Below are 127,506 nucleotides of genomic sequence, written 5' to 3'. Positions count from 1 at the left end.
TTCCAGCCAAACAACTAGGCCAAACATCCAGAACCTGCCACCTGGAGATATTCCTGAACCCATGCAGCTTGGCCTGGCACGGCCTAAATTATCTCCAGAGGAACGCCAGCGCAGACGATCCCAGAACCTGTGCCTCTATTGTGGTGAAGCTGGTCACATGGTACGATCCTGCCCGCAGAAACTGAGTAAGTGCACCTCTTCTTCCTTGTCTATTGGCAATGTTAGTCCATCCCAATACTTAGTGGTGCCCCTTTCCTTTCAGCTTCCAGAAAGGCCGTGGAGGTGACGGCCATAGTTGATTCGGGGGCATGCAGCTGCTTCTTGGATATTAATTTTGCTCACCAGCAGGGTATTCCCCTCCAATTAAAAGAAAAAGGGTTCAACATATTTTTGGCTGATGGTTCCCGGATAAAATCGGGGGTAATTAACGAGGAAACCCCCTCCATTGCCACTGCCATTGCCGGCCAGCACCAGGAACTCCTCCCCCTGGATGCTATCGCATCACCCCTTTTCCCAGTCATTCTGGGGCTCCCATGGTTACGGGCCCATAACCCCCAAATTGACTGGGAAACTGGGGTAATCTCGTTCCCTTCCCCATACTGTCGGGAACACTGCCGCACTTCGGGCCCGGAGGTCCCCCAGTTCCTCCTGTGCTCTGAAGGGGATGCCGACTTAAAACAGGTAATCCTTGCAGCCTACCATGAGTTTCTAGATGTGTTCAGTAAACGGGGAGCCGATACTCTACCCCCCCACCGCCCGTATGACTGTCCCGTTGATCTGTTACCCGGCTCAGAGATTCCTTTTGGGCGAATCTTCCCCTTTTTGGAGCTCGTATTGGGGGCCCTGAAGGAATACATCGAGGACAGCCTCCAGAAGGGGTTCATCCGCCCCTCCACTTCTCCAGCAGGGGCGGGAATTTTCTTTGTAGAAAAAAAAGACAAAACCTTGAGGCCATGTATCGATTACCGGGAATTGAACAGGGTCACAATTAAAAACCGTTACCCACTGCCATTGGTACCGGAGTTATTTCAGAGCTTAAAGGCGGCAGTGGTTTTCACAAAGCTGGATTTGAGGGGAGCATACAACTTGGTTCGCATAAGGGAGGGGGATGAGTGGAAGACGGCATTCCGCACCCGCTTCGGCCACTTTGAATATTTGGTCATGCCTTTCGGGTTGTGCAATGCACCGGCCACCTTTCAACACTTTGTGAATGATATCTTTAGGGACTTCCTGGATGTCTTTGTTATCGTCTAGTTAGACGACATTTTGATTTTCTCACCTTCCTTGGGGGAGCACAGAATACATGTAGCGAGGGTATTGGGGTGGTTGCGGCAGCACGGGTTGTACGCCAAGGCAGATAAATGTTGCTTCGAACAATCCAGCATTACTTTTCTTGGCCTGATTATCTCCACCGCGGGGGTCGCAATGGACCCTCAGAAGGTCGCTGCAATTCTGGATTGGCCTGAACCCACAGACAGGAAAGGCGTCCAACGATTTATCGGGTTTGAAAACTTTTACCGGAAGTTCATCAAGAACTTCTCGGGTCTGGTCTCCCCCATTACTCAGCTAACCAAGCTTGGAACTCGGTTCAGATGGACGCCAGAGGCTCAGGAAGCTTTTGAAGCTTTGAAGAAGCTGTTTACCTCGGCACCCATTCTGGGTCACCCAGACGCCGCCCTACCCTACATCTTAGAGGTAGATGCATCGGAGAATGCGGTAGGTTCCATTCTTTCCCAGCGGAAGGGCACCAAGGAATTGCTCCATCCTGTAGCATTTTTCTCACGGAAACTTACCCCCGCAGAGAGGAACTACAATATCGGTGATCGAGAACTACTGGCAATCAAGACAGCGTTAGAGGAATGGAGGTACCTGCTGGAAGGTACCGTGCACCCCATCTTGATATTTACAGATCACAAAAATCTGGAATACCTGAGGACCGCCAAGCGTTTACGCCCACGACAGGCGAGATGGGCACTATTCTTTTCCAGATTTAATTTCCACATCACGTACAGGCCTGGATCAAAAAATACAAAGCCAGATGCGTTATCACGCATGTACGAGGACGCCAAGGAGATCCCTGTGCCCGACACTATCCTGTCCTCGGGTAACTTCTTGGCACTTCAGACGGACCTTCGTTCCAAGATAATGGAGGCGTCCACAACTGTATCAACTCCAGTTGGGGTGCCCCTCCAGAACAAGGGGGGACTCCTATGGAAGGAAGATTGGATTATGGTGCCGGAGGAAGCCCGAACCCTGGTCTTGGGACATTGCCACGACCACCCGATGGCAGGGCACTTTGGCCTAGATAAGACCCTAGAGCTTCTCCGACGCTCCTTCTGGTGGCTGGACATGGCTAAAGATTGTAAGGGCTATGTAAGATCCTGTATCACCTGCCAGAAGAACAAACAATCAAGGAACAAAGTTTGGGGTCTGCTGCGGCCTTTACCGATTCCTGAACGACCTTGGCAAAGAATCTCGCTGGATTTTATAGTCTAGCTTCCACCATCACTAGACCACACAGCAATCCTTGTGGTCGTGGACCGTTTATCCAAAATGGCCAATTTCATTCCATTGAAGAAAACTCCATCGGCAGCCGAGACTGCGCGAGTATTCATTTGTGAGGTTGTAAGACTGCATGGGGTCCCCGAAGACATTGTCTCGGACCGAGGGGTCCAGTTTATGTTGAGATTTTGGAGGGCATTATGCAAAGCCCTGGACATCAAATTGTCCCTTTCCTCTGCGTTCCACCCTCAGACTAACGGACAGACCGAAAGGACCAATCAGACCCTGGAGCAATACTTGCGATGCTACACATCTTTTGCTCAAGATGACTGGATGCCACTTCTACCCCTGGCGGAATTCGCGTACAACAACGCTTGCCATTCAGCAACGGGGCAGTCCCCGTTCTTTTCCAATTATGGGTTTCACCCTGTCTTCCTCCTGGATTTGGTCTCGGAATGCCCAGTTCCAGCAACACAAGATGCATTAACGTTTTTTTCCGCAAACAACAAAAAACTTCAAGAGGCCATCTGTAAGGGACCGCCCGGCGGTACCACTAGCACTCCACTGATCGGATGTTCCCAGCGCACGGAGTCTAAGCCCCAGAGTACTTGTTCACCAGGGCCCCTGATGGTGGGGATGGACTTGGAGTACCCCAGGACCAGGTCGTGACTACTGAGGACACCCGTCAGTGGTAGGGGTATTCGCCAGGGGCTCCCACGGGAGAGAGCCAGGTATGAGGAGGTCTGGAGACCCCGTAGAGAGGGACGGATGGATGGATGGATGGATGGCTGAGCAGGAGCAGGGTCATACAAGCCGGGTCGGTAACTATGGGGACGGTGCGGTACAGAGCAGCGGGCAGAGAATAGTCGGGTCACACGCCAGGTCAGCAACAGCAGGTCAGATCCAATAGGGGGCATTCAGGAGAGAGGTCAGGCAAGCAAGGGTCAAAACAGGAGAAAACAGCAAGGTCAGGGCACAATCCGGGTCAGCAACTTACTTCAAACAGGTTTCACAGGTTCACAGGATACAGAAGACCAAAAGGCACTGAATGACAGCTCAGGGCCGTTTAAATATCCCGCCCTGCGCTGTCATTGGTGCCAGGCGCGCGCCCGCGGTCACTACTGCGCATGCGCGAACCTGATTGCCGCGGTTGGCCAAGTCCCGGCGCTCGCGTACAGGGAGGTGTACTGCGCCTGCGCCGAGCCCAGCGGCGCGACGATCTCCGACATTGCCCCCCCCCTACGGGCAACCTCCGGATGCCCACCCGATCTCTCCACCACGGGTGATCACGAAGAAACTCCCGGACTAGTCTAGGTGCGTGGACATTATGAGCCGGTTCCCAGGAATTGTCCTCAGGACCATAGCCCTTCCACTTAAATAGGAATTGGGTCTGGCTCCCCCTTCTTCGGCACTTAAGGATCGTTTCCACCTCAAATTCCTCTTGTCCTTCGACCGTTATGGCCTCTGGGGGTCTGGATTCTCGTTCTGGGAAGGCATCTGGGATCACTGGCTTCAGCAGAGATACATGGAAGACTGGATGAATTCTGAACGTGGCCGGGAGGATCAGCTCATATGCCACTTCGTTGACCATCCGCTTTACCTGAAAAGGCCCCACAAATTTAGGTCCCAATTTTTTCGAGGGACAAAGCATCTTTAAGTTGGTTGTGGCCAACCACACCTTCTGCCCAGGCCGCAACGCCAAATCCCCTCTTCGTTTCTTGTTAAACTCCTTCTTATTGTCCTCTTGGGCCCGAGCGATGGCTTCCTGGAGTAATTTGTTATTGACGGAGAAGAAGGTCAACGCATCCTGCGTTGCTGGAACTGGGCATTCAGAGACCAAATCAGGGAGAAAGACAGGGTGAAACCCATAATTAGAAAAGAACGGGGACTGCCCCGTTGCCGAATGGCTTGCGTTGTTATAAGCGAACTCCGCCAGGGGTAGAAGAGACAGCCAATCATCCTGCAGGAAAGACGTGTAGCAACGCAAGTATTGCTCCAGGGTCTGGTTCGTCCTCTCGGTCTGACCGTTGGTCTGAGGGTGGAACGCGGAGGAGAGGGACAACTTGATGTCCAGGGCCTTGCACAGAGCCCTCCAAAACTTAGAAGTAAACTGGACCCCTCGATCGGAGACGATGTCCTCTGGTACTCCATGAAGTCTAACGATCTCCCGGATGAATATTCGCGCCATCTCGGTTGCTGACGGAGTCTTCCTTAGTGGCACGAAGTGAGCCATCTTGGATAGGCGATCAATGACCACCAGAATTGCTGTGTGGTCTTGTGACGGTGGGAGCTCAACTATGAAGTCCATTGCGATCTTCTGCCAAGGCCGTTCGGGAATCGGCAAAGGTCGCAACAGCCCCCAGGCTTTGCTCCTTGACGGTTTGCTCTTCTGGCAGATGGTACAGGATCTCACGTAGCGCTTGCAATCCTTAGCCATGTTTGGCCACCAAAACGAGCGCCGGAGAAGCTCCAGAGTCTTGACTGGGCCAAAGTGACCTGCCAGCGGGTGATCGTGGCAATGCCCCAAAACCAGGGTCCGGACTTCCTCAGGAACCACGATAGAATCCTCCTTCCACAGGAGTCCCCCTTTGTTCTGGAGGGATACCCCAACTGGGGTTGGTGTGGCCGTAGATGCTTCTATTAACTTGGAGCGAAGGTCCGTCTGGAGCGCCAAGAAGTTCCCTGAGGACAAGATAGTGTCGGGTACCAATTCTTCTTCGGAGTCCTCAAACATACGAGATAGCGCGTCAGGCTTCGTATTTTTAGATCCGGGCCTGTAAGTAATATGAAAATTGAATCTGGAAAAGAACAGGGCCCATCTTGCCTGCCGTGGGCGAAGACGCTTGGCAGTCCTCAGATATTCCAGATTCTTGTGGTCTGTGAAAATCAATATAGGGTGTGAGGCACCTTCCAGCAGGTATCTCCATTCTTCCAGCGCTGCTTTGATAGCCAGCAGCTCTCGATCCCCGATATCGTAATTCTTCTCTGCTGGGGTGAGTTTCCTCGAGAAGAATGCTACGGGATGGAGTAACTCTTTGGTGCCTTTCCGCTGAGACAGGATGGATCCTACCGCATTCTCCGATGCATCTACCTCCAAGATGTAGGGCAGGGCCGCGTCCGGGTGGCCCAGGATGGGTGCCGAGGTAAACAGCTTTTTCAGAGCTTCGAAGGCTCTTTGAGCCTCTGGTGTCCATTTGAACCGGGTTCCAAGTTTGGTTAGTTGGGTAATGGGGGAGACCAGACCCGAGAAGTTTTTGATGAACTTCCGATAAAAGTTCGCGAACCCTATAAACCGTTGGACACCTTTTTTGTCCGTGGGTTCAGGCCAATCTAAAATCGCAGAGACCTTCTGGGGGTCCATCGCGACCCCCGCAGTGGAGATAATCAGGCCTAGAAACGTGATGCTAGATTGCTCAAAGCAACATTTCTCCGCCTTAGCATATAACCCATGCTGCCGCAACCGCCCCAAAACTTTTGCCACATGTATCCTATGATCCTCTAGAGAGGGTGAAAAAATTAGTATGTCGTCCAAGTAGACGATAACGAAGACATCCAAAAAATCCCTGAAGATGTCGTTCACAAAGTGTTGGAAGGTGGCTGGTGCATTGCACAGCCCAAATGGCATGACCAAGTATTCAAAGTGGCCAAACCGGGTACGGAAAGCAGTTTTCCACTCGTCCCCCTCTCTTATGCGTACCAGGTTATAGGCCCTCCTTAAATCAAGTTTTGTGAAAATAACCGCAGCCTTTAGGCTCTGAAACAGTTCTGGTACCAATGGTAATGGGTAACGATTTTTTATCGTGACCCGGTTTAGCTCCCGGTAGTCAATACAAGGTCTCAGGGTTTTGTCTTTTTTCTCCACGAAGAAGATTCCCGCTCCTGCTGGAGAAGTGGAGGGGCGGATGAATCCCTTCTGGAGGCTGTCCTCGATATACTCCTTCAGGGCCCCCAATTCAAGCTCAGATAGGGGGAAAATACGCCCAAAAGGGATTTCAGAGCCTGGTAACAGGTCGATTGGACAGTCATATGGGCGGTGGGGGGGCAGAGTGTCAGCTCCCCGCTTACTGAACACGTCCAGGAACCCATGATAGGCTGCGGGAATAACCTGTTTCAAGTCGGAGTCTCCTTCGGAGCAAAGGAGAACTCGGGGCCCTGCGGGGCCCGAAGTGCGACAATGTTCCCGACAGTATGGGGAAGGGAACGAGATTGACCCGGTCTCCCAGTCAATCTGGGGGTTATGGGCCCGTAACCATGGGAGCCCCAGAATGACTGGGAAAAGAGGTGATGCAATAGCGTCCAGGCGGAGGAACTCCTGGTGCTGGTTGGCAATGATAGTGGCAATGGGGGGAGTTTCCTGATTAACTAAACCCGATTTTATCTGGGAACCATCAGCCAAAAAGATGTTGAAGCCCTTCTGTCTGTGTTGGAGAGGGATACCCTGTTGGTGAGCAAACTCTAGATCCAGGAAACAGCTGCATGCCCCCGAATCAACTATGGCTGTCACCTCCACGATCTTTCCTGGAAGCTGAAAGGAGAGGGGCACTACTAAGTATTGCGAAGGACAGGTATTGCTAATAGACAAGGAAGAAAAACGGGTGCACTTACTCATTTTCTGAGGGCAGGATCGCACCATATGACCAGCTTCACCGCAGTAAAGGCAGAGGTTCTGGGCTCGGAATGGACCCCAGGTATTTCCGCGACCCTGGCCGGACCTCTCAAGCCTGCGTTCCCGCAGTCTTCGGTCAATCTTAATTGTCAGGGCAATAAGGTCTTCTAAAGATTCGGGAACCTCCACCCGGGCCAGCTCATCTTTCAAGGGATCGGAGAGCCCCATACGGAACTGGTGCAATAGAGCGAACTCATTCCAGCGTGTGTCCCCCATCCACCGCCTGAAATCAGAGGCGTATTCCTCTGCCGCCCGCCGGCCCTGTCGGAGCGCATATAAGGTCGCTTCGGCAGAGGCTGCCCGCTGTGGGTCATCATACAAGATGGCCATTGCTTCAAAGAAACTATTGACCGATCCCAGGTGAGGATCATTGTTTCCCCTTAGCCGGTGGGCCCAATCCTGGGGTTCACCCTGTAGTAGTGAAATAATGAATCCTACCTTCACGTTTTCGGTCAGGAAGGTACGGGGTTGTAGCTCAAAGAACAAGAGACAGGAGTCGCGGAATGACCGGAAGCGTGTGCGGTCCCCGTGAAAACGCTCCGGTAGGGGTACTCGGGGTTCTACCATAGGGAGCGGGGCGGAAGCCCCTGAGACTGGCTCCTGAGCTACCAGGGCCGGGGGTGCAGAAACCGGGGCCTGTGGGGCAGGGTCAGAAACAGAGCCAGTCTGGATGCGATTCTCCAGCTGCATGCATCTGTCCTGCAGGACCGTTATGGCCTGCGTTAAATTAGCTAGGTGCCTGCAAATTTCCTCTAGCGGGGAGGGCCCTCCTCTAGGCTCAGTCATGGCCTTTTGGTACTGTAAGGGACCGCCCGGCGGTACCACTAGCACTCCACTGATCGGATGTTCCCAGCGCACGGAGTCTAAGCCCCAGAGTACTTGTTCACCAGGGCCCCTGATGGTGGGGATGGACTTGGAGTACCCCAGGACCAGGTCGTGACTACTGAGGACACCCGTCAGTGGTAGGGGTATTCGCCAGGGGCTCCCACGGGAGAGAGCCAGGTATGAGGAGGTCTGGAGACCCGTAGAGAGGGACGGATGGATGGATGGATGGCTGAGCAGGAGCAGGGTCATACAAGCCGGGTCGGTAACTATGGGGACGGTGCGGTACAGAGCAGCGGGCAAAGAATAGTCGGGTCACACGCCAGGTCAGCAACAGCAGGTCAGATCCAATAGGGGGCATTCAGGAGAGAGGTCAGGCAAGCAAGGGTCAAAACAGGAGAAAACAGCAAGGTCAGGGCACAATCCGGGTCAGCAACTTACTTCAAACAGGTTTCACAGGTTCACAGGATACAGAAGACCAAAAGGCACTGAATGACAGCTCAGGGCCGTTTAAATATCCCGCCCTGCGCTGTCATTGGTGCCAGGCGCGCGCCCGCGGTCACTACTGCGCATGCGCGAACCTGATTGCCGCGGTCGGCCAAGTCCCGGCGTTCGCGTACAGGGAGGTGTACTGCGCCTGCGCCGAGCCCAGCGGCGCGACGATCTCCGACACCATCAGTCGGGCCCAAGAGGACTACAAGAAGGCATTCAACAGGAAACGAAGAGGAGATCTGGTGTTGCGGCCCGGGGAGAAGGTTTGGTTGGCTACATCCAATTTAAAGATGCTTTGCCCTTCAAAGAAATTGGGACCTAAATTTATAGGCCCCTTTTGCGTTAAGCGGATGGTCAACGAGGTGGCTTACGAACTTGTCCTCCCTGACACACTCAAGATCCACCCGGTCTTCCATGTGTCCCTGCTGAAACCAGTGATCCCAGATACCTTCCCAGAACGAGAATCCAGACCTCCGGAGACCATAAAGGTTGAAGGAGAAAAAGAATTTGAGGTAGAAACAATACTGAAGTGCCGAAGGAGGGGGGGCCAGACCCAATTCCTAATCAAATGGAAGGGCTATGGCCCTGAGGACAATTCTTGGGAACCAGCCCATAATGTCCATGCACCCAGACTTGTCCGGAGGTTTTTTCGTGATCACCCGTGGTGGAGAGATTGGGTGGGCATCCGGAGGTTGCCCGTAGGGGGGGGCAATGTCAGGGACCTCCGCGATCCCCGCAGCAATGGTACCGACGCAGGCACAGTGCGCCGCCCTGTGCAGGGACGCGGGCACTAGGTCCGGGCCGGCCGCAGCGTTCGAGTTCGCGCATGCGCAGTAGAAGCCACGGCCGCCCGCTGGGCACCAATGGCATTGTATCATTGTATTATTATATCTTTGTATCATTATATCATTGTCTTTGTATTATTATATCTGTCAGGGACCTCCGCGATCCCCGCAGCGATGGTCCCGGCACAGGCGCAGTGCGCCGCCCTGTGCAGGGACGCGGGCACTAGGTCCGGGCCGGCCGCAGCTTCTACTGCGCATGCGCGAACTCGAACGCCGCGGCTGGCCCGGACCTAGTGCCCGCCCGCTGGGCACCAATGGCAGCGCAGGGCGCGATATTTAAACGGCCCTGAGCTGTCATTCAGTGCCTTCTGGTCTTACCTGCATTCCTGTATCTGTGAACCTGTACCCTGTAAGTTATTGACCCGGATTGTACCTGACCTTGCCATATTCTCCTGTCCTGACCCTTGCTTTGTCTGACCTCTCTCCTGGATGCCCCCTATTGGATCTGACCTGCTGTTGCTGACCTGGCGTGTGACCCGACTATTCTTTGCCCGCTGCCTTGTACCGTACTGTCCTCTCTGTTACCAACCCGGCCTGTCTGACCTTGCTCTACCATCCATCCATCCCTCGCAGTGGGGTCTTCAGACCTCCTCATATCAGACTCTTTCCCGTGGGAGCCCTCGGCGTATACCACTACCACTGACGGACGTACCCAGTAGCCACGACCTGGTCTCGGGGTGCTCCAAGTCCATCCCCACCATCAGGGGCCCTGGTGAAGAAGCACTCTGGGACTTAGATTCCGTGCGCTGGGGACGCCTATTCAGTGGAGTGCTAGTGGTGTCGCCGGGCGGTCCCTTACAATATCTTTGTATGGGTATATCATTGTATTATTATATCTTTGTACCATTGTATCATTATATCATTTATTATATTGTGTTATTACATCATCATACCATTGCATTATTATATCATTGTATTATATTATATTATTACATCATCGTACAATTGTATCAATATATCATTATATCTTTGTATCATTATATCATTATGTCCTTGTATTATTATGTTATTATAATGTAATATTATTATTAATATATTGTATTATATTGTATCAATATATCATTATACCATTGCATCATTTTATTTGTACATCATTATATCCTTATATCATTAAATCATTGTATCATTATATCTTTGTATTATTATGTTATTTTAATGTATTATTATTATTCCATTGTAACATTTTATTTTTATATCATTGTATTATATTATATTATTACATCATTATAACATTGTATCATTATATCTGTGTATTATTATGCTATTACAATGTATTATTATTATATTATTATACCATTGTATCAATGTATTATTATAGCATTATATTAGTATTATTATTATTATACAGGATATATATAGCGTCAACAGTTTGTGCAGCGCTGTACAAAATGAGGGCAGACATTACCGTTACAATATAATTGGTACAAGAGGAAACAAAGGGCCTGGATCTTTAGATCTTATAATCTAGGATCAGTATATCTTTGTATTAATATGTTATTATAATGTATTATTATTATTATTATTATTATTATTATATCATTATTCAATTGTATCATTGTACTATTATATCATTGTATTATTATATCATAGTATTGTTATATTAATATATCATTGTATCATTGTATTGTTATATTAGTACATCATTGTATTATATCATTGTATCATTATATCATAGTATTGTTATATTAGTATCTCATTGTATCATTATATCATAGTATTGTTATATTAGTATCTCATTGTATCATTATATCATAGTATTGTTATATTAGTATCTCATTGTATCATTATATCATAGTATTGTTATATTAGTATCTCATTGTATCATTATATCATAGTATTGTTATATTAGCATCTCATTGTATCATTATATCATAGTATTGTTATATTAGTATCTCATTGTATCATTATATCATAGTATTGTTATATCATAGTATTGTTATATTAGTATATCATTGTATCATTATATCATTGTATTGTTATATTAGTATCTCATTGTATCATTATATCATAGTATTGTTATATTAGCATCTCATTGTATCATTATATCATAGTATTGTTATATTAGCATCTCATTGTATCATTATATCATAGTATTGTTATATTAGTATCTCATTGTATCATTATATCATAGTATTGTTATATTAGTATATCATTGTATCATTATATCATTGTATTGTTATATTAGTATCTCATTGTATCATTATATCATAGTATTGTTATATCATAGTATTGTTATATTAGTATCTCATTGTATCATTATATCATAGTATTGTTATATCATAGTATTGTTATATTAGTATATCATTGTATCATTATATCATAGTATTGTTATATTAGTACCGTATTTGCCGGCGTATAAGACGACTGGGCATATAAGACGACCCCCTACTTTTCCTGTTAAAATATAGGGTTTGAGCTATACTCGCCGTATAAGACTACCCCTCTTCCAACGCGCCCCATCATTGGTGTCAGTGGGGAGGAGGAATAATGCCCCATCATTGGTGTCAGTGGGGAGGAGGAATAGTGCCCTATCATTGGTGTCAGTGGGGAGGAGGAATAGTGCCCCATCATAGGTATCAGTGGGGAGAAAAGTGCCCCATCATTGGTGTCAGTGGGGGAGGAATAGTGCCCCATCATTGGTATCAGTGGGGGAGGAATAGTGCCCCATCATTGGTATCAGTGGGAGGAATAGTGCCCCATCATTGGTGTCAGTGGGGGAGGAATAGTGCCCCATCATTGGTATCAGTGGGGAGAAAAGTGCCCCATCATTGGTGTCAGTGGGGGAGGAATAGTGCCCCATCGTTGGTGTCAGTGGGGAGGAGGAATAGTGCCCCATCGTTGGTGTCAGTGGGGGAGGAACAGTACCTCATCGTTGGTGTCAGTGTGGAGGAGGAACAGTGCCTCATCACTGGTGTCAGTGTAGAGGAGGAATAGTGCCCCATCATTAGTGTCAGTGGGGGAGAGGAGCGGCTGCTCCTTCTTTCAGTTCGACCGCTTGATTTTCGCGGGGCCGTTTGGCTCCGCTTACTCGCCAGTGATTGGTCGCCTGTGTGCCTTTCCAGTGCTGGCGCCCAATCACCGGTGAGGAGGCGGAGCCGAGCGGGCGGCGGGACCATCGAGCGGCCGAACTGAAAGAAGGAGCAGCCGCGCTTCCTGGACCGGATCGTCGTGGGACCGGGACCGGAGCCAGGAAAGGTACAGCAGCCCCTCTGCCCACCCCTGTACTTGGTGTGCGTTGGAGGAGGAGGGCGGGCGGCGCCGCCCCTCGAAAAAGTGCCGCCCTGACACCGGCTCGCCGTATACCGGCGTATAAGACGACCCCCGACTTTTCAAAAGATTTTCACGGGTTGAAAAGTCGTCTTATACGCCGGCAAATACGGTATATCATTGTATCATTATATCATAGTATTGTTATATTAGTATATCATTGTATCATTATATCATAGTATTGTTATATTAGTATATCATTGTATCATAGTGTTTTTACAGTCAGGTCCATAAATATTGGGACATCGACACAATTCTAACATGTTTGGCTCTATACACCACCACAATGGATTTGAAATGAAACGAACAAGATGTGCTTTAACTGCAGACTGTCAGCTTTAATTTGAGGGTATTTACATCCAAATCAGGTGAACGGTGTAGGAATTACAACAGTTTGCATATGTGTCTCCCACTTGTTAAGGAACCAAAAGTAATGGGACAGAATAATAATCATAAATCAAACTTTCACTTTTTAATACTTGGTTGCAAATCCTTTGCAGTCAATTACAGCCTGAAGTGTGGAACGCATAGACATCACCATACGCTGGGTTTCATCCCTGGTGATGCTCTGCCAGGCCTCTACTGCAACTGTCTTCAGTTCCTGCTTGTTCTTGGGGCATTTTCCCTTCAGTTTTGTCTTCAGCAAGTGAAATGCTCAATCGGATTCAGGTCAGGTGATTGACTTGGCCATTGCAGAACATTCCACTTCTTTCCCTTAAAAAACTCTTTGGTTGCTTTTGCAGTCTGCTTTGGGTCATTGTCCATCTGCACTGTGAAGCGTCCAATGAGTTGTGAAGCATTTGGCTGAATATGAGCAGATAATATTCCCGAAACACTTCACAATTCATCCGGCTGCTTCTGTCAGCAGTCACATCATCAATAAATACAAGAGAAGCAGTTCCATTGGCAGCCATACATGCCCACGCCATGACACTACCACCACCATGCTTCACTGATGAGGTGGTATGCTTACGATCATGAGCAGTTCCTTTCCTTCTCCATACTCTTCTCTTCCCATCACTCTGGTACAAGTTGATCTCAGTCTCATCTGTCCATAGGATGTTGTTCCAGAACTGTGAAGGCTTTTTTAGATGTCGTTTGGCAAACTCTAATCTGGCCTTTCTGTTTTTGAGGCTCACCAATGGTTTCCATCTTGTGGTGAACCCTCTGTATTCACTCTGGTGAAGTCTTCTCTTGATTGTTGACTTTGACACACATACACCTACCTCCTGGAGAGTGTTCTTGATCTGGCCAACTGTTGTGAAGGGTGTTTTCTTCACCAGAGAAAGAATTCTTCGGTCATCCACCACAGTTGTTTTCCGTGGTCTTCCGGGTCTTTTGGTGTTGTTGAGCTCACTGGGGCGTTCCTTCTTTTTAAGAATGTTCCAAACAGTTGTTTTGGCCACGCCTAATGTTTTTGCTATCTCTCTGATGGGTTTGTTTTGTTTTTTCAGCCTAATGATGGCTTGCTTCACTGATAGTGACAGTTCTTTGGATCTCATCTTGAGAGTTGACAGCAACAGATTCCAAATGCAAATAGCACACTTGAAATGAACTCTGGACCTTTTATCTGCTCATTGTAATTGGGATAATGAGGGAATAACACACACCTGGCCATGGAACAGTTGAGAAACCAAATGTCCCATTACTTTTGGTCCCTTACAAGTGGGAGGCACACATGCAAACTGTTGTAATTCCTACACCGTTCACCTGATTTGGATGTAAATACCCTCAAATTAAAGCTGACAGTCTGCAGTTAAAGCACATCTTGTTTGTTTCATTTCAAATCCATTGTGGTGGTGTATAGAGCCAAAAATGTTAGGATTGTGTTGACGTCCCAATATTTATGGACCTGACTGTATATTAGTATATCATTGTATCATTATATCATAGTGTTGTTATATTAGTATCTCATTGTATTATATCATAGTATTGTTATATTAGTATCTCATTGTATCATTATATCATTGTATTGTTATATTAGTATATCATTGTATCATTATATCATTGTATTGTTATATTAGTATATCATTGTATCATTATATCATTGTATTGTTATATTAGTATCTCATTGTATCATTATATCATAGTATTGTTATATTAGTATCTCATTGTATCATTATATCATTGTATTGTTATATTTGTATATCATTGTATCATTATATCATTGTATCATTATATCATTGTATCATTATATCATAGTATCATTGACAGTGTAATAAAGATGTACAACCCTATGATTTGGGTATCAACTTGTCATTTTCCAAAAATGTGTGACAAAAAGTGAACTAGTTAAAAGACTTATTATGCCTCTTGAAAATAGCAGGGGGTGTTTGTTTTCCATAATGCAGACATTTTGTGGATGTTTGTGCTGGTCTTCTAGGGGTGTAGTTGGGGTGTGAGTACATCTATGATTTGTCTGGAATATCTTATTCATTTACAACTTCTTTTTTTATTAAAAAAAATAAATTTTCATTTTCTTTCTACATTTTCCAAAAGTTTGTGGAAGAAAAAAAGAAATCTTCAAAAGACCCGGCATTCCTCGTTGAGGAGTTTACTCTGCATAATGGGGTCATTGTGTGGGCGTTTCCCCTGTCCTGGCACTCCGGGGGCCTCCAACAATGTGAGAGGTAGTCAGGAAATCAGATATATTAGCTACCCCCATTGAAAGCATGAAGGTCCAAACAAAGTGTGGCAAAACCGTACAACTTTATGTTTTGTCCTGACATTTGGGGGGATTTGTACTGTCCTGACATTTGGGGAGATTTATACCGTCCTGACATTTGGGGGGTGTTTTTACTGTCCTGACATTTGGGGGATTTGTACCGTCCTGACATTTGGGGGGATTTGTACTGTCCTGACATTTGGGGGGGATTTGTACCGTCCTGACATTTGGGGGGATTTGTACCGTCCTGACATTTGGGGGGATTTGTACTGTCCTGACATTTGGGGGGATTTGTACCGTCCTGACATTTGGGGGGATTTGTACTGTCCTGACATTTGGGGGGTATTTGTACCGTCCTGTCATCTGGGGGGTGTTTTTACTGTCCTGACATTTGGGGGCATTTGTACTGTCCTGACATTTGGGGGGGATTTGTACTGTCCTGTCATCTGGGGGGTGTTTTTACTGTCCTGACATTTGGGGGGTATTTGTACTGTTCTTAAATTTGGGGGGTATTTGTACTGTCCTGATATTTGGGTGGGGAGATTTGTACTGTCTTGACATTTGGGGGGGATTTGTACTGTTCTTACATTTGGGGGGGATTTGTACTGTCTTGTCATCTGGGGGGTGTTTTTACTGTCCTGACATTTGGGAGGGGGGGGGGGGATTTGCACTGTCCTGGCATTTGAGGGTATATGTACTGTCCTGTCATCTGAGGGATGTTTTTACTGTCCTGACATTTGGGGGGTGGATTTGTACTGTCCTGACATTTGGGGGGTATTTGTATTGTCCTGACATTTGGGGGGGGGGTGTATTATCCTGACATTTGGGGGGGTATTTGTACTGTCCTGACATTTGGGGGGATGTGTACTGCCCTGACATTTGGGGGGATTTGTACTGTCCTGACATTTGGGGGGATTTGTACTGTCCTGACATTTTAGGCTGCAATAAATGAGATTGGCCGTCAGTACATCAGAATTGATCAATTTGAAAATACATCCCATCGTTTTAGAAGCTATAACTTTCACACAGACTGAATAATATACACTTTTTTTTTTACTAAAGAAATGTCGCAGATTACATTTCTAAATTTATTTAAGAAAGATTACAGTTTTGCAGTTTTATAATACAGACTAAGAAAACCCTTTTTCAAATTTTGGGTTGTTGTTTTTTTTCATTTATATAGTAAAAAATAAAAATAAAAAAAGATGAAATTTAAGTCTAGGTTTCTTGCCTGCCCAAACAAAATGAATTTGTAAGGACTGTATACATTTGAAAACAGATGCCCGCAGTCTGACAGGAAGCACAGGCATAAAATATAATAATCTGGGTAGGACAATCATTTTAACAATGGCTGCTCTAACGAACCAGGAAAAGTTCTTAACATTCCAATTATGGAGGTCATTTTCTATAGTTCTCAATAGGGGTAAAAAATGACTAGCCAAGAGTTTGCTTGGATCTTGAACAAGCCATATGCCAAGATATTTCAGCGTGTCGGATTCCCATTTAAAAGGGCAAATCTCCTTAAGCCGATGCATTTTATTTGGGTCCATAGTAAGATTCAAAGCTTCCAACTTATTATAGTTTATTTTCAAATTGGATAAATAGCCAATTTAGGTACAGCCAGCGAATACATTTGGGATTGTGAGAAGTGGATAATAGACCCTCTGCATAGGTTGCTAATTTGTATTTCTTGTCACAAATTGTGAAGCCTTTCACCAAATTATTGCGACTGATTGTCCATATGAAGGGTTAATGTCTAGATGAATACCTGTCTGGTACCATTCTGGATGTGGACTGGATAAGAGAGGGTACCATTCATTTTGATCTTTGCAGGGGGATTGGTATAAAGGGAGGAGATCCACGCCATCATTTTATGTTCCAAACCAAAGTGCCTGCAGACTGCACGCATATAGTCCCAGGCTACTCTATCGAAGGCCTTCTCTGCATCCGAGAGGAGAAGGCCCTCGAGTGAGCCCTGCGTAGTCTACTGAATTAGATTAGGAACCTTAATTACGTTGTCTCTTGCCTCCCTTCCAGGCATGAATCCCACCTGTTCTAGGCCTACAGTATAAGGCGAGAAAGGGAGGGTCTCAAGCGGTTAGCTAAAATTTTGACCAGTAATTTCTCATAAATATTAAGCAATGAGATGGGTCTATAACTTGCACAATCCGAATGGTCCTTATGGGGTTTAGGGAGAACAGTAATATGAGCCATAAAGATGCAGGCACATTATCCATTTCATTCAGAGAGTTTAGGACTTGCCAGAGATATGGGGAAAGCAAAGCAGCAAAAGATTTATAGTAATGGGCCGTACACCCATGGATCCCAGCATGTTCAGTAGTGGCAAGTTTCTCAGTAAAGATTAAGAGATCAACTTTTAAGTCAGTAATGGTAGCCCAGAGAGTATGTTCAATGTTGGCCGCTATGGCGGTCATGATAGTGTATGTGAGAGGTAGTTCATCTGTGTCTCTTACTGTATCCTCAGAAGCTGAGAGAGACTCCTCACTATAGATGTCCTCCGTGTGGTCCGGCACGCTGGATCGGGAATGTTGAGATTTGAAGATGTCTGAGATGTTCCTGCTGGATGGTGCAGGCGAGTAAGTGAGAAGTGTCTGGTGAGCTTGCCCATTTTCATGTGAGCAGGGACCGAGCGATCGCTAAAGAGGCAGCCGAGGTCTCAGAGCTCTTCTAGTGTGTGGCCACACCCCCAAGATTACTTTTATTATCATCATTATAATCCTGACCACCACCATACACATCAATGACACCACAAACATCACCCCTATCATTAATATAACAAATGCTGCCACCATACCTTCCCCAGCCACCACTATTGTTGTAGACCTCCTCTTGAGACCCGAACAAGCAGCACAATTCACCTTCTATACCTGCTCTGGATCAATGACTCAGTACTGCAGACAAGGCTTGTTGTCGTGTTCAGAAAAAAAGTCAGAAATCACAGCCTCTATGGTGGAGAGTTACAAAAATTGGAGCACTCAGAATCCGGTACAATTGTGAATGGCAGCCAATCTGCTTCTAACTTCACCTTGTCCAATTAGACTTTGACAATAAAACCTGGAAGCTGATTGGTTCCTATGCAGAGCTGTACCAGATTTTGCACTCTCCAGTCTTAGTAAATCCCACCTATGTGTCTGCCATGACAGGTTGTAGTTCAGAAAGCATTTTATAGGTTTTAGAAAGCTTCATGCATTGTAGACACTTTCCTAAATGAAGCCAGCTGGAATAATATCAAGGATGACAATTAGAGATGATGATGACCAGCTCCTCTGTTGTGTCCCTGTGTCACTTTTTTTTTTGCATTATATCTGTCCTACTGCTGGTCCTCTTGTCTTTCTTCATATGTCCTCCAATTGTCCTTCTGTTTATCATCCTGTCTTTCTTCCTATGGCCTCCTATCTGTCCTCCTGTCTCTCTTCAAATGACCTCCTATCTATCTTCTTGCTGGTCCTCCTGTCTTTCTTCCTATGACCTCTGACGGGGAAACCCAAAACTCATGGGTTCCAGTAACATTTTGACTGCTGAAGCCGGATTGAAAAGTAGATGTTTATTATACAAGCATGTAGCTAGACCTCCATGCAGGGAGAGCAGAACAATACATAGTGTTGGATTCAAAGTAATGCTCTATCTTACTAAGGTTTTCTAATACAATTTATATGCTCTACAGTGGGTGGTAACTAGCTATCTGATCTTTCTTTGAAGAGTCATCTGTATCTTTGGTGTAACTCATTGAGATGCGAATAGTTAACACATGTTATTGTTACTTCCATTGTCCTTTGGGTTTAACAGGTCTTCAAAGGCTGTGATAATAATCTTGTAGACAATAGGTGGTATGAATGATGCTGAACTGGAAGTAGGAGTGAAATGTTGAGCCAGCAGGAGAGGGAAATAGGTTGTTAGGCCATCTAATTCAATAAATGGCTGCTCCATTTTCCCTTACACCTCCTATCTGTCCTCCTGTCTTTCTTCCTTTGATCTCTGTCACGTCATCAACCACACGCCACACCCACAGCGACTAGCTAACCGAGGCGCACACGTGCGGCCGTGACTTTGGGTAAGAGGGAATAAAGGGGACTCAACTTTGAATATATAAAACCATATATAAGACCAGCCGTGATATACTTTCACAGCCTGCACTACCTCTTGGCTACCACCGGAGGGAGACTCCACTCCAATCCAGATGGCTGGCCACACACTGGCAGATACAAATCTCACAAACAATCTGGTGCCCTAATTAGAGTTGAGGAGCAGCTTAGCAATCACACCCTTCTCTTCTTCACCAAGTTGGGGATTGAATTTCCGACACCAGCGCATCAGTCCAATCGCGACAGTACCAATCACTGTTCTCCTATTGCACTCCAGCGCCACATAACCATTTCCTGCATTTTCCTGGCATTCTGCATAGGCCACAAATATAGTATTTCTATGCCGATGTAGCCTACAGAGTGCCCCATCAGAAGGAAGTATTTTTATCTCTCTGCAACTAATATTTTAGCTTTTATGAGAGATGAAACATACTCCTTTGATGTATATATATGCTTTTAGAGCTCCGTAGACAGCTCGGGCCCCCCTGGTATCATGAAGCCGAAACGTCTGCGTTTCTCTTTTAAGCTTCAGGAAGATGGCAGAGTCTGATTACATATAGGTGACCCAGGTGCCACTTCCAGAGGAAGCTAGTCCCTTCAGATGCTAATTGATGACCATCTGTCTCTGAATACCTTATTTCTTTGATGAAAAGGACTGAAACTACATTTAGGATTACATATTGCTACAGGTCATCTCTCAGCTACTCAAATCTGAACATTTATGTCACATCTCCTACCTAACTTCCTGTTGGTCCTCCTGTCTTTCTTCTTATGACCGCCTATCTATAATCCTGTTGGTCCTCTTGTCTATATTCCTATGTCCTCCTATCTGTCTTCCTGTCTTTCTTCCTATGTCCTCCAATCTATCTTCCTGTTTGTCCTCCTGTTTTTCTTCCTATGTCTTCCTACCTTCCTGTCTTTCATCCTATGATCTCTTATCTGTCTTCCTGTTGATCCTCTTATCTTTCTTCCTATGTCCTCTTATCTGTCTTCCTGTCTTTCTTCCTACCCCCTCCTACCTATCTTCCTATTGGTCCTCCTGTCTTTCTTCCTTTGTCCTCCTATCTATTTTCCTGTTGGTCCTCCTGTCTTTCTTCCTTTGCCCTCCTATCTATTTCCCTGTTGGTCCTCCTGTCTTTCTTCTTATGACTTTCAATTATATTCCTTTTGGTCCTCTTGTCTTTTTTCCTATGTCCTCCTGTCTGTCCTCCTCTCTCCGTGTCTATGTCAAGGCTGCTACTGGTGCTTCTATGCCCCTTCGTTGCCTTCCCTGACTTTTAGTTTTGCCAGCTCTGGAGAAATAGAAAAGTGGTATTCTTCCACACCCAGCACAGATAAGAGCTGTAGAGATTACTGACCCCAGAGGGCATGGAATATAATGTTGCTGTATCAGCTGTGAGGTTTCCTTCACTTTAACTAAGCGATTTTAAAGGCTATTTGATGTAAGCAGTTTTAATAAAGGTTATATGCTAATGTGATTGGCGGTATTACACTATTATTGTCCCTCATGTTTTGTCTCTGGATGGAGTGAAGTGCTTGGAGACACTTGGAGTACTGTGACTGAGGAATCCAGGGAGTATCGTGGAGACCATTTATACCTGGGGAAGATCTGCAGGAGGGCAATCTTGTTCAGCTGTTGGATTATTATAGGCATGCTTTATTGGGATTGTTGGTAAGGGTATCCTTACTATGAATAGAAGTGCACACCAGTTTTCATTTTTTCTTTGTGTGGCACTGCAGAGTGATTCACATACACAGTGCTTTCACAGATTATTTCACGTTTTTTCACCATTTTTCACAATTATTCACTGCATAAATTGCATGGTGTATATATTGTAATAATATTCATGTTTATAAAAGGTAATGCACAATATGATATTTTCTCTTTTTGAGGTGCATATATCAGGGATATCGCTGGAAGAATTGATTTGATTATATTCTACAGCTTGAATTACTTTTCACTGTGAAGATATAGGGAAATTAGGGTTAATAGTTGATGGACTGATTGATGATTGGACTTCACTGTTGTTGTTTGATTATATGTTTGTTTGTTTTTTTTATAACACTTTCACATATATTAATATTTTGGAATATATTGAATACGACCAAAATTGTTGTATTTCAAATATATGTCAATATATTTGGGAAGAATATTTTTAAGATGTATTTAAAATATATTTTTCTTCCATGTGGGATGTTTAGGACATATTTACGTTACCTAGAGGTATGCCCTAATGAAGGCTTGCTATTAGGTAAAACCTAAAAAAGATACTTTACTATCACTTTAACTGATCAATTTGAATAAAGATCTCAAATCAAAGACCCTCCATCAAATTGATTTAATTTGCTCTCAATATTTGTCTGCGTGTTGGAGAACTGATTGTAATTCACATTGATTTAATTATTATTTCAAATAGAGTGCATGAAGGTAAAAAAAAAGCCTTGTGCCTTTACAGCCGCTTTCATATTTTTCCAAGCAAAAAAATCTATACTGCTCAACTGAAAGAAGCCGAATCCTCCAACTTTAACACGGGTATTTCTCCTGTTAATCACTTCCACACCGCTGTATAATGCTTCAGAGTGGCACTGGAGTGCAGAATCATATATATATATATACATGATTTTGCAGTTCTGGGTAGGGGGCACACAAGTGACACGTGTACGCCCTACCCATGCCTCGGCTGTCAATCACTGGGTCCTGGTTCTTGCTTTGCGTGGTATTTGATCACCTCTCCATTTTTAATTTTTGGAGAAGGTACATTGATGACATTATGATGGTCTGGGAAGGCCCTTTAGATATGATTTTATAACATATTGAGAAGAGCCAATATGAGTTGGGATTCACCTAAAATATAGATACAGAATCAGTTAATTTTTTGGATCTGAATATTTTTACATGTAAGAATAAGTTATAAACCAAAACATATTTTAAAGAAACTGATAGAAATGGATATATTCCAACTTGTTGCCATCACCCCCAATGGGTTCAAGGTATACCTAAGGGCCAATTCACTAGGATCACGAGGAATTGCTCAAGACTTAGTGACTATATTGAGCAATCGTATGTTATTAAAGAAAGATTTATAGGTTATGACCCTGAAGAATTGGGGGAAATTAGATTTAAACTTAGTCAGAGGTATTTGGAGGAAGGAAAAATTAAGAAAAATCATGATCCAAAAATACAGTGGGGCAAAAAAGTATTTAGTCAGCCACCAATTGTACAAGTTCTCCCACTTAAAAAGATGAGAGAGGCCTGTAATTAGCATCATAGGTAGACCTCAACTATGAGAGACAAAATGAGAAAACAAATCCAGACAATCACATTGGCTGATTTGGAAATAATTTATTTGCAAATTATGGTGGAAAATAAGTATTTGGTCACCTACAAACAAGCAAGATTTCTGGCTCTCACAGACCTGTACCTTCTTCTTTAAGAGGCTCCTCTGTCCTGCACTCATTACCTGTATCAATGGCACCTGTTTGAACTTGTTATCAGTATAAAAGACACCTGTCCACAACCTCAAACAGTCACACTCCAAACTCCACTATGGTGAAGACCAAAGAGCTGTCGAAGGACACCAGAAACAAAATTGTAGACCTGCACCAGGCTGGGAAGACTGAATCTGCTATAGGCAAGCAGCTTGGTGTGAACAAATCAACTGTGGGAGGAATAATTAGAAAATGGAAGACATACAAAACCACTGATCATCTCCCTCCATCTGGGGCTCCACGCAAGATCTCACCCTGTGGGGTCAAAATGTTCACAAGAACGATGAGCAAAAATCCCAGGACCACACAGGGGGACCTAGTGAATGACCTGCAAAGAGCTGGGACCAATGTAACAAAGGCTACCATCAGTAACACACTACGCCGCCAGGGACTCAGATCCTGCAGTGCCAGACGTGTCCCCCTGCTTAAGCCAGTACATGTCCCGGCCCGTCTGAAGTTTGCTAGAGAGCATTTGGATGATCCAGAAGAGGATTGGGAGAATGTCATATGGTCAGATGAAACCAAAATAGAACTCTTTGGTAGAAACACAACTCATCGTGTTTGGAGGAGAGAGAATGCTGAGTTGCATCCAAAGAACACCATACCTACTGTGAAGCATGGGGGTAGCAACATAATGCTTTGGGGCTGTTTCTCCGCAAAGGGACCAGGACAACTGATCCATGTACAGGACAGAATGAATGGGGCCATGTATCGTGAGATTTTGAGTACAAACCTCCTTCCATCAGCAAGGGCATTGAAGATGAAATGTGGCTGGGTCTTCCAACATGACAATGATCCCAAACATACCGCCCGGGCAACGAAGGAGTGGCTTCGTAAGAAGCATTTCAAGGTCCTTGCGTGGCCTAGCCAGTCTCCAGATCTCAACCTCATAGAAAACCTTTGGAGGGAGTTGAAAGTCCGTGTTGCCCAGCGACAGCGCCAAAACATCTTTGCTCTAGAGGAGATCTGCATGGAGGATGGGCCAACATACCAGCAACAGTGTGTGCCAACCTTGTGAAGACACACAGGAAACGTTTGACCTCTGTCATTGCCAACAAAGGATATATAACAAAATATTGAGATGAACTTTTGATATTGACCAAATACTTATTTTCCACCATAATTTGCAAATAAATTCTTTCCAAATCAGCCAATGTGATTGTCTGGATTTTTTTTCTCATTTTGTCTCTCATAGTTGAGGTCTCCCTATGATGCCAATTACAGGCCTCTCTCATCTTTTTAAGTGGGAGAACTTGCACAATTGTTGGCTGACTAAATACTTTTTTGCCCCACTGTAGATAAAGAGAAAAAGCTGGATTATGTGTTTATTTCTAGGTTTAGTTGCCAATATAAGGATATAGAGTCCATTTTTAAAAAATATTGTCTGATTGTAAAAATGGATAAAATCTTGAGGTCTTTAATAGCAGATAAATCATCATTTATTTATCATAAAATCAAGAATCTTCGTAATTCATTAGTCAAAAGTGTGATTTCTCCTCCCAAAAAAATAAAAATGCAGATGTTTAATTTGAAAGGTTTTTATCCGTGTAAAAAGTGCAATATATGCAGAGTTACTGGTGCGAGTATGAGAGTAGTACCATCTCTATGCTGATGACACACAAATCTATCTGTCTACCCCTCACCTCACCCCTTCAGTCTCCTCTCACATTACTAACCTACTAAGTGACATATCGGCTTGGATGTTACTCCACCTCCACAAACTCAACCTTTCCAAAACTGAGCTCTTAGTATTCCCCCCCAGCCCATTCCCCCTCCCCCGACTTCTCCGTCAAGATCAATAATACAACCATCAGTCCCTCCTCTCATGCCAGGGTACTAGGTGTAATCCTAGACTCCCATCTGTCCTTTCAGTCCCAAATCCAATCGCTGTCCAAATCTTGTAGATTTCACCTCCGCAACATCTCCAAGATACGACCGTTCCTAACCACGGAAACCACTAAGCAACTTATTCACTCCCTGGTTATATCTCGCCTTCTCTATTGTAACTCCCTCCTCATTGGCCGACCTCATCGCAGGCTACCCCCTCTTCAGTCTATCATGAATGCTGCTGGCAGACTCATCCACCTTACTAACCTTTCCATATCTGCCATCGCTCTCTGTCAATCCAATCCCTCCACTGGTCTCCACCCCTCTCTGCCAATCCCTCCACTGGCTTCCCATTGCCCAACGGATACAATTTAAAAAAGCTCCCTTGTCTCCTCCTCCCATGCTCATCTCCAGGACTTCTCCAGAGCTTCACCCATCCTCTGGAACTCTCTACCCCAATTTATCAGACTATCGCCTACTCTGCTCACTTTTAGGCGATCTCTGAAAACCTATCTCTTCATGGAAGCCTATCCTGCCCTCAGCTAATACTGGAATCTTCTACTCTTCCAACCAGTCCATCCCCCACAGTTACTACCTTTTGTACCACTAGCCCCTCCCTCCTAGATTGTAAGCTCCAAGGATCAGGGCCCTCCTATCCCTCTTGAATTGAACCGTATTGTTGCTGTATTGTCTCCTGTTATATTGTAAAGCGCTGAGCAAACTGTTGGCGCCATAAATCCTGTATAATAATAATAATATTACTTCCTGCTCTATGGGAAAATCGTATAATATTAAACAATGTATTACCTGTTTCACTACATATGTGACATATTTGTTGGAGTGTCCATGCCGGCTTCAGTATGTGGGAAGAACCACAAGACCCCTTTACAAAAGATTAAGGGAGCATGTGGCCAATATTAAAAAAGAAAAAAATTGGAAAAAAGGACCACTGCCTATCTAGGCATTTTAGGGAGTATCATAATTGTGATCCTGGACTACTCAAATTTTGTGGTATAGATAAAATTGAGTCACATTGGAGAGGTGGCAATAAAATTCAAGTTATTTCGAAAAATGAAACCTTTTGGATTTTCCAATTAGTCCATCACTGTCCAATGATGTCATGGGTCATTCTGCATCTCCTCTGGTGGCAATGGTGGCCTGTTCTTACTGCTCCCTTTGTATTGTGTGAGCATTGTTGCATGCAGTAGTATTTTGAACCCAGACCAACATGAGGATGTTCCCCCAGGGGGTGTGTCCATGACATCCTGGGCCACAGGAAGTAGGTTAAATGACATTAGGAACCACTGAAATCAGAAAAGGACTGGCACTGAATGAAATAACGATGAGTCTGAGCGGGACACCATTGCCAAATTGGTGTATCTCCAGAATAGAAAAAAAATAAAAGACAAGGGATTTACCATTCAGAATTCTCTGTGCAAAGTTTTGGTTTTAAATATACATTAACTGAGAATATGCAAAAGTTCCCATTAATAATGATTTTTATTGTTTTGCAAAGTGAGAGTCAACAAGGAAATGTTTTCAAGTTTACAGTCAATAAGGAGGACTTTGTACACTTTTATGGGGATATTCTAATCTTTAGATTGTAATTTCTTCCTTATTAATTTTGAAAGTATTAGAGATACTGCCAAGAAGATGAGCTCGGGGAGAGGAAGCTGTAGAAAGTTGATATCAAGAATGTAAGTTTCAGTACAGAATTGTTATGGGACCTGGGGGCAGAGTGATTGGTCCACATCTATAAAGAGGTTGTCCTCAAATCCTGTATTCATCAATTTCCTTCTGTCGGTATAAGAGGCCATGTCTTGCATATTACCTCAATAAAAACTTTAATTGTAAAAAATAATAGATGTATACTCACAAACGACAAATGTAAACAGGCATATCATGACCAACAAAGGTAGGCGCTGATGAATAGGAGATCGCTCCTCGAAACGCGTCAGCAGTGTCCTTTTCACATGTGGGACTCGTGCACCTTTTCAGACTATGGACCATTGTTGGTCATGATATGCCTGTTTACATTTGTTGTTTGTGAGTATACATCTGCTAATTTTTATGATTAAAGTTTTTATTGAGGTAATGCACAAGGCTTGTGCGCCCCTTTTCTTTTCTTATTTTCTAGTGCCATATTGGGCTACCCCAGCCCTCAGGGGGCTGCACAGTATTGCCGTATTGGTTTGAATGCTAAGGACTATGAAGAGTTTTCAGCATACTGTATGCCATATCCGGTCCTTTAAGAGCAGGAGATTTTTCATTCTTTTCTTCTGATAAGAAGCCATTTGTTGGCACAAAGGTTAGATTACTCTTTAGCTCAGAGATAAATGACTGACCCAGCTGTGTTCTGGCTGACCACAACGCAGAAGATTCTTCTTTGGCACAGAGAACAGACTCTGAGGAAGTTGGGGTGGTGCAGTCTCAGTCCCGTAAAAGTGATCATTTTCAATAAATAGCTGGGATCTGGCTGAACAAAATTGAAATAGCATCTTTTTTTAAGCCTAAGTTTTGTTAAAAAAATACTAAAAAATCAGCACAAGGGACATTACTTACCATAAGTGCGATGTGTCCCTTGTGCTGCTGTCTTCTAGTTTAGTAGTGATCTTCTTCCTCCTCTGATATCCCCACCCATCCCCACCACCGTAATCTTCCAGTACAACAAGGAATAACAGAGCTAAGGGAGCTGTGACAGGATCTCATCAGAAGAGCTCAGCTTTGCCCACCCTTTCTGCCCAGATCCTCCATTCACAGGAGCCATATTACATTGTCTATGAATGGGGGATGGGTGGATGAATAAAAGGCCAGCCTCCTCTATTCATAGATCATGTTTCATTCATAGAAGCTGAAGTATGCCTCCAATGAATGGAGGAGCTGGGCAGAAGGGATGGGCAAAGTTGGGCACTTTTGGTTAAAACCTCTATCTCTAGTCATGACATGGGAGAACATCTCTTCAAAGTGAGGGGAAGTCTCCTCTTGGACATTTGTCACCAAAACAAGTGTCCCTCTTTGGAAGATTTCCCCTCAATTCCATTCTAATGACAGCTTGACATTTTGGATTTTCCTCATTTTCAGTCTAGTGAAGGTGAATCCCAACCATGGAGACAGAAATAAGAATCTGATGGGGTTCTAACTCCTTACCAATCCTTACAAAAAAAACCCCAAAAAAACACCTTCATATTTTACTATATAACAATAAATCTCTTCAATCCCAGAGGACACCAGTTTTGGGGAGTCAATCTGTGACATCATCACGTACTGGCGCATTGGCTGACACCACAGCCGGGCGGTCTTGTGTTTTACTGCTAATGTCAATCTACCTGATGTAAGTGCAATACATTTAGTAATACATTGATACTTCCCTCAATCCCCTCATGTTTTGCATTGTATTGGTATTGTTCTGTCACATGTTCTGTCCCCCTTTGTAATGTACAGCGCTGAGCCAACTATTGGCGCTTTATAAATACTGTATAATAATAATAATAATACTTGATTTTACTGCACTCTGAGGGTTCTTCCTTTATGCTTTATTTACATGGGTGCTGTGAGTGATCTTTGAGATCGAAGGCTACCATTGGGCTCATCCAAATATCCCATCGATGTGGTTGCATAATTGGCTGATGGTCTGACAGTGAGAGGGCCAACCTGAGGCTTTAAATCAAGTGCTTTCGATCTCTATAGCATGAGATCATCTCCATTTGGTAAGAGGCCCCTTTTTTGTCTTTAACCACTTACCTACCGGGCACTTCTACCCCCTTCCTGCCCAGGTCAGTTTTCAGCTTTCAGTGCTGTCACACTTTGAATGACTGTTGTGCGGTCATGCAACACTGTACACATTTGACATTTTTATAATTTTTTTTTTAAGACAGAGCTTTCTTGTGGTGGTATTTAATCCCCACCGGATGGACACTGTTGGGGCTGGGGCTGAACTGATGTCCTCTGATTATTGAAATACATTTGTTGATTACCAGTTCTCCTATTTCCTCGTGCTGTGACAATGTGAGGAAAGTGCAGAGCTCGCCGGGTGTGCACCCCCAGGGGGCGCGGTTCTGAAGGATGTCATATGATGGCCTCCCAGAACTAGATGACATCATCAAGTGGTCACAGAGCACATGTTTGAGCACTGGAGCACTTTGTATGAAGAAGTTTACAAGCACTGAGCACTTTTTGTCACTATTTTGGGACTATTCTTGATATGAATGTTTTCTTTTTTTTAAGCGATATTTATTATATATGAATTGTGTTGTTATTATTTCATATTGAGTATATTTTTGCAATTTGTTTGTTCATGATTTAAAGGGACAGTGAGCACAATTCACTAAGCGGTATCTTACCGCATCCGAGTATGTGCTAAAATACCACACAGCATTTTAAAAATAAAATGCCTTGGTCGATGATGTCACAAAGGGCGGGGTCACACAGGTGATATTACTAAGTGGCCCGCCCCTTAGATATTTAAGTGCTGTCAGGCCAGTGGAGCAGTCAAACGGCGGGAATCAGCGACGGGAGCAGAGCCTTTTTTTTCTTTTTTCGGGTAACAATGGAGGTGGGCATCGTGATTGACATTGGATCTACTTTGGGGGACATTTTTCTTCTTTTAATAAAGGACTTGTCACAGACTGTCTCCTGTCTTTTTGTACACTACACTTTTTGTTTTTATGAATGGGTAGCGGTACCATGTACCCCATACTCATTCACATGGGGGGGGGGGCGGGATCTGGGGGTCCCCTTGTTAAAGTGGGCTTCTAGATTCCAATAACCCCCCCTACCTGCAGACCCCAACTACCACCGGCCATTGTTGTGGGGAAGAGGCTCTTGTCCCCACTAACATGGGGACAAGGTGCTTTGGGGGGTGCCCTGCCCTTTTTGATGAACCCTCATACAAAAAGGCATTCCCTAGACTGAACCTGAATTGTTGGTGTGCATGGGACTGTGCTTGTAACTGGCAACCTCTGTGTTACATTGGGAGACTGGATTATATCCTCAGCGGTCCCTTTGGGGTTAAGTGCTACACGGGTAACAGGGCAGAAAATGTTTATTTTTAATTTTTTTCTAACTCGAGTTGCACAAATGTACAAAAATAAAGCAAACCAATCACAGTTGGCTTCTTTATCTGTCCCATATTTTGCATGGGCTGTCAACACTCGAAAAGGCCCTGTGCCATTTTTCAAAAATAAAGTACACAAAGCATTTACAGGCGCTATAATGTGTGTTGTGGAGTAATCTAACCTTTAGGCTTTCAATGTAATCAAGACTTCAGCACAAATATATATTTTTTGCGAATCAAAATGTTTCCGTTAAAACAAAAAAACACAGCTTTTTAATGAATGCATTTTTGGAAATGAGTTTGTAATAAATTAGAAAAATACAAATATGCCATAAAAACCAGAATGACTTTCTCTAAGCACAAATCATTGTGTAACATTACGTCATTGCTTTCCATCCAATAAAGAAGGCCAAGAATTAAACTGACATATGAACTACTGTCAATGAGGAAATAACAGAGAAAAGAAGGATCGGGGGGGGGGGGTTCAAAGGTGGAGAAGGATTTGGGGGAGTCAATGGTGGAGAAGGATTTGGGGGAGTCAATGGTGGAGAAGGATCTGGGGGGTCAATGGTGGAGAAGGATCTGGGGGGGTCAATGGTGGAGAAACATCTGGGAGGGTTACTGGTGAAGAAGGATCTGGGGGGGGTCAATGGTGGAGAAGGATCTGGGGAGTCAATGGTGGAGAAGGATCTGGGGGGGGGGGGGTCGATGGTGGAGAAGGATTTGGGGGAGTCAATGATGAAGGATCTGGGGGGGGGTCAATGGTGGATAAGGATCTGGGGTGGTCAATGATAGAGAAGGATCTGGGGGAGTCAATGGTGGAGAAGGATCTGGGGGGTCAATGGTGGAGAAGGATCTGGGGGGGGTCAATGGTGGAGAAGGATCTGGGGGGGGGTCAATGATGGAGAAGGATCTGGGGGAGTCAATGGTGGAGAAGGATCTGGGGGGTCAATGGTGGAGAAGGATCTGGGAGGGGTCAATGGTGGAGAAGGATCTGAGGGGGTCAATGGTGGAGAAGGATCTGGGGGGGGGGTCAATGGTGAAGAAGGATCTGGGGGTTCTGGGAGATATTAAGCTTAATAATGGCAGCAATGCCAAGCTGCGGGTTCTAAAGCGAGCAAAATCCTCTCTTGTATTAGGAGAGGTATAGACTCCAGAGAGGTCAGGGATGTTTAATTCCCATCGCCCGATGCCTGGGACATGCAGTTGTGGGCGCCGGGCAAGAGATTTTGTTCCACATTTAGCCCTGCTGTAGGCTACTCTGGCGCTAGCAGAAGCTGAAGAGAGAAGCCTGGCTGCTAGACCGGGAGCTCAAACCCGCACTGCTCGGCACATGACCGCAGAGGAGAGGGCGGGGAGCGGTATTTCCTTCAGTGTGGTTGCCGTTCCGAGCGAGAACACAGTACAGGACTCCGATCTCCTAGCAAACATCCCTTTGTATCTCCCAATCCTGTATGATACTCCCGCCTGTCCTCACTCCGCACTCTACTGCAGATAGTAATCCCCTGCAATGAAAAGCCAGCACTGGGAGTTGTGCTTCTCTTTCCGAAGGACGTGCATGCATACTTTCCTGACTTCTTCCTATTGGCTGTCAGTCCTGGGACACTGAGCGGCCTCCAGTCCCTGCAGCTACTGCTCAGATCTCCGACCCTCTGCTGTTCCAGGAATGGGTGTGCTGCTGTACCCCCCCGCCTGTAATGGACACCTCCAGGAATCTTCTGACTGAGTGGACTGTGGTGTGTGACACTCAGCATGTGCAGTACAGTCACATAGGGCACACTATGCTCACCCCCCCACTCCACTTATCCCAAATGTCCCCCCCCCCCCCCATTATCCCCCTCTCCTCTACTTATCCCCAATGCTCCTCCTCTCCCTCCACTAATCCCCAATGTCCCCTCTCACCCCCACTTATAGGGAAAGTTGATCCAGGGAATATCTGATTGCTTCTCGGGGTATCAGGAAGGAATTTTTTCCCCTGCAGGAGCAAATTGGATCGTGCTTTGCTGGGTTTTTTTACCTTCCTCTGGATCAACTGTGGGTGTAGCTGTCAGAGCCTGGGTCCAAACCTGAGCCTTCTGCAGTGAGGGGCAATGTTTATTCTTGCTGAGCTACCTGGAATGCTGGACAACTCACTTGGCAATTATTTGGATGATCCTACCTTGACCTTGTTTGTCATGAACCTATAATCCCTCACTCCTCCCATGAACTTCCTGATATAAGCCATGTCGCTGCACTTCCTGTGTTGCCAGATTATTGTGCAATCAAGCCAGTATCGTGCTCCTTATCATCTCTGCTGTTATCCGTATGTTGCTACCACTCATTATTGACCCTGGGCTTGATCTCGACTACGCTTCTGCCTAATCCCAACCTGCGACTGCTTATTACCGACCTTGGCTTGTTCTCGACTACGCTTCTGCCTGATCCCAATCTGCGACTGCTCATTACTGACCTTGGCTTGTTCTTGACTACGCTTCTGCCTGATCCCAACCTGCGACTGCTCCTTACCGACCTTGGCTTGTTCTCGACTATACTTCTGCCTGATCCCAACCTGCGACTACTCATTACCGACCTTGGCTTGTTCTCAACTACACTTCTGCCTGATCCCAACCTGCGACTGCTCCTTACCGACCTAGGCTTGAATGTGAATTAGGAAAGATGTGGGCTCCAGTTTAGGGTTCAGCCTGACAATCCCTCCCTAAACAGGGGATTGGTCTTTTACTTCAGAACCACCCCCTGCTGGGATACTTTAAAACAGGCTGTCAAGCCTAAGAGTAGTAAGTTAACATCAATATACCACCTAGGGAGACCTGTGCCTTTCGCTCTGAAACGTGATCTGCTTCCATCCAAGGCTTAATGGCAAGTAACTTAACCCTTTAACTTCTCCCTGTTATCTTTTTGCTGTGCTGTTTTCTATGTATATATATATATATCTTAGTTACATCTTCTCTGTAAATAATTTTATTGCACCTGTTTGACCCTTTTAGTAATAAATCTCTCTTTCTTAAAGTGTTGAACTGTTTCTATAGTTCTTAATTGCAATTTATGAATCCCTGCCTTTAAAGAGACGCTACTGTTTGTCTTAACCCTCTGTATAACCGGCCTGTATTATGACCGGGTTATGCAGTCGATTATATCAACCATTATAGTGTTATAGCTGAACATCGAGTTTCCTCTTTCTCTGAATAAAAAAGGGGGTGGTGGCAGTGTAAATGGTTAATTGCCTAATTAACCTGACCCAGTAACAATCGATCCAAGCTGCTGGCAGGTTGATCTGTATCCATTAGCTGGAAAATCGGTGCAGCTGGGTGCGGCATTGTTACGCACGTCACATCGCGGTTGTAGATCGGTTAGCCCTTCGGTCACGAGTTTGGTGAGAAGGTCTGGGGTCTGACGCCGTGATCGTGACAGACTACGCTTCTTCCTGATCCCAACTTGCGACGGCTCATTACCGACCTTGGCTTGTTCCAGACTATGCTTCTGCCTGATCCCAACCTGCGACTGCTCATTACCGATCTTGGCTTGTTTACTGACCACACTTCTGTTTGATCCTTACCTGTTCATACGCTACCGGACCTCCGCTTGCTCACCTCCTGGTGGGGTGATCCCGGGGACCGCGACCTGGTGCCAACACACAGCCAAATCCATCTCCACCATTAGGCGCTCTGGTGAACACCAGTTCCGGACCTTGGGTGATCCCACTCCTCCGCCACGGTGACCTACCTATGTACCTATCCTGCTGGTTCAGGTAAGCCTTTCCACTGCTATAGCAACTGGTCTTCTAGCCTGACCCATGATCATGGCAGTAGGATTATAACTTTTTTTTTTGTTAAACTGGATGGACTATGGTCTTTTTTCAGCCAAACTAACTATGTAACTATGAATAATACAGGTTTTATAGTAACCGTGTCATTTTCTCATCAGAACACTCAGCGTGCACCAGGTGATTACAATGAACCAGACTTCCCATTCAGAATTAATCTATACAAGCAAACCGCTGTTTATTCAGAGCAAGGTAAGGTAGGAATCTGATACAAAGTTTGATAAAATCCCTCCATAGTACATTGATCATCCAGAGGGGACTTTATTGTCAACTTTTAATCTTTAACTGAAGCAGCACAAAATATGGTCTCCTCCTCTGCCATGCAGGGCTGGACCGTGTGACTGAGCTTTGTAATTATCAGGACGGGATGGACGGAATGGACGTATATAGTGATGATTTCACAGAAAAAAATTGCTCCCTTATGGGAATTTCATCTGGGTGTTGCAGTGGTGTTTGGCTGTTTCCCCAAAGTTCAAAGGTCTGGGTTGTGGTAACACCCACTATATCTACTTTACTTTTCACTTTTTTGGCTTGTGCGTTTCCCAAGAATTTCATATTTCTCCTTGCTCAGCCTCTCTATCTTCAGATCCTTCTCATTTATAATTTTCTGAATTTTGGTTATTAGCTCATCCATGTTCATATCCTTGAGACAACTTGAACCTGCTGTTTCCTGCAGATGTTCTTTCAAATGATTTCCTTTGTCTGGGAACGTCTCCTGACTCCGGAGTAGAGTCTCATGGCCATGTGCCCCTTCCCCTCCCTCCTGGGATAATATATCCAGTCCTATCTCTTTTCTTTGGGTTTCTTGCTGTTGTAACACATTTTCTCTCTCCCCTATCTCCTTTCCTTGCCCACTGAAATGTATTTCTTCCCTCTGGATGATTTTCTTCATCTCTTCTACTGTCCTATCTTTCTCTAAAGTCAATGACTTGACTCTGTTCTCTAGTTCTTGGTTTTTCTGTTGCAAATCATTCAATTTCTTGTTCATCAAGTCAGGATGGTCTTCTGGCAGATCATATTTTTCTTTCATGGGATTGGTTTGGCCACTGGATAATGTCCTGGATTTCTTGAATTGGTGTTCTGCAATAAAAATAAAATAAAAAAGAATATATATATATTTATATTATGTTTGGGGTTCTAAGTAATTTTTTAGCAGAAAAAAATTAGATTTTTACATGCGAGAAGTGTCAGAATTGGCCCGGTGAGAAAGTGGTTAAATCTCATGTATTTGCTAGGCAGCCATAGATGGGGATTGTCCATCTTAAAGTGTTACTAAACTCAAGACTCTGCACTCACTATATCCGCTCTCCCCGGACCCCGCATTCACTATATCCGCTCTCCCCGGACCCCGCATTCACTATATCCGCTCTCCCCGGACCCCGCACTCACTATATCCGCTCTCCCCGGACCCCGCATTTACTATATAAGCTCTCCCCGGACCCCGCATTCACTATATCCGCTCTCCCCGGACCCCGCATTCACTATATCCGCTCTCCCCGGACCCCGCATTCACTATATCCGCTCTCCCCGGACCCCGCACTCACTATATCCGCTCTCCCCGGACCCCGCATTCACTATATCCGCTCTCCCCGGACCCTGCATTTACTATATCTGCTCTCCCTGGACCTCGCATTCACTATATCTGCTCTCCCCGGACCCTGCATTCACTATATCCGCTCTCCCCGGACCCCGCATTCACTATATCCGCTCTCCCCGGACCCCGCATTCACTATATCCGCTCTCCCAGGACCCCGCATTCACTATATCCGCTCTCCCCGGACCCTGCATTCACTATATCCGCTCTCCCCGGACCCCGCATTCACTATATCCGCTCTCCCCGGACCCCGCATTCACTATATCCCCTCTCCCCGGACCCCGCATTCACTATATCCCCTCTCCCCGGACCCCGCATTCACTATATCCCCTCTCCCCGGACCCCGCATTCACTATATCCCCTCTCCCCGGACCCCGCATTCACTATATCCGCTCTCCCCGGACCCCGCATTCACTATATCCGCTCTCCCCGGACCCCGCATTCACTATATCCGCTCTCCCCGGACCCCGCATTCACTATATCCGCTCTCCCAGGACCCCGCATTCACTATATCCGCTCTCCCCGGACCCCGCATTCACTATATCCGCTCTCCCCGGACCCCGTATTCACTATATCCGCTCTCCCAGGACACCGCATTCACTATATCCGCTCTCCCCGGACCCCGCATTCACTATATCCGCTCTCCCTGGACCCCGCATTCACTATATCCGCTCTCCCCGGACCCCGCATTCACTATATCTACTCTCCCCGGACCCTGCATTCACTATATCCGCTCTCCCCGGACCCCGCATTCACTATATCTGCTCTCCCTGGACCCTGCATTCACTATATCTGGTCTCCCTGGACCCCGCATTCACTATATCCGCTCTCCCCGGACCCCGCATTCACTATATCCGCTCTCCCCGGACCCTCCATTCACTATATCCGCTCTCCCCGGACCCTCCATTCACTATATCCGCTCTCCCCAGACCCCGCATTCACTATATCCGCTCTCCCCGGACCCTCCATTCACTATATCCTCTCTCCCCGGACCCCGCATTCACTATATCCGCTCTCCCCGGACCCCGGCATTCACTATATCCGCTCTCACACAGTACACAGAACATGGAAACTGCTAAATCCCTTTTCTCATCAGCAATTAGAACAGTCTTGTGACTTCTATCAGCAGAGTACATGTTAAAGCTGGTAGGAGGAGTTTTAATTTTGCTCTAGGAGGATACAGAACCCATGATCTCTGTCTAGACAGTGCTGATTGGCCCTGTGCTGATCACATGCGCTCTCCCAAGAAAATAAAAACAATCCAGCAATACACATCAAACTGAGCATGTGCAAAGTGTCTGCACATGATATATCTTATCAGGAGACAGGAGAGAGGGGACACTGGAAGAAGGGGGGGATCAGAGAAGACAGGATCAAACAGCCTTTTTACACAATGCAGAGGATTAACCCCTTAGGTTCCACAGTGAGTATAACAAGCATGCTTTACTGCATCTACAGACTGATTGTACTGTTGTGGGTTTAGTAACACTTTAAGATGCATTTGACAAAAAGCAGATGAGCTAAAAAGGGAATTACAGTTGTCCTAATCCTTCATTTTGGTCATTTGATTCTGTAAATGTCCCGTCATAAACAGCCTGGTCAGCAATACCCATCTGTGAGTTTGTTCTTTCACCTAAAACTGATCTTTCATACATCTGAAGCTGCCATTTGTGGTTCATATTTCACAAGATAAATAGACATTGGCCGATTCTGGCAGATCACGTTTTACTACCATAAAATTGGTTTGCTCACCGGACGATAATGTCCTGGATCTCTTGGATTCCGGTTCTGCAGTATCAGTGTTCTGAGTCTGATAACCAACAGATCCTGAATGAGAAGATGGAGAATCCTGGGAGACCGCAGGCTCTGGTGGTGTTTTGTTCTTATAACTGTCAGCAGATCCATCATTTTTCATGGAGGATTCCCTTTCTCTGGGAGGTGCTGCTTGATGTTTTTTGTCCGGGCCATTTTGTTTATTTTTAGCTAAATGAAAAGAAAGAAGAAAGAATCAAATGTATCGATCTGTATCAGGGATACTGAAAGCAGGCGTCCAGTAGCAGGCATGGCCAGATCAGTGTAGCTGCTCTCAGGAAACTGAAAACCAGACTGTGTGTGTTCAACCTCCCTGGCGGTCTGATGATGTCAGTATTTCTGTGCTCAAAGCGGTACATTGTTTTCAATGGAAATATGTTGTTTTTTTCATTGTCGGCCTGTAATTTTTAGGAATAACTCACTGAAATCTGTCCGAACAAGAGTCTAGTAAACATCCCGGGGAGGATAAAACTTGAAACACGAAATCATAAATTATAATTTAATAAATAATCATAAAAATAATAATATAATAATAATAAATGTAATTCAATAATATAATCAAACCAAAAACACTGAAATGTGAAATATAGCGCCAAGTTCGCACATCGCTGAGCTCCGTCGCAGAATCGTTTTCAGTGTCTGATGAGGAATTTCCCCCACCAATCATTATCACTCAATTCTGCAAGTGGTTCTGATTTACTATCGCTGTTCTCTAGCCGGTCTAAAACTGCGTCTGACCTAAAGGAACGCTTTTTGGATGCCATGGACATTCTCAAGTTTCCAGGCAGAAAGAACAGTAAAAATGCAGGCAGGGCGCCGGACAAAGCACTCGGGACAAAATGTATGTGAAATGGTTTCATACAGGAATGTTATACTATGTCATATTCGTTTATTAAAAAATTCCAGTTTCTAAAATTTTTAAATTTGCTGCCGGTTCCGGCTCCCATACATCCCGACGCTCGCAGGGACCGGAACACGGAAGCCGGATGCCGGCATCGGCCAGAGGAGATGGCCGGGGACGCTGCAGGGGACGCATCGCGGGAACGGAGGACAAGGTAAGCGCTGCAGGGACTCCCTGAACAACGCCGCATGGTAAGCCCGAGTGTAGCTCGGAGTTACCACTTTTGGTACTGAAACTTTACCCCGAGCTACACTCGGGAATACCGCCAGGGAGGTTAAAGAATAAGTTCACATTTTAACAAAAAAAAAATTATAAATGCACATTGTTTTGCAGGTAAAAAAATCTGCATTTATTATTTTTTGTTTCTGGAACCTCTAAAGTATTGCACCAGTGATCAGATGATCGCTGGTGCCATGCAGGTCTCCTGCAGACCTGCCAGTGTATCTGTGTGCCTGTACATCCCATATGGGCAAGCAGATAATTATTGACAGGAAGACTCATTGAACTACCCCAGTGCCATGATAGTTCATTGAGAACTAAAATCTGACAGCTACAAAGGATGCCGGAACTTGTAGTTTTCTCATTCACAGAATGCTGTGATTGAGTGATGTGGCCGGGTGGGCGGAGCCCCACACTGCCTAGTTTTGTTTAAATTGGGACAGCTAGTGGGGGGGGATCCTCTGCCAGCTGTCACAACGGGGATCGGGGGGAGCAGAGGCTGGTCCATTCGTAACGTGTTACATGTTACACACTGAATATGGGTGTAACATGTTACAAAAGGTGAACTTATCCTTTAAATACGCTTATTAACAGTGAAACAAAACCAATCCAAACACCAGCAAACAGAAAACACAGCAAATACGAGAAATAAGTGAACTTAATATCAAGCGATAAAATACCCAATTAGCAACCTAACTGGATAACAGAAAGCCAAACTAGCAAACTAACTATATACAATATATACAGAATGGGAAGCACTGATGAACAGGGTAAAACTTGAAGTGTAAGAAACAGATAGGAAGGGGGAACCAAGACTGGGATCAGGTACAAAGCAAGGTACAAGATATAGGTACAAGGCAAAATCAGCCTCAATCAGGAATCATAGTCAGGATCAATAGCAAGCAGTAACTGGCTAGCAGTAGTGGAGGAACTAAATACCCTCCCAGTAGCCAGCATCAGGTGAAGACTGATTACTGGAGTCTGATGGCTGCTGGAAGATACCTGCTGGTGGACACCAGAACTATGACCTTCTGCTCTGGAATCCACAGTGCCTCCAGCAGGTGGTCCAGGTCCTGATAATCTCTCTAGCCATGTGACAGTACAGAGGTGGGCCTTACTCTTGTATGCCCCCAGCATTGTGACCACTGAATACTGTTCAGAGACAGGTGATCAGGCATTGATCAGACAGACATATTGATCATGTGATCACTGTGACAGATAATCACAGTGATCACATGATCAGCGAGCCCATGAAATGCCTCCCCTAGGTTCAGGCTTTAAGATTTCTTTTAATGACCAATGGGAAAGAGGTTAAGGGTGCAATGGGCTTTTAATGGTTCCTGAAGGTTGGGGAAGCTCCTATAGGCTGAACAACATCAATGTGACAGACATACATTTGCACTGCAATGCCTGTTATATTGCACTTTGCATTGCATGTGTGTAGAGGATATCAAAATACATCAAAGTCAGATATTATTCATCTGCTGTTCTTTTAACGTTTTTAAAAACTTTTTTTCAGAGTATTTTTCTCCTAATAAAATGTGAAATAACATACATACAAATTCCCGCCAGATACAAAGAACACTTTAACAAGCAACATGGGAAAGTTGTTTTCTTTTTTTTTTCAATTGAATTTCACCTCCATCAACTTCTTGGCCAATTGTGGCAAATTTTGTCAAAATTCCAGTGAAGGCAAATCTGCAAATTTTGATGTTAAAATCAATTTTAATGAAATGACTACCTCACCCCTATTTTTTCCAATATGATAGAGCATATGAGATATTCTGGTAGTAGGATGGAGGACACTGTATCTAGCTATATAACTATAGATATAGAAACAATTCTGTCTGAAAACTCACATTTCCATATCATTTCTCTTATTGTCTTCAGGTTTGCTGTGGCTTTCTTGTGTTCTGTGAATAGGAAGAAATCCTTTGCAAACTCATGAATTCTGGGCTGGTGTTTGAGTATCCGTTCCTTATCTTCAGGCCCTCTGCTCCTCAAGTCATCGGCTACTACAATCACATTTTCTTTTCCTGGAATAAAGAAGAAAATAGTTTTTATTACACTCAGTACAAAATAGATAACACCTTGAGGTTCCAGAGGATATGTGGATGACCTCAGCATGAGCAGCTCCAACAACTAATCCGACCAGCAATGAGACATTAGCACAAAGCTATAAAGGAGCGCTCCCAACCCTGTGGAAGCCAATAAAATCACAAGGAACAGATAAAATTGAAATACATTTTAATATTGGGTTAAAAAGCATGACATGTAGGAGTGCCCAGACTGATACATCACCAAGCCAGTGGAGAGGAGAGATACGTATTCCCAGAAGCTGGGGGATGACACATGATCCTTGACCCAACAGTAGGTTGCTCAGCCCAGGAGCCTCAGGACAATGAGAAGAGTGTGTGGATGGCAGCCACTGGGATCACTAAAATGGCACATTTGCTTGAGATATTGTGTCCCAGATCCAGTTGTAATGTCATACATCTGGTGAGAAACCACCTGAACAAGGGCTGGTGAGGGCAAACTGGAAGCTTGGGGGAGCACTCAAGCCATGTCAAACCAAGGAGAGAAGCCAGTCATCATGATAACATGTTTTAGGGACTTGCCCCTTCCTCAGATCAAGGGCTCCTTTATTTGTTGTTTAAAGTTTTTAGCATGTAGCTCAATTTAAACAGCATGGAACACCTTGTCCCAGGCTCTGATGTTGCTCTACACTGATGATAGCCTAGAGAATGGGGAAAACGAGGAGTTTGTATACAAATGTTTGGCAGATCAGTCAAATTATCACTGGGAACAATAGCTCTGTTTTGGCCACTCTACACAACGTAGGGGCACCCTTTGGGAAGGGGGATAACCCAAAGTTGAGAATCTCTGTCTATACAGTCTAAAAGAGAGCGCCAAACAAAGGTCCAAGAGTCCAAAATCTATAGATAATAACATTAGGGCACAGCAGTTGTGACACTTATAAGGGGGTCAGACCATCATATGCCATAGAGATTTAAGGTGTACTTCATCCTTCATACCATTATGAATTATCCCTGGTGGTTGTCATCTTAAAAGTCTTCCCACTTTCAAACCTGAGCCTTAAAGAAGGGGGAGCTTATTTGACCCTGGGAACGTGGTGACTGTTTTGTTCTTTCCTGCTGTGGACACATTTTATAATTTTCAAATTCTAGACTCTTGGACGTTTGTCATGCTGCTCTTATATTTACATAAAGGGTCCTGATGCAAGACTGATGACTTGACTGATGAAACAGCAGGGAGAAATAAAATCAATTTATTACATGTTGGGTTTCTAACAAAGGATGAAGGAAATTCCTACAGAGGACTTCCTCTGAGGAAATGATTACCACCTTCATCACCTCCCACTAAAGCAGTGTTTCTCAACTCCAGTCCTCATGGACCCCCAACAGGTCATGTTTTCAGGATTTCCATTATTTTGCACAGGTGATTTGATCAGTTTCACTGCCTTAGTAATTACCACAGCTGTTTCATCTGAGGGAAATCCTGAAAACATGACCTGTTGGGGGTCCATGAGGACTGGAGTTGAGAAACACTGCTCTAAAGCATGGGTGTCAAACTGAGGGCCCTCCAGCTGTTGCCAAACTACAAGTCACATGAGGCATTGAAACACTGACAGTTACAAGCATGCCTCCCAAAGGCAGAAGCATGATAGGACTTGTAGTTTCACAACAGCTTGACGGCCGCCAGTTTGACACCCTCACAAGTATGGAAGCATGCAGAATTTCTATGCTGATAACACACAAATCTATCTCTCTACTCTTCAGCTCACCCCATCCGTTTCCTCACGTATCACCAATTTACTAACAGACATATCAGACTGGATATCACACCACTTCCTAAAACTTAACCTATCCAAAACTGAGATCATAATATTTCCTCCCCCGTGTGCCTCTCCCTGATTTCTCGGTCAGGATCAATAGCACCACTATAAACCCATCCCTGCATGCCAGGGTGTTAGGGGTAACAATGGATTCTGAACTATCAGGTCCACATCCAATCCCTGTCCAAATCATGCCGCCTCAACCTTCGCAACATCTCCAGAATACGCCCCTTTTAAACCAATGATACTAATTCACTCCCTGGTCATCTCTTGCCTCGACTACTGCAACTCCCTCCTCATTGGGTTACCTTTACATGGGCCACCCCCTCTCCAGTCCATCATGAATACTGCTGCCAGGATCATCCACCTTACTTACCATTCAGTGTCTGCTACCCATCTCTGCCAATCCCTGCATTGGCTTCCACTTACCCAATAAATAAAATTCAAAATGCTAACAACATCATACAAAGCTATCCACAACTCTGCCCCCAGCTACAGTTGTGTTCAAAATAATAGCAGTGTGTTGAAAAAAGTGAATAAAGCTGAAAATCCTTCTAATAGCTTTTATTTCCATCCACACAAATGCATTGAGAACACGACACATTCTATTCCAAATCACAACATGAAGAAAAATATATCAAATTTGTGTTGTTCGTCTAAAAAAATTGAAGAAAAGTGAAGAAATTCAAAATCCTAACATTGACGTACAAAGCCGTCCACCATACTGCCCCGAACTACATCACTGACCTAATATCCAAGTACCGCCCAGCACGCACACTCCGCTCCTCACAAGACCTCCTTCTCTCTAGTTCACTGGTCTCCTCCTCCCATGCCCGCCTCCAGGACTTCTCCAGGGTGTCACCCATCCTCTGGAACTCCCTGCCCCAACACATCAGATTATCACCTACTCTCCTTTCCTTTAGGCGCATCCTGAAAACCCATCTCTTCAGGGAAGCCTACCCCACCCCCCGACCGACCTCCTCCACTCTTCCTACCACTCCATTCCCCACAGCTATCTCCTCCTGTGCCACCATCCCCTCCCTCCTAGATTGTAAGCTCGAAAGAGCAGGGCCCTCCATCCCCTCATGTATTGTATTGCATTGGTATTGTTCTGTCACATGTTCTGTCCCCCTTTGTAATGTACAGCGCTGAGCGAACTATTGGCGCTTTATAAATACTGTATAATAATAATATTAATAATATTAGACTGTTCAAAAAAATGGCCGTGTTTGTATTCTTCTTTACAAACTCAAACATTCACTATATAAACTGAGAAATGTTTGAAGATTTTGCTTTCCTTTGAATGACTTCATGAATATTTGGTTGTAGTCGCACTGTTTCTGAGAACTGCTGTACATCTGTGTTGCATGGAGTCCCCCAACTTCTGGCCCCTGTGATCAGGTATTCCAGCCCAAGATGATTGGACCACATTCCACAGTTCTTCTCTATTTCTTGGTTTTGCCTCAGAAACGGCATTTTTGATGTCACCCCACAGGTTTTCTATTGGATGAAGATCCGGGGATTGGGCTGGCCACTCCATAACGTCCATCTTGTTGGTCTGGAACCAAGATGTTGCACGTTTACTGGTGTGTTTGGGGTCGTTGTCTTGTTGGAACACCCATTTCAAGGGCATTTCCTCTTCAGCATAAGGCAGCATGACCTCTTCAAGTATTCTGATGGATTCAAACTGATCCATGATCCCTGGTATGCGATAAATAGGCCCAACACCGTAGTATGAGAAACATCCCCATATCATGATGCTTGCACCACCATGCTTCACGGTCTTCACAGTGTACTGTGGCTTGAATTCAGTGTGTGGGGGTCATCTTACAAACTGTCTCCGCCTACTAGACCCAAAAAGAACAATCTTACTTCCATCATTCCACAAAATGTTGTGTCATTTCTCTTTAGGCCAGTCAATGTGCTCTTTGGCAGATTGTAACCTCTTCAGCACGTCTTTTTCCCAACAGTGGGACTTTGCGGGGACTTCTTGCAGATAGCTTGGCTTCACATCGGCGTCTTCTAATTGTAACAGTCCTCACAGGGAACGTCACACCTTCTTTCATCTTCCTGGAGCTGATTGTTGGCTGAGTCCTCACAGGGAACCTCACACCTTCTTTCATCTTCCTGGAGCTGATTGTTGGCTGAGTCCGCGCCATTTTGGCTATTCTTCTATCCATTCCAATGGTAGTTTTTCGCTTTCTTCCGCGTCTTTCAGGTTTTGGTTGCCATTTTAAAGCATTTGCCATCATTTTAGCTGAGCAGCCGATCATTTTCTGCACTTCTTTATATGTTTTCCCCTCTCCAATCAACTTTTTAATCAAGGTACGCTGTTCTTCTGAACAATGTCTGGAACGACCCATTTTCCTCAGAATTTCAGAGAGAAATGCACTGTAACCAGCATGTACAACATTTGCTGCCTTCCTTCCTTAAATAAGGGCAATAATTGCCACCTGTTTTTCAAAGAATGAATGACCTCACTAATAGAACTCCACACGGCTATTATTATGAACACGCCCCTTTCAATGAGTGATTCAATGACACAGAATCAGCAGCATGCAAGTCATGACTGTTGGGTCTGTTGGATTTCTATTACTCTACTACACCTGCTAGGAAATTATTTGCCATGTAGAAATATCATTTCCACCAAAAACAGTGATTGATCCGGTTAGTGATGTCTGACTGCTATTATTTTCAACACAACTGTACATTCCCAACCTGGTCTCAAAATATCAACCAAACCACTCTCTTCGATCCTCCCAAGACCTTCTGCTCTCTAGTTCCTGTGTCACCTCTTCCCATGCTTGCCTCCAGGACTTCTCCCGAGCTTCTTCCATCCTATGGAACGCCCTACCCCAACCTGTCCGGCTATCTCCTAATCTATCCACCTTTAGAAGATCCCTGAAAACCTTTCTCTTTAAAGAAGCCTCTCCTGTTTCTACCTAGTAAACTGCCATTTATTTTCTCCATCAGCTCATCCCCCCCACGGCTATTACCTTTTGTATCACTCAACCCCTCCTCCTAGATTGTAAGCTCTAAAGAGCCGGGCCCTCTGATTCCTCTTCTACCAATTTGTATTGTAACTGTAATGTCTACCTTCATTTTGGAAAGCGCTGCGCAAACTGTTGGCGCTATATAAATCCTGAATAATAATAATTTTGAACTTGCAACTACTGTAGAGTGCTGGCATTATATATATATTGTATATAAACTTTATGTCTATTATAATGGCTGGTGGATCTTGAAGGCTGGATAGACATGGGGAGTCAGAGGTGAAAACTTACTTACATTTTTACTAGGATGATGAGCACTCACCAAGGTAATTTGACATTTCCCGGAGCTCATTGTCATACAAGGAATTTTCAACATTGGTGATGTTGAGTCGTCCGTGGTTTTGCGTGTGATACAGAATAGCGAACCGGCATGTTTGCAGTGCTGAACTGAACGTGTTATTATTATTAGTTATGCGGACTGATTTGATGTCAAGCGATCCTGTGTGATCATCTTCCTTCAGGCTATCAACAAGCCATGTGTAACTACTTTCTGGTGACCTTGAGAAAATGCCGATCTGGTATGGCTGAAGTGGTGATGGACTTGGCTTACTTGATTTGCCTGATGTAGAACCAGCGGCATAAAGCCCCTCATGTTTCCCTTTAGAATTGTTTATTGTGTCACGATGATCAGTATCACCAAACTATATGAAGGGAAAAAATATGTTAATGTTTGAATAATATTATTGGACACAATTATTAAATTATCTTCCTACTACAAACTTAGAGAACAAATGATATCAGTGTCAAAGCAGCTTGATGAAATCATTGTCCTGCACCTAACGTGGATCTGAACTCAAAAAGTTTGCTGTGTTATAGAAATCTTCTAGTAGTGTTAACTGTGCATCAGCAGACCATGAAAACCTTTTTTTTTCTAGAATTCCACCTGAAAAATATCAGTGCATTTCCTGTACCTAGGAACTTCTGTTCTATAGTCTCACAGCTGTTTACATGCAGTGTGAGGTCATCTAAGACACTGCAACATTGCTTTCTCTGACTGATAGTCGCACCAGATTTGGAGTGAGATTTGTGAGATCCCTCCCAACCCTGTGGAAGTCAATAAAATCACAATCCCAGGAACAGATAAAATCGAAATACACTTTAATATTGTGTTAAAAAGCATGACATGTAGGAGTGCCCAGATTAATACATCATTAAGCCAGTGGAGAGGAGAAACACATATTCTCAGAAACTGGGGGATGACACATGATCCTGGACCCAACGGTATGTTGATCAGCCTTGAAGCCTCAGGACAATGAGAAGAGTGTGTGGATGGCAGCCGCTGGGGTCACTAAAATGGCACATTTGCCGGAGATAACGTGACCCAGATCCGGTTGTAATGTCATACACCTGGTGAGAAACCACCTGAACAACGGCTGGTGAGGGCAAACTGGAAGCTTAGGGGAGCACTACTTTGGTACAGTTGTTGCATGTTGGGCAACCAATTGAAATAAATGGGCTTCCCAAAGATGCTGCACCTAACACATGTGTAGCACCCCTCTAGCTAGCCAGGGGGAACTAGCTAAGTATTTAGTTTGAGGCTGAATATCAGCCGCGGATGACTCAGCCAGGGTATGTGTCACCCAGGTCATTTTTAGGTCAGGACTGAGGGCTTTGCAGATCTGTTCCCTGCTACTTGATATCTTGATATTTAAAAAGTTTCTAGAAGGCAGTGGGGGAATGAGGAGGGGCTTATCTGCATACTTAAGGGATCTTGGCCAATCCCCAAGCAAGAGGCTTAGCATGGGGTTAGGACAGCCCTTAAATATGAGCAGAGCCTGATCAGCAGTAGGAATACTGTAGTGTAAATTGGAAGATGGAGTTAAGGCTGGAGTGTGGTGCCTGGGAGGGAGCCCAGGAGAGGGGCCTACCTGCAGACAGGAGATGGAAGGGAAGGTCTCTCAACCTCAACCATCCCCTGAGAGAGGACAGCCTGGGAAGGAGGGTAGGAGGCAGCTTAGTGTAAGGCCTGAAGGCAGCTACCAACCAACAAGCTTGGAGGAGAGGACTGAGTAAGTAATTCCACACACGCTGGGTTAGTTAAGTGGAGCGGGCAGTCAGGTGGTCAGCCCAACTAGCTCCTCATCTGGAGCTGCTCGGCTATAGTGACAGTTTCTGGGTCCCCTTTGCTCAGGGATTACCTCAGGAAGCTCAGTGAAGAGGAGAATTCGTCTGAGGTGCTACAACAGGAGGGCTGGAGAGCTCTCAAAGACAAGAATTTTTGTCTGTGGACACACATGTAAAACGTGCATACACCCACACATGTGGGAACCCAGGCTAATAAAAAGACAGAAATATAAGAAATGGCAGCAATGTTCCTGAACGACTGCTTTTGTCTGGCATTTCTGTACTAAATGGGCCCTGAATGTATTCATCAGGGATGGGTAGCACTGCACTTTGATGTCCTGCCTTAAATATCTGAATGAATTCTGTTCTTTATCATAATCTCATCACACTGCAATTTACAGTCCTTATAAATAAAAAGGCTGAAGTCTGATACATACAGTTCCGGATGCTTTTGAAGAAGATGTCCTCGCACCTAATATGGACAAACACAGAGCGATCAATAACATGGAAACCTCAACAAGCAAATCAAATTTTGGCTTGTTCTACAATGTTAAAGCTGATGTTTAATTTTTGGCTCAAAAGCGCGCCCTCAGAACTCTGGTTTGACAGCTCTCCATTAAACAAGGGCACCAGTTGGGATGAGGCTAAACCAGAGTGTAGAATCTCCATATACCGTATTACATATAGTCTAAAAGAGAGCGCCAAATAAAGTTGTGAGGTCCAAACTGAACCCACTCCCCCCTGCCATGGCGAATCTGACAACAGCTAGGAAGGGGATGGCTGCTTCATCATGGAAATCTGTCTGGCTGTGACACTTTTCTGAGACAAGCAGTGGCAAGAGGATTGCAGACACTGACACTCCCTCTACATTCCTCTTGTCAATGCTTATCTGAAGCATCCATCTCCCTCCTGGCTGTTGTCGGATCAGTTGCAGCAGAAGGGGAGGGGGTGCAGTTCAGACCTCATAGCTAAGGTTAAGAAGAATCTAGCAGCAAAAGACAAAGTATCACATGTTCATTGTCCTCTGGAGAACAGAACAGTTTACAAATATAATTATAGATCTTCTTTAACCCCTTACTCCAGTCCTGACACGAAAATCATTAAACTGGACCTTCCATAAAAAATGGAAGATCCGCTTTACACATAACTCTCCTCCCCCTCATTCTCAAAAATGGATTACAAAAAAAATAAAAGCAACACAGGCTGGAGTACATTCTTATGGTATTTCAAGCACCCAACTCTCCCAGGAGGCAAAGCGATGTCACCTATGCCCTCCAAAGTGTTAGAACGTATGTCTGTGACAACACTGAGGTCTGACAAACCAAGAACTATGAGGAGAGAATTAGTGAGTAGTTCTGAAAATTCACAAGCTGGTAACAAATTTGGTAACATTTAAATATCATGCCTATGCCAGCCGGCCAGACAAATGGTTAGTTCAGGGATGTCTTAATGCATGGGCACCCCTGGGCACTGCCCATGAGCCCCAGGTGTATAGGGGTCCCTTGATAATCTTGTGTTACATATAAATTTGCCGGGACAGTCATACTTTTGACTAAGCTATCCCCAGATGGCCTGGACAGTGCCCCAGAAACTGTACTGTACCCCCCTGATCTCAGTAGTGTGCCCTCCTTACTTCCCCTGTATTGTACCTTTCTTCTCCCCCCACCCCCACCTACTGTGCCGTGTGTTGATTAGTCTTTGATTTTCTTCCATGGTTTCTTATTGTTTAAAATCAATTTTATTGAAAGTACTAATAAATCATTCAATTTCATTCTAGCCGCTATTTATACATTAATTCTCGAGAGTAGGTGTGTAAATTGGGGCAGGCTTCTAGGGGCTCCAGTGCATTACTTTTCCCAGGGGCCAATGATGCCATTAAGAAGGCCCTGGGTTTGCCTACATTAAGACACATTTAACAGAAATCAGATATGCTAGAAAGGAATGCTTAGATGTCATCAACCTCCATTTGGAGTCTTTTGAGTCTGCTAATGAGGTCCTGTTGCAAATGGCCCTGTCATAAACAATCTGGTGAGCTATACACATCTGTTAATCTGTTTTTTTTTTTACCTAAAACTGAACTTTCATACATCCCAATTTTTTAGCTCTGGTTCATATTCCATAACTCCTGCAATAATGGAGTTACCTTCATAAACATTAGTTATTTCTGCCGGATAATGTTTTCCTTCCATGGAATTGGCTTGATTGCCTTTCTTATAGCCAACAAATCTTGAAAAAGAAGGCAAAATGTCCATGGTTAACCGTTGGTCTGCTGTTCTTCTATTCTTATGATAATCAACAGAATATCCATAATTTTCCATGGTGGATTCTCTGGGATGTGCTGCTAGATGCACTGTGTCTGGGCTATTGTGTTTGGCTTTACCTGAATTAAAAAAAAAAAGGAAAGATGTTAAAATCATTGCTCAGTCCAACTGGTGCAGTTACCTGAAATTTGTTTTCTATTCCAAATAGCGACATGCTAATTAAAATCAGGCTTGGGGTGCAGATAGCACTGTGTAAGTTGATGAGCAGGAACAGGATGTAACAATGTTAAATTGTGTTTTGCCCATGCATGAAAAATCAACAGGCTTAATTCATTATCCCTGTCTCCAGAAGAACATACTCAACAACCCTTCAACCCTTTGGCTTGTCCCATATCACATTATGGGGTATTAATAAGAACTGGTCCTCATTTTGTGGCTATAATGACTTTTGTTCTTCTGGGAAGGCTTTCTACTAGAGGCTGGAATATTTTTGGTCAGCTTTGCTCCCATTAGGCCACAAGAGCATTAGTGATATTGAGCACTGATAGCAAGACAGCTCCAGTGTGTGTTGCAATTCATCCCAAAAGGGTTCTGCTTTTCTCATGTAGTGCCCCTCTAGATAGCCAGGGAGAGCTAGTTGCTAATTTTTAGATGTAGGGGCTGAGCAGCAGCCAGGGGAAATAGTCAGCAGGGTCAAATTTGGGTTAGGGATGAGAGGCCCTGCAAGTCAGTTCACTGAAACCTCCCCCTGGTCTAAAATCTTGGAGAAGATTCTATAAGCAGTGGGTGGGGGTGAGGAGATGCTGACCTGCACACTTAGAGGACACTGGCCAATCCCCAAGCAGGAAGATTGGCATAGAGCCAGGGTAGCCTTTAGGTGTGATTGAGCCTGCTCAGAAGCAGGAGTTCGGGTGGAAGATGTGAGAGCAAGAGGCTAGTGTGGAGCCTGAGAGAGGCCCAGTGGGAAGGGGCCTGCCTCCAGGTGGGACCTGGACAAGAGGAAAGCTGAAACACACCAGCCCCTGAAAGAGGACCATCTTTGGAGCTAAGGAAGAAAAGTCCAGCAGAAGGCCTGAAGGCAGCTACCAACCTACAGCTTGCAAGAAAGGGACAATGAGTACTTCTACACCCCCAGGACTGGAGAGAAAGGAGAGGGCATTTGTTTGGGAAACCTGACTAGCCCCAGATGGACTGTGCCTTTAAGGTGGCAGATACTGGATCCCTTTGTCCAGAGAAAGCCATCAGATTGCTGGATAGAGAAGGACTATCTGGGGGTTGGGGTGGTACACCAGAAGAGACTGGAGAGCTCTCCCAGAACATTTTTGCTGTGTAAAGATTTGTATATAGTTGCCAGGAAATTGTCCTCAGTTTACTGTTCCTTGGGCATCCCATAAACCCCTCAACCACATCCTAGTTTACTACCCCTAAAAAAACTTAAAAACCAAGCTCCAGGACTGTTTACTGTCTCTGGAATGCAATTCTGTGGAAAATGTGTGTTGCCTGGCTGTGCAGGACTATTGGGGGGGGGGGGGGGGGCAAAAACTTCAGCAACTCCTAATTGGGTAGTGCTACACCTAAGTCAGGCCTCCATACAGACTTTTCTCAAAAAGACAATTAGCGCAGTCCTGTGGTGATATCCCGAAAAGATTGCTGCTAGAACATTACCCAGTGCTTTTCACTACACCTCTCAACAATTATGGAATACCTAAAATACAATCATAAAAAAATAACATAAAGTAATTAAAATCAACAAAACATAAAGTCCCATCTACAATCTCCTCTTAAGCTTCTGTAAAAATCCATCGCTAATGTGCTGAAATAACAATCTCATCAGTTCCTCAAAACTCTAGGAGATACATGCATCCACCCCTTGCACATCCAAAACGCTCACCTTCTTTATGTCACCTTAATATGAATCAAGGCGCTTACTGCCCCACCATGGGCTTTTAGGCACATTTGGCCACGGGAAATGGAACTTCTGTTCTCCTTTGTCTTTTCACCAACTTTACTCCACCTCAAGTAGGTATGCATGTAAAATAAAATGGGGCCAAAAATAGTGCTCTCTGTATAGTACTATACGTGTTACATTCCCAGTCAGAGCTTTATCAGCAGCCAACCGATGGAGCTCTGACTAGGAGAGCAACGTGTATAGGAACCGAAGCTGGGCTGGCAAACTATATTCTCTGTATGCTGCCACCTGTCTTTTAATGCTGTTTACATAGCACTTGAGGTGCTTTTTTCAGGTGAGTTTACCCATTGAGGAGCTTTTTTTTTTTTAAAAGAATATTTAATGGGTTTCACAGAAGAAAAACAGGATAAGGTGGCGAGTGGACATGTGACATGCACATGACATCTTAACAACTTTGGAAGGTTTATATCAAATTTTTCTTCAATCACAAAATATAGATATAGATATGCCCGGTGCTTAAGAAACTTTGTGTGTCATCAGGCTGGAAGATTTCTGCACCCGAGCAGATAGGGAGGTCTAAGTGTAAAAGTGGTTAGAAGAGGGCAGATGTAGGGGAGAAAGATAAGTTGTTAATGATTATAGACGAAGATTTAGAGAGAGAAGATGAGGTTATAGCATGAGTGATGGAATTCTAATGCTGGGTACGTAGGATGTTTGTTGATGTCACCTGAATATCTGCCACCAGCCTACCGATAAGGATAAGTGTAAGTAATAAACGTAGATATGTAACCGGGGGCTGAATAAAAGTATAGAAAAAGCAATGGGTGTATAGAGGGAAAGGTGTTGGAAAAGGGGAAGAGAAGGGGATTGTGAAATAGGGAGATCTACCAAAACAAAGGAATGATGAAATCAGAGGGGGGGGGGCAAATGAGAAAGCCGAGGTTTAAGTTAGGAATGAAGAAATACAGAAGAAAGGGCAGGAAAGAAGGAAGGGAGGCAAGGGGAGTCCAAAGGAAAGGTCAAATGTTACCCGGGGCTCCCGATGATCAGGAGAGGGATGCAAGAAAGGTAGTGTAGAGGGTATGCAAGGTAGAGGTGAGTTCAGAAAAGGAGTTGTGAATTCATTGGAAGCAAAAAAAAGAAAGAAGAAAAGACACAGGAAACAGAAGTCAGACCTTAGTGGTTCCGGGTTCCACTAGGGGTGATGTAAGTGGAATGTCCAGCTCTCGATGTCCTGTGTAGACCTATGTTGTGTGAAGATTTAAGGTTCAGCTTGCCCAGTGTTTGTAGTCATAGGGGGAGCTTTTTCATAAAAGAGTAATATTCAGAGAGCGCACACGGCAAGGAATAAATGCTCATTAGGTTTTTTTGGGTGAGGAATAAGGTGTATTGGTAATCCTATTCCTCACTCTGACAGGCTTCCAGCACTCAACTCTTCTCTTTGATGAGCCGGGTTGAGGGTCAGCTATTGCTGTAGTCACACACAATGCAGGACCACAGGTCCTGCACTATCTATGATGAGGTCGGAGTATGGCCACTGGCTGGAGCACCAAAGAGAAGAGGCTTCTAGGGAATGGTGGCATGATGCGGAGGAAGCCTGCTAAAATGAGTGAAAAGGTAAGAATACCAGCCAATTCCTGCATCCAAAGACTCAATGAGTATTTACCCCTGCAGAACAGGGAGGCCTGCTACAGCAGAATGAAAACTCCTCCTACAAGCTCTGCTGGACACTGATAAAAGTCACAAGACTGCTCTATACTACTGATGGAAAAGGGTATTTAGCAGTTTATATTTACTAAACTAATTGCACTTCCATGTTCTGTGTACTGTGGGGGACCTGATATAGTGAGTGCAGGGTCCAGGGAGAGCGGATATAGTGAATGCAGGGTCCGGGGAGAGCAGATATAGTGAATGCGGGGTCCAGGGAGAGTGGATATAGTGAATGCGGGGTCCGGGGAGAGCAGATATAGTGAATGCGGGGTCCGGGGAGAGCAGATGTAGTGAATGCGGGGTCCGAGGAGAGCGGATATAGTGAATGCGGGGTCCGGGGAGAGCAGATATAGTGAATGCGGGGTCTGGGGAGAGCGGATATAGTGAATGCGGGGTCCGGGGAGACCAGATATAGTGAATCCGGGGTCCGGGGAGAGCGGATATAGTGAATGCGGGGTCCGGGGAGAGCGGATATAGTGAATGCGGGGTCCGGGGAGAGCGGATATAGTGAATGCGGGGTCCGGGGAGAGCGGATATAGTGAATGCGGGGTCCAAGGAGAGCGGATATAGTGAATACAGGGTCTGGGGAGAGCGGATATAGTGAATGCGGGGTCAGGGGAGAGCAGATATAGTGAATGCGGGGTCCGGGGAGAGCAGATATAGTGAATGCGGGGTCTGGGGAGAGCGGATATAGTGAATGCGGGGTCCAGACAGAGTGGATATAGTGAATGCGGGGTCCGGGGAGAGTGGATATAGTGAATGCGGGGTCCAGACAGAGTGGATATAGTGAATGCGGGGTCCAGACAGAGTGGATATAGTGAATGCGGGGTCCAGACAGAGTGGATATAGTGAATGCGGGGTCCAGACAGAGTGGATATAGTGAATGCGGGGTCCAGACAGAGTGGATATAGTGAATGCGGGATCCGGGGAGAGCAGATATACGGAATATCAATCCCACTGAAATCACTGCACTCACCCCTTCCAGTATTTTTTTTCCACTATCACAGAGCAGATGAGATATTCTGGCAGTAGGATGTATCGGTTTATATAAACAGTATGAATGATTTATGTCTGAAAACTCACTTCTCTGTATGATTGCTCTTATTTTCTCCAGGTTTTCTCTGTGTTTCTCCTTTTCCTTGAATAAGAACAAATCGTTAGCAAAGGTATGAATATGGGGCTGGGATTTCAGAATCCGTTCCTTATCTTCAGGCCCATTGCTGTTCAAATCATCAGCTACTACAATCACATTTTCTTTTCCTGCAATAAAGAAACAAATGTTTTATTCTATTCAGAAAGAAGTAGAAAACAAAGTTATTAGCATGCAGCTCAGTTCTGAACAAAATGGGACACCTGATCTGGGACATTGGATAGGTCCAGCCCTGGAATATCACAGATGGTAGCCTACAGAAAAGTGAGGATGGCTCGCTGGTATTCCATTTTCAGTGGGTCATTCAAATAATCCTCGGACTCAATAGCTCTAGTTTAGCAGTTCTCCACAAAACAGGGGTACCCATTAGGAAGGGGGGTAACCCAGAGACGGGAACCCCCATATATGCAGTCTAAAATAGAGCACCAAACAAAAGTCTAAAGTGTTTTAATAATAAAATTAGTGTGCAGCAGGAAAACACCAAACATCCAACACATTTCAGGAGTTAGAATACAGTGGGCTGATTTACTAAAGACAAACAGACTGTGCACTTTACAAATGCAGTTGTTCAAGAGCTTAGTACATGAGGAGAAGCTTCACTTTACAAAAAATACCCAATCACAGGCACGGAAAATAAAAAAACAGCATTTTTGCTGGCATGTGATTGGATGATGGAAGTCATCAGAGCTTCTGCTCATTTACTAAGCCCTGGAGCAACTGCACTGCTGTGCAAAGTGCACGGTCTATTTGCCAATAAATCAAATATATGTCATATCGGTCAGCCAAAATACCACGGGTCACAATAGCTCTGGTTTGGCTGTTCTCCACTAAACAGAGACATCTGTTGGGGAGGGGGGTAACCCAGAGCTGAGAATCCCCATATATACAATCAAGGAAAGTGCCAAACTAACATCCACGTGTCCCAGATCTATTCATGATAAAATTAGATCACATCAGGAAAACACCAAACATCCAATACATTTTGGAGGTCAGAACACCATGGGGGGGATTTACTAAAGCTGGTTCACTCAGAATCTTGGTCACCTCTGCATGGCAGCCAATCAGCTTCTAACCTCAGCTTTTTCAATTAAGTTTTAGCAATAAAACTTTGAAGCTGATTGGTTTCTATGCAGAAGTGCACAAGATTCTGAGTGAACCAGCTTTAGTAAATAAACCCCCAAATGTCATACAGATTCAAGGTGTTCTTCAACCTTCACACCATTATGAACTATCCCTGGTGCTTATGGCATCTTAGGAGTTAAACCCAAGTCCTGAAGAAGCAGGAGTTTGTTTGATCCCTGAAACGTGTTGTTGCTTTTGTGTTTTCCTGCTGTGGACTAATTTTAACATTTCAAAATTCTGGACTCTCGGACATTTGTTTGTTTGTTTCTCCCATTTAGATTGTATATGCTGATGGTAGTAAGTCATGATGCTCCTATATATACATAAAGATTACAGACTATCACTGCACAGAACCATTCTTGTCCTCTGTACTCCCTTCTCATTGATTGACAGCTGGATTCAGTAAAACAATTGATCAATAAAAGAGCAGAAGAAAAAGGATTAGATAGTAAGAAAATCCATCTTTTACATGTTTGATTTCTAACAAAAAATCAAGGAAGTCCCTACAGAGAACTTCCTACGAGATTATTATATCACTCCCTTTAGATGGTAGCTCCACCGTTATTTCCCCACCTTAAACTCGGCCTATGGATATATTGTAAAGAGCTGAGCAAACTGAGCAAAACCCTATATAAATCCTGTATAATAATAATAATAATGGATAATATAACATATCAGTAATGCAAATGGTAACAAAAATGACCAAGTATGGAAGAAGGCACAATTTTGAACTTGCAATTGTAGAGTGTTGGCATTAAAAAATATATACAATTTAGCTCTGCTGTAATGACCTGGATATCTTGAAGGTTAGACAGAGATTTTGAATGTTGGAGAGAGATTTTGAAGGTTGGACAGAGATTTTGAAGGCTGGGCAGAGATTTTGAAGTTTGGACAGACATCTTGAAGGTTGGACAGAGATTTTGAAGATTGGACAGAGATTTTGAATGTTGGACAGACTTCTTGAAGGTTAGACAGAGATTTTGAAGGTTGAACAGATATTTTGAAGGTTGGATAAATATCTTGAAGGTTAGATAGATATGGATGACTCAGAGGTGAAAATTCTTAAATGTTTCCTAAGGTAATGAACACTCACCAAGGAAATTTGCCATGTCCTGGAGTTCATTGTCATACAAGGAATTTTCACCATTGGTGATGTTGAGTCTTCCTTGCTTTTTTGTGTGATACAGAATGGCGAAACAGCATGTTTGCAGTGCTGAACTGAACATTTTATAATTATTCGTTATGCAGACTGCTTTGATGTCAAGGGACCCCATGTGGTCATCTGCCTTCAGACTGTCAATAAGCCAGGAGTAATTACTTTCTGCTGACCTTGAGAAGATGCCGATCTTGTATGAAGGAGGTGGTGATTGGCTTTGCTTAAACGATAGTAAAAATATAATGATTTTGGAGTCACTATATGCTCAGTATCACCTGACTTAATAAAAGAAAAAAAAGTGTTAATGTTTGAATAATATAAATGGATACAGTTACTCAACTATCCTCTTACTACAGACCCGAGGAAGAAACAGTATCAGTGTGAAAGCAGCATGATATCATTATTGTCTGGCACCTTATAATGAACTAAAAAATGATATGAAAAACAGGCAGCAGAGGTTCCTGGGACATCTCCAACTGGTAATATGGAAAACATACAGAGGGCGCACAGCTAAGTGTAACACTCTGATTCGGTCCATTCAGTCCACATTTGCTCGGGCAAGGCAGGCCATTCATTTGAATGGGCTGCTGTGCTTCGTTTCCCTTTTTTGAAAATGCAGCTGCAGGGAAGCCACATGGTCTTTTTGATTATGTGGTTTCGCTGTGGTTCCCACATCCACAATTGGACTGTGGGATGAGATGTGTAGGAGTGCCATTCAGAATGAATGGTAGCCCCATGCATCTCACAAGTGCAGCGTGATTCAGCTGCGGGTGCGGGCAGGGCTGCTGTTAGAAACCATGGGGTCCCATACAGCCAACCTGAAAGGACCTTTCCAAATAAACACAGTTTACAATGCTTCAGTTATGAATGAACATTGTGAGTGATCGAAACAGATCACTCATTGAGTTCATTCAGGAAAGGAAGTAGCTGGTAAATGTGACATATTTACCAGACCCTTCCCCCACTCTCCATTCTGAAGGAACCTATTGTGTGCTTGCAGCTGCCAGTGGGAAGGAGAGGAGGGAAGCCGACATCCCTGTGGGGGTGAGGGGCACACGGGGGCCTGGGCAGTAGGGGGAAGCATATGGTGCACAGGGAGGGTGATTGGTGTGGTGGGAGGGAGAGGAGAAGCCAGCTTTCAGTTGCAGCAGAGAGAGCCATACGGGGGAATTGCCCCCCCACACAATGCCAGTCACCCTCCCTGACTACATCCAACTGACCCAGCTGCTTGGCCCCCCCTGCTGGCCTGGACCCATACAGGAGGACAGGTGGTATCCACTTATATACAGCCCTAGGTGCAGGAACAGAACTGATTCCCCCTAAACATTGCTGGTTTATGACTTTAAGTGTTCTCATAAGCAACTCACAATTGTGGGATAGTTAGTTTGACTAGATCAGAGTAGGCAGCCTCAGCACTCCAGGTGTGCTAAAACTACAAATCCCATCAGCCTTCTGTCTCTGGGAGTCATACCTGTAGCTATCAGAGTCTTGCAATGTCTCATGGGACTTGTAGTTCCACAACAGCTGGAGTGTTGAGGTTGCCTTCCCCCCGGCCTAGATAAACAGACTAATGTAGGCCATACATGGGTCAAATTCCGAACAATTTTTCTTTAGAAAATCAGAAAATGTGTGCATTTTGTAATGTGATGGTGCCACCATTGATTTCTCAATTCAACCAAATAAGCCTTCTACTTTACCTCATGTTGCTACAGAAAGGAATTTTCGTGGCCCCAAGTATTTTATTTTCTTTCCAGGTCACAGGTCACGCTCATTTATTTTTTGTTTATATTTCCTGCACGATTCTCCCATCACCATCACCCTCAGGCTCACCTGCCCTCAGTCTGTCCATTATGATACGTGTGCTTCTACTATGGAGGCTCTCAAAATGTATAGAGTTAGGACTGCAGAATATTGGGTGCCGTGAAGAGGCTCTGCAGCTTACACATGTATTTGCAAATGTGTGCAAACTAAAATCCTGTTTGTAGAGCAAACTGTTAGACAGGACAATTCGGTTGGTTGCAGGCTGGTCGGTACGTTGAGCTGGGAATTTTTCTTTTTATTGTTTGACAAGCATCACCCCTCCATGTGCTCCTTGCGGTGAAGGCCAGGTATGGATTAGGGCAGTGGCCATTTCTTAGTACTGTTGCTAAACTGGTGAGGGGGCGCCCTGGACACCTTGGCTGCCATTGTGCTGTATGCTGGCTGTCCAGTGAGCCCCATGTTCCTTTAAGCAGAGGTGGGCTCCCTCAGGCTCACCTGCCCTCAGTCTGTCCATTATGATACATGTGCTTCTACTATGGAAGGTCTCAAAAGTTACAGAGCTAGGAACTGCAGAATATTGGGGTGCCATGAAGAGGTTCTGCAGCTGAGGCATGTATTTGCAAATGAGTGCAAACGAAACCCCTGTTTTTATCGCAAACAATTCAATCGGTTGTAAGCTGGTTGGTAAGTAGAGCTGGGAATTTTTCTCTTTCATTGTTTAGCACCATCAAGGCATGAATAGTGATTGGTTTAAGTAATCATTCACATCTGTGAGTATCATCCTTAATGGTACCAAAAAGGACTGTTTCATGCATTTTTACTATGGCATATTTTTTAAATCTACATGCACTACTTTTGTGCTATTGTCACATGTTGGGCAACCCATCAAAATGAGTGAACTTCCCAAACATGCTACACCTAATGCACGGAAATTGTACATAAACACTATATATATACTGTATGTTGAAGTGTGTTTTTTTTGCATGTGCAACAAATTTTGTTCAAAAAGCTGACACTACACATATGGTCTAATGCAATGTAATCTGTGACTGATACATGACGTTCTATCTCATCACACTGAAAATATATAGAACACATTTATGAATTATAGAGTGCTAGTGCAATCAGATAGAACAATAAATGTGTCCATTAAATGACTATAAACGTCATGGCATCATCACAAAGTCCAACATAACTCCTTGTGACCATCCAATCTGTGCAGTGCTTATTAGTTGTGCAAGTGCCGCTATACCAGTGTTTCTCAACTCCAGTCCTCATGGACCCCCAACAGGTCATGTTTTCAGGATTTCTCTCAGATGAAACAGCTGTGGTAATTACTAAGGCAGTGAAACTGATCAAATCACCTGTGCAAAATAATGGAAATCCTGAAAACATGACCTGTTGGGGGTCCATGAGGACTGGAGTTGAGAAACACTGCGCTATACCAATGACACCACTAGAGATGAGCGAATTTCTCAAAAATTCGATTCGGCTGATTCGGCGAATTCCAGTGTGAAATTCGATTCGATGCGAATTTCTTCGCTACGAAGTTAACTTATTAAAAGGGTTTCTAGGCTTCAGAGAGCCTTTAAATTAGTGCAGAACACTGTACCTTTAATTTAAATGCCCTTGGAGATGAGGAAGGAGAAGGAGAAGGAGAAGGATGAGAAGAAGGAGAAGGAGAAGGATGAGAAGAAGGAGAAGGATGAGAAGAAGGAGAAGGATGAGAAGAAGGAGAAGGATGAGAAGAAGGAGAAGGAGAAGGATGAGAAGAAGGAGAAGGATGAGAAGAAGGAGAAGGATGAGAAGAAGGAGAAGGAGAAGGATGAGAAGAAGGAGAAGGATGAGAAGAAGGAGAAGGAGAAGGATGAGAAGAAGGATGAGAAGAAGGAGAAGGATGAGAAGAAGGATGAGAAGAAGGAGAAGGATGAGAAGAAGAAGGATGAGAAGAAGAAGAAGGATGGGAAGAAGGAGAAGGATGAGAAGAAGAAGAAGGAGAAGGATGAGAAGAAGGAGAAGGAGAAGGATGAGAAGAAGGAGAAGGATGAGAAGAAGGAGAAGGAGAAGGATGAGAAGAAGGAGAAGGAGAAGGATGAGAAGAAGGAGAAGGAGAAGGATGAGAAGAAGGAGAAGGATGAGAAGAAGGAGAAGGATGAGAAGAAGGAGAAGGAGAAGGATGAGAAGAAGGAGAAGGAGAAGGATGAGAAGAAGGAGAAGGAGAAGGATGAGAAGAAGGAGAAGGAGAAGGATGAGAAGAAGGAGAAGGAGAAGGAGAAGGATGAGAAGAAGGAGAAGGAGAAGGATGAGAAGATGGAGAAGGAGAAGGATGAGAAGAAGGAGAAGGAGAAGGATGAGAAGAAGGAGAAGGAGAAGGATGAGAAGAAGGAGAAGGATGAGAAGAAGGAGAAGGATGAGAAGAAGGATGAGAAGAAGGAGAAGGATGAGAAGAAGGATGAGAAGAAGGAGAAGGATGAGAAGAAGGAGAAGGAGAAGGATGAGAAGAAGGAGAAGGATGAGAAGAAGGAGAAGGATGAGAAGAAGGAGAAGGATGAGAAGAAGGAGAAGGAGAAGGAGAAGCAGAAGGAGAAGGATGAGAAGAAGGAGAAGGAGAAGGATGAGAAGATGGAGAAGGATGAGAAGAAGGAGAAGGAGAAGGATGAGAAGAAGGAGAAGGAGAAGGATGAGAAGAAGGAGAAGGAGAAGGAGAAGGATGAGAAGAAGGAGAAGGAGAAGGATGAGAAGAAGGAGAAGGATGAGAAGAAGGAGAAGGATGAGAAGAAGGAGAAGGATGAGAAGAAGGAGAAGGATGAGGAGAAGGATGAGAAGAAGGATGAGAAGAAGGAGAAGGATGAGAAGAAGGAGAAGGATGAGAAGAAGGAGAAGGATGAGAAGAAGGAGAAGGATGAGAAGAAGGAGAAGGATGAGAAAAAGGACAGTTCTGTGACAGTTTCTGTCTATTTCTGACAGTTCTGGGACATTCACTCCATACAGCGGTTTCAACCGCTGTATGGAGGGAATGTCATAGAACTGTCAGAAACAGACTATTAATGACAGTTCTGGGACTGTCCTTCCATACAGCGGTTGAAACATTGTATCTATTTGTTTCCATAAATGGATCCATTTATGGAAACAAATAGATACAATGTTTCAACCGCTGTATGGAAGGAATGTCCCAGAACTGTCATAAATAGTCTATTTCTGACAGTTCTGGGACATTCCCTCCATGCAAAAAGTGTATGTGCAGAGTTCCTCTATTCTGCAGATACACTTAGAGGAGCTCTGCAGATACACTTAAAGGAGCTCTGCAGATACACTTAGAGGAGCTCTGCACATACACTTTTTGCCGGCTTGGAATTATTCTTATTTTCATCCTACTTCTTCTTCTTCTTCTTCTTCATCCTCATCCTCTTCTTCTTCTTCTGAGGATGAGGATGAAGAAGTAGAAGAAGAAGAAGAAGTAGGATGAAAATAAGAATTCCAAACCGGCAAAAAGTGTATGTGCAGAGTTCCTCTATTTCTGACAGTTCTCTCACAGCTTCTTCACATGTACAGCGGTTGAAACATCTGTATCCTAAATGGAAACTAATAGATACAATGTTTCAACCGCTTTACATGTGTTCCTTCTGTCAGAGAACTGTCAGAAATAGCGGAGCTCACTGCAGGGACACTTTTGCCGGCTGATCGGGAAATATTCGATTCGCGCACCCGAAGTAGGCAAAATTTCGGATTCGACGCGAATCGAATATTTCCTGAAATTCGACTCGAATTCCGGTTCGCCTGGTTCGATTCGCTCATCTCTAGACACCACCAAAAAGATTGTGCTCCATCCACCACCAGATAAACTGGATGAACGCAGCAGAGCGATATGCTGGTGAAATTATAGACCAGCATAAGCACTTGTTGCTCTGAGAGTGACAGTCTGTAGCCTGTAATCCTATCTTCAAAGACTTTGTAACCTCCCTGGCGGTATTCCCGAGTGTAGTTCGGGGTAAAGTTTCAGCACCACAAGCGGTAACCCCCCCGAGCTACACTCGGGAATACACTGCAGCGTTGCTCCGGGATCTCTTCTTCACTTACCTTGTCCTGCGCTCCGGCGATGTCCCTCCTGCAGTGTCCCCGGCAATGTCCTCCGGGCGATGCCGGCATCTGTCCTCCGGGTTCTGTCCCCTGCAACGTCTGGACATACGGGGGACACTAAAATCACATAGTATAACATTCCTGTATCCAATCATTTCACATACATTTTGTCTCGAGTGCTTTGTCCGGCGCCCTGCCTGCATTTTTACTGTTCTTTCTGCCTGGAAACTGAGAAACGTCCATGGCGTCCAAAAAGCGTCCCTTTAGGTCAGACGCGGTTTTAGACCGGCTAGAGAACAGCGATAGTAAATCAGAACCACTTGCAGAATTGAGTGATAATGATTGGTGGGGGAAATTCCTCATCAGACACTGAAAACGATTCTGTGACTTTGCTTTTGTGTTTCAAGTTTTATCATCCCCGGGATGTTTACTAGACTCTTGTCCGGACAGATTTCAGTGAGTTATTCCTAAAAATTACAGGCCTACAATAAAAAAATACATATTTCCATGCAAAAAAATGTACCGCTTTGAGCACAGAAATATGGACATCATCAGACCGCTAGGGAGGTTAAATTGATATACAACTCACAGGAAATAAAGGGGGAAAGGAGCCTCCATAGCTTAAAACTATATAAAAAGTTTATTAAGACTGCAAAACATATGCACTTACAATGTTCCATGCCTCCACTGACACAGGCATGAACACAAGTGAAACTGACATGAATTGTGAGTACTGTTATCCCCAGTCGTGTGGAGCGACTACTGCGAGACAACAATGCCGAGCGTGGTGACGTCCCCTCTTGGCCCCGTCCTACACGTTTTGTCATTTGACCCGCACTGGAAGCAGAAGGACGTACATCACCTCACACGTAATATTTATAGTGTGCTGGATCGTGGTCATAGTAACCGCTCTCCGCATAGTACATATAAAAGCATGTACAATAAACTCAATACAAAAAGCTTATTCAAACCCAGTAAGCTCCTATAAGATCCGAGTCAGAAATAAGTATTGTATATAAAAAATAATATTTATAACCTGACAAACCACATGTATTCCATATCCACAAATGGTGGCTGATTTAAAGGGCGCCATACACCTCCAAAGGAGACCTCCATCCTTTCAACTAATCCAAAAATTATTCTATAGTCCTCAAACGTTTGTTTAAAACTATTTAAATCCAAATCTATATTTAACCCATGTGGACCTAAAGTCCAAAACTAAAAAATCCAAAAGGTCTCCCTTTTAGACACTTCCTTCAACATATCACTCCCCCTCCAATGATTAATCATTTTTTCCATGCCATAAAGCCTTAGCAAACTGGGAACCTTAATATGTTTCATCTTGAAATGTCTAGAGACACCCTGTTTCTCAAATCCATTTTTAATATTATTAACGGTTTCCTGACTGCCTAAAGCATAAATACTGCCACAGGGCGGCACGGGTAAGCAAAATCACATATTGGCTGTCAATCACCAGGTCCCAGCAGGTGATTACTAGTCGGCGCCTGGTGATTACCAAGGATCTCTGATGGGGAGGAGGATTATTTTGTTTACCTCCCTGTCCTCCCTGTCAGCTCCGGAACACTGCACAGCACAGCCATTCAGAGCAGTGTGCTTACTGTGAAGCACAAAGACCCTGCCCCCTAGCAAAACACTCCCAGCACACAGTTAACCCTTTGATCGCCCCTCATATTAACCCCTTCCTGCCCAGTGCCATTATTATAGTGTCAGTGCTTTTTTTTAGCACTGATCACTGTATTGGTGTCACTGGGGATGTCAGTGACACCAAGTCAGCTCCCCCCCAGTGTCAGAATGTCAGTCGCAGTCCTGCAGTCCCACTATAGGTCACTGATCAACGCCATTACTAGTAAAAATGAAAAAAAAAATCCCAGTATATATACCGCCATTTGTAGACGCTATAACATTCACGTAAATCAATCAATTGACATGTATTGGGATTTTTTTAGCAAAGACACGGAGCAGAATACATTTTGGCTTAAATTTATGCCGAAATTTGATTTTTAATTTTTTTTACTGGACATGTTTAATATCAAAAAGTTAAAAATATTGTTTTGTTCTCAATATTGTGGGTCTTTTTTTTTTATAGCGCAAAAAATAAAAAACGCAGAGGCGATCATATATCACCGAAAGAAATTTAAATTTGTGGACAAAAAAGGACGCAAATTTAATTTGGGTGCAGAGTTGCATGACCACGCAATTGTCAGTTAAAATAACGCAACGCCGTAATGCAATAAATGGCCTGGTCATGAAGGGGGGGAAATCCTCAGGAGGGGGAGGGGTTAATATGTTCCCCAATTCTCATTTTTCATTTCCTTGCGGTTCTACCCACATATTGCTCCAGGCAGGGACATTCAAAAATCTTAGACCATATATCTATTGGAGGTTCGGAGGGTTTGCTACATTTTATCAGCTTTTTGCACACAATTTGTTGCACATTTTTCACAAGGGGATTTTTCTATATGTAATGTTTTAATATTTTTTAGCTATTTCATCTTTTGGATTAGATATCAGGGATCAGCGCTGTTCCACATGTACAGATTTAGCCATGAGGTCATGCCTTAAATATTTGTATGAATTTCGTCTTTCATCATTTTACACTTTATTCTTGTTATCTTCATACATGATAAGGGTGACGTCTCATACATACATGAGTTATAGGTGTTACTCCGGTGCTCTCCTGCTGAGATGTCTTCACACCTAATGTAGACAAACACAGAGCTGTAAGTCGCACTACCACCTCAAGGAAAACAAATACTAGACTTTTACTCCTGCAAACTCCAAGGAGGTGGTGCCGTGACTGGGATTTGAAGGGACAACCCTAGTGCTGCTAGGCGTAAGTGTGAACTACGTAGCCACTGTGCTGCCCCCTGTTTGTATAACACCCAGCGTCATTCACCCCAGAGAATCAAGGCCATACAGTGAATGAAGGGAATCACCGCAGTGGTCATAGTGCATTCGTAGTGCATGCAGAAAGTGGATTTGATGTCATCATATTAGCACCGCTCTACAGTTGTGGCCAAAATTATTCAACCCCCACTGAAATTGAGTGTTTTGGCCAGTTTGACATTGCTTTTGATCATTCAGTCATCTTGCTTACATTTACATTAAAGAGGCACTTGTAGGTCAGACAAATATAACATAACAGTTATAATGAAATAACCACAAATGTCTTTTCTGTGCTCACAGCATTATCAGTTTTATTCAACCCCCAAGTGACATTCAATCTTAGTACTTAGTACAGCATCCTTTTACAGTTATAACAGCTTTTAAACGTGAAGCATAGCTTGACACAAGTGTCTTGCAGCGATCTACGGGTATCTTCGCCCATTCTTCATGGGCAAAGGCCTCCAGTTCAGTCACATTCTTAGGCTTGCGCACTGCAACTGCTTTCTTTAAGTCCCACCAGAGGTTCTCAATCGGATTTAAGTCTGGTGACTGCGATGGCCACTCCAAAATGTTCCAGCCTTTCCTCTGCAACCATGCTCTAGTGGACTTGGAGGTATGCTTGGGATCATTGTCCTGTTGAAAGGTCCAACGTCTCCCAAGCCTCAGGTGTGTGACGGACTGCATCACGTTTCCATCCAATATCTCCTGGTACTGAAGAGAATTCATGGTACCTTGCACACGCTGAAGCTTCCCTGTACCTGCAGAAGCAAAACAGCCCAAAAGCATGATTGACCCTCCACCATGCTTCACAGTAGGCAAGGTGTTCTTTTCATCATAGGCCTTGTTCTTCCTCCTCCAAACATAGCGTTGATCCATGGGCCCAAACAGTTCTAATTTTGTTTCATCAGTCCACAGAACACTATCCCACAACTTTTGTGGTTTGTCCACATGGCTTTTGGCATACTGCAGTCGACTCTTCTTATTCTTTGGAGACAGCAAGGGGGTACGCCTGGGAGTTCTGGCACGGAGGCCTTCATTACGCAGTGTGCGTCTTATTGTCTGGGCTGAAACTTCTGTACCCACATCTGACAAATCTTTTCTCAGTTCCTCAGCAGTCACACGGGGACTTCTCTCCACTCTACGCTTCAGGTAGCGCACAGCAGTCGAAGTCAGCATCTTCTTTCTGCCACGACCAGGTAGCGTTTCAACAGTGCCCTTTGCCTTGAATTTGCGAATGATGCTTCCTAAGGTGTCTCTTGGTATGTTTAACATCTTTGCAATCTTCTTATAGCCATTGCCCTTCCTGTGAAGAGAAATCACCTCTTCTCTTGTCTTCCTGGACCATTCTCTTGCCTTCACCATGTTTGTAACCACACCAGTAAATGTCTAGAAGGAGCTGAGTATCACAGTCATTTTAAAGCTGCCTAATTGGTGCTTATTATGCTTGATTGCTGCTCGGTGACATCCACAGGTGTTTTCAATACCTGATGGAAAGCACCTGTATGAACCTCTGTTCTTCAGAGTGGTAGTCTTTAAGGGGTTGAATAATTGTGGCAATGAAGAAACCACATAAGAACCATTTACTACTGTATTACATAAACAATTGATGTCATTTTAGTTGCATTTGGGTAGTTACAACGTCCTTGTAGGATTTGATTCTGAATACAATTCCAAATGTACACTATAGTCCCTAAACCCCTTTACAGCATTGGGGGTTGAATAATTTTGGCCACAACTGTATGTGGTCATATCAGGATCATGGATGCAGCTGTAGCCCTGATTCTGGTACCTTTTTCTTCAGCTGGAGATGGGCTGTCAAGTGAAAGTAATCACATTTACAGCTTTTGGAAGCCCCTTCTTGCACCTCTGCAGGAAGTGGATCCTGGGCTCTGCTGCTCCTCCCAGGAGCCTAGGGCCACAGTCAATTGCCAGGATGACTTCCCACAGAGGAGATGGAGGAACATCTCTTCCCCATCCCCTCTGTGGCAAATTATGTCAAATGTGAGAAGGATGTTATCATTTCCAGTTTCAGAGCTGTCATTCCATGGCCAGTACAGCCAGAGAAGTAGCTGATCAAGCACAATCTGTGTTTGATCAGCTGCTTAGGAGGGCAAGGGGGGCATCAGGGGTCTAATAGAACCCATTGTCTCCATAAAGAATGCCTGTCACTGCCCAAAGCTATCCCAAGGGGGCTTGTTGCTTGAGATAGCAATAAACTTAAATAAACATTTAAAAAGTACAAAGAAAATAAACATATAAAGATAATAAAGCAACAAATTTAAAAGCACCCCGTTACCCCCACCCCCACTCCATCCCGTACATACATGCAAATGCAAACATGGATGACAACTGTTCCATAACAGGGGCGTGGGGTTTCCCAGGTGATGTCATTGACCATACATGGACATGGCCATTTATGGTCAATGACATCACTGCCACTTGCGCTCCAATCAAACCATTCTGAAGACATCCCTTCTGAATAACCGGGAATTTTCAGCACTTGTAAAAGGAGATATTCCGAATAGAACATTTCTGGTAAACACATGCTGGGAGGTGAATTGGCTCCTGTATAAATTGTCCCCAGTATGTGTATGTATGAATGTGAGTTAGGGACCTTAGATTGTACGCCCCTTGAGGGTTAGGGACTGATGTGACTATACAAAATACATATGTAGAGTGCTGTGTAAATTGACGGCGTTGTATAAATACCTGAAATAAATAAGTAAAGAGATAAAATGATGTAGCTGAAGAAGATGAAGATATCTCCAATCATTATGAATCAGCGTCATTGTTTGTTCAACACCTTATACATTTATATACATTTTACCTTTTGAAACAGCCTCAAAGAATTCAGTTAGTTCCTTTTTTGTGGCTTCAGATTTGTTTTTTTCAGGAATGAAGATGAGATGAGCGGACAGGGATTGCAGTGTCTTTGGAATTCTGCATCTCTCCTCTTTACTGATATTATCCAACATGACCAGCACCTTCTCCCTGCCTACAGGAACACAGCATGGGGGGGATGTTATCCATGATGCTGGGATTTCAGTGCTGGGGAGGAGAAGAGAGGAGGGGAGAGGAGAGGAGAAGAGAGGGGAGGGGAGGAGAGGAGAGGGGAGAGAAGAGGAGAGGAGTGGAGAGGAGAATAGATGGGAGTGAAGGAGAGGAGAAGAGAGGGGAGGGGAGGAGAGGAGAGGAGAGGGGAGAGAAGAGGAGGGGAGTGGAGAGGAGAATAGATGGGAGTGAAGGAGAGGAGAAGAGAGGGGAGGAGAGGAAAGGGGAGAGGAGAGGAGAGGAGGGGAGGGGAGAGGAGGGGATGGGAGGGGAGGGAAGGGTTTGGGGAGAGGAGAGGAGAGGAGGGGAAGGGAGAGGAGGGGAGGGGAGGGGAGAGGAGAATAGACAGGAGTGGAGAAGAGGAGAGTAGGGGATGGGAGGGGAGAGAAGGGGAGGGGAGAGGAGAGGAGAGGAGAGGAGAGGAGGGGAGGGGAGGGGAGGGGAGGGGATGAGAGGAGAGGAGGGTAGAGGAGGGGAAGGGAGAGGAGAGAAGATCTAGCATTTTCAGAATGAGTAGTCAGCAGCTGCAGCCTCCATGTTTTTCTCAGGAAATTAGTTTCCTTTAAATAAGAAGCATTTCTTACCCAGAATAGTATTCATGTAATATAGTTCACTGTCATATAAGGCGCCATCTACATCGGTGATATTAATCTCTCCTTGGTGTTCGGTGTGATAGAGAATGACGGCAGAGCACAGTCTCACATGCTCCTCCCATTCTTCTCGGTTGTAGTCGGAGATTGGAAGATATTTCACTTCAAAGAGATCTGAATATTTCTGTGTGACAAAGCACTTCAACCATGAGAAGTCACTTTCAGGTCCTCTGGATGTGATCCCCAACACCTTCATCTTCCTGCTGAACAGTAAATGTATTTATTATCGTATACACTGCTCAAAAAAAAATTAAAGGAAGATTTTTCAGATCTGAATGGGGAAATATATCATGCTGGATCTCTATACTGACATGGACGGGTGATGGGTGAGGAACGTAAGGACGCCCCATCGTTTGATGGAAATGAAAACGATCGACCTACAGAGGACTGAATTCAAAGACACCCCAAAAATCAAAGTGAAAAAATGATGCAGCAGGCGAGTCCATTTTGCAGAAATGTCATTGCAGCAACTCAGAATGGTCCTCAGTAGTTTGTATGGCTCCCAAGTGCTTGTATGCAGCTGAAACTGATGAACAACCCCCTCTGCGACTTACTTGACCAGATCCATATCCCAGGAGTTTCATTGACTTGATGCTAGACTCTGATTAAAAAGTCTTCCTTTAGTTTTTTTGAGCCGTGTATATACACTTCTGCCCACACACCAGCTCCTCTAGGAAATGTAGTTCTTTGCTAAGCTGTTCCTCAGCAAAGTCCTGCGATTCAGCATACAAGTTCCATGGGGCTGCTCTACAAAGCTTGAATGCCATTGTTCTGCAGGACACTGCCATCTTGTGTTTGTTGTAACATCCTGCACCCACTTGTAAAAGGGGTTACACATAGGTGAAAAAAAGAAAAGAAAAACCAGACTAAGGCTCAACCTCAGTGTATCTGAGTCTCTATTGTATCCCTAAAACACGTATGTGTACAGGAGACCCAGCAGGAAGCCAGCAGCGTTTTTGCGGAAAAATGGCTGACGCTTCTAAAAGTATCTAACACTTTTACAAGCGTTTAGACATGTTTACAGGTGTCAAGCGCTTTGGCGTTAACTCGGTTTAGGTGCGTTTTTGCATTATAAACAAAAAAAGTGATAATTTTGAACAAAAAAAAAAAAAATATTTTCTACTACATATTTTCTACTACATATCCAATAAAATTTTTAAAAATAAGGGGGGGGGGGCAGAGCCTAGCCATGGGGCAGTATGACTGCCTAGACAGGGAGATCTGGTGGGGATCATCAGAGAGGCACCAAGCACTGGCCACGAGCAGACACACAAGGGGGATGACAGGGAGCTCCTCTAACTGCCGATCGGCGGGCTCTACACATCCTAAATTCGGTCATACACGGGTCGAATTCCAAAAGAATTTTCTTTCGAAAATCTTTCCTAAGAATTTTAGTTCGAATTTCGCACCATTAGTGGGCCACAGTAACGGCTGATTTTTGAGCGCCTATCGAATGTGAGTGATCGGGCATGTTGGAAATTTTTTTTAAATTAACAAATTTCTAATCAATGATGGGAGAATGTGAGAGAAATGTTATAAAAAATGAAATGAGCGTGAGCTGTGACCTGGAAAGAAAAGACAATTTTTAAACGCAAAAATGTTTTTCTGTAGCAACACAAGGTGAAATTTGAAATCAATGGTGGCACCACCAGATTACAAAACTCACAAAATTTCCAATTTTATAAAGAAAATTCATTCAGAATTCGACCCTTGTATGGCCTACATAAGAGGCTCACAGATTTCTTCCCAGGTGCCAGCAACATGGCGACCCCAGGAGGAGGAGAGGAGTCAGGCATGGAGCATGCTCCCTCCGCACAGCACTCTCCCCAGAGCGGTCCCGGTCTCCAGCCTTCAGCATCTTCTGTACAATCTCTGCTAAATGAGGATAAAGGCTCACAGAAGCGCTCTGCTTTCTCCCCAGCTGCCTCTCCAAAATCTAAAGGTCCGCTGATCAAAAAGCTAATGTCAAGTAATGGGACTCAGAAACTGTTTGCATCCCTAAAACACTACAAACTTTAGCAGAGTTTCCAACCAGCCGGCATCTGCTAACACTACCAAAGAGATGCTGCTTCCTCTCAAACATACAAGAAGATCAATCGAAAACCTTTCCAAACTTTAAACACACATTGAGCAAGTGGAAGAACGGGTGGACATGGTGGAAAGGAAAATGGGGGAATTTGCAGAAGCACATAATAGCATAGTGCATGGGTGGACAACTTTGGCCCTCCAGCTGTTGGTGAACTACAAGTCCCATCATGCTTCTGCCTTTGGGAGTCATGCTTGTAACTGTCAGTTTTGCAATGCCTCATGGGACTTGTAATTCTACAACAGCTGGAGGGCCAAAGTTACCCACCCCTGGCATAGTGGATGGATTGAAGAATAGAACACTGACATCCAATGGTTAAAAACAAAAATTGGGGATCTTGAAGATAGATTGAGATGAAATAATTAAAAACTCTGAATCCGTCTCCACAGCCGAGCTCATCTCCTTTTTATAACAATTACTAAAAGCTCTTCTTCCAATGGAAAATCCCAAAGACTTTGTCATAGACAGAGCCCATAGGCTAACTAAACCGGCCTCACTACCATACGCAATGCCCGGGGATGTAAGTGCGAAGATACGCTTTTTCTGCATTAAGGAACGGGCTTTCCTAGTGGCCAAATAGATGGGGAAATTACGGGACCCCTTCTCCAAATTCCAATCTTTGCCGATATCTCTGCGGCCACCATGAAACAGCGCAAACAATTTCCCCCATAACTACACAATTATGGCAGCGCAATATCACCCGTCAGCGGGGTTTTCCTACAAAACTTACCATTACTCCCCAAGGTCACACATATGTGCTACGATCCCCAGAGGAAGAAACCAAACTTCTGAGCCAATGGGGTATCAACACGATTCACAGCCATAACCCGACCCGCACTGAACCGCTTACTCATGTTTCTAGTGGCTGGTCTACAGCCGGCAGCGATGGAAGATGAATCTGGGACATAATTGTTCTCTAACATTTGTATATTGAGTGCCAATCAACGCACCTTAATGGTGCACATTACAATATCAGAATCCCGCCCGCCGTGATCCGTATTCACTCCCCTCCTCCAGTCACATGGATTATGGGTCTTTTTTTCAACAAGTTCAGCTACGTATGGCCTATACATTGCTTAAAATTGCCTTATGTAAAGTTTGTATGTACTTTGTTTCTCATCAGTGACTGTTCTCTATAAACATGATGATTCCCTCGGATACAATACTGTTACTAATGTTGTTGTATACATGGATACTTGTTGTTCTACAGTGCATAGATTAGTAACGCTACTCCAAGCATCCCCAAAAATCCCTCTCATGTCTTTGAAAGTAACTTATTTAAATGTGAAGGGCCTCAACAGTCCATTCAGGGGTCCAAGATGTGGAGGGAAGCCTTACAACTAAAAAGTGATATATTTTGTGCACAAGAAACACATTTGCGCACATTCTCTCCATTAACAATATCGCACCCTCAATACCCCCACTGCTATTTTGCAAAAGTGGAAAAAAAAGAGGGTTCATGATCGCACTAAGGGGCACAAGGGTCTTCTCTTAACAATTCATAGAAGCCTTTAGTAAATCAACCCCTCAGAATAACATGTGCGATGGCTATTTTGGGCCTATAATAATTTTCACCTTCTTGGGCCTACAATAATTTTTAATATTATTGAGAACTTCTGATAGGGGGTCTCCATTTATGTAACTTATTTACCATCTGTTGCATCACCTCAACACCCCCCCCCCCCCTTAGGTTTCCTGTAGAGGTTTATGACAGTAGGGCCATCAGGCTGAATAAGCCCTGGAGTCGTCATTTCTAACACCTCCTAGGGAGTAATTGGCTTCAAAGGAGGTGTGCTTCCTGGACATTGGCCCATCCTAAATTCCATCTAATGAACTACAGTTGGCTAATGTCCTTCACAAATCACAGAGCCCCCCCCCCCCCCCTTTGAACAGAAATAGCAAAATGCTGGAACCTATTGAGGGGTGTGACTACCTAGAAGGGAGGGGGAGGGGGTATAAGTCACATTTCTGCCTCTGTGTCCTTTTTGTCCCTGTCGGAGCCCAGTCCTCGGAGCATCAGGATGTCTGTGTAAGGTATCAGCATTGCTCTATTTCTTTGCTGTAACTTTATGTCCTATAGTCATCTTTCTTTGTATTGGTAACATTCTGTATTTGCATAGAAATATTACTACTTTTAAATTTATACCGGCTACATAATATTTTGTTGTATTTGATTAATAGCAAGTTTCTTTTTCTGTGTAAATAAATTAGATCTTTATTTTTTGCACAGTTGTTATCATTTGGTATTAACATTATTGGTAATAGCTGGATGAGGATTGGCTAAATCCACGTATAGACAAAAGGTTGTAATCACTTATTACATTTATAATCTTAGACATAACCAAGTGAATAAGTGCGGGAGCAAAACCACCAAAACACATGCAGGGGAGTTTAGAGGCAGTAAAAAAACCCAAAGGTTTAAATGCAGAGATTGACATTAATTGTTTCTTGTCCAATTGGTGAATAGATTGACTGAGATCATTATTATTATTCTCGGTGGGTGTCAGTCACTCTACTCAGTGGAAGGTTAATGTTTGCATCCAATATAGGTTTCTGGTGTTATAGTTTCAAAAAAATTTTATTGATTTTCATTTTTATTTAGATTTTCATTATTATTATTATTTGTATTTTTATTTTCATTTGTCATTTTTTATTTGTTATTTTTTATTTTGTATTTTAATTTTAATTTTTTATTTTATTATTTATGATTTTTTATTTATTATTTTTTATTTTTTATTTTATTTATTATTTTTTATTTATTTTGTATTTTTATTTTGTATTTTCATTTTTATTTTTATCTTTATTTTTATTTTCATTTTTATTTTATTTTGTATTTTTATAAAATTTTTTATGAATTTTATTTAGATTTTCATATTGGATTAAAGAATAACATTTTCCTTGATTAGTTTTAATAGGATAAATGCTATTTTCAATTAATGCGATTTAATATATATTTGCTTTGATTTCTGTTATATTGTCCAAATTGTGGATCATTGTTTGTATATAAACTGTGAAGGAATCTCAGGTTCAGTTCACAGAGGATGAGGTAAGGGGAGTGGGCGGGTACTAGCAGCAGCGACGTGAAGGGTTTATTCACCAGGGGTGACAGTGGGAGGTACATATAGATATTTGCATAGGAGATGGATGTGAGCTCTCCCTGAGCTGTATAAATGTCGGCTGGAGACTGAAGGCGGTGTCTTGAGAACGCCCTGTGGGTGGGGCGAATCGCGTTGACGCACTTCCGGTCCGCCGTCATTCTGGTTAAACGTCACTTCCGGTGTTTGGAACGCACGCTGGCTTATGCGGTTCAAGCGGCCATCTTGGAGGTGGAAGGCTGTTCATCCTCTGCAGTGACTAGAGAAGCGTGAGATCCCTATATCTACATTCTGGAAATTGGTTATCTTGAAGCCATTGAGGCCATTAAACACGGCTTGTCATTGTATTTAAACATGTGAGCGGCCTGATTCTATCTTTATATTCTATATGGAGTGGCAGGATTACACGATGTCTTTTTTTCTCTGCACACCATTAAGGAATCCATGGAGGAATAGAGTGGAGACGAGTGCTATACCATAGCAGGGTGAAGAAGGAGATTTGAGTTCCTTTGGAGGGGTTATAGGATCCCTTATATCCTGTAAGGCTCACTACTCCCCTCCATCTGGTGTGTGCGCTCAACATTATTTCTCACGTGGTGGATAGGTGGAAGCACATTTGAAAGATTTTTGATTGATTTGTTATTGGTTTTGATGGGAATAAGGACTTATATATTTTTTTTTTTTTTCACCCGAACCGTATCGTATGTACTCTCCAGCGCCTCAGGATATGCACAGCCAAAAGGGAAGCCAAGGGTACCAGGACAGCGACAACCAAAGGAAATGCTTCAGGGGTGCAGCCCCCTCAGACGGGGAAATCAGACACTGGATAGAGAGAAAACAGGTGGTGCACACACCTAGTGCATTATCCAAGGTTTATTGTAGGAATGAAAGAATAAAAACATACTCACAGACGAAGCATGGATCTAAAAAGCATAGAAAAATGACAATGGCCACAACGGCAGGCAAGGTGTTCTCACTGTCTGTGCGGTCAAATGGCTGACGCGTTTCGGGGACGAATCCCTTTCCTCAGAGCTGATGACCAACCTCTGATGCTGATGTGTGATGTATTATTATTATTATTATTATTATTATTATTACATGGAGTTTATATAGCGCCAAAGGGTTTGCTCAGCGCTGTACAATAGAGGGGGGGACAATACATGAAACAGTACAACAACAACAAACAACGTACGAGGGGTAAGAGGGCCCTACTCTTTTGAGCTTACAATCTAGGAGGGAGGGGGTAAAGGTACAGTAGGAAGTGGCTGAGGGGAATGAAGTGGCTGAGGGGAATGAGGGGTGGGAGGAATGAGGGAGAATGGCCGTTAGGTGAGGGTGGGGTAGGCTTCCCTGAAGAGATGGGTTTTGAGGGAGCGCCTGAATGTGAGGAGGGAAGGCGCCAGTCTGATGGATTGGGGCAGTGAGTTCCAGAGGATGGGGGAGGACCTGGAGAAGTCTTGCAGTCGTGCGAGGGAGGAGGAGACCAGGGAGCAGGATAGAAGGAGGTCCTGTGAGGAGCGAAGGGTACGGGTAGGGCGGTACTTGGGGATCAGGTTGGTGAGGTAGTCAGGGGCAGTGTTGTGAATGGCTTTGTAGGTCAGGGTAAGGAGTTTAAATTTGATGCGTTGGGCAATCGGGAGCCAGTGGAGGGAGAGGCAGAGGGGGGTGGCAGAGGTGGAGCGGGTGGTGAGGTGGATGAGTCTAGCCGCTGAGTTCAGGATGGTCTGGAGCGGGGAGAGCCTGCACTTGGGTAGGCCGGTGAGAAGAGAATTACAGTAGTCCAGGTGTGAGATGATGAGGGAGTGTACGAGTAGTTTGGTGGTGTCTGGGGTGAGGAAGGAGCGTATCTTGGCAATGTTGCGAAGATGGAGCCTGCATGTGTTTGTGAGTGATTTGACATGCGGTTGGAAGGAGAGGTTCGAGTCAAGAATGACGCCAAGGACTTTGGCTCGCGGGGCGGGAGTGATAGTGGAGTTGTTGGTGATGATGGATAGGATGGGGGGGGGGGTGTTGGCAGGGGGAAAGATGAGGAGCTCGGTTTTGGAGAGGTCAACAGCAAAGCTCTTTCTGTCCATACATCATACATCAGCATCAGGGGTTGGTCATCAGCTCTGAGGAAAGGGATTCGTTTTTTTATTCTTTCACCCCTACAATACACCTTGGATAATGCACTAGGTGTGTGCGCCACCTGTTTTCTCTCTATATTTATTTTCACGGACACTTATTATAAATTTAGTGTTTATCTCTTTGTGTTATTTTAATTTTAGATTTTGCACTGTTTTTGTGTTGAGTAAAAAAAAATAGTCTGATTCTCCTAGCTGTAGCTTCAGAAAGGCTCAATGTGCATGAACACATAGGATAACATGGAGAGGAGTTTAGAGGCAGAAAAAAAACATTCAGGTGAGGAGCTTTTGGGAATAAAAAAAAAAAGCTCAAAAGTGCCTTGATGCACATTTATTATTACAGGCACTTTTACAGCACTGTCAGTTTATGCTGCACTTTACATATCTATTGTACATTCACATCAGTCCCCGCCTCTGAGGAGCACACAACCTAAGGTCCCTAACTCACATTTATATACTAGGGACAATTTAGACAGGAGCCAATTAACCTACCAGTGTGTCTTTGGAGTGTGGGAGGAAACCGGAGTACCTGGAGGAAACCCACGCAGGCACAGGGAGAACATGCAAACTCCAGGCAGGTGGTGCTTTGGCTGGGATTTGAACCTGCGACCCGAGTACTGCCAGGCAGAAGTGTTGACCATTTATCCAATGTGCTGCCTGGATATGCAGACATATAATGATACAGAATGATACATTGGAGAAGTCACTGTTACTCTTTCCTCTGCCTTTCTGTTTCCTGAGTAATCAGCAGTGGAAAATCAGCAAGTTTCCAAGCTGAGCTGTGTCCTGGGGAGGGTCACAGAGAGAGGACTCCGCTCGGAATTCTGTAAAATATTCCTCATTGGAGCGGTGGTGAATGAAAGGAGCAGAGTTTTTACTGTTTTGTTGGAGTTCAGTCCGTGTTTCTCAAGTCTTCAGAAATATGACCTGAGGGTCATGGAAATGTTGGCAATAAAAACTTCACTGTCCTTGTTTACCTTCATTGTAAGGCCTGTGATTGTCTCTGTGCCTGATGTATATATATATATTCCAAGACATGCTGGGAGGTGAATTGGCTCCTGTCTATATTGTCCCCAGTATGTGTATGTATGATGAGGGTTAGGGACCTTAGATTGTACACTCCTTGAGGGTTAGGGACTGATGTGATGTACAATATATATGTGTAAAGTGCTGCGTAAATTGACAGCGATATATAAGTACCTGAAATAAATAAATAAATTATATATATATACTGTAAACTAAGTAGTTCTCTCTCTTCACCTCCCCCTCTCTTCTTCTTCCTGCTCCCTCCCCCTCCCCCCCCCCTCCTCCATACACAGTAATACAGATAGGAGATACAATGTGTTACCTTGTCTTTCTCTGTCCTAAGAGCCAGTCCATCTCTCTGGGAGATCTGTCAGTGTGTGGACACCGATCTGTATTCTTCTGTCGGATGTCCCCTCTATAAGGATCAGATCTCTTCATCCACTTCTTTCACTTTCATTTTAGTTTGGAAATCTGCGTCATGTCTGCCCCTCCCCCATAGCAGGATCTGGAGTGTCAGTATGACAACGCTCACGGCTCACTGACAGGGGATGACGGTGTGAGCCCCCCTCCTGTCCTTATATATTAGTATTATGTATCACTAAATCATTGTTTTATTATATTGTTATATCATTATATCGCTTTTGCCAAAGCTTCATTGAACGAGCTGAAGTCAGAAGCTGATTGGCTGCCAGACACAACTGCACCAGATTCTGAATCCCCCCCATTGTATCATTATATCATTGTATTATTATATCATTATATTGTTGTATTATATTGTACATTACATCATCATACCATTGTGTCATTATATCTTTGTATCAATATATCATTATATCATTGTATTATTATGTTATTATTATTATTATTTTGTTGTATTATATTGTATCAATATATCATTATATAAAATATTACATTGTATAAAATAATTATATCATTAAATCATTGTATCATTATGTCTTTCTATTATTATGTTATTTTAATTTTTTATTATTATTATTATCATCATTATTATATCATTATACCATTGTATCATTATATCTATGTATTATTATATCATATTATTATTATAATACAGGATTAATATGGCGCCAACAGTTTGCTCAGCGCTTTACAAAATGAGGGCAGACATTACAGTTACAATACAATTTGGTACAACAGGAAACAGGGTGCCGACTCTTTAGAGCTTACATTCTAGGATCAGTATATCTTTGTATTAATATGTTATTATAATGTATTATTATTATATAATTATAAAATTGTATCATTGTATCATTATATCATAGTATTGTTATATTAGTATCTCATTGTATCATTATATCATAGTATTGTTATATTAGTATCTCATTGTATCATTATATCATTGTATCATTATATCATAGTATTGTTATATTAGTATCTCATTGTATCATTATATCATAGTATTGTTATATTAGTATCTCATTGTATCATTATATCATAGTATTGTTATATTAGTATATTATTGTATCATTATATCATTGTATCATTATATCTTAGTATCACTGACAGTGTAATAAAGATGTACAGCCCTATGATTTGGGTATCAACTTGTCATTTTCCAAAAATGTGTGGCAAAAAGTGAACTAGTTAAAAGCCTCATTATGCCTCTTGAAAATAGCAGGGGGTGTTTGTTTTCCATAATGCAGACATTTTGTGGATGTTTGTGCTGGTCTTCTAGGGGGTGTAGTTGGGGTGTGAGTACATCTATGATTTGTCTGGAATATCTTATTCATTTACAACTTCTTTTTTTATTAAAAAAAATACATTTTCATTTTCTTTCTGCATTTTCCAAAAGTTTGTGGAAGAAAAAAAGAAATCTTTAAAAGACCCGACATTCCTCGTTGAGGAGTTTACTCTCCATAATGGGGTCATTGTGTGGGCGTTTCCCCTGTCCTGGCACTCCGGGGGCCTCCAACAATGTGAGAGGTAGTCAGGAAATCAGATGCATTATCTACTCCCATTGAAAGCATGATGGTCCAAACAAAGTGTGGCAAAACCGTACAACTTTTTGTTTTGTCCTGATATTTGGGCGGGATTTGTACTGTCCTGACACATGGGGGTATTTGTACTTTGCTGACATTTTGGGGTATTTCTACTGTCCTGATATTTGGGGGGGTTTGTACTGTTCTGATATTTGGGGGGGATTTGTACTGTCCTGTCATCTGGGGGGATTTTTACTGTCCTGACATTTGGGGGAATTTGTACCATCCTGACATTTGAGAGGTACTTGTAATGTTCTGACATTTGGGGGATTTGTACTGTTCTTACATTTGGGGGGGATTTGTACTGTCTTGACATTGGGGGGATATGTACTATCCTGACTTTTGGGGGGGATGTGTACTGTCCTGACATTTGGGGGGATTTGTACTGTCCTGACATTTGGGGGGGATTTGTACTGTCCTGACATTTGGGGGGATTTGTACTGTCCTTACATTTGGGGGGGATTTGTACTGTCCTGACATTTGTGGGGATTTGTACTGTCCTGGCATTTGTGGGGATTTGTACTGTCCTGACATTGGGGGGATATGTACTATCCTGACTTTTGGGGGGGATGTGTACTGTCCTGACATTTGGGGGGATTTGTACTGTCCTGACATTTGGGGGGGATTTGTACTGTCCTGACATTTGGGGGGATTTGTACTGTCCTTACATTTGGGGGGGATTTGTACTGTCCTGACATTTGTGGGGATTTGTACTGTCCTGGCATTTGTGGGGATTTGTACTGTCCTGACATTTGGGGGGATATGTACTATCCTGACTAGAGATGAGCGAATTATTCAAAAATTTGATTCGGCTGATTCGCCGAATTTCAGGAAGAAATTCGATTCGATGCGAATTTATTCGCTACGAAGTTAACTTATAAAAAGGGTTTCTAGGCTTCAGAGAGCCTTTAAATTAGTGCAGAACACTGTACCTTTAATTTAAATGCCCTTGGAGATGAGATGAGGGAGAAGGAGAAGGAGAAGGATGAGAGGAAGGAGAAGGAGAAGGATGAGAAGAAGGAGAAGGATGAGAAGAAGGAGAAGGATGAGAAGAAGGAGAAGGAGAAGGATGAGAAGAAGGAGAAGGATGAGAAGAAGGAGAAGGATGAGAAGGAGAAGGAGAAGGATGAGAAGAAAGAGAAGGAGAAGGATGAGAAGATGGAGAAGGAGAAGGATGAGAAGAAGGAGAAGGAGAAGGATGAGAAGAAGGAGAAGGAGAAGGATGAGAAGAAGGAGAAGGATGAGAAGAAGGAGAAGGATGAGAAGAAGGAGAAGGATGAGAAGAAGGAGAAGGATGAGAAGATGGAGAAGGATGAGAAGAAGGAGAAGGATGAGAAGAAGGAGAAGGAGAAGGATGAGAAGAAGGAGAAGGATGAGAAGAAGGAGAAGGATGAGAAGAAGGAGAAGGATGAGAAGATGGAGAAGGAGAAGGATGAGAAGAAGGAGAAGGAGAAGGATGAGAAGGAGAAGGAGAAGGATGAGAAGAAGGAGAAGGAGAAGGATGAAAAGTAGGAGAAGGATGAGAAGAAGGAGAAGGAGAAGGATGAGAAGAAGGAGAAGGATGAGAAGAAGGAGAAGGATGAGAAGAAGGAGAAGGATGAGAAGATGGAGAAGGAGAAGGATGAGAAGAAGGAGAAGGAGAAGGATGAGAAGAAGGAGAAGGAGAAGGATGAGAAGAAGGAGAAGGAGAAGGATGAGAAGAAGGAGAAGGAGAAGGATGAGAAAAAGGAGAAGGAGAAGGATGAGAAGAAGGAGAAGGATGAGAAGAAGGAGAAGGATGAGAAGGATGAGAAGAAGAAGGATGAGAAGAAGGATGAGAAGAAGGAGAAGGATGAGAAGAAGGATGAGAAGAAGGAGAAGGATGAGAAGAAGAAGAAGGATGAGAAGAAGAAGAAGGATGAGAAGAAGGAGAAGGATGAGAAGGAGAAGGATGAGAAGAAGGATGAGAAGAAGGAGAAGGATGAGAAGAAGGAGAAGGAGAAGGAGAAGGAGAAGAAGAAGATGAGGATGAAGAGGAAGAAGAAGAAGAAGTAGGATGAAAATAAGAAGAATTCCAAGCCGGCAAAAAGTGTATCTGCAGAGCTCCTCTATTCTGCAGATACACTTAGAGGAGCTCTGCAGATACACTTTTTGCCGGCTTGGAATTCTTCTTATTTTCATCCTACTTCTTCTTCTTCTTCTTCATCCTCATCCTCAGAAGAAGAAGAGGATGAGGATGAAGAGGAAGAAGAAGAAGAAGAAGAAGTAGGATGAAAATAAGAAGAATTCCAAGCCAGCAAAAAGTGTATCTGCAGAGCTCCTCTATTCTGCAGATACACTTAGAGGAGCTCTGCAGATACACTTTTTGCCAGCTTGGAATTCTTCTTATTTTCATCCTACTTCTTCTTCTTCTTCTTCTTCATCCTCATCCTCTTCTTCTTCTTCTGAGGATGAGGATGAAGAAGATGAAGAAGTAGGATGAAAATAAGAATTCCAAACCGGCAAAAAGTGTATCTGCAGAGCTCCGCTAAGTGTATCTGCAGAGCTCCTCTATTTCTGACAGTTCTCTGACTTTCACATTTACAGCGGTTGAAACATTGTATCTGTTTCCGAATAAAAACATCTGTATCCTAAATGGAAACAAATAGATACAATGTTTCAACCGCTGTACATGTGAAGGAACTGTCAGAGAACTGTCAGAAATAGCGGAGCTCTCTGCAGGGACACTTTTGCCGGCTGATCGGGAAAAATCTGATTCGCGCACCCGAAGTAGGCTAATATTCGGATTCGACGCAAATCAAATTTTTCCTGAAATTCGTATCGAATTCCACTTCGCCTGGTTCGATTCGCTCATCTCTAATCCTGACATTTGTGGGGATTTGTACTGTCCTGACATTTGGGGGGATTTGTACTGTCCTGACATTTGGGGGGATTTGTACTGTCCTGACATTTGGGGGGATTTGTACTGTCCTGACATTTGGGGGGATTGTACTGTCCTGACATTTGGGGGGATTTGTACTGTCCTGACATTTGGGGGGATTTGTACTGTCCTGGCATTTTAGGGCTGCAATAAATGAGATTGGCCGTCAGTACATCAGAATTGATCAATTTGAAAATACATCCCATCGTTTTTAGAAGCTATAACTTTCACACAGACTGAATAACATACACTTTTTTTTTTACTAAAGAAATGTCACAGATTACATTTCTAAATTTATTTAAGAAAGATTACAGTTTTGCAGTTTTATAATAGAGACTAAGAAAACCCTTTTACAAATTTTGGGTTGTTTTTTTTTTTCATTTATATAGTAAAAAATAAAAATAAAAAAAAGATGAAATTTAAGTCTAGGTTTCTTGCCTGCCCAAACAAAATGAATTTGTAAGGACTGTATACATTTGAAAACAAATGCCGGAAGCCTGACAGGAAGCACAGGCATAAAATATAATAATCTGGGTAGGACAATCATTTTAACAATGGCTGCTCTAACGAACCAGGAAAAGTTCTTAACATTCCAATTATGGAGGTCATTTTCTATAGTTCTCAAATTACTAGCCAAGAGTTTGCTTGGATCTTGCACAAGCCATTTGCCAAGATATTTCAGCGTGTTGGATTCCCATTTAAAAGGGCAAATCTCCTTAAGCCGATGCATTTTATTTGGGTCGATAGTAAGATTCAATGCTTCCAACTTATTATAGTTTATTTTCAAATTGGATAAATAGCCAAATTAGGTACAGCCAGCGAATACGTTTGGGATTGTGAGAAGTGGATATCTGTCTTCCTGTCTTTCTTCCTATGTCCTCCAATCTATCTTCCTGTTTGTCCTCCTGTTTTTCTTCCTATGTCTTCCTACCTTCCTGTCTTTCATCCTATGATCTCTTATCTGTCTTCCTGTTGATCCTCTTATCTTTCTTCCTATGTCCTCTTTATCTGTCTTCCTGTCTTTCTTCCTATGACCTCCTATCTTCCTGGGTGTCCTCCTGTCTTTCTTCCTATGACCTCCTATCTGTCTTCCTGTTTGTCCTCTTGTATTTCTTCCTACCCCCCCATACCTATCTTCCTATTGGTCCTCCTGTCTTTCTTCCTTTGTCCTCCTACCTATCTTCCTATTAGTCCTCCTGTCTTTCTTCCTTTGTCCTCCTATCTATTTCCCTGTTGGTCCTCTTGTCTTTCTTCCTTTGTCCTCCTATCTTCCTGTTGGTCCTCCTGTCTTTCTTCTTATGACCTCCCATTGTATTCCTTTTGGTCCTCTTGTCTTTTTTCCTATGTCCTCCTGTCTGTCCTCCTCTCTCCGTGTCTATGTCAAGGCTGCTACTGGTGCTTCTATGCCCCTTTGTTGCCTTCCCTGACTTTTAGTTTTGCCAACTCTATAGAAATAGAAAAGTGTCATTCTCCCACACCCAGCACAGATAAGAGCTGTAGAGATTACTGAGCTCAGAGGGCATGGAATATAATGTTGCTGTATCAGCTACAATAAAAGCAAAGATAAGGATGGGAGCAATGATCAAGCCCACAAGGTGACCAGGGGCAAAAGATAGGCGGCACAGAGAGGATAAGAGCCACTCCATTGGCTACTCCAATGGAAGACTGCATCTCCTCAGTCAGTTTGAAGTAAACCTTTACTTACCTCTTCCCTTATCCCCCATCTCTCTGATCCACCACTGGAGCCTCCCAACATTCTTGTGCAAGCTTCCCTAAAGTAAAAAGGCACATTAGGCTAGGTGTGCTCCTCGTCATTCCAATGGACAAAGCTCTGACTCGACAAATGGCTGTTCAGGCATTGAGGGGGAGTGCCCAATGCCAGATTTAGATCTTGGGGGCCCTAGGCACTTCAGGTTCCGGGGTCCCTCAACATAGAAATTATACCCACTTGCCTATCCTAAACATTCTAGTAAATACCACAACACAGTCATGTTAAAACAAACATCTCAAGTAGTAGCATAATATGAGAAGGTGAAATGTAAAACATCTGCCAGAGGCCCCTTTCTTTGCCTCTGAAGGCCTTTCTGTTCCTCATCCTGACACACACACACTTTGTTAATTGTTTTTGTTAATAAAACTAATTTTATAATTATTACATTCTTATAAAGGTAGTCTGGGGCCCCGTCTTGTAGGGCGGCCTGGACATTTGTCCCTTTTGCCCCTTTATAAATCCAGCACTGGAAGTGCCATACATATTTGTTTATCAGTGTTTTATGCACCATCTTGAGGGTGTGGCCAGTATAGTGCCAAAAAACTAGTTGACTGAGTTTTTCTAATATTCTGTGGGCAATAAATATTTTATTTCACTGCTCAGTTTCTCCTTCACTTTCACGTGCCTCTACTGGCACCACTTTCCCATCTTTTGGGGCACAGATATCTCTTACAGTGTTGTCATGGGGCATCCTGCTTCTCTTCTGGTGTCAGTGGTGGGTAGACCTCACTTAACCCCTTACCCTCCACAGGATTTACCCCCCCCCCCCCCGACCAGGCCATTTTTTGAGATACAGCACTGCATTACTTTAACTGACAATTGCGCAGTCATGCAACGCTGCACCCAAATGAAATTTGCATCCTTTTATTTCCACAAATAGAGCTTTCCTTCGGTGGTATTTGATCACCTGTGCTTTTTTTATTTTTTGCACTATAAACAAAAAAACCCGACAATTTTGAAAAATAAAACAATATTTTTTAGTAAACATGTCCAATAAAAAATTGTAAAAAAATCAAATTTCGTCATAAATTTAGGCCAAAATGTATTCTGCTCCGTATCTTCACTAAAAAAATCCCAATATGTGTAACTTAATTGGTTTACATGAAAGTTATATAGTCTACAAATGGCGGTATATGTACTGGAATTTTTTTTTCTATTTATACAGTAATGGTGGCGATCAGTGACTTATAGCGGGACTGCTGCGGGCATTCTGAGACTGGGGAAAACTGACTTGGTGTCACTGACATCACCAGTGACACCAGTACAATGATCAGTGCTAAAAAAAAAGCACTGACACTGTACTAATGGCACTGGGCAGGAAGGGGTTAACATTTCGGGTGAACAAAGGGTTACCCGTGTGTGTTACTAGGGAGACATGCTGTGTGGAGAGATACAAAGCAGCATGTCCTTGCTGACAGGAGAGAGATCTGCGTTGTTTACATACAGACCTCTCCCCTGTCAGCTTTAGCAGCGATCACCGAGTGATCATTGGCCGGGACCCAGTGATTGACATCTGCTACAACCAATGGCAGTATGCACACCTCCTACCCGGAACTGCTAAAATCACGTATATATACATCATTTTGTGCAGAGCGGCCGTCCTGTAGCAGTACTTCTGTTATAGGGCGGGAGGCAAGGGGTTTAAATAACATATCAAAACAAAATGATTTTTTTCATTCTGCACGTCTGGTGCCAATAGCAGACTAGGGTAGAGTAGGAAAGGTAAAACACCCTCAAGAGCCATTTAAAAAGTGATTTGCGCCCATAAAACGATTTTAGAACCAACTTCCACATTGACTCAAATACAAATTCCAGCAAAGCACAATTCCCCCCCTTTACCCTCTTGATGTGGTCATCGTAGCTGCAGTCCGTACTCCGTGGAGTTTTTAGTTACGATGAACATCGTCCTGAAAAGATTTATTGTAATATGCAATTTTTCTTTTTAGTATTCTCAAGTTTCCTCTCTAACTCCTTCACATTTTCCTCAAATTTCAGAGCATCGCTCCTCCTCAGATGGTCAAAGTGCTCCTGCATCCTCCTCATCTCCTCTTCAAAGTACCTTCTGTCCTCTAGTCTTTGGTCTTCTGTTCTTAACTGAAGGCTTTCCATTCGCTGGGCCAGGCGGGCCTGTTTGGCTCGTGTCTTCTGAACCCACTTGCCCCAATGGCTCTTCATCTCTTGTTCGCAGATAAATTTTAGAACAAACTGCTTGCGGTCCTTAAATTCCTGCACTGGATCTCCCACTTGCTCCACCTTGAACTGAACCTCCTGAATGATTTCATGGAAAATCTTTAGCACGTCTTCGTGTCTCGCTCTGGTTTTGACGTGATCCTTAGGGGTATAGTTTTCAAGGGTGGAAATCCTTTCCACACCCATGTCCTCAAATTTCATCTTGATTTCCGACATTCCCCCATGAGTCCTATGTGTCAGGACTACGAAAGGGAAAATTCCTGTGTAAACAAGCACAACATTCACCGTCACTGATGTTTCCACACCAACAACCTAACAGACACAAACAACCTTGTAAGCCATTATAGTGGACATGCGGTCAGGTATTACTGGAGCTTTGCTGCTTCTACATGTTGTGTCTTTATGACTGCTGTGGCTGATATTACCTTGTTTTCCATAAAGTGAGTGAGGCGTTCTTTACTTCCTATCCATTGTCCACAGGACACATAGGAACTGTCCATTTCTTAATGATCTGGTCTTCAGGATAGTCCTAATTGTTTTAGGGGGGGTTGACCTTGGTGGATTCCAGGACTTTCTTTCAGCGGGAACTCAGTTCCAGCACCTCCAGCTCTGAATGTATGAAATGGCTAGGTGTGTGATGGAGAGTCTATTGATGATGGGGGATCTATTGTTGCTGGGTCGGGTTGTGGGAATCTCTTGATGAGGGAGAGGTCTATTGTTGCTGAAGGGTCAATTGTTTCTGGGAGGTATCTACTGTTGGGGAAGGGGTAGATTCTGCTGGCTTCTGGGAGATCTATTGTTGCTAAAGGGTTTATATTGTTGCTGGGGGGGGTATTTTTTTGCAGGGGGTGCTTTTGTTGCTGGCAGCAGGGGATCTATTTTACTGCTTTTTATGTTATCATTAGAAAATTCCATACAAATGACTTAACACCACAAAATGATACTTGGCTCTGTATTCAGTATACTAAAAAGGGATGGTGCTGGTACTGTAGGTAGGTAGGCATGGAACCAAAGGATGGTGCTCGTAGGTGGTTAGGAGGCGGAGACAAGGTGTGACTTGGAAGGAGGGAGTTCCTTCACCTATTCTCTGGTGGATTCCATACATCTTATATGAAGATCACATGATTTGGTAAGATATTGGAGGAATGCTGGTCAACATATTAAAGTGATACTAAAGGCTTACTTTTTTTTAATGACAAATGTGTCATACTTTCCTGCTCTGTGGTCAAGGGTTTTGCACAGAGCAGCCCTGATCCTCCTCTTCTTAGGTCCCCAGTCAATGCTCTAAGCTCCTCCCCTAAGTGCCCCCATAGCAAGTCACTTGCTATGGGGGCACTTAGGGGAGGAGGGAACTCATGCATGCTCACTCCCGAACCCCATACTCTGTGTGTCCATATGACACACAGAACGGGACTTGGACCTGCCCCCCGCTTAATCCTTACTAGCTGTGATTGATAGTAGCAGCAGCCAATGCAATGGCTCCTACTGCTGTCTCTGGGCCAATGAGGAGGCAGGGAGCCGGGACAGCAGTCGCTCTCATGCACATAAGGAGGAGCTGCACACTAAAGATGTTTTTCCTCCATGCATAGAATAGGTAAAAAACCTTCAGGCTTTATGACTACTTGATTGCTGTTCTCTGGAACACATGATGTATGTACTCCATATACATAATTGCCTCTTGGGGTATCTAAAGGTTCAGGAAAATCAGGATAATCTGAGATCGGGGCTCTGTAGAACATATTTGTTTCCTAGAATATGAATTGTACCAAAGTGGATTTTGCCACGTCCACCAACAGTGGGGGGATGGATATCGGCAGTCAGCTTGCAGTTAATGTTTCAGCATAGGGAAGCTTTGACTACATTTCAAAAGATTTGGACAGAATGGCGTCAGTTTCCCTGTTTGAGGCTCCGTTCACACCTATAGGTTTTTTTTTAGTGATTTTTGCAGGAACGCACTACAGTCCATTTAACATGGTTTCCTATGGAACATGAATAATGATACAGGTTCGGGAAGGCTGGAGTGATATGCTGTATGGGGCATTTTTTGGCCTTGAGGGATAGAATATAATAGAATGTGAAGGGTTAAGGTATGTAAAGTTGAGTTTGGTTTGATCTTTTTGTTTTCATTTTTGGGATGTTTTTTTTTTTGTAGATTTCTGTCTGTGAAATTTGTGTTTGTTGGATAATAATAACTTTTCAATATGACACATGTGGAGTAAGTATTCCAAACATCCCCCATGTGGTTCTATATGACCAATCACTGACTGACCTTCACCTAAATATATGCCCCCTAATGAGGTGAGTGATGTTCCTTTAAGGGCAGCATCACACCCACCCGGTATGGTCCCACTGCACTTTGAGTATATCTCAGATAATCCGTGGTTTGCACGTGGGTTAGCTGCACCATCCCATAGACTTCTATGATGTCTCGTAGTTTTGGTGTGGTTTTACAAAGCGCACCACAAATATAGCATTCTAGAGTGTTGGTGTACTTTCTGAATCTGCACCAAAACTGCTGAACCTCATAGAAGTCTATAGGAAATACAGCTAACCGGCACGGAAACCGTAGATTAGCAAACACACAGCAGGGCAGTGTGAAGCTTCCCTCGGGGTGATGAAAGCATGCCTCACCAGCACACCATAGATCTTCAAGGGGACATCAAAATGTTTATTAATGTGATCACATCAATGAGTCAATGTGCATCACATGCCTGGAAAAATGCTGTGGCCTGAAAAATGTTGCACCTTTAGCACTGTGATGTGGTCACTTTAATAAACATTTGGATGTTGTCTTGATGGTCCATGGTGTGTTGGCCACATATACTTTGATGTATCATGTCACCGGTCTCCAGCTGGGAGTTGTCAGAGCTGGGAGTTGTCAGAGCACCCGCTTACTTCTGGCCATTTTCCAGGAATACGTAGGATGGGAATATGTGGTTGAATGGTGGCCATGTATATCAATGTGACCACACAATAGACACCCTTCATTACAATATCCATTGGTATCTAACTAATCAATCTGAATAAGGCCTCTTGGTCACATGAACTCCCCTAGATATTTAGCTCTCCTGGCAGGAGAAAATGCAGTACCGTGTTTAGATGCATTTAGATGCGTTTAGATGCACTTGGACATTTGGACGTAAAGCAGCAGTAAACCGCAAAAAAATAAAACTATAAAATCTTCTCCCTGAAAGTTAAGAGCAAAATGTGCTGGTACAGTGTGCATGGCATCCCAGCACATTATTATTATTATACAGTATTTATATAGCGCCAAAAGTTCGCTCAACGCTGTACATTATAATTAGAGATGAGCGAATTTCTCAAAAATTCGATTCGGCTGATTCGGCGAATTCCAGTGTGAAATTCGATTCGATGCGAATTTCTTCGCTAAGAAGATGACTTATAAAAAGGGTTTCTAGGCTTCAGAGAGCCTTTAAATTAGTGCAGAACACTGTACCTTTAATTTAAATGCCCTTGGAGATGAGGAAAGAGAAGGAGAAGGAGAAGGAGAAGGATGAGAAGAAGGAGAAGGATGAGAAGAAGGAGAAGGAGAAGGATGAGAAGAAGGAGAAGGAGAAGGATGAGAAGAAGGAGAAGGAGAAGGATGAGAAGAAGGAGAAGGAGAAGGATGAGAAGAAGGAGAAGGAGAAGGATGAGGAGAAGGAGAAGGATGAGAAGAAGGAGAAGGAGAAGGATGAGAAGAAGGAGAAGGAGAAGGATGAGAAGAAGGAGAAGGATGAGGAGAAGGAGAAGGATGAGAAGAAGGAGAAGGATGAGAAGAAGAAGGAGAAGGATGAGAAGAAGGAGAAGGATGAGAAGAAGGAGAAGGATGAGAAGAAGGAGAAGGAGAAGGAGAAGCAGAAGGAGAAGGATGAGAAGAAGGAAAAGGAGAAGGATGAGAAGATGGAGAAGGAGAAGGATGAGAAGAAGGAGAAGGAGAAGGATGAGAAGAAGGAGAAGGAGAAGGATGAGAAGATGGAGAAGGAGAAGGATGAGAAGATGGAGAAGGAGAAGGATGAGAAGGAGAAGGAGAAGGATGAGAAGAAGGAGAAGGAGAAGGATGAGAAGAAGGAGAAGGAGAAGGATGAGAAGAAGGAGAAGGAGAAGGATGAGAAGGAGAAGGAGAAGGATGAGAAGAAGGAGAAGGAGAAGGATGAGAAGAAGGAGAAGGATGAGAAGAAGGAGAAGGAGAAGGATGAGAAGAAGGAGAAGGATGAGAAGAAGGAGAAGGATGAGAAGAAGGAGAAGGATGAGAAGAAGGATGAGAAGAAGGATGAGAAGAAGGATGAGAAGAAGGACAGTTCTGTGACAGTTTCTGTCTATTTCTAACAGTTCTGGGACATTCACTCCATACAGCTGTTTCAACCGCTGTATGGAGGGAATGTCATGGAACTGTCAGAAATAGACTATTAATGACAGTTCTGGGACTGTCCTTCCATGCAGCGGTTGAAACATTGTATGTATTTATTTCCATAAATGGATCCATTTATGGTAACAAATACATACAATGTTTCAACCGCTGTATGGAAGGACAGTCCCAGAACTGTCATTAATAGTCTATTTCTGACAGTTCTATGACATTCCCTCCATACAGCGGTTGAAACAGCTGTATGGAGTGAATGTCCCAGAACTGTCAGAAATAGACTATTTATGACAGTTCTGGGACTGTCCTTCCATACAGCGGTTGAAACATTGTATCTATTTTTTTCCATAAATGACATTCTGCAAATACACTTAGAGGAGCGCTGCAGATACACTTTTTGCCGGCTTGGAATTAATCTTATTTTCATCCTACTTCTTCTTCTTCATCCTCATCCTCATAAGAAGAAAAAGAAGAAGTAGGATGAAAATAAGAATAATTCCAAGCCGGCAAAAAGTGTATCTGCAGCGCTCCTCTAAGTGTATCTGCAGAATGTCATTTATGGAAAAAAATAGATACAATGTTTCAACCGCTGTATGGAGTGAATGTCCCAGAACTGTCAGAAATAGTCTATTTCTGACAGTTCTGGGACATAAATGGATCCATTTATGGAAACAAATAGATACAATGTTTCAACCGCTGTATGGAAGGACAGTCCCAGAACTGTCATTAATAGTCTATTTCTGACAGTTCTATGACATTCCCTCCATACAGCGGTTGAAACAGCTGTATGGAGTGAATGTCCCAGAACTGTCAGAAATAGACTATTTCTGACAGTTCTGGGACTGTCCTTCCATACAGCGGTTGAAACATTGTATGTATTTGTTTCCATAAATGGATCCATTTATGGAAACAAATACATACAATGTTTCAACCGCTGTATGGAAGGACAGTCCCAGAACTGTCATTAATAGTCTATTTCTGACAGTTCCATGACATTCCCTCCATACAGCGGTTGAAACAGCTGTATGGAGTGATTGTCCCAGAACTGTCAGAAATAGTCTATTTCTGACAGTTCTGGGACATTCACTCCATACAGCTGTTTCAACCGCTGTATGGAGGGAATGTCATGGAACTGTCAGAAATAGACTATTAATGACAGTTCTGGGACTGTCCTTCCATACAGCGGTTGAAACATTGTATGTATTTGTTTCCATAAATGGATCCATTTATGGAAACAAATACATACAATGTTTCAACCGCTGTATGGAAGGACAGTCCCAGAACTGTCAGAAATAGTCTATTTCTGACAGTTCTGGGACATTCACTCCATACAGCGGTTTCCGGCAAAAAGTGTATGTGCAGAGTTCCTCTATTCTGCAGATACACTTAGAGGAGCTCTGCAGATACACTTAGAGGAGCTCTGCACATACACTTTTTGCCGGCTTGGAATTATTCTTCTTTTCATCCTACTTCTTCTTCTTCTTCTTCTTCTTCTTCTTCATCCTCATCCTCATCCTCTTCTTCTTCTTCTGAGGATGAGGATGAGGATGAAGAAGAAGAAGAAGTAGGATGAAAATAAGATTAATTCCAAGCCGGCAAAAAGTGTATGTGCAGAGCTCCTCTAAGTGTATCTGCAGAATAGAGGAACTCTGCACATACACTTTTTGCCGGCTTGGAATTATTCTTCTTTTCATCCTACTGCTTCTTCTTCTTCTTCATCCTCATCCTCATCCTCAGAAGAAGAGGATGAGGATGAAGAAGAAGAAGAAGAAGAAGAAGAAGTAGGATGAAAAGAAGAATAATTCCAAGCCGGCAAAAAGTGTATGTGCAGAGTTCCTCTATTTCTGACAGTTCTCTCACAGCTTCTTCACATGTACAGTGGTTGAAACATCTGTATCCTAAATGTAAACTAATAGATACAATGTTTCAACCGCTAAACATGTGTTCCTTCTGTCAGAGAACTGTCAGAAATAGCGGAGCTCACTGCAGGGACACTTTTGCCGGCTGATCGGGAAATGTTCGATTCGCGCACCCGAAGTAGGCAAAATTTCGGTTTCGCCGCGAATCGAATATTTCCTGAAATTCGACTCGAATTCCGGTTCGCCTGGTTCGATTCGCTCATCTCTAATTATAATGGGAGACAGTACACGAGACAGTACAGTAACAATACAATGCGATACACAAGGGGTTCGAGGGCCCTGCTCCTTGGAGCTTACAATCTAGGAGGGAGGGCAGAGTGGTACAGGAGGAAATAGCTGTGGGGGATGGAGTGGTGGGAAGAGCGGAGGAGATCAGCAATTAGGTGAGGGCTGGGTAGGCTTCTCTGAAGAGATGGGTTTTCAGGGTGTGCCTAAAGGTGAGGAGGGAAGGTGACAGTCTGATGAATTGGGGTAGTGAGTTCTATAGGATGGGGGAAGCCCTGGAGAAGTCCTGGAGACGGGCATGGGAGGAGGAGACCAGGGAGTAGTGGTTAAAGAACTCCACAAGGACAAGGTTACGGATCCAGTGTATGGAGAGCCAACTGTGGTGACTGCTATAACAAGAACCACAATCTTAATGCCTGATTCTCAAGCCTGGATCCATACTTCAAGAAAGTCCCAGAGGATCTTAGGATACAAGACACAGAACAAGAGAGTGAGGTAGGTGCACAAGTCTTGAAGCAATCAAATCAGAAGAAGCAGAAGACACAGGGTAAGATGTCGATTCTCAGTCCCCAGACATCTTGGAGGTTCTTCCTACTGATAGGCTTTCTCTCACTGACAGTTTTCTTGCCAGTATGGGTGCTTAGTACCTGTTATTGTCATCCACATTACTTACCTTTCTGTCCAGGTAATGTGCAACACAATGGAACCTACTATGGACCAGCAAGAGACTTAACATCAGTAGATACCTCATCTCTCACTGATAAGATGTTGTTGTTACAATACAGCTATGCACAAAAGTCTGGGTATGATACATAAAGAGTTACAGTTGTCACTTTGTGACAAATGGGAGGAATTGTTGGAGTTATTCTTTAACTATTATACTGAAAATGTTTTTCTAAAATGTCTTTTTTTGTGGTATAAACATATTCACTGTTGAGGATGTAGGACGTTTCCTCCTATTGTTATCTGAACTACGAAAATGTTTTTACATGCACAGCACTTTGCTATTCTGAGAGGCTTTCTCCTAAGATTGTTTTCCTGTTACACATACATCTGTTGCTTGTTGTCATTATCATGGAGGACTGCTTCCTATTACATGTTTCCTTGAATATCGTGTGTATATTTTCTATTGGTCTAGGGCAGTGGTCGGCAAGCTGCGGCTCGCGAGCCACATGCGGCTCTTTACACGCTTTAATGCGGCTCTTGTGTGCCGGGCGCCCGCTCCCCTCCCTCCTCTCGGGCGGCAGGGACTCTGCAGCGTGATCCAAAAAAAAAACAGCCAGGGCAGCGCGCTCAAATGCAATGATTGGCCAGTCTCGCTGCCACTCACATCCTGATAGCCAGTGATTGGCTGTCAGGATGTGTGTAGGCGGGGCAGCGTGACGAACGTGAGAGGAGCTAGGCTCCTCTCACAGTCCGCCCTGAAGACCGGAACGGCGCGGGAACACGGCGAGAGGAACACGCGGAGCAAAGGTAAGTGAATTGACACAGGGGGGACTTGGCTTACTACTTGCTACTTACTTACTACTACTATATGAGGGATGAATTAATATGGGGGATGAATTACTATGGGGGATGAATTACTATATGGGGGATGAATTACTATATGGGGGATGAATTACTATGGAGGATGAATTACTATATGGGGGATGAATTACTATATGGGGGATGAATTACTATATGGGGGATGAATTACTATATGGGGGATGAATTACTATGGAGGATGAATTACTATGGGGGATGAATTACTATATGGGGGATGAATTACTATATGGGGGATGAATTACTATATGGGGGATGAATTACTATGGGGGATGAATTACTATATGGGGGATGAATTACTATGGGGGATGAATTACTATAGGGGGGATGAATTACTATATGGGGGATGAATTACTATGGGGGATGAATTACTATATGGGGGATGAATTACTATATGGGGGATGAATTACTATGGGGGATGAATTACTATATGGGGGATGAATTAATATGGGGAATGAATTACTATATGGGGATGAATTACTATATGGGGGATGAATTACTATATGGGGGATGAATTACTATAAAAACTTATTGAAACTAAAAACAGTGTACCATCCTATGTATTTTCAGTTTTAAAAATGTGGCTCTCAAAATAAATTTCAATCGTGGTTTTGGAGAGATTTGGCTCAGTTGAAAAAAAAGGTTGCCCACCACTGGTCTAGGGGACTGATGCCTCATCCTCTTTCTTAACTGTATATAAGCTATCCTGACCTGAGTTCAGTTGAATATAGACTGAGTGACCACATGTGTCTGATGTCTTATTTCTGAGCGCACTCATTACAGGTTGAATGGAGGCTGGCCAGCAGAAGTGCACTTACCAAAGGGTACTAACCTATCAGAGGACAGCTTGTGGTTTCTGATCCTTGGCAGGACTTTGTAGGTTCATTCTCACCTTGCCCCATGCATTACCACAATGCACCAGAATGGTTTGGTGTAAATGGACCCTTAAAGTAACCCTTAAAGACCCTTAAGATACTATATGTGTTAAACACATATAGTATCAGATATCTTTAACTATCCAGTTCTTATCTTTCCTTTAAAATAGAGAACCCTTTTCCACTTTATTTTGCAGCCTACAGCCTATGTTTTATAATTCAGCTGAACTAAATTATGTTTGTGATGCACCGGAAGGAAGCATTCAAGATGATATTCGAATCAGCAAGCAGGAAAACAAAATTAGTAGATGGTGAATTATGAAAGACTTACCTGAAAACAAAGCCCACCAGCACAGCTCTGTCACAGCTTCCAGGGGCTTCCATCTTCACGGCGTTTGACTGCCTGAGCCACAATTATGTCACTCCCATGCATGTGCACGGGAGTCTTGACAGCGGCATGGCTCTCCATTGACAGCACAGTGCGCATCACCGGCACTGCCAAAGTACATAGCTCCTAAACAGTGCATCTCACATGGAAGAAATATATATTTTAAATATATTTTTAAAATATTCTTCCCAAATATATTGATATATATTTGAAACAATTTTGGCGGTATTCATTATATTTAAAAAAAAATATATATATATATACTGTATATATATATATATATATATATATATATATATTGCATGTTGAAATGCATTTTTTATATATTACAAACTATATGAAAAATATTTTTAAAAATATATTTTTTTAAATATATTCTTCAGATATTTTTTTTAACATATAAAAAATTCATTTTAACATATATTTTTACATAGATTTGTAAATGCATTCCAAAAATGTAGATTAAATGTATTTTTAAAGACATACAGTATATCTGAAAATGTATTTTTAAAAATATTTTTCATATATTTTGTAATAAAAATGCATATATATTTTTTTATAAATAAATTTTGGAATTGTAGTATTTCAAATATATGTCAATATATTTGGGAAGAATATTTTTAAGATATATTTAAAATATATTTTTCTTCCATGTGGGATGTTTAGGACATATTTACGTTACCTACAGGTATGCCCTAATGAAGGCTTGCTATTAGGTAAAACCTAAAAAAGAGACTTTACTATCACTTTAACTGATCAATTTGAATAAAGATCTCAAATCAAAGACCCTCCATCAAATTGATTTAATTTGCTCTCAATATTTGTCTGCGTGTTGGAGAACTGATTGTAATTCACGTTGATTTAATTATTATTTCGAAAAGAGTGCATGAAGGTGAAAAAAAAAAAGCCTTGTGCCTTTACAGCCGCTTTCATATTTTTCCAAGCAAGAAAATCTATACTGCTCAACTGAAAGAAGCCGAACCCTCCAACTTTAACACGGGAATTTCTCCTGTTAATCACTTCCACACCGCTGTATACTGCTACAGGGTGGCACGGGTGTGCAAAATCATATATATACATGATCTTGCAGTTCCGGGTAGGGGGCACACGAGCGACGCGTGTACGCCCTACCCATGCCTCGGCTGTCAATCACTGGGACCCGGTGCTTTCTTTGCATGGTATTTGATCACCTCTCCATTTTTAATTTTTGGAGAAGGTACATTGATGACATTATGATGATCTGGGAAGGCCCTTTAGATATGATTTTATAACATATTGAGAAGAGCCAATATGGGTTGGGATTCACCTATAATATAGATACAGAATCAGTTAATTTTTTTTTTTATATTTTTAAATGTAAGTATAAGTTATACACCAAAACATATTTTAAAGAAGTTGATAGAAATGGATATATTCCAACTTGTTGCCATCACCCCCAATGGATTCAAGGTATACCTAAGGGCCAATTCACTAGGATCATGAGGAATTGCTCAAGACTTAGTGACTATATTGATCAATTGTATGTTATTAAAGAAAGATTTATAGGTTATGACCCTGAAGAATTGGGGAAAATTAGATTTAAAATTAGTCAGAGGTATTTGGGGGAAGGAAAAATTAAGAAAAATCATGATCCAGAAAAAGATAAAGAAAAAAAGGTGGATTATGCATTTATTTCTAGGTTTAGTCACCAATATAAGGATATAGAGTCCATTTTTAAATAATATTGTCCGATTGTAAAAAAGGATAAAATCTTGGGGTCTCTAATACCAGATAAACCATCATTTATGTATCGTAAAACCAAGAATCTTCGTAATTCATTAGTCAAAAGTGTGATTTCTCCTCCCAAAAAAATAAAAATGCAGATGTTTAATTATAAAAGTTTTTATCCATTAAAAAAGTGCAATATATGCAGAGTTACTGGTGCGAGTATGAGAGTAGTACAGGATATTACTTCCTGTACTACGGGAAAATCGTATAATATTAAACAATGTATTACCTGTTCCACTACATATGTGACATATTTGTTGGAGTGTCCATGCCGGCTTCAGTATGTGGGAAGAACCACAAGACCCCTTTACAAAATATTAAGGGAGCATGTGGCCAATATTAAAAAAGAAAAAAAAAAGGAAAAAAGGACCGCTGCCTATCTAGGCATTTTAGGGATTATCATAATTGTGATCCTGGACTACTCAAATTTTGTGGTATAGATAAAATTGAGTCACATTGGAGAGGTGGCAATAAAATTCAAGTTATTTCGAAAAATGAAACCTTTTGGATTTTCCAATTAGAGACACTCAGACCAAAAGGTTTAAATGTAGATTTGGATTTAAATTGTTTATTTTTTTTTTTCTTCCATAAAGTGTATTAATAAACTCAGAGCATCCAAATTGTACAGCTAGATACAGTGTATCAGGGGGGAATACAGTAGGGAGCAATAAACAGACATCGGACAATAATAGATGCTACATTACACAATCTGAAGAGTGAACTCATGTCACACAAGTTGAAAATAACAGTCAAATAAAAACAGAAAAAAAAAATATATAAAATTAGGACATGACATCACAACAACAACTAAAGGCACATCTTCTCTATGGCCCCAATTCAGCATATAAATTTCACAAAACTGTCAGGGTCGATTGTGTGTAACCTCAATTTCTGAGCAGCAGAAAGAAACAGGATGAGGGAGTCAGGATAATTTCCAATATTGGTTTTAGGGTTAATAAAGAGATAGGAATGGCTGTTATTGGCTTTAGAAGTTTTTTAATAAAAATTATAAAATAAAGAAATAGAAAATTAGAGCTAATAAAGATCTAGATTGTAATAGGATATATTTAATTTTATTTTAATCTTTTAATTTTTTAAAATATATTATGTGTGATTATATTGGGATATAAATAATGTCTCATTTTATTAGTTATTTGATTATTGTAATATTTTAACCACTTGACCTCCAGAGGATTTACCCCCCTTAATGACCACGCCTCTTTTTGCAGCACGGCGCTGCACTAATTCAACTGATAATTGCGCGGTCATGCAATGCTGCACCCAAACAAAATTTACGTCCTTTTTTCACACAAATAGAGCTTTCTTTCGGTGGTATTTGATCACCTGTGCGCTTTTTTTTTTTCACGCTATAAACAAAAAAAGGCCAAAAATCTTGAAGAAAAACAATATTTTTTACTTTCAGCTATAAAAAATATATAGTAAACTCAAAGTTGGTTATAAATTTAGGCCAAAATGTATTCTGCTCCATGTTTTTGGTAAACAAAAATCCCAATAAGTGTATATTGATTGCTTTGTGTGGAAGTTATAGCGTCTACAAACTATGGGATAAATACTGCAATTTACACCATTTGTTTGCTATACAGCGCTGCGCTAGTTTAACGGTCAATTGCGCAGTCATGCAATACGGTACATAAATGAAATTTACATCCTTTTTTTTCCCACAAATTGAGCTTTCTTTCGGTGGTATTTGATCGCCTGGGTGTTTTTTATTTTTTGCGCTATAAAAAAAAAGACTGACAATTTTGAGGAAAAAAAACAATATTTTGGACTTTTTGCTATAAAACATGTCCAGTAAAAAAAAAATGCAAAAATCAAATTTAGTCATAAATTTCTGCCAAAATGCATTCTGCGCCATGTCTTTGCTAAAAAAAAACCCAATACGTGTAAATTAATTGGTTTACGTGAAAGTTGTAGCGTTTACAAATGGCGGGAAAGATACTGGGATTTTTAGGTTTTTTTTATACTAATAATGGCGGCGATCAGTGACTTATGGCGGGGCTGCGGGGCTGCGGGACTGCGGACATTCTGACATTGGGGGGTACTGACTTGGGGTCACTGACATCCCCAGTGACACTAATACAGTGATCAGTGCAAAAAAAAAACACTGACACTGTACTAATGGCACTGGGGAAGAAGGGGTTAACTTTATTTTTCAGGGAAGGGTTATCTATGTGACGGGAGTGTTTTACTAGGGGGCGGGGTGTGTACTGCAGGGAACACCACTGATTGGGATCGAGAAACTCTTCTGTCCCGATCAGCGTGTCCTGGAGCTGTCAGGGAACTGACAGAAAGCACAGCTACTGCAGCCTTGCTCTCTGTCAGCGATTGCCGCCGATTGCCGGGTCATAGCCGGTAAGGACCGGCTGTGACCCGGCGACTGACATCCGCGGCTGTGATCGGCAGGACAGGTAGGGCGGCGGCGCGCCTCGCGCACGCCCCCTACCTGTTTACAAAACACACGTTTTAAAACGTGCTTTTGCCCAGCCGTGCCGCCCTGCCGCCGTATTTCTACAGTGGCTGGGCGGCATGTGGTTAATATTGGTAATCATTTGGTAGTTTATATATTTTGCCCTTGTAGTTTTAAGGACATTTGGGCTTATGGAAGTGGGATAATAATACATGTAAAAGATTGTAATCAGTTTTCATCACTAGATGGCAGTGTATAATTCTACAACTGATTTTTAGCAATTAGTTTTTAATAATATTGATTTTAGTATTATATAGGTTAGAGATGTTAATATTATGAAGGAGTTGTTGGTTATACTTGTTCCCTCTGTTATACCATTCAGTAGAGCAGTACTTACCTAATATAGTACATTGTATATTGCTCTGTGTATGTTAGTAAAGGTACACATAGTGAATATATATAGTATTGTGCAGATACGGTCTAGCGATAGTATGAGGCATTAGGTATGAATATTGGAATATTTGGAATTGATATAACATTGTGGCATATGTGGGATCTCCCTTAACTATGGTGGCGAAGGACTCATTGCCAATTAGGCAGACGGAGATAAAATGCGGCCGCCATTCCAACGGACACACCCCTTATGTGGAAGTCAGGAAGTGACGAAACGCGTCAAGGGAGCGCTGGATGGAGCGTTAAGCAAATGACAACATTTCCGTTTTTAAATTAAAATGTATCTCATGCGTCCCACACTCTGTATATGAAGCAGGGGCGGACTGACAACTCATGGGGCCCCCGGGCAATAGGGGATCATGGGGCCCCTGTATCCTTGACCAAACTCAAAAAAGCCTATGAACAAGGTACCAGGGGCATCTCATGAGGCCCCCTACTGATCCCGGACCCTCGGGCAGTACCCAAGTTTCCAAATGGCCAGTCCGCCCCTGATATGAAGTATGGGTATGAAAACGTACCCGTGTTGGCAACTGTCAGCATTGCACTTCATTAAAACATCGGAATGCATTGATGAAGACATGATGGTCAATCAGATGTAAAGATTATTCTCCTGAAATTGCCATCAGATAAAAAGGTAAATCTGCATGTTGGATATTTTCGCACAGATCTCCCTAATCAGCCACAGAATGATCCACAACATCAAATAATTCCTCCTATGGGTAGGGAATGTACATGTGTACCTGTCAGCCTCTTGGCTGTGTCCAATAATTGCTTTAAATCTTCATAATCCTCTTCGTGGATCCCTCTCTTTATGCTGAGTACAAAGAAAGACAACAATTTACAGCTGAAATATTTAAAGTGTTACTAAACCCACAACAGTACAATCAGTCTGTAGATGCAGTAAAGCATGCTTGTTATACTCACTGTGGAACCTAAGGGGTTAATTCTGTGCATTGTGTAAAAAGGCTGTTTGATCCTGTCTTCTCTGCCCCTCCTCTTGTTTTAATGTCCACATATTATCTCCTGATAAGACAGACTGAACCCGTAGCCACATGAACATGCTCAGTTTGGTGTGTATTGCTAGAGAGTTTTTTTTTCCTTGGGAGAGTGCATGTGATCAGCACAGGGACAATCAGCACTCTCCAGACAGAGGGTCAGAGGTTTTGCATCCTCCTACAGCAGAAAGAAAACTCCTCCTACAAGCTTTAACCAGTGCTCTGCTAAAGTCACAAGACTGCTATATACTGCTGATGAGAAAAGGTATTTTGCAGTTTATATTTACTAAAATAATTGCACTTCCATGTTCTGTGTACTGTGGGAGACCAGATATAGTGAATGCGGGGTCCGGGGAGAGCGGATATAGTGAATGCGGGGTCCGGGGAGAGCGGATATAGTGAATGCGGGGTCCGGGGAGAGAGGATATAGTGAATGCGGGGTCCGGGGAGAGCAGATATAGTGAATGCGGGGTCCGGGGAGATCGGATATAGTGAATGCGGGGTCCGGGGAGAGCGGATATAGTGAATGCGGGGTCCGGGGAGAGCGGATATAGTGAATGCAGGGTCCAGGGAGAGCAGATATTGTGAATGCGGGGTCCGGAGAGAGCGGATATAGTGAATACGGGGTCCGGGGAGAGCAGATATAGTGAATGCAGGGTCCGGGGAGAGCGGATATAGTGAATACGGGGTCCGGGGAGAGCGGATATAGTGAATGCGGGGTCCGGGAAGAGCGGATATAGTGAATGCGGGGTCCGGGGAGAACGGATATAGTGAATGCAGGGTCCGGGGAGAACGGATATAGTGAATGCGGGGTCCGGGGATAGCGGATATAGTGATGGCGGGGTCCGGGGAGAGCGGATATAGTGAATGCGGGGTTCGAGGAGAGCGGATATACTGAATGCGTGGTCCGGGGATAGCGGATATAGTGATGGCGGGGTCCGGGGAGAGCGGATATAGTGAATGCGGGGTTTGGGGAGAGAGGATATAGTGAATGCGGGGTCCGGGGAGAGCGGATATAGTGAATGCGGGGTCCAAGGAGAGCGGATATAGTGAATGCGGGGTCCGGGGAGAGCGGATTGAGTGAATGCGGGGTCTGGGGAGAGCGGATATAGTGAATGCGGGGTCTGGGGAGAGCGGATATAGTGAATGCGGGGTCCGGGGAGAGCGGATATAGTGAATGCGGGGTCCGGGGAGAGCGGATATAGTGAATGCGGGGTTTGGGGAGAGCGGATTGAGTGAATGCGGGGTCCGGAGAGGGCAGATATAGTGAATGCGGGGTCTGGGGAGAGCGGATATAGTGAATGCGGGGTCTGGGGAGAGCGGATATAGTGAATGCAGGGTCCGGGGAGAGCAGATATAGTGAATGCGGGGTCCGGGGAGAGCGGACATAGTGAATGCAGGGTCCGGGGAGAGCAGATATAGTGAATGCGGGGTCCGGGGAGAGCGGACATAGTGAATGCGGGGTCTGGGGAGAGCGCATATAGTGAATGTGGGGTCTGGGGAGACCGGATATAGCAAATGCAGGGTCTGGGGAGAGCGGATATAGTGATTGCAGGGTGAAGCCTTTTTTCTTAGTTTTGGATGGAGTAGGGAAGGATTAGACCTTCTGTAATTTCTGTATTGTTGTCTGTGTGCTCATTGGGAAGATTCATCTCATTATTTGTATTCTGGTTACCAGAGTCACTGAGATGGAAAGTGGGGGAAATTCCAGAGTTATCTTCAGAACAAGAGGTGAGGGGAATTCTAGAGTTGTCCGCAGAGTGAGGGAAATTCTTCTAATAGGTCCACCTGTTCGGGAGACACTTATCTAAGAAGGGAGTTTCCCTCACTTTCCTGAATCAAGAAGTGAAGGGGAATTCCCCCAATCATATGAACTGGCAGGCCAAATAATTTATGAAAATGGATTTGAAAAAGGCAAAATCTAGAGAGCCAACCTAAGAAGAACAGCTATTCAGGTAACCCCTGATGAATATTGGTGGGACATTTCGGATTGGTTTGGTACATTAGATCCCCAGTACGGCATTACAGTTTTGGGGCGCATTGAACAATATCAGAACACATGATGATCACTCCAAGCTGTACGAGGTGTCATGCCAGATATCCACACTGGACAACTCTCCTATCCTTGAAAAATTGCTGAAAGTGTTTGTAGTTGGCAAAGAAATCTCATCTCTGGATTATCAAGGACCAGGCAATGTCATCGTATAAATCCCATCGGTTGTGCACAATGGTAGGCCCTTACATACTTGCCAATGTTATGGTCCCAACTAACAATCCCTGTTTTGTGCACTCATTTTCCCAATGGCCACACCCACATCATGCCCACTTTATGGGTTGGTCCCACCCAGACTCTGCCTTTAACCATTAGCCGCCCGGCCAATAGCCGTTTGGCGGCTTGAAAAGCGCTGCAGCTTTCCGGGTCCACGCCATTTGGCGTGCTCCCGCACATGCGCCGTTTGCGCTATTGCAGAGCGGCGCAGCAGCGGGATCTGTCACCGCCCGTGCACCTCGGACACGGCCGATGACAGATCCGAGTACCGGCTCCCGTTGCCGGTACCATGTGACCTGCCGCGACCAATCACAGCAGGTCACATGACAGTTGTATACAATGGATGGCTTCATTCATGATGCCATCCATTGTATACTAGTGCCTAGCTGTGAATGGTCACAGCTAATCCCATGCACATGTCATGTGATTAGCTGTGACCAAATCACAGCTAAGCACAAAAAAAAAAAAAAAAAAAAAAAAGCTGAATGAATCGATTTCATTCAGCTAAATGCTTGCTTATAGCAAAGTAATTCTTTGCTATAAGCAAATTGTGTAAAAAAAAAAAAAAAAAAAAAATACTGATCACTTCCCCAAAGTAGTACAATGTTACTATGGTAACATTGTACTATTTTGGTCATAGTAAAATATGAAAAAAAATCTTAAAAAAAATAAAAAAAAAATGTAATAAAAAATTAAATATAATAAAAAAATAAAAAAAAATTAAAAAAAAATATAATTTTTTTTTTTTTTCATACTGTCACCAGTCAGTGTCCCTGTTCACCGCCATGCCAGTTATATGATGACGCTGTACTGCACTGGTGACAGTATGTAAAAAAAAAAATAGTGAAAATAATATTTTTCATTTTTTCATTTTCGGAAAAATTATGACAAAAAAATACAACTTCAAAAAACTCGCCAGGCCTCTTATGAAGTACGTCGGACTGTCTACTCAGCAAAAAGGGGTCATTTGGGGATATCTGTACTATTCTGACATTCTTGGACCTCAAGAAATTAGATTGGCTGTCAGTACTTCAGGATTGATCAATATTCAGATCTATACCATAGTTTGTGAACTCTATAACTTTCCTACAAACTAAATAATACATCCTAATTTGGGTTATTTTCACCAAAGACATGTAGCAGAATACATCTCGGCCTAAATTTATGAAGAACAATTATTTATTTGTAAACTTTTATAACAGAAACAAAGAAAAATGTGTTTTTTTTTCAAAATTTTTGGTCTTTTTTTGTTAATTTAGCAAAAAATAAAAACCCCAGCGGTGATTAAATACCACCAAAAGAAAGCTCTAGTTGTGTGAAGAAAATGATAAAATTTTAGTTTGGGTACAATGTTGTATGACTGCGCAATTGTCATTCAAAGTGTGAGAGCGCTGAAACCTGAAAAATGGCCTGGGCAGGAAGGTGTAAAATTGCACGGTATTGAAACGGTTAAATATGCAGGGATGGAGCATTCATCACACTCACTTAACTGACTGGTCTTTCCCAGAAACCCACCTCCAAATATACAGAGACCACCCACTTGTGGCCTTGATCCCCATAATTAATGCCTTTTGTAATTATCATGCAAGTACGATAACCCAAATAATTCTGATGTTGTTACATGTTCTGGGACGCAGCATAATTGGGACAGGGGACCAAGATGTGGTCCTGTCCCAGCAAATCCAGAACGGTGGGCATCTATGTAAAAGTGATTAAAAAGTGATAAACAGGATTTTCTTAAATAAAAAATGTTTATGGTGCACAGAGCAAGTTAAATGTCATTAAGTTAGGGGTTACACCTTCTGTAATGCACAGAGGGATTGAAATGAAACATTGTACAAAGATTCCCACATGGAAGAAAAATATATTTGAAATATATTTTAAAAATATGCTTCCCAAATATATTGACAAATATTTGAAATACTACAATTTTGGCCGTATTCAATATATTTCAAAATACATTTCAATATATATATACAGTATATACTGCGTGTTAAAATGCGTTTTTATATATTACAAAATACATGAAAAATATTTTTTAAAATATATATTTTTAAATGTATTCTTTAAATTTTTTTTTTACAAATAAATAAGTCATTTTAACATATATTATTCCATATATTTTTAAAAGCATTCCAAAAATGTAGATTACATTTGTTTTTAAAGACGTCCAGTATAGTTGAAAATGTATTTTTAAAAATACTTTTCAAATATTTTGGAATAAAAACGTATTTCAACATACTGTATATATATATATATATATATATATATATATATATATATATATTTATTGACATATATTTGAAATGCCACAATTTTACCCATATTCAATATATTTCAAAATATATTTAAATAAATAAATATATATATATATATATATATATATATATATATATATACATACAGTATGTTGAAATACGTTTTTATTCCAAAATATATGAAAAATATTTTTAAAAATACATTTTCAAATATACTGGATGTCTTTAAAAACAAATATAATCTACATTTTTGGAATGCGTTTAAAAATATATGGAATAATATATGTTAAAATGACTTTTTTATTTGTAAAAAAAAAAAAAATCTAAAGAATACATTTAAAAATATATTTTTTAAAAAATATTTTTCATGTAGTTTGTAATATATAAAACCGCATTTCAACACTCAGTATATATATATTGAAATGTATTTTGAAATATATTGAATACGGCCAAAATTGTAGTATTTCAAATATTTGTCAATATATTTGGGAAGCATATTTTTAAAATATATTTCAAATATATTTTACTTCCACGTGGGTTGTATCTTTACCTGTAGAGGAACATGGGAAAGATGAAGTCAGATTTCTGGATTTCTGTTTCTGCATCCACAATTCTATCTATAAGCCGGAAACCTCTGCTCCATTCTACTTCCCGATTCAAGGGCAGCAAATTGGCTAGAAAACAGAAAGAGATTGAGAGATTGAAAACAGAAAATGGCGAGATTTCTCTGAAATAAATTCATGAAGAGTTCAGAAATCATAGTATTATCAAATTAGAGTCCAGTAAAAAAATCCAGACTCACACTCAGATAGTCCACCATGAAAACAAACTCTTCACGCCAAATTTGCACCAGCCACCTTAAATAAAGCAGCTTACCAAACATGTAGTCTCCACATCTGAAGAGGTCTAACAGAGCTTTAGAATGATGGCGCCTGCCTTGATGGATGAATAGATGGATGGATGGATGGATGAATGGATGGATGGCTCCAGCTCCCTCTCCCACAGTTGGATGTGCCTCAAGCCTGTCACACTTCAGAACGGCATACCCCACACAGCCACTGGATCACCTCACATAAACTTGCCTCAGCAAAATGAACACATAGTCAGATAGAAGCAAGGAGATCCTAAAATGAAGGACAGTTAAAAACTCTGTTGGCCCTGGAAGGTGTCCTGTTGGACAAAACGTACGTAGGGCAGATCCCAGCGGTCATGTCAGCAAATCCTTCCGAGAACTGGTATTGATATTGTTTTGCTTGTGAATACCTATCAATTTTATTAATAAATTGGCTTTAAACTTACTTCATACATTTTTAAATATTTATTCTTGCACTTACACTCCCCGGCCACTTTATTAGGTCCACCTGTTCAATTGCTTGGTAACACAAATTGCTAATCAGCCAATCACATGGCAGCAACTCAATGCGTTTAGGCATCTAGACGTGGTGAAGACGACTTGCTGAAGTTAAAACCGAGCATCATAATGGGGAAGAAAGGGGATTTAAATGACCATGTGGCATGGTTGTTGGTGCCAGATGGGCTGGTCTGAATGTACTGCTGATTTACTGGGATTTTCATGCACAACCATCTCTAGGGTTTACAGAGAATGGTCTGAAAAAGATAAAATATCCAGTGAATGGCAGTTGTGTGGAGGAAAATGCCTTATTGGTATCAGAGGAGAACTGCCAGACTGGTTGCTACAACATTCAGATGGTAGGGTCAGAATTTGGTGTAAACAACATGAAAGCATGGATCCATTATGCCTTTTATCAATGGTTCAGGCTGGTGGTGGTGGTGTCATGGTGTGAGGGATCCATCCTGCCTTATATCAATGGTTCAGGCTGGTGGTGGTGTCATGGTGGGGGAGATCCATCCTACCTTGTATCAGTGGTTCAGGCTGGTGGTGGTGGTGTCATGGTGTGGGGTATCCATTCTGCCTTGTATCAATGGTTCAGGCTGGTGGTGGTGTCATGGTGGGGGAGATCCATCCTACCTTGTATCAGTGGTTCAGGCTGGTGGTGGTGGTGTCATGGTGTGGGGTATCCATTCTGCCTTGTATCAATGGTTCAGGCTAGTAGTGGTGGTGTAATGGTGGGGGGATCCATCCTGCCTTGTATTAGTGGTCCAGGCTGGTGGTGGTGGTGACATGGTGTGGTGGATCCATCATGCCTTGTATCAATGGTTCTGGCTAGTGGTGTTGGTGTCATGGTGTGGGGGATCCATCCTACCTTGTATCAATGGTTCTGGCTGGTGGTGGTGGTATCATGGTGTGGGGGATCCATCATGCCTTGTATCAATGGTTCTGGCTGGTGGTGTTGGTGTCATGGTGTGGGGTATCCATCCTGCCTTGTATCAATGGTTCTGGCTGGTGGTGGTGGTGGTGTCATGGTGTGGGGTATCCATCCTGCCTTGTATCAATGGTTCAGGCTGGTGGTGGTGGTGTCATGGTGGTGGGGGATCCATCCTGCCTTGTATCAATGGTTCAGGCTGGTGGTGGTGGTGTCATGGTGTGGGGATCCATCCTGCCTTGTATCAATGGTTCAGGCTGGTGGTGGTGGTGTCATGGTGTGAGGGATCCATCCTCCCTTGTATCAGTTGTTCAGGATGGTGGTGGTGGTGTCATGGTGTGAGGGATCCATCCTGCCTTGTATCAGTGGTTCAGGCTGGTGGTAGTGTCATGGTGTGGGGGATCCATCCTGCCTTGTATCAGTGATTCATGCTGGTGGTGGTGGTGTCATGGTGGGGAGGGGGGGGGATTTTCATGGCACTAGCAAGGAGGACCTAATAAAGTGGCCAGTGAATATATATACAGTCATGGCCGAAATTGTTGGCACCCTTGATATTTTTCCTGAAAATCAAGTATTTCACACAAAAAAGGTATTGCATTAACACATGTTTTGCTATACACATGTTTATTCCCTTTGTATGTATTGGAACAAATATAAAACAGAGGCAGAAAAGCAAATATGACATAATGTCACACAAAACCCCAAAAATGGGCTGGACAAAAGTATTGGCACCCTTAACTTAATATTTGGTTGCACACCCTTTGGAAAACATAACTGAAATCAGTCGCTTCCTATAACCATCAATAAGCTTCTGACACCTCTCACCCGGAATTTTGGACCACTCTTCCTTTGCAAACAGCTCCAGGTCTCTCTTATTGGAAGGACACCTTTTCCCAACAGCAATTTTAAGATCTCTCCACAGGTGTTCAATGGGATTTAGATCTGGGCTCATTGCTGGCCACTTCAGAACTCTCCAGCGCTTCTTTGCCATCCATTTCTGAGTGCTTTTTGACGTATGTTTGGGGTCATTGTCCTGCTGGAAGACCCAGGATCTTGGACGCAAACCCAGCTTTCTGACACTGGGCCCTACAGTGCGACCCAAAATCCTTTGGTAATCCTCAGATTTCATGATGCCTTGCACACAGTCAAGGCACCCAGTGCCAGAGGCAGCAAAACAACCCCAAAACATCATTGAACCTCCACCATATTTTACCGTAGGTACTGTGTTTTGTTCTTTGTAGGCCTCATTCCGTTTTCGGTAAACAGTAGAATGATGTGCTTTACCGAAAAGCTCTATCTTGGTCTCATCTGTCCACAAGACGTTTTCCCAGAAGGCTTTTGGCTTACTCAAGTACATTTTGGCAAACTGTAGTCTTGCTTTTTTATGTCTCTGTGTCAGCAGTGGGGTCCTCCTGGGTCTCCTGCCATAGCGTTTCATTTCATTTAAATGTCGACGGATAGTTCGCGCTGACACTGATGCTCCCTGAGCCTGCAGGACAGCTTGAATGTCTTTGGAACATGTTTGGGGCTGCTTATCCACCATCCGGACTATTCTGCGTTGCAATCTTTCATCAATTTTCCTCATCCGTCCACGACCAGGGAGATTAGCTACAGTGCCATGGGTTGCAAACTTCTTGATAATGTTGCGCACTGTGGACAAAGGCAAATCTAGTTCTCTGGAGATGGACTTGTAACCTTGAGATTGTTGATATTTTGCCACAATTTTGGTTCTCAGGTCCTCAGACAGTTCTCGTCTCCTCTTTCTGTTGTCCATGCTTAGTGTGGCACAGACAGACACACAATGCAAAGGTTAAGTGAACGTCTCTCCTTTTTATCTGCTTTCAGGTGTGATTTCTATATTGCCCACACCTGTTACTTGCCCCAGGTGAGTTTACAGGAGCATCACATGCTTGTAACATTCTTATTTATCCGCAGTTGTGAAAGGGTGCCAATACTTTTGTCCAGCCCATTTTTGGAGGTTTGTGTGACACTATGTCGAATTTGCTTTCTTTCCTCCCTTTTTTTGTTTTGTCCCAATACACACAAAGGGAATAAACATGTGTATAGCAAAACATGTGTTAATGCAATACGTTTCGTGAGAAATACATGATTTCCTGGAGAAATATCAAGGGTGCCAACAATTTCGGCCATGACTGTATGCACAGATCTGTTTCTCTCTAGAGCAGGTTACCTTTATATTTTAGATTTCTCTTACATTGTTTGTGTCTCCACAACTCTCACAATAGTGAGATTTCCATGCAGTCATTTTTTCTGCCATTCCTGGAATGGGGCAATTTCCCTGCAGCAGTTTGTGTCTCTGCCCTTCCATCTGCACCATAAAAAGTATCCCTCTCATAGTTAGAAATCCCTCCTATCCCCATATGTTTTTCTGTATCCTACACTGGGTGCAGCGAACCAACCTAAAATAAAATGTCTAATTATTTCATTCTCTCTCTTTATTTTTCTTACCCCAGAAGTTCTTCCAGCAAAGATGAAAATCTTACATAAAATTAGCCAATGAAGTTTGAATCAGAAAATCTGAATGTGAACTGAAGGCATAAAAATACAGAAGAACAAGCGCATCATTTCAGTCACACATTTTCTTTCTCTCGATCCTTCAACTTTGGACCTTATACAGTCACAGAAATTCTTTTTTCTTCATAGTTCATATCATTTTCCCAGTAATTCAGGTGGTTCTGGGGTATCACAAAGTTATAATTGATATTTTAGATTGTAGACTCACTACCTCCTCATTAGCAGAATTTATGTCACTCACCGAGCTGAGCGTAGATCTGTTCAGTCTCGTAGCTGTTCATAGCACCACATCCCCGATTATCCACTACATAAATGTCTTCTGTGAGCCGGTAAGTGGTCTGTCCTGAGTCTAAGCTGTCTGTCCCAGCATGATTCACATAGTCCCCACCATCCAGGACGTACTTACAGGTGTTGATGAAGGATGACTTTCCATGGCCCGAAAAGCCAAAAAGCTGAATGAGGATTCTTTTATAACCATGCTTGACCTTCTCAGAGTCTGCTAATCGAAAGTTCCTAATGATCTCTGTCTGCGTTTGGATATCCATGGCTCCTCATGGTTAAGTCCTCCACTCTTAGGAAAGTTCTCTAAACTATGAGCTGCTTTAGTTGGTGTCTTTGTTTCTGTTTTTTCTGAACTGTTGGACTTTTTTATTACCATTATTAACACTTACTGTATCTTGGAATGTTTTTGCTCTATGACCCTTGTTAGACTCAAGAGGAGCTTATCAATTTTCTGTCTTATTTCCTTGTGTAATCCTAAAGCAACCACTTCTGGCTTTGTTCAGTAAATTGTTGTAAATGGTTTGAACGATAAGCAGTACAGCGCAGGGACGGACTGACCATTGGGGAACTCGGGCACTGCCTGAGGGCCCGGGGTCAGTAGGGGGCGCCATGAGATGTCCCTGGTATCTTTCATAGGCTTTTTTGGGTGTGATTTGAGTGTGGCAAGGACACAGGGGCCCCATGATCCCCTACTGCCCCGGGGCCCCATGAGTTGTCAGTCCGCCCCTGGTACAGCGTATGAACTAATTCCATAAAAAAACAAAAATAAATTAATTTTCATATATGTAGCCCCAGATTGCAGAGCTGCCAAGAGAAGACTTTGGGGGAGATTTACTAAACCTCGAGCAGTTAGAATCTGGTGCAGCTGTTCATGGTAGTCAATCAGCTTCTATCCTCCGCTATTGGTTTCTATGCAGAGCTGCACCAGATTTTGCACTCTGCAGTTTTAGTAACTCCTCCCCCTCTGTGTCTGATCAGTGACAAAGACTATTCACCTTCCACAGGTACAGCTGTAGGAAGAGATTGTTGTTGTGTAGCTGAGCAGCCAGTAATAAGCCTGCCAAGAGAAAAGTGCAACAAGCTGATTGTGGGAGGTGTAGTTCTGACGAACTGAGTTGGCTTAGTTGGCTGGAAGTGTAAGCCATGTACCAGGGTGGGCTCCCCAGGATACAGTGAAGTCACGAACGAGGAAAGCAACCCCAACACCAGCTTTTGTCACAACAGAATTTTACTTAGAGGTGGCAAATAAACAAAACCACAAATGCTGGAAACATACAATAAATTTACATACACCCAGCCCAAAGGCTGAGACCCTTGTGCTGCACAGCACGGCACCTTCTGATGGATGAAGGTAGAAAGTGTAGTAATTTACCTACTGGGGGGCACAACTAAGCTGCCACACCCTACCTGTTATTACCCTACAGAGCAGGAATCAGTGTATGGGTGTACGGTATGGCTAGCCTGCGGTGCAGCACAACAGCTTACAATCTTACACAAATCTACAGTATTCCCCCTCCCATAACTGGTCCTGTAGCACGTGCCTGAGTATTCCTTCTGAGCAAAACACCAGTCTGGCTTGAGTTTGTGGGATTTTATCAGCTCTCCAATGTGAAATGTCACTTTAAGTTATGGAGTCCTTCCAATAATCAGTAACAAAACTTGTGGCCTGACACAAACAGAGACCCTAACTAACTAACTATAGGCCTGGCCTCAGTCTCTAGGCGCCAACACTGAAATGAGGTGCGTGCATGATCTCACAGACCCGGGTCTGCTTTGTATCCGCTGGTGACTCTGAACAGAACAAATGTCTCACCAACAAGCATGCAGTATCATAGTATATGCTGCTTAGTTCCTCTGCTCTCATCAGCATTCCTGGCAGCAATCTTCCTTTCTCTGAACAGGATCAGGGTCTTGGACACAATCAGCTTCACTTAGCTGCAGCTCTGGTTACTGAGGGACGCTTTCACACCTGGATGTCATCAGATTCTCAGCTCACACGGCCCCTTATTCACCATGCTCCAAAACATGGCTTCTCTCTCTCCTTCCTGTTCTCTCCAGCTATGTGTGTAAAACCCCACCTCTTCACGAATATACAAATATCTATGCAGTCTGAGGCTGTGTTAGAAAAAACAGTGACATCTTGTGGCTAAACCACAGAATGTCAGTCAAAACATTAATTTACTTCCACACAAATAGGGTTCAAACAATGAGAGTTGTTTCCCCATCTCACAGAAGGAGGAAACTGTACCTGAGAAAGAGGCACAGTGACAGGCATTCTGGGACATCAGCAAGAGTTACGGTCAGGGGCGTCCCTAGGGTTGGTGGCACCCGTAGCCGTAACACTTGGTGACACCCCCTCCAACGATCCCCGCAGAATGGATCAGATCTGCGGATTGAGCATAATGGATCGGAGTCTGGTCCATTATGCTCCCCAATCCGCAGATCTGATCCATTCTACAGGGATCGTTGGCATGCAACCTATACAGGGTGACACCAGACCCGCTCCACAAAAATGTAAGTTGTAAAGCAAGCCAACGATCCCCGCAGGATGGATCGGATCTGCACATTTGGGAGCATAATGGATTGGACTTCCATCCATTATGCTCAATCTGCAGGTCTGATCCATCCTGTGGGAATTGTCGGCTTGCTTTACAACTTATGTTTTCGTGGAGCGGGTCCGGAGTCACCCCATGCGGTAGGTGTCACCCAGTGCGGCGCGCACCCCCCGCACCTGCCTAAGGACACCCCTGGTTATGGTTCCTGGTGGAGCTCTCTGTCTAACCAAGGGGAAGGATACTGCAGACACTGACTGGCTGTGCTGCCAACAGTGAACATGAAATAAGGAGACCTTCTGACCTTAAGACTCCTCCAAAAGAGTGATATCAGTTGATGTCAGGAATGGTCTAGACCTTGTGCCAAGGGGTTGAAAATGGTGTCAAGGGAGCTACCAGAGCCAATGCCATTAGAATCATCGCTGCAGTCATTCCCAAACTCTACTGTGATCTCACTCAAGTGAGATCTGGAGATCTGTCTACTCTATTGAAGAAAGACTTAAGAAAGGATCAAGAGGAAGACGATTTATGCAGCTTAACTTTAAAAGCCCTGAAGAGTGGAAAGTTTGTGACAGTGAACTCTCCTGTATGCTACTGTATGTGAGAGGGTGGCCCCTTTGACAATCCTCAACACAGTTCCTACCAGATAAGCATAGATAAACTGTGCTAGATGTCTTGCATGCTCAGTTAGGACTGGAGAAGGCTTTCAAGTTAGTGGGAAACCATTTCTACTGGCCTTGTATGTGGACTTAAGTTGAGTTACTGTCACTCCTGAATATGCTGCATACAAAGAAAGACTTTACTTATCAGTGCCACCTCAATGGGCCATCTCCACAGTCAAGAACCCATGGAGTTGGTGCGTGTTCTCTATAGATTGCCCCAATGCATCCATTCTGAGCAGGGAAAAAAAATTGAGAGCTGACTCATCACAATACCGCTCAATCTATTGAGCATTCAGAAATTCAAAACAACCTCCTATCATCCACAAGGCGGTCCACAACCTGAGAGGTTTAACGACACCCTTCTCGACATATTTGAGTCTCTTACAATGGAGAAGAATCAACACTGCAGCAGGCACACCTCAGCAGTTGTGCATACATATATAATGCACTGAGAACAATGCCACAGGTTGTTCTTCATATTTGGGAGAGAATCCTGGCTGCCTGTCAACTTAGCTTTTGGCATGTTGCTGGATCAATCCTTGGTTGCATCCCACAGAGGGTATGTGGATCAATGCAAAAATAATTTAAAAATAGCTTATGAGCAGGCTCAAGTTGAATCTGACATGAGGTCAGTGGATCAAAACAAACTTTGACTGGGGAGCAGGGGCGGACTGAACATTTAGAAACTCGGGCACTGCCCAAGGGCCTGGGGTCAGTAGGGGCCCCATGAGATGCCCCTGGTACCTTTTTCATAGGCTTTTTTGAGTTTGGGCAAGGACACAGGGGCCCCATGATCCCCTATTCCCCAGGGGCCCCATGTGAGGGACCGCCGAGCGGCACCACTAGCACTCCACTGGTCAGGCGTGCCCAGAGCGCGGAGTCTAAGCCCCGGGGTACTTGTTCACCAGGGCCCCTGATGGTGGGGATGGACTTGTAGTACCCCGAGACCAGGTCGCCTCTACTGAGCACACCTGTCAGTGGTAGGGGTGTTCGCCAGGGGTTCCAACCAGGGAGAGCCAGATGTGAGGAGGTCGGGTGAGCCCGATGGGATGGATGGATGGATGGCTGAGCAGGTGCGTAGTCAGACAGGCCGAGTCGGTAATGTAGAGGACGGTAAGGTACAAGGGAGCAGGCAGAGAATCGTCGGGTCACACGCCAGGTCAGTAACAGGAGGTCAGATCTAATAAGGGGCATCCAGGGAGAGAGGTCAGGCAAGCAGGGGTCTGGGCAGGAGAAATCAGCAAGGTCAAAGGCAATCCGGGTCAATAACTTACTAGGCACAGGTACAGGATCACAGGAAACAGGTAAGACCAGAAGGCAACGAAATGACAGCTCAGGGACCTTTAAATATCCCGCCCTGCGCTGCCATTGGTGCCCAGCGGGCGGCCGCGGCTTCTACTGCGCATGCGCGAACTCGAACGCCGCGGCCGGCCCGGACCTAGTGCCCGTGCACTGGGTGGAGCAGTGCGCCTGCGCCGGGACCATCGCGGCAGGGATCGCGGAGATCCCTGACACCCCATGAGTTGTCAGTCCGTCCCTGCTGGGGAGTGAGAGTCCAACAATTACAGCTGGATGATTAAGTGCTTCTAAGAAATGTGTGTGCCCCTGGAAAACATAAGGTACCTGACTGGTGGAAATCCCAACTGTTCTTCGTCTACATCACTGGTTTGTTAGTGTGCCAGATCTGCACAGAGAGAAAAACAGGTCCACTGAATGTCTGGCACCATAACCATCTTCTACCTTCTGGAGAAGCTACCTTTGTGAGATTCCAATATGTATGCAACGTGTCATGTGATCAGATCTTCATGATGTCATCACATTGGGTGGAGTGCCTCTGTGCCATCTTGGTTTCACTGCCTTGATATTATTGCTGTGATACTATGTCAAAGCTCTCTTAAAGTGCCATCTTGTGAGTGGATTCAATTTTTTTTATTGTAATAAAATGTACGATTTTACACTATGCAGTTTCCCTCTCCTCGAGTTCCCTGAGTGCCCAATGAAAGAAGATGTGTATAGGAGGAAATGGTGACCAAGTAGGTGCTATGCCCAGAGATAATCCCCCATGGAGGTAAAATGTCGGGGCTCTGGCTCTGTGTGTCTTCCCAGCACAGATGCAAGTGAATGATGAGGATTGTCATAAATTAACCACCTCCTTAGTACTATAATTACCCCACAACACCCCTTATGACTAAGTCGATGACGAAAGGCGTCAAGGTGGAGTGACGTCAAGACGTTTTCCCGGAACCGGAAGTTACCTGGCGGCCATTTTGGATTAGGGAGAGATCGTGCAGGTGCACCTGGACGTTTTCCCTGGATGACCGTGAGATTCCTTTATTCCCAAATGCGATTTTAAAGGCTTTGACAATGTGAGCAGTTTTTAACTAGTTGCCGACCGCAGATAGCCGAATGACGGCTTCACTGCGGCCGGCCAGTTCTGGGTGGACGTCATATGACGTCCCCCAGAACCCGCTCTCCTGCGCGCCCCAGGGGGCGCGCACCCGGCGATCTCCGTGATCGCTGTGTCCTACGGACACAGCTGATCACGAGATGTGGTAAAAGGCCAATCATACCGGCCTTTTACCACGTGATCAGCGGTGTCCAATGACATGCTGAGCACAGGGAAATGCAAGTGCTGGTTCTCGGCTGCACTTTCCTCACGCTGTCAGATCGTGAGGAAAGTACTGCCGAGAACCGGCAGTTGTCAGAGCGAGGATCGGCACCGATCATCAGGGCACTGATGATCAGTGCCCTGATGATCGGTGCCCAGCAGTGCCACCCACAAGTTCCGCCCATCTGTGCCCAGCAGTGCGCCCACTAGCTCCGCCCACCTGTGCCCAGCAGTGCACCCACCTGTGCCCAGCAGTGCACCCACCTGTGCCACTCTGCAGTGTCACACACCTGTGCCCAGAAGTGCCACCTACCTGTGCCCAGCAGTGCCACCCACCTGTGCCCACCCACCTGTGCCCACCAGTGCCACCCACCTGTGCCCACCAGTGCCACCCACCTGTGCCCACCCACCAGTGCTGCTCACCAGTGCCACCCACCAGTGCAGCCCAGCAGTGCCGCCAGTCAGTGCCACCAGTCAGTGCCCAGCGGTTGTGCCAGTCAGTGCCGCCAGTCAGTGCCCAGCAGTGATGCCAGTCAGTGCCATCTATCAGTACCCATCATCAGTGTCACCTATCAGTGCCACCTATCAGTGCTGCATATTAGTGCCACCTATCCGTGACACCTCATTAGTGCTGCCTATCAGTGCCGCCTATCCGTGCCACCTCATTAGTACTGCCTATCAGTGCCCTTTAGTGCCACCTATCAGTGCCCATCAGTGCTGCCTCATCAACGCACATCAGTGAAGGAGAAAAATTACCTGTTTGAAAAATGTTATAATAGAAACAAAGAAACTTTTTTTTTTTTTTTCAATTTTTTTGCAATTTTTAATTTATAGCGCAAAAGTAAAGCGCCCAGTGGCAATTAAATACCACCAAAAGAAAGCTCTATTTGTGAGAAAAAAATGATCAAAATTTCATATGAGTACAATGTTGCATGACCGCGCAATTGTCAATCAAAGTGCGGCAGCGCTGAAAGCTGAAAATTGGCCTGGTAAGGAAGGGGGTATAAGTGCCTGGTAGGCAAGGGGTTAATAAAGTTCATGTTGTAAACTATATTGGTGGTATTACACTATGTCCTATATGTTTTTTTGGAGACACTGTGAGCAGAGTGTCTGAGGAGTCCAGAGAGTGTGGTGGCTACAGGATACAGCAGAGGAAAAGATCCCTAAGAGGTCTAGCCTGTGGAGTTCCTGGATTATTATAAAGCTTACTATATGGGGATGGTTGGTAAGGGTACCCTTACTGCAAATAGAAGTGTACACTTTTTGAATCTGAGTTTTTGATGTGGCACTAAAAGAGTGTTATATACACTGATTTGTTTTTCACTGATCACATTTGGTTCACGTTTTTCACTGTTTTCACCTATATTCACTGTAGGAAGTATATGAAAGTTTTTTTATATATATATATTTTTGTGGAAGATAATGCACTATGTGAATTTTCCTTTTTTTGAGGTGGACATTTTATGAATATCGTTGGAAGAATTGATTGAATATTTTAGTGGACTTGAAAAAGAATTGTAGTGGACTTTATATTTGTAGTGGATTTATATACTTTTGTAAAAATTTGGGGATTAAGGTGATTGTAGGATTATTGCTTTTTGGAGAATTTGTTAAATACACTGTCACTTATATGGAATGATGAGGATTGATATACCCGGCACTCGTCTTCCCGAATAATACATTTTATTGAGCGGGTACAATGTGCATTAGACATGTTATCTGCACATTTTACTCACTCAACAAAGTTCAGGAAGACGAGTGGCGGCTCCACCAATCCTCATCATTCAGGAGGAAGTGGTGGTTGAAATTCCTAATTGGAGGAGCTGGGGAGTAAGCTGAGTCATATCAAAATCATTGTTTGACCTCTACAAATTATAATGAGGCCCAACTGATAAGATGAAGGTACACCCATCTGTGCATAGCGGTCATACTGTATGTATTCACGGTGTGAAGAGTTAAAGTCACGGTGAAGATGTTATGATACATCATTGAATTTTTTTGGGGACTTTATGCTCTGATATTTTTCACGTGACCAATAAGTAGATTTTTTAATAGACAGTTGTTACATGTATGAAATATACAGTATACACGCTTTCTTAACATATGAAGTAATGGTGTTCAAACTTGCAGTGACACTTGTTATGAACATGTTATTTTATCTTTTTGTTTTTTTAGATGTTTTTGTCACATGAATATGAATGTTTGTTTTATTTATTGTAAGTACCGCACATTATAATCGAAAAGTAGGGAGCACGTCACTATTTTATAGCATATTGTGATACAGACAAACTAGTGGCAGCAGCTCCTTGTAGGTGGTTTCGCGCAGTGATTATATTGTTCTGGGAGGAGAGTGGTATTGGTAATCTGTGTAGTAGTGCAGGGAATTCTATACAAATATGGCCACTGGCGATAGATGCCCAATCATGTCACTATTATCAGCAAACACAAATGCTCCTGCGCTTGGGGATGGACTCGATGCTACAACCACATTAAGAATGTCCTGGAACATGCACACCTTGCTGCCCTCAAATGGACCGGGGGAATCCAAATATACTGAATGGGGAAAGAACAAAAAGAGGGCGCACAGGCCTAGTGCATTACCATAAAAAATGTTTAATAAAAAATAAAGTAGGTGTTGTACTCACAAACGACAATATAGTCAAGGCACATCATAGAAGAACAGCTGGATCAACACCGCGCTGAGTAACAGTCCACAATAGGGAGTTTAGACATCCAAAAGGCTGACGCCTTTTGGATGCCTTTTATCTTGAGATACATGGGGTCATCCACTGACTCCCCGTTATGCATAGGCACCTTCTGCTGAGCTGCACATGTTCCCTAGAGTCCTACTCTCATCCTTTTTGTCTCTCTCCCAAACCCCCTCCTTTTTTTTTTTTTTTTTTTTTTTTTTTTTCCTTTCTCTCCCCCCCCTCTTTAGTGCTAGTTCCATCATTTCCCTTGTGACCTATAGTGGGTACACCATCCACTACAGATGTATGCTTTAGATATATTCATTTTCATCAGCTATGATTACTATAGTATCATCAGTATAGCTACCATTACCCGGCATCCTTACACATTAGGTTGCTCACTTCATATTTATTGTGTCACCCTTAGGCGCTTGCGTATGACCGCATTCCCATGCGCTTGTGTCTATGGGTCATTCATTGGTCACCCATTTTTTAATTCAGTTTCCATATGTGTGTGTGGGTTTATGTGTGTATGTATAGACATGTTTTTTACTAAAAAGCAGTTGCTCATGTGGATGTGTTACACACACATGTGCGCACGCATGTTGTCCAGTGAGCTCTCTTCGAGCACTGCTTTCTTATCCAGCAAGTGCTTGTTCCATAGCGCCTTTGACATTTTTATATAGTTCTTATATATAACACATATATACATCTTTTGTACATTTTTTATATAATTATTTATTTTATTTTTATTTTTTTTATTTTTTTTTTTTTTTTTTATTATAAAAAATTTTTTTTTTTTTCTTTTTTCCTATATATTTATATTTCTTATGCTTCCATGTCTATGCATGCACACATATACCATACACTATACCATTTTACCAGATATTATACTATATTGTAACAATACTTATTTAATTTTATTTTATTTAAACTTTGTGAGCCATATTAAGAAGTTGTTTGTAACTTTTTATATCAACATTTATGTTTTACTAGTGATTTATCTCCTTTGTTCTTGTATATAGTATTGCATATGCATATCCATCCATGGTGCACTACATTGCCACACATACCTACGTTTCATCATATGACTATACTAGAATGATAGCACACACCCTGTAGGCTGCATCTCTAGGAATTAATAAGTGTCTCTGCTGGGTTTCAGATCTACTCTCTATATTAAATCCATGTCCCATGGTTGTCTATGGCAAGCAGAGCACTAGGCAGCTTCGTAGCGTTGCTCATCCATCCATTTATTTATTTAAAGGCGAGCAGTGCAGTGCATCACCAGGGAAGGATTTTTATTATTTATTATTTTTTATATATGTGTAACTTTCCATTTATTTATTTATTTTCCACTGTGCACACTTCTTATGGTTCATATGATTTTATGATTGTCACTAGTTTCAATGGTTTTATTTGTGCGTGTATATATATATATATGTGTATGTATTTTTTATAGACCTTTCGTGTTTACTTACATTATGTCGATTGCCCCTGTGACTCCTCCACCTGCACAGGGGAGTGTCCAGGACGGCCCATGTGACCTTTGGTTTAACTAGTAGTGAGCATATAAAAGAGGGAGCAGACATTTGGTCAGTTGGCTCTGAGGAAGAGGCAAGTCCTCGAAACGCGTCAGCCTTTTGGATGTCTAAACTCCCTATTGTGGACTGTTACTCAGCGCGGTGTTGATCCAGCTGTTCTTCTATGATGTGCCTTGACTATATTGTCGTTTGTGAGTACAACACCTACTTTATTTTTTATTAAACATTTTTTATGGTAATGCACTAGGCCTGTGCGCCCTCTCTTTGTTCTTTCCCCATGTCACTATTATCCCCTTCCCTTCTAAAGCAGAGCTGTCATTGAGCTAATGGGAACACCCGAATGTCATGTGCATCAAGTTATTAAGTTTTTTGGGATTAGCCAGGTCAGCAGACAGAGGAACTAAGAATGTTTGGTCAACAAGGGATATGATGTATTTGGGAGATTTGACATGTGGCAACAAAGGACTTCCCAAACATTGGGTGGGGGGGGGGGCAATAGATGAAGGTTAAATATTGGGGTGATAATAATTGGGGATACTATGTACCCCATCCATAGATATACCACACTGAATGAAATTGACCCTGTACCATGTGATCCCTGTGACCAATCACAGCAATCACAAAGGTAAATGAAGACTGCGTGTTGCAGCCATTGCTTCTGTTTCCCCTCAAACAGAGAGTGTTGTGAGAGGAGACAGAGTCAATCTGTGAGTTGTTGTGATTTTACGGTCTTTTTACCATAAATGCACACCAGTACAGCCATCTAGAGTGCCCTGATTGCCGTCACACCAGGGTAACTGTCACACACCAGTACAGCCATTCACTGTGCTCTTAATTCCAGCCACATCTATATTAGTGTCATATCACACAAGTACCCAATCACTGTCAAACCAATACAGTGTCACCAGTTCAACCATCAATACCTGTACCAATGTCACCATCACACCAGTATCTGATCACCATCAAACCAATACAATGTCATCAGTTCAGCCATCAATATCTATACCAGTGTCACCATCACACCAATAGTGTCACCAGTTCAGCCATCAATATCTATATCAGTGTCACCATCAATGCAGTACAGTGTCACTAGTTCAGCCATCAATATCTATATCAGTGTCACCATCAATGCAGTACAGTGTCACTAGTTCAGCCATCAATATCTGTATCAGTGTCACCATCACACCAGTATCTGATCACTCTCAAACCAATACAGCATCACCAATGCAGCCATCAACAGCTTTACCAATGCCACCATCACACCTGTACCTGATTACTGGCAAACCATTACAGTGTCATCAGTGTAGCCATTAAAACCTGTACCCAGGGCCTCCAATAAGTGGGTACCATTGGTCTTCCTGTGGGGGGTCTGGGCACATAGGTAGTCCCGGACAGCAAGGGGAATCCATGCGAAGGGTAAGGGGCAATAATAAGAACAATTTTCTGTGCGGCTCTCTGCAGCAGTTGAAAGCTGATTTTCCCCCTCTCCCTCCCTCCTACTTTCAGCTGCTGGAGGGAAAGAAGACACACAGGGCATCATTCCTGTAATTGTCCCAGTCAGCAGCACCGATCTCCCTCCCAGTCCTGCTCATATCAAGTTCCTCCTGTTTGCCCCCCCACCACCCGCAGCACTTCCATCTCCTGTGGGCCGCTGTTGGTACACAGAGGGGAAGGAGCGGCCAGTAAATATGTCATTTATTGGCTCCTTCCTTTTCTAAATGGACAGGGTGAGCGATCAGTACCAATCATTCCTGTGTCCATTCATATCTGAAGTATAGTAAACTGTTTACTATGCTTCAGTTTATAAGTGAACACGAGCTTCTGTCTACCGACTGGCTTTTATTGAATGGGCATGCTTAAAAACGAGCATCCGATCAGCACTTGCATCCAATTGCTGAGTGCTGATCAGTATGTTTTGGAGGATGGGTGGGGCAGTCCCCTGCTGTCAGAAACTTGATTCAGGTCACTGAAAGGTAGCGCTTGAAATCTGCTATTGTCTTGCATTGTCTACAAACAGCATATTTTGACCTATCCACACCCTATCTTGCTTCTGCCCACTTTTAGCCTGATAATATCTAATGTAGGGGCGGACTGACCATTCGGGCACTTGGGCACTGCCCGAGGGCCTGGGGTCAGTAGGGGGCCCCATGAGATGCCCCTCATACCTTTCATAGATGTTTTTGGGTGTGGTTTGAGTGTGGGCGAGGACACAGAGGCCCCATGATCCCCTATTGCCTGGGGGCCCCATGAGTTGTCAGTCCACCCCTGATCTAGTGTGTGAAGTTGTGGCAGATACCCTGGGATGCCGGTCAGGGAGTCCTGTCTGGCATCACAGGTGTGTTCCTCAATAGAAAAAAAATTATAATAAAGCTCCTGCACTGCCAATAACTAGAAGAAAGCTCTAGGTAGCCTGCAATCAGAGGCGGCTCTAGGCTTTGTGAGGCCTTAGGAAAAGTTTAGACATGAGCCCCCAATCACCCCCATCCATCTGTCCGTCAGCTATGCTGCAGGCTGTCCCAGATTGAGATCCTTGTTCTGTGCATGGGAGGGGCAACATGCGTGGACTCAACTTCTCTCCTCATTGGCTGGCTCAGAAGTCCCGAAGTCTTAGGTTACATGAGAGGTGAGTGTGACAGAGCTCTTCGCGTTGCCTGCGCACACCGACATTAACCAGTTCAGCTGATTTTTCGCATATATGTAAAAATCTAATTTTGTGGCAAAAAAATGACTTAAATCCGAGAACATTATATATATTCTGAAACGTGAGGCCCTGTAGAATATAAAGCTGATATTTGCATGTTTTTATGTCACATGATACTTACACAATTGTTTATTAAACGCAAAGTTTCAGGAAAAATATAATAACATTAATTTTAGTGGAAAAATATTACAATACCCATTGTTGGTTAAAATATAAAAGATGAGGTTGCATCAAGTAAATAGATACCAAACAAGCCATATGTTAGGATTGCCCAAAAATCCCCATAGGTGACGCTTTACAGTTCATCAGTTTAGAGGTAACAAGGAACTCTTGTATTAGAATTATTGTTCTCACGCTGATGTTCGCGGTGATATGTCGCGGTGATATGTCACACGTGTGATGTCGAGATGTTGAGACACCCATTAAGGGAGAGGAAAAGAAGATTAAAAGAAAATCATCCTTGCTGCATTTATTTATCAGTGCAAGATGTAAAGGACAAGCTCACCTTGGAACGTGATACATGTTCCACCCTACAAATGAATGTAACATGTTCCCATTGCTGCAGCCATGGCCCCCCAACCCCCCCCCCACCCCAACAAATAATACAGGGAGAAGTACAGGGAGAAGTCCCTGTGCTATCTGTCAGATTTGAAAACAGCGCGGTTGTGCTGGGCTCCACCCACATGGACTTGTCATAAAGTCACAGACTTCCCTGAATGAATAAACTGCAAGTCCCAGCAGTCTTAGCGGCTGTGTTCTTGTAGTTCTCAATGAACTATCATTCCGCTGTGCAGCACTGTGGTAATTCATTGAAGCTTCCTGTCAGAATATCTGCTTGACCGTACATCCCGTACATCCCGTACAACCCGTACATCCCTTACATCCCGTACATCTCATGAACCCCATACATCTCGTACATCCCATACATCCCGTACATCCTGTACATCCCGTACACCCCGTACATCCCTTACATCCCGTACACCCCGTACATCCCTTACATCCCGTACATCCTTTACATCTCGTACATCTCATACACCCCATACATCTCGTACATCCCGTACATCCTGTACATCCCGTACACCCTGTACATCCCGTACACCCTGTACACCCCAAACACCCCATACATCCCGTACATCCCGTACACCCTGTACACCCCGTACATCCCATACATCCCGTACATCCTGTACACCCCATACATCCCGTACACCCCGTACATCCCGTACACCCCGTACATCCCGTACACCCTGTACACCCCATACATCCCGTACATCCCGTACACCCTGTACACCCCATACATCCCATACATCCCGTACATCCTGTACACACCGTACACCCCGTACATCCCGTACATCCCATACACCCCGTACATCCCGTACATCCCATACATCCCATACATCCCATACATCCCGTACACCCCGTACATTCCTTTACACACCGTACACCTCGTACACCCTTGTTATGATCCGCCAGGTGGTGCCTCAGGCTGCCAACTGACAGACCTACTCAGAGCGTGGGGTCTAAGCCCGGGCTGTGCTTTCACCAGAGCCCCTGGTGGTGGGGATGGACTTGAAACAGTCCCGGGCCAGGTCACGACCTCCGAGCAGGCCCGCCAGTGGCTGAGGAGACCCTTGGGGACAGGTACCGGGAGAGCCAGATATGAAGAGGATGGCGGCCCCAGCAGGGTAGTAACGGATCGTGGGCCCGTGAGGGTAAGCGGGGTACAGAATCGGTAGGCGAGAGTAGTCGGGTCACACGCAGGGTCAGCAGGGAAGTCAATCCGTAGAATGGTCAGGGCAATCCGGGTCAAACGCAGGAGCAGGCAGAATAGTCAGGACAATCCGGGTCAAACGCAGGAGCAGGCAGAGTAGTCAGGACAATCCGGGTCAAACGCAGGAGCAGGCAGAATAGTCAGGGTCAATCAGGGTCACAAGATAGGTGCAGAAACTCAGGATCACAGAAGACCTTGCGGCAATCTGTGACAGTGCAGGGCATCTTTAAATAGTGCGCCCTGCACTGTCATTGGCCGGCTAGGACGCGCCCCCGGCTGTCATTGGACGCCTGAGGCGCGCCCGCGGCTCCTACTGCGCATGCGCGGCGTCCTGTCAGCCGCGGCTCGCCGGGACCTAGTGCCCGTGTCCCGGCGCGATCCGCCGCTACTGCGCATGCGCGAGGGACGGAGCCGCGATCGCGGACCCTGGAGCCGTGGTCCCTGACATTGCCCCCCCCCAATGGGCACCCTCCGGGAGCCCCACTGATCTCTCCACCGCGGGTGAGCACGAAAAAACTCCCGGATGAGCCTGGGCGCGTGGACGTTCTGGGCGGGTTCCCATGAGTTCTCCTCAGGGCCATACCCCTTCCACTTTATCAGGAACTGTGTCTGGCCCCCCCTCCTTCGGCAACTGAGGATAGTCTCCACTTCAAATTCCTCCTGGTCACCTATAGTGACTGCCTCGGGAGGTCTGGATTCACGGTCCGGGAAGGGATCCGGTCTGGATGGCTTCAGGAGAGATACATGGAAGACAGGATGTATCTTGAAGGTCTGCGGAAGCTCGAGCTCGTAGGCCACCTCGTTAACCACTCGCTTTACCGGAAAGGGGCCGATGAACTTGGGTCCCAGCTTCCTTGAAGGACATAGCATCTTCAAGTTGGTTGTTGCTAGCCAAACCTGATCCCCTGGTTGAAGCAGTAATTCTCCTCTTCTCTTTCTGTCGAATGCCCTCTTACTGTCCTCCTGGGCTTTAGCGATGGCTTCCTGAATTGTCTTGTTATTGACAGAAAAGAAGTTCAAGATGTCTTGAGATGCTGGTACCGGATTCTCAGGCATCAGATCAGGGAGGAATGTGGGATGATACCCATAATTGGAAAAGAACGGGGATTGACCCGTGGCTGAGTGACTCGAGTTGTTGTACGCGAATTCCGCGGAAGGCAGCAACGACAGCCAGTCGTCCTGAAGGTAGGGTGTGTAGCACCGTAAGTACTGTTCCAGCGTCTGGTTTGTTCTCTCAGTTTGGCCGTTGGTCTGTGGATGGTAGGCGGATGAAAGCGACAGCTTGATTCCCAGCGATTTACATAAGGCGTTCCAGAACCTGGAGGTGAATTGGACCCCCCGATCTGATACTATATCTTCGGGAACACCATGTAGCCTAACCACTTCCTTGATGAAGATCCGTGCCGTTTCCGGTGCTGATGGGGTCTTCTCCAGGGGCACGAAATGTGCCATCTTTGAGAAGCGGTCAACGATCACCATTATTGCAGTGTAGCCCTGGGATGGTGGAAGTTCGACCACGAAATCCATGGCTATCATTTGCCAAGCCCGCTTGGGTATGGGTAATGGACGTAACAATCCCCATGCCCTGCTCCTGGAGGGCTTGTTCCTTTGACAGGTGGAACACGTTCGGACGTACTGCTCACAATCCTTGATCATGTCTGGCCACCAGAACGAGCGCCGTAGCAGATCCAGCGTCTTCGTTACCCCGAAGTGGCCCGCCATAGGATGGTCGTGGCAGTGCCCTAGGACCAGGGTTCGCACTTCTTCTGGGACCATGATCCGGTCTTCCTTCCAAATTAGCCCACCGTGGCTCTGGAGGGGTGATTCAGACGGAACTGGTAGTCCTACAGAAGCATCAAGAAGTCGGGAGCGAAGTTCCGTTTGTAGAGCGAGGAAACTCCCAGAGGGTAAGATGGTGTCAGGTAGCACAGCATCGTCGGGGTCCTCAAACATGCGGGACAGAGCGTCTGGTTTAGTGTTCTTAGTACCGGGTCGGTACGTTATATGGAATGAGAATCGAGAGAAGAAAAGCGCCCATCTCGCTTGGCGAGGTCTCAGTCGTTTTGCCGTTCTCAAATATTCAAGGTTTTTGTGATCTGTGAATATTAGGATTGGGTGTGTGGCTCCTTCCAGTAAATACCTCCATTCTTCAAGAGCAGTTTTAATGGCCAGGAGCTCCCGATCTCTAATGTCGTAGTTGCGTTCCGCTGGAGTCAACTTCCTGGAGAAGAACGCCACAGGGTGCAGAAGTTCCTTGGCACCATTCCTTTGGGACAAAACCGCCCCTACAGCATTTTCGGAGGCGTCCACTTCCAACACATATGGGAGAGAAGCATCTGGATGGCAGAGAATGGGAGCAGAGGTGAACAATTTTTTGAGCTTTTCGAAGGCTGTCTGCGCTTC

At 43.7% G+C, this 127,506-nt stretch overlaps 2 protein-coding genes across 2 annotated transcripts; both read right to left on the bottom strand.

Moving 5' to 3' along the window:
- Positions 1-33,704: 33,704 nt before the first annotated feature.
- On the bottom strand, positions 33,705-77,608 carry LOC149457619 (uncharacterized). The gene is made up of 12 exons (XM_089683476.1): positions 77,457-77,608; positions 68,739-69,007; positions 67,931-68,098; positions 64,865-64,914; positions 56,296-56,578; positions 54,014-54,190; positions 49,194-49,430; positions 47,488-47,522; positions 45,249-45,627; positions 39,937-40,113; positions 36,898-37,128; positions 33,705-34,631 (listed from the first exon to the last, which is right to left on the bottom strand). The coding sequence occupies exons 1-12, from the start codon at positions 77,570-77,572 to the stop codon at positions 34,063-34,065; spliced, it is 2,691 nt and encodes an 896-aa protein (XP_089539602.1). The 5' UTR covers positions 77,573-77,608; the 3' UTR covers positions 33,705-34,062.
- A 4,705-nt stretch (positions 77,609-82,313) lies between these two features.
- LOC149457618 (uncharacterized) lies at positions 82,314-110,871 on the bottom strand. The gene is made up of 4 exons (XM_089683481.1): positions 110,538-110,871; positions 106,027-106,150; positions 100,695-100,768; positions 82,314-86,254 (listed from the first exon to the last, which is right to left on the bottom strand). The coding sequence occupies exons 1-4, from the start codon at positions 110,839-110,841 to the stop codon at positions 85,722-85,724; spliced, it is 1,035 nt and encodes a 344-aa protein (XP_089539607.1). The 5' UTR covers positions 110,842-110,871; the 3' UTR covers positions 82,314-85,721.
- Between the last annotated feature and the right edge of the window lie 16,635 nt (positions 110,872-127,506).

Source organism: Staurois parvus, unplaced genomic scaffold (assembly GCF_062004578.1).
Source record: "Staurois parvus isolate SC_StPar_1 unplaced genomic scaffold, SC_StPar_1.0 ptg000311l, whole genome shotgun sequence".
In the NCBI taxonomy this organism is placed as follows: domain Eukaryota; kingdom Metazoa; phylum Chordata; class Amphibia; order Anura; family Ranidae; genus Staurois; species Staurois parvus.
The sequence above is the reverse complement of the archived record's forward strand: the minus strand, read 5'-3'. Positions and strand labels throughout refer to the sequence as shown.

Coding starts and splice junctions, on each gene's coding strand:
- LOC149457619 (XM_089683476.1), bottom strand. CDS start 77,572: ATGAAGAGATCTGATCCTTATAGAGGGGACATCCGACAGAAGAATACA. Junction 56,579..64,864: donor GAGTAACACCTATAACTCAT/GTATGTATGAGA, acceptor CTATCGTTTAAG/CAAAGCCAATCACCACCTCC. Junction 45,628..47,487: donor CTTCAAAAGCATCCGGAACT/GTATGTATCAGA, acceptor CCCTTCATATAG/TTTGGTGATACTGATCATCG.
- LOC149457618 (XM_089683481.1), bottom strand. CDS start 110,841: ATGGATATCCAAACGCAGACAGAGATCATTAGGAACTTTCGATTAGCA. Junction 100,769..106,026: donor TTTCCCATGTTCCTCTACAG/GTAAAGATACAA, acceptor CTTTGTACTCAG/CATAAAGAGAGGGATCCACG. Junction 86,255..100,694: donor CACAGCCAAGAGGCTGACAG/GTACACATGTAC, acceptor TTGTTTACACAG/GAATTTTCCCTTTCGTAGTC.